At 38.2% G+C, this 101,509-nt stretch overlaps 2 protein-coding genes across 5 annotated transcripts; one reads left to right on the top strand and one right to left on the bottom strand.

Annotated features, from left to right (window-relative positions):
• The first annotated feature begins 298 nt into the window (after positions 1-298).
• Positions 299-90,405, top strand: LOC127428054 (guanine nucleotide exchange factor DBS-like). Of its 3 annotated transcripts, none has more exons than XM_051676088.1 (35): positions 299-471; positions 1,216-1,418; positions 21,854-21,937; positions 28,084-28,198; positions 28,472-28,562; positions 29,151-29,270; positions 30,732-30,848; positions 32,436-32,585; positions 33,617-33,741; positions 33,922-34,036; positions 36,584-36,703; positions 37,153-37,344; positions 38,961-39,152; positions 39,395-39,572; positions 40,283-40,386; positions 40,601-40,689; positions 55,735-55,801; positions 56,504-56,619; positions 58,469-58,538; positions 58,620-58,712; positions 58,897-58,989; positions 60,800-60,925; positions 61,677-61,898; positions 63,056-63,148; positions 63,523-63,601; positions 65,087-65,141; positions 65,269-65,366; positions 67,760-67,855; positions 69,298-69,381; positions 70,363-70,434; positions 74,354-74,443; positions 74,722-74,837; positions 77,135-77,250; positions 82,200-82,294; positions 89,140-90,405. In XM_051676088.1, the coding sequence occupies exons 1-35, from the start codon at positions 446-448 to the stop codon at positions 89,232-89,234; spliced, it is 3,897 nt and encodes a 1,298-aa protein (XP_051532048.1). In that variant the 5' UTR covers positions 299-445; the 3' UTR covers positions 89,235-90,405. The 3 variants fall into 3 exon arrangements, with proteins under 3 accessions (XP_051532048.1, XP_051532049.1, XP_051532047.1); XM_051676087.1 differs by having other exon boundaries at positions 300-471; positions 82,200-82,381; XM_051676089.1 differs by lacking the exon at positions 82,200-82,294.
• LOC127428068 (lactosylceramide 1,3-N-acetyl-beta-D-glucosaminyltransferase A) lies at positions 44,692-54,914 on the bottom strand. Of its 2 annotated transcripts, XM_051676125.1 has the most exons (3): positions 54,807-54,914; positions 46,851-46,903; positions 44,692-46,608 (listed from the first exon to the last, which is right to left on the bottom strand). In XM_051676125.1, the coding sequence occupies exons 1-3, from the start codon at positions 54,843-54,845 to the stop codon at positions 45,486-45,488; spliced, it is 1,215 nt and encodes a 404-aa protein (XP_051532085.1). In that variant the 5' UTR covers positions 54,846-54,914; the 3' UTR covers positions 44,692-45,485. The 2 variants fall into 2 exon arrangements, with proteins under 2 accessions (XP_051532085.1, XP_051532086.1); XM_051676126.1 differs by having other exon boundaries at positions 44,692-46,903; positions 54,807-54,902.
• Positions 90,406-101,509: the final 11,104 nt, after the last annotated feature.

Here is a 101,509-nt window from a genome sequence, read left to right as displayed (position 1 = left end):
TGTGCCGCTTGTGTCCAGCAGGAGGCGCTGTAATTTGCTGTAGCAAAGGATTGCATCGTAATGGAAATGGGCCTGCAGCTCTATCTGCCGGTGAAACTTTAGTAGGTCAATATTTTGTTTTGCCCTAAATTATTTTTAAAATAATTTTTTCTTGAAACTATCTCTTTGTGTACTTCAGCCAACTTTTTAGTTTTTTATTATTATTATTATTATTATTATTTTATTTTTTTTATTCTAATTAGTAAAGTAGCTAACGCTGTAAAAAAAACAAAAAAACATTTAGAAGAGATTTTAAGCGACTGTGTTAGAGAAAATAAATGTATATGTCATGGTAAAAACTAAATCAACACTTAACCATAATTAATCGTAAAAAAATGCATATGTTTTCATTAGATGTTATGGCCGGAGCGCAGATGGCATCCCATCACTGAGCGTTTCCAACGAGATGATCTGGTTCCCAAGGGCCGTCAAGTAAGATAATAGCAGCCCATCAGCTGATATCAAAATGTGGAGAAGAATCTCTGCGGAACGCCAGAGCAGTCCTTTAAAGACACTGTAGGGGTGAAAAATGACAAGAGTCGATTTTTATGTATAATTTTTTAGGCTGTGTTAATATAGAATTTTAATAAACTATATTTAAAATATTTAATATTAGGCATAATTTGATTTTACTTACACAAGCAAAATAAAGTTTGCATTTAAATTGTAAATGAAAGGATTTTTTTTTATTTATATTTTCTGATAAATAACCCATCAAATTTAATAAATTAAATATTGTTAATAAATTAATACAATTTTGTAAATATTTAAATTATTTTTATATTAATATTAATAATTGAAAAGTAATCAATATTATAATTATTTCATAATATTTTACCATTTAAATCATTTTGGTGCTGCTTGATGATTACAATACTGGCTGCATGTATATGGCTCCATTCCATTGAATCCATTGTTCCAGTTTTTGTAAGAAAGGAGCTCCACATCCCTCTGTAGGCAGGTAGCCTCCCTCTGATTTTCTTCCTGGTGCCTGACACAGTCTTTAGGATAGAAGCCATAGAGCTGGGGAAAGTCCACACAGTATATCACTCAGATGCAGATTCATAATGAATGATTAACATCACAAAAGCCTCCCTGCACTTGCACTCTGTAGAATAAAGGAACCAGACTTCATCTGCCAGTGGGATCTATTCTCTCTTGTGTTTTCCATCGGAGGTCTCCATCAGGGACTGGGAGTGGCTGTTGTCTTTGTAAGCACCGACTGGGGAAGCCCTCCGGTGAGCTGAGTTGGAGAGGACAAGGGAGGAGAGGAGAGAGGCACTGTTCACACCTTGAGATGCTCTGCAGGCTTGAGGAAGAAGAGGAGATGTCTCTAATGGAGCTACAGCAAAGGGTAGACTGTGTCATCACCCATGTTGGTGAGTGGCTTATTCACTGCTGGGGCTGAGGATGATAAGGGCTCTGGGCTGGAAGGTAAAGGGGTGTGTGTGATGGGGGGTGTGACTGCTTTGATGGAGCTGAGCCCTGTGATTCAGGGGGAAGCTGTGATTTCTTTGTTTTGGGGTTTGTGGGCTCCCCCCTGAATAATGGATAGTGATAGAAATATAGAAACACTTAATTTTAGGTAACAATGGTTTATTTTACCTTGAAGTGTCATGTTATCAAAGTTATGACAAACACTCTCGCTCATTCAGGATATAAGCACAAAATATGTATGGTAGAAATCACATATTTGAATGAGGGCTATACGTGTTTTAAGTGGTAAACATGCTTTTTAACTCGGTGCTTTCTCATAGGAGTTATTATTATTATTATTGTTTATACTGTAATATATTTGTATAGTAATTGACAAATAATTGGAGACATCTACTGAAAATACGGCACCAATTTGTGTCAGACTTGCATACCTCAGTGACATATAATTCAGATAATGGAAGTAGCTCATGGATAAATTCACTGCATTGTTTCTTAAAAATAGACTTTGTTACATTGCCGTAAAAAGTTATGACTGAAATCGGGTCTCTTGGACTATGACCTGTCCTGTGACAGACAGTTTGGCTCAGCTATGCTCAGGTTCCAAGAAAAATAAGTGTGGGAAGTGCATTTATTACAAAATCCCTACTAAAACCAAGGCCATTTTCAGTGTTTAGTACCAGTTTTAGTGTTGGTGTAGTTACTTCATTTTGCCTTTCTAGTGCTGTGTGGTTGATGTGGATGAATTATGTGCCATTTTAATCCATTTCCTGAGTGTTCCTCTCTGAAATAGTGTTTATTCCAAACCATTATATTTATCATCTTCCTGTCCCCATAAAAAACCCAGAAATATCCAGGTGCTTCCCTGTGCATGAGAGTGAAGTAGGTAATTGTGCCATGCTGCTACCTCTGCCATGCATTAGAGGCACCGCTGCCGCCTCCACTGCAGCCCTCTGGGGACGTGAAAGCCTGTTACCATGGAAACTGAGACTGCCCAGTGCAGCTAGCCACAGTGATTCATGGAGACACTCCATGCTTTAACCATGCAGTCACTGCTTCCAAAGTTCATTATCCACATTATTACACGCTACTTGCTTCAGCCATCTCAGCCAACTAAAATCTCAGTCTTAAGCTTCTTTATGGGTGATGATTAAACCGTTTGCTTCTAGTTCACTGCTTTTAACCGGACTTTGGATTTCATACAAATATTCTAAAAGACTGGATTAAATGTTGAACTTATTGGAAGTCCCCTCAAACCTGCCATGGGTTTGGGATAAACAACAGCAGAATAAAAAAGAGTTGATGCCATTATGTTTTTTCAGGGGAAAGGTAAATCCATTACCAGCATCTCGGCTGACCCATCAGAGCATCACTCTGTCTGAGTCACAGATGTTACCATCCAGCCATTTAATAGTGAAATGACTCAAAACTGAGAGGTTGTGCTCTGTGATTGGTCGACCATGACTTCATTCATTTGTAAATGTAAAAGCTGATATAAGGATCATGAATATTTAACAAGTCAAGTATTCTATATAATAACAGCATCGTAGCAGAGTTTACATTAGCATTTACTGGCTAAGATCAATCATATTTATAGAGGACATGCTAACAACGTCATAACATTGCAGTAACGTTATGAAAGTGTATTTATAATGTTAAAAATAATGACATGAAAAGCATTTTTTAACAAAGTTATGCTATGCGCAGCTCATTTGTTTTGTATTTAAGAAATACACTTCACCCTAAGAGTTGCTTTAATCAGAGAGCCAGTCTGACTCCACTGTTGTTTAAAAAAAAAAAATGCTATTCCGTCATCTTAAACTAATCAGGATAAAGGGATTAACACAAACAGGCCAAGGCACTCGCACAAACACAGTTTCAGACAAGGACACACACACACACACACACACACACACACACACACACACACACACACACACACACACACACACACACACGCACACACACATGTTGGGTTTTCATGTTTTATGTGGACTCTTCATAGACATAATGGTTTTTATACTGTACAAACTGTATATTCTATCCCCTAACCCTAACCCTACCCCTAAACCTAACCCTCACATAAAACTTTCTGAATTTTTATATTTTCAAAAAACATAACTTAGTATGATTTATAAGCTGTGTTCCTCATGGGGGCTGACTGATTGTCCCCACAAAGTCAAAAATGTCAGGTTTTACTATCGTTGTGGGGACATTTGTAGGGAATACCTGGACACACAAACACACACACACACACACACACACACACACACACACACGCACACACACACGCACACACACAGACACACATAGTTAATTGTCTAGGGTATGTTCAGAATAGCACATTTTTTGAAACGTATATCATTGCATAACATGATCTGTTTCACATATTATTTTAATACCGTGTATACTGCGCAGTATTTAGTAAAAAGGAAACAAATATTCCTTTCAGACACAGCCATAGCTTTCAGGTACTCTTAAAGAGATCACGTCTGTGTTAGTGTTTTAAAAGTTATGTTTTAGAAGAAACTTTTGAAGTAACTGAAGAAGGGCAATTATTTATTACATTTTGGCCTGTTTGATTATTTTTGGGATGAGGTGTGGTCTTCATTTTTTTTAAAGTAAAAAACAAAAACAAAAAAATGTTATTGCTTAGTCCTGCGTTGGGTACTGTGACATAAATGCAAAAAAATTCTATAAACAGCTCCAAATCCTGGAAAACGGGCTTCATTGTGACAGTATCTCCAAAGACTTGGACTCACAATAAAACAGAGGCAGTGAGCAGTGACGCTCCACAGCAAATCCAAAAAGGTGAACAATTGGAAGGTCATTGTACTTCCTTCCCTGCCTCCACACAAACCCCTCCCATCTCCTCCACTGCCCTTGCCTCCACTCCAGCTGGTTTTGTGAGCTCATCTGTATAGTATCTCTGTTACAGTGTTATATTTTCCTAAAAGCTTCTATGCTGACATCATGTCAATCAATATTCTGTAACCACACAGTTTTAGTTGTAGGCTAGACTGTTGTCTATAGGCTGTTCTCTGTTCTGCCTGCCATAGTTTTGTTTTTAACACAGAAACAAACTTCTTACTCCAAAGCAGAAGTTCTCTTTCCAAATCCAAAAACGGGACAGATGACTTTATGAATCCTCTTTTTTCTGTTTGGACGGTTCCACTGAATGCCAAAGTCTGAAGTCACATAGTTTCCAGAATTCCCTTTAGTGAGGTCACATGGAGTCACTTCAGATAGGAAATCGTGTAAGCAGTAACTGCAGATAACTTTGAAGTCACTTAACAGTTTTTTCCCTCCTCTTTAGTATATTCATTTCATATTCCATATCACTTTGAAATTAGCTATTTAGACTATATGTAGATTACACTACGTGATGTTTAAAAATAGTTTTGTCTGTTGTTCTTAATTATTCTCTGGTTACTGCCAAAATACTGCGGCTTATGAAATGTGTTTCTATTACATGGGCTCAATATGTGATTTATCTTTTTAGTGATTTGGGTAGCACAGCTGCTATAGGGTAAACTGCAGTTCCCAGCTGTATGCACATTTAAAAATGTTTTTTCAGCTAATGGAATAACTTTAAACTCTCTCATAGCGCTCATGAATATGCAACGGATGTCAAGAGTTTTACTGAAAAATGAATTCAATTTGTGTTGTTTTTTACCAAAACCTATTGTATGTTTTCAGAAGACTTGTAATGACACATGAGTTACTCCTTTTTCAAATGAAAACTTAGGAAGATTAAAATGCTTGTAAATGACATCATATTTCTCACTTTGGTGAAAATGTATGAATGTTAATGACTAAGACAATGAGGGGCCTAGAAGTAAAAAAGGTTAAAGGAATAGTTCACCCAAAAATGAAAATTCTGTCATCATTTACTCACCCTCAGACCACCCCAGATATGTATGACTTTCTTTCTTCTGCTGAACACAAACAAAGATTTTTATAAGAATATCTCAGCTCTATAGGTACATACAGTGCAAGTGAACTGTAAACAAAACTTTGCTAAAAGCACATGAAGGGAGCATAAAAGTAACCCATATGACTCCAGTGGTTTAATCCATGTCTCTTGAAGCAATGCATTCAGTTTTGGGTAAGAACAGACAGATTGCAGTCTCTAGGCACGATCATGATTTCAAGCTTGATTACACTTCCTAGCACTTGACGCATGCACAGAGTACTAGATTGCCATAGGATGTGTGATCAAGCTTGAAATAATGATTTCCAAGGAGACTGCTGATGTCAAGATTTAAAGTAAAAAAAGAGTTATATTTTGGTCTGTTCTCACACCAAACTGATTGGATTGCTTCAGAAGACATGGATTAAACTATGTTAAATTAATTGATTACTTTTATGGTCCCTTTTTGTCCTTTTTGGAGCTTCAAAGTTTGGTTCACCATTCAAATCCACATTTAGGCCAAATGGACTTGGCCTAAATGGATAGTTCACCCAAAAATGAAAATTCTCTCATCATTTACTCACCCACATGCCATCCCAGATGTGTTTGACTTTCTTTCTTCTGCAGAACACAAACAAAGATTTTTAGAAGAATGTCTCAGCTGTGTTGGTCCTCACAATGCAAGTGAATGATGATCAGAACTCAGAAGGTCCAAAATAGGATAAATAAATAAAAATAATCCATATGACTTCAGTGGTTAAATCCATTTCTTCAGAAGTGGTATGATAGTTGAGGATGAGAAACAGATCAATATATAAGTCCCTTTTTTAATATAAATCTCCACCTTTGACCAGCCCCAACCATTAGGTGGCTGAATGTGAAAATGAAAGTCACTTCCACATCAGAATGGAAGTGAAAGTGAAAGTGTAGATTTACAGTTAAAAAAGAACTTAAATATTGAACTGTTTCTCACCCACACCTGTCATATTGCTTCAGAAGATATGGATTTAACCACTGGAGTTTTATGGATTACTTTTATGCGGCCTTTATATCCTTTTTGGATCTTCTGAGTTCTAGTCACCATTCATTTGCATTGTGAGGACCTACAGAACTGAAATATTCTTCTAAAAATCTTAATTTGTGTTCTGCAGAAGAAAGTAAGTAAAACACATCTGGGATGGCATTAGGGTAAATGTAAATGAGAGTAAATTATGAGAGAATCTTTAATAGTTATGCCCTGGAGGAACAACTAAATGTGCAGAAACCACTGCTGTGATGCTAGAGCGTTGCCTAAGTGTTGCTATATGGTTTTTTAGCATGTTGCTATGTGGTTGCTAGGGTGTTCTGTATGGTTGCTAGGACATTGCAAGGTGGTTGCTAGGTGGTTGCTTACTGTTCCAAGTCAAAAGAGCTCACCCCCAAGGCTCTATGATAGACATTGTGGTGTCTAGATATGACTCGGTTCTCTCCTTCATTGTCTGTGGGACTATTTCACCACTTTTATCACTTGTCAGGTCAAAAAAGTTTCACTTTGAAAAGTACGATTTGAGGTATCATTCATAACGTAACTCAAACAAGTTATGTTCCGAAGTTTAATACTTAGGGTTAGGGGTTTGTTCAAATCCCTAACCTGCAGTATAAGCATTAGTCATAGTGATGCTTGTCTTAGTAACAGTAGCAAGCACTACTAATGAGAGTTTTCAGGCAGATAACATACTGAACATGTGCCCGAATGGACATTTGTACCTTTTCATAAAACTTACATTTATATCCTCAATTTAGGGATACTCCTTGAATTTATGTATACCATGAGTAAGTTGCAAATGGGCTGTTCATCGAGCTACTGTAGAGTGTGAGCCTGGCTGTGATTTGACATCCAGAGAGGTTAGAGAGTAAAAACCCTGCCTTGTTTTACAAGCACAATGGTTTCCAGCCACAGGAATGTCTGAGTTTATGGACCTTATTCTGGATCCACCGTGAAACATCCTACCTTCAATCTCCACTTTACATAAGTGCTCAAACATCCATGAAATCACTGTTTAGGTTATGTTACCTCTTGTTTAAAGAGAACACTTTTTACCTTTCAATTCAATATTCAATAAAGTGCCTGAAAAAAGTTCTGCCCAGTTTAAATTCAGCACTCAGTGCCACATGATGCCGTCTCATGTGTGACTTTTGTGGGGAGGGGTTTATGTGTGTGTGTGTGTGTGTGTGTGTGTGTAGAGAGAGAGAGAGAGAGAGAGAGAGAGAGAGATGCAAGGCTCTGCTTTGGGGTGGAGAGGGGAAAAAGCAATCGTTGTGTTTGTGAAGTTCTTCCTGCCGTACGGAATGCTGTGCAGTGGAGATTGTCTCGCTGGGAGAGAAGCAGAGGAAACTACCTGTGCGTCTGGCATTCTTAGAGATATTTGTAGAAAACATGTCAATGTATTACCAGTGTTTCAGAGGCACAGGTTCCTCTGTTAACATCTTATTAGCATCTAGGTAGTGAGAGACAACCTGAAGGAGACACACGGAGTGAGAGAAAGAGGAAGTTTGTGGGTCACTTTGGCTCTTGGGAATATCTGCACAGCGCAGGACCATCGTCACAATGGGTTCAGTTATGTGTAAGTCAGCACTCTGTTTTTCAAAGCAGAATTTTAAAAAGCAGCTATGCCAGATGAAGGACTTTGTTAATAGACTCATGTTTTTGTGTTTCCCTTGCAATCTCTTTCTTATAACAATATATGGACACATTTTTGAGAGCACTGTAGCTCTTGGTTTTGGATGGGTGGTGTGAGAGGGTTTCTCTGAAAAAAAAAAAAGGGGGTTTATGGGCTTAAAATGCTTAAGATGCACAGCAATTTGATTTGAAAAAGTGCCCAAAAATGCAGAACTGTTTTACTCTTAATCCCGCTCAGCACTTTCAGTTGGACAGACACTGATAAAAAAGTTTTCACTTTCTGTCTTCATACTGGGAATAGGTTGACTGAGGTAAAGGGGTTGTGCTGTATGTCAGAAGTCCTTAAGAATTTGTGCCATTTTAAGGGCTCGCTGAGGATAAAAACAAACACAAGTATTCACACAAACACATAGACACACACTCTCAACCAAGAGTGTGCTGCAGATAGTCTCTTCGGGAGTCATTACGATGCAGAGAATACTGGAGGATGCTGTGTTTGTGTGTGTGTGTGTGTGTGTGTGTGTGTGATAGCTATATTTTCACTGCAAAAAATATTTTTTGTAATCACTTTTTGTCTGCATACCCATAGGAAAGAATAATAACAAATGTGATTTCTTTAATATCTCAATTGCATGTCCTAGACAGCAATAAGATTAAATAGTGAGCATTTGGAGATTTTGCTTTTGGACTGACAGATTTCTCTTGTGAGAAAAAAACAGTTATCTCGTTTTTTTTTTTTTTTTTTTCAGGAAAAATATCGAAACATCCTTAAAATAAGATCAATTTAATTACAGTATAATAAGCAAAACTCTGTAAGATAATTTATTTTTCCCTCAGGGAATATGTATCTTGAATTAAGTTTTATTTTTCTTACCCTATTAGCAAATAGCTTTTTTTGTTTTAAGCATGACACATTTTGTTTACATATACAAACATAAAAAAAAAGAAAAAAGAAAGTAAGAAAAAAAGAAAGAAAAATACTGATAACTATAGGCTCTTGCTTTTTTCATTGTTGGGGACAAAATTGTTCTAAAAAAAGTGTAATAGAGTAGATATAATAGAGTTAATAGAGTTGTCTCTAGTAATGCAATGGGAGTAATTATAGTTAGCTATAAGAACAACTGAAGCATACAGTATATCCTCATTTAGATACAGCTCGGTATGTGTGCATGTGTGTGTGTGTGTTAGGGATGCTGTTTAGTGACAGCTCTGAGGGAGAGCTTGCTCTCAGGTGATGTAAGTTTATCCACCACAGGAGAAGAGAACTAGAATAGTTATCTTAATCCAGAGACAGCTTCTGTCCACCTATTCTGATCTGCCCTTGCTATTCTGTGACCTTAAAATTCACACAGTTTACGCAGGAGTCACACACACTGTCTCATCCGGAGAGCTGTAGTGAGACAGGTACAGCATGAGTAGCATTATTCTGGGTTTGCGCTGCGGTATGGAAGGCTCTCCTTGCTATCAGATCATCCCGTCCCGATGCTCTGTATGTGGGCTGCTCTCGCGAAGAACATCCTTTTCCTTGGTCCGCATCTCGGCCGGTGAAATGGAGTCCTACCATCGCTTCCTGGGAGTATGTCTAGAGACCCAATTAGCCACAAGAAGAAGTATGCCTTCCTCATAAACCCCCATCCTCCTTTTACTCTGTTTGTGTGGGACTCATGTGCTTATAATGCAAATATGATTTAAAAATACTTTAGCAATGGTGCATTGTGTTCCAGAGAATTGTGATGTTTTTTGTTGATGTGTGGTTGTTGTTGTAATTAGGTTGAGAGTAACTGGGTAGACAGTTCTGCAGATGACTGTGTGAGTGTCGGTCTGTGTGTGTGTGTGTGTGTGTGTGTGTGTGTGTGTGTGTGTAAACTAAGCAGTAGTGTTACCAGTCAAGCTGTCTTAAAGAGGTTTAAATGGCTTGGTCAGATAGGCAGCTTAATTTATAACTGTGGCTAATTTATCATGAGAACAGCAATGTCTTAGCAAAAGTTTGATGTTTTTCTATTATATTAGAAAAGTTAAGTACAGTATGTTTTTATATTTTTGGCAGATGCAGCCTGGATTTGGTGTGAGCTTAAAAAGGAACTGCATTAATCGTAAAAGATGTGACCATGGAAGTCAGACTGTAGTAGTCTGACATAAAAAAGACAATGTATACACTGACACTGTTAGTCTTTTTAATCTTTTTCTTTTTTTAAATGTATTTTCTAATTATGATATATCTAATTATTAATTCATTCTCTGACAGTTTCTGATCATTTTATCCTTAGGTTTATTTCTACCCAGGACTTTGTACCACTGCTCAAAGGTTTCAGAGCTTTCATATCTCGGGTGACTTAACGGAGTTTGCAATATCAACTTTGCATCAGATCTTTCCCCTTCATTGTTGACATACAGTATAAGCATAGAGCTATAACATTAACATGGATAGTATATCCTAGATATTATGGTCTTGGATGAATTGTAGATGAGATGTTTGACTTCGTAGTAGGATCTCTGACTTTGGATTTTTGTATCAATTTTGGACTTTGTAGCACAGTTTGACATTGTTAAGATGTATTCTGAAACACTAAAGGTGACGTGAGATTACTGGGGTCTTTTTCTTGTAGAACAAGAATCTGATAGTCCAACAGTAAAAGTCTCCTTTTGCACTAAATTTATTCTCATTACTGTCTAAGAGAAACAGCTGAGACTCTAAAGAGATTTCATATGTGATTTTCCTTTCCTATGTGTAGGTTGATGTAATTGCAATTTTAGCATTTACAAAACAAAATAGCCAGTTTAGGTTTATGAGCTACTGTACAGATGCCTTTCGTCCTGTCAGAGGCTGCCATGTTTCTTTCATGTGCTGAGCAAATTTACTCCAAGTCAGTTTTAGGTTGGCAAAAGCATGCTTTGTACTTCAAATATTTACTGTTAGTGAAAATAAGCATTTTTATACAGAAATGTTTTCCCCTTTGTGAAATACACAACAGAATTTCTCTTCTTTTTAGACTAATCCCTTTCCCTTAAAACTGAGGGGTATCCTGTGTGGTACATATGTGGATGGTTCAGAGGCCAGGGTCCTCATAGACAACCATACTCCCACGAGATCGTCTTTAAAACACTCCACAATAATGAAACCCACCTGCAGAAAATGGGTCAGACATAGTTGTACACAGCCCACATTTGGACATCATAGTCAAACAAATATTTTTCAGTGTGGATCTTGTGGATATAGTGGTCATTTTTACACAAACAATTCTGAATTACGCCAGCTGGCTTGTTCAAATCGATTTTTTTCATACGCTCATTGATTCTGACATAATGACGATAAAAAAACTTTACATTTTTCCCATGCTGTCAGATAATGCAGGTGTTTGACTGTTTGTTGCTTGTCCTGCATTATGGAGTGGGTTCTTGATTGTTCTAAGGTACAGGGCTGACTATATTAATTATTACAAGGGAGTTTTTCTTCTATTAAGATACAGGATAGAGACATTTTGATTTAAGTCCATACTACTTCCTTTTCCGCAGGGATGTGGATTAAGAGGGATTTGGAATTTACTCTGCCTTATTGAATAATAAGATATCATACTTATCACCTCTCTGTATGAATTTTCCCATTGGGCATGCTTCAAACAGCTGACATTATGTTTTCATTTTGAGAACCCACTTTATATTAAGTGTCTTAAACTACTTAAGCATTTAATACAATGTACTTATTATGTACAAATGTGTTGTTGCATTGTACTTACAGTACATTTTTAGTACCTGCATTTAATTACATCTGTAGTTGCACTGTTAACCTTATCCCTAACCCTAAACTAACCCTACCCCAATCCTTAAAGGGGTCGCACACCGGACGCGTCAATGATGACATGGTGCGTTCTAAAATTCGAAACTATTGTTTTCTATGAATGTACGCACACCGCCGCCGGCATTCGCCATCTGTTGGTGGCGCCCAGCTACGACTCCAGAGGCTGCTCAAATTTCTGCCACGCCACGGAGCGCAACTCACACATTTTCCATTAAATTCGACCCAAATCATTATTAAAGGACATACAGTAGGTTATTTATTCTAGCTGTAATGTTGTTGGGCAGACAAGGCAAGCAGGAACAGACACAGGAGCAGATGAAGATGATGATGAAGTGTTGTGAACCCAAGTGCAGTTTTATTTTCAGTGCTGGTATCCTAATGTGAAATACAGTATATCCAAAAGGTGAAACCTAACATAAACATGAACAAGAACAAGGACTTGACTAGACTATAAACTTTGACTTAACTAGAACTAGAAACAGACTGGACATGAAAAGTGTTACAACCATCAATATTCGGCCAAGGACTAGAGAACATGAGGGCTATAAATACCTGGACACATGATGGGATAACACATGACAAAGACTACTAAAACATGAACCATTAAAAAGACAAGACTGATAACAAGTTAACAAGACAATAAACCACTGAGAACAAGACACATGAACATGAGGGAAACAGGATATCACATGACTAACAAGGTAAATGAGACACAACGAAGGAAAACACAGAACTTCAAAATAAGAGTCTTATACGTGACTCTAGCCTTGTTCATTCTTGAAGAAGGGAAAAACCTTGGTAACTTTTGTGTGTACTGTCTGCCACCTGAACCGCACTGACATGCCCTGTGCCATGTCCTAGCCATGACATGGTATGGCGCTTCTCGTCCGGTGTGTGACCGCCTTTACCCTAACCCACTCCTAAACTTACCCGTACCTCAACCTCCATAGCAGCAAATGTGAATCTTGTGATAATTTTGCAGAACAATACGTAGTTACACAATAGAAACATTGTATTGTGTATATTTTAATGTTAGTACATAGTAGTTAAAGACACCTAATATAAAGTGGAACCTATTTTAGAGTGAAGGCTATTATCACACATTTAGATATTTTGTGGTAGCATCATGTGGACATACTGTATGCAACTGTTTCCCACAATATGATGCTTTTCTAAGCTGTATTGCTGTGAAATAGATGCCCTGAATAGGATTGTGTATGTGTATACTGTATGTATGCATTGGTAGTTTTTTCTTCCCACTTTCGATGATTTCTTTAGGTATGGTGGAACAGGGGTCTAGCAAACTCATGGCTCAGTGCTTGGATGAAATGCTAAGATCACATTTATGAACAGGAGAGCCTTTGATAAATGCTTTACTGAAACCATTCATCTTCTTTTTATAACATTATTAAGATCATAAGGCTTTAAGTTTATGACTGTATTATTTTGCTGCCTGACACTGCACTCAATTGTGCACCATCGTCATGAAATTCCTCTCCTTCCACATAGCAGCACTAATTTATAAAGATCAGAGGGAAGCTGAACAGGACAATGGACTGGATGTCCTGTGGACAGCCAAAAAAATAAAAATAAAAATAATACTCTGCAATTGGGATTCAGAGAGGCAATGTGGTGAAACTATTGTGTTTATTCCTGTATAGTCACTCACAGTGGCGGCCCATGCATTTTAAGTCTAGGCCTATAGTGCGATTCATACCATTAAGAAAACATTGTTTCACAATGATTAAGACACCTTATGGACATTATACATTATGTCGCAGCCAACTAATAATACCAATTGACATTTTAAAAACTCATCTATGAACGAAAGTCAAAACTTGAAACGATACTAAATGCTCAAGGTAGGCTAATCTTAACTGCAGCATGATTGTTTTGTGAAATAAATTATTAAATAAAGAGTTAGATAGGGTTACACTTGGAAAAAGCTATCTGATAATGTTTGCGATTTAAATGTTGCTTGCAATAAATTTCACTGAATGCTCTTGATGTTGCTATAATGCAAAAAGCACTTACCAATTTAATTGAAGTCAAAATCAGCCCTCCTTTCCTGTTTAATAAATTAAGTGATCACATGGACATGCAGAACATCTCTGATTTTTAAAACCATAAGGATCTCTTTCTCAATGGTGATAATGGCAGTGAGTGATGATAGACATCTCTGTCTTGATCTCGCCTCTTGCGCTCTTCGCTTTAAAATTATGTACATTACTTAATGCGTGATTGATCAGTGTGCCATGGGAAGCATGTAGAACCACTGTTTACTGTGAAAAGTCTTTCATATGGTGCACAGATGGCGATGTTCAAAATGAGCCACACTGAGCCCCCCACGGAAGGTGGCCACATTTCAAACTGCATTTGTTTACCAATATTATGCAACAGTGCCCATCATCTGATCGCAACTCTTGAACATTGGCCCCAAGTGAAACCCATGGTTCTGCTTCAGGAAGAGGAAGATGACACCCCTTTCATTGGTCCCTCTGAAATATATGGCTTCCTAATAGTGTTTGAGGATTGACTCTGTTGAAGTAAGCTTTTCTAGAGTCAACACATAAGGGCGCTTTCTACACCATGGCCCATAAATCTGCACCCCCGGCCTGTGGACCACCTCGAACTTAAAAGGCTTGATACCAATGGGTGATCCACGCACTGGTATCCTTTATGTGATGGAGTCACTGGAGGGGGTGTTGTCCGATCAGAGGGTGAAAGCACGTCCCAACAGATAGCACCGGAGGGTGAGGACTGCCCACTTGATGGCCAAACACTCCTTCTCGATGGTGCTGTACTTAGTCTCTCTCAGTGAGAGCTTGTGACTAATTTACGCTCCTCCCTCTCCACCATCTGGGACAGTACCGCTCCCAGCCCCCTGTCAGATGCGTCCGTCTGCAAGATAAAAGGGAGAGACAAGTCAGGAGAGTGCAATAACTGCCACCACAGAGTGCAGCTTTCACTTGCGTGAACGCCTGCTGACACGGCTCTGTCCACTGGACCGGATCTGGTGCCCCTTTTTAGTAAGATCAGTCAGCTGGCTGGTTTTTCTATAATCCACACAGAACTGTACCGAGACGTCACTCTTCGGAACCAGCACCACTGGGCCAGCCCAGTCACTGTGGGATTCTTCTCTTACCCCCATATCTAGCATGGCCTTAATTTCTTCCCGACCCACTTTTTTTGTGTTTGGGTAATCGGTAGGGATGAACGCGTACCACTACCCCTGGGGTCATTTCGATGTGGTGCTCTATGAGATTCGTATGACCGGGAAGAGGCGAGAACACATCGAAGAATTCTCCTTGCAACCTCTGTGACTTGAGATGGTGAGAGGTGGTCTCTGTGAAGGACTTTATCTCCCGGTGCAAATTCCCGTAGCCAAGTACCCCTATTGTACAGCTGGCTTTGATGATCTTGAGCCTGGAGCAAATTCTCCTGTGTTAATTGCCCCAGTGTGTGGAGTTTTGCTCTCAGGTCAAGAACGTATTGAATGTAGTTTTTTCCATTTGAAGGTCCCTCCTCCCAATTTTACCGTAGGACGTCGAGCATGCTGCGCGGTTGACACCAGTACAGTAATTCAAATGTGGAGAACCCCATGGAGGCTTGCGGGACCTCTCGTACTGCAAATAATAGGGGCTCGAGCCACTTGTCCCAGTTTCGAGCGTCTTTGTGCACAAACTTACGAATCATATTCTTTAGTGTCTGATTAAATAGTTCAACCAAGCCGTCCGTTTGGGGGTGGTAAACGCTGGACTGAATCAATATAATCCCCAATAATTCATACAGTTCGCGTAGTGTACGTGACAAAAACGTCATGCTTTGATCAGTGAGGATGTCTTTCGGAATCCCCACTTGGGAGATTATTCTGAAGAGTGCCTCTGCAACACTACATGCTGCGCAGAGGCACTGCTTCCGGATATCGCTTTGCATAGTCCACCAGAACCAACACAAAGCGATGCCCACATGTTGTCCGCTCTAATGGCCCGATGAGGTCCATGCCAATTCTTTCGAAGGGGACCTCGATCAATGGAAGGGGGTGCAATGGTGCTTTTGGGGTGGCTGTGGGATTCACCAAATTAACAAATAAATATAATCAATTTATAAAAAAATAAAATAAAATTAAAAAAAGTCAAAAAGCAGTGCAAAAGTCATCCAAACAATGATGTGCTGTATTCAAAGTGCTCTCTGACAACATGCAAAAGCTTTGTGTGAGGTAGAGAGTCAATTTAAGTTGTTAATCGCTGAAAATCTTTCCCTGATCCACTTTGAATGTAGTCAAATTCTTATTTATAAAGATAGGCTACATAATACGAAATTTAGCATGTTGCAATAGGTCACGGTGCACCAATACTACTCGGTAGTACTCGTATCAGGCTGATACTGGGGGGTAAATACTCGTACTTGGTATCGTTGTCATCATTTCATATTTCCGAGGACGAGTAGGCTACATTAATATAATGACATGTGTGCACAGTGTTTCTAAGACCAGTTTGAAAACATGAGAAACATTTTAATTTGTTTAAACCATTTAAATCTAGAACATTTTTTTATTTTATCCATCTTTACCTGATATCCACCTTTTTCCTGAACACGGAAGTGTTCCATGAGTCGCCTGTTTTCAATTTCCGGTCTCCAGTGTTTTTGATCTCATCGGCGTATATTTTAAGTGGGTAATGTGATCACCGCCTTCTCTCTTTCCGCACATTTGTGTTTGAAGGAGAGAAAAAAAGAGCGCTATGATCTGAATTGCGCCAGAGTTCTTCGCGCCAGTAACACCGCAACTCCAAAAATAATTTATTACGTGTAAAGATAAAGCTGGAAAAAGTGATAGGAGTTACTGTCTGTTACTTTACTTCAGCCCAATAACATCACAGTATAAACCAATAGAACTGACATCGAACTCAGTTAGGCTCAACGCAACAAAACAAGAACAATCAATCAATACTAAAGCTGCACTGTCCTCTCCGTGAATGTACAGAACAATATATGGATAAAATAACAACAAGCATGACTAAGGTGTATGTGTCAGCTGGGATACTTTTAAAAGTAGGCTAAACCCTATTAAAACAGTCTTGAATTGTCATTTCTAATTACTGAAAACGTTAATATTGGCAATATCAATATATTAAATGCATATAGAATGGCATATGTTTACAAACACAAAACTACTCGTATTGGTGTTCGTATTGGCTGATACCCAAATCTAGGTACTTGGTACTTGTATCGGCCTTCAAAAACCGGTATCGGTGCACCTCTAGTCACAAGAAATGCAAGAGCCAATGAGTATTTGACATTACTGGTGTAAAACCTGTGTCGTAGCGCTCTAAGCCGGAAATTCTTCATGTTTAAATGAGGGCGCCAGTGTGGGATTTGTTATTACTGCTCTGGCGGATGGAGACAAACATCATTGAATAAAAACTTACATTTGGTCTGTTCCTCACATAAAGCTATCATATGGCTTTGCTCAAATAAAATGGGTGACTTTTATGATCATTTTATGGTCCTTTTTGAGTGTATTTAAAAAACAAACAAAGTTTTTTTAGCTGCAGCATATTCAGAAAACACATTTTGTGTCCCATGGCAAAAACAATGATTAAGTAATGATTAAGTGAGAACAGAACTTTTATTCATTTTAACACTTTAAAGTTTAGTTTAAAGTGATGGAAATCTTTTGAACTGGATTAAATACGGCACCAGATATAACACAGAACAGAAACTGTTATAATGTCAAATGCGCTAATGGTAAATGCGCCAACTGCATTAGATAAATGTGATGGCATTGAACATTTAATGAAAATAGTTAATTATAAATACAATAAAATCAACTGATTAATTCCACAAATTCATTAATTTTTGGATTCAATAAGGATTCATACACATTTGTATGTCTGTAAAGTTGTTGACATAAAATACTTTACCTTATAGATGCAGTCAAAACATCAGTACTGTACATTTCAGTGTTTATGCAAATTTAATTAAAAGTACATGAGCTACACTTTATGCAAGATGTACACTTTATGCAAGAATACCTATATATCCTTTATGGGTTTTCTAGAAAAACCCATATCGGTCAACCACTAATGTATACCTTCAGGTTCCTTTAGGCCACTTGTGCTTATCAGCTAATTTTAGTCACCATGTTCTCCACTAGGCATGAATTCCTCACCCCAGGTCACTCTCTCCTCAGCCTCCACAGCAACCTGAATAAAATCAGCATTAAGTCAAGTGTGAATGTTCACGAGTGTCTGCAGCACAAAAGTGAGTTTAGCGATCGCTGATTATTTAAGTGAGTTTAACATATTGATTTTGATGTCCTGTTCTGCCCAGGGCTAACACCAGGACAGAAACTAGCATTGTCTGTTAGGGAAAGCATAAGTGATTGACAGCTGATCATCTGACTGTACCGTAGAACTGCTGAAGAACTGTCCTATTCAAACATGCATTAACAATTAATATAATACACTAGATCTTATCAACCTCATGACTGTCAGTTTATCACAATAGTCATGATGTGTTCAATTTTGAAATAAAGACTTTACATAATTTTGGGTGTGTCCTGCTCATTATGACTATGTCAACATCAAGTCCAAAAAGATGAGGGATCCAATATTCCACTGAAAGCTGCAGTTTTGTAAACTGCTGTACAATGGGAAGGAAAGGAACAGAATGGCTACACAATGGCTGTGCCGAAACCACTGATGTTTGGGGAAATGCTTCTTTCTCTAACATAAATAGAATTGTTCTCTTAGGCAGTTCATGTTCGGTATTTTAGCTGGACACCATGTTTTGGAGTGGCAAAGCATGTGACTTTCATCCTTGGCTTTGCTGCGTGGAACAGATCTTACTCTAAACTTTCCTTTCATCTATACCGAAGAGCATCTCTTCCCCCAAACCAGATGCTCGCTTAAGTCTTTCTAGACCTCCCTTCCTCCTCCCTATCCCCGAGCTGGTAAATTTGTCCCTCCCCTATACTAAACCTCTGATAGCCCTGTTGAAAAGACCAGCATAACTGGTCACCAGCATATGTTTTGGATGCTCGTCCCCACCAAGCTTTGCAACTACCTTAAACAGAAAGACTTCCTTGGTCTTCACCAGAAAGACCATGCTGGTCCACCAAGACCAGCATGAAACTTGCACTAACCAGCATAAATCAGCCTGGACCAGCATGACCAGCAGAGAAGTCACCTGCAGCAGCATGGAGAACATTCTGCTTTAAGACTGAAAGAGAGTCATGAGGCTGGAAAAAATTAGCAAAGACTTACAGAGGCTTCCCACAAATATGCATCTCCTTCCATTGCTCAGGCACAGCTGCCTACCTAATCAACACAACTGAGAAGATAATAGTAAATGGTGGAAATTTCACTCTAATTTCATCAAACACAGCTACAGCGAGGGGATGAAATGGCTTTGAACTGGATCTGAGATAATGTCAACTCAAAACACAATGATTAAACAAACTAAGTCATGGGAATGAGGTTTACTTCACTTTGATTTGTTGATGTCCTGAGTAAAGTCATTCATTCACACAAAGTCCCCATATGTAATCCTAATATTTAGCATTTTGCATTAGTCCTCTCATTCCATGCACACCGTACTTTAGTATACTTCTAGTTTCCTACTATCTTTGTACCTGCAGTGTGCATGTGTAGATTTGCCTTTGCTAGATCATGTGTAGATTTGCCTGCTGGAAAGACCAGGGCCTCGTTTCCCAATAACGATTGATCTTAGTGGTTAAGAGCGTTTTCTACGAGCGATTCTACGAATGTTCGTTAGTTTTTATGTGCGCTTCCCAAAACTGCACTTAATATGAACGAGCGAGGACGCACTTTAAGTGCTACTTAAGAGAGACGCAGTCCTTGTGACAGTGCTGAAATGCGCTTTAGGGACATTCACCAATAAAGCAGAGGTCTGCTCTTCACTCCAAAATTGATAACAGTGAAAGCAATGCTGCATGTGCGGTGCGACACAACTTGTAATGCTATCGAAAGAACCTTTGGGTATCAGATAGGAAGCGGAGACATGGATGACGAGCCAATATACTGATGATTTTCATGCAATTATTGACTTTTTTTCTTCTCACTCTGATTTTAATTTATACAGTTGTCTGCATCAATCATGCCACCACTTTGCTGTTACCAACTAGTCCAACTAGTCCACACAAATAACTTTATTTGTTCACTAATTAATCTATTCATCCATTTATATAGACTATAAATTTATGCATTTTGTTATTATTATTATTATTATTAGACTTGTGTGTTAAAATAAAAATAAATAAAACATAGGTATCCTGATATTAAAGTTTTAGCATAAAGTGTAGATATAGGTATTTAAATTGTATCAGGTGTAATTTCACGTTTGTCCTGCAGGTGTCTGCAATAGTATGTGCTTATGATGCTCTTTGCACTGTACGAGTACTCCAAAGCACTTGTAAATCTACGAGCATTTTCAAGTACTACTTAAGTTATGATGCTTTTGTGAAACGGGCCGCAAAAATAAGATGAATCGTAAGATGGATTCTACGATCTACTTAGGCTTACGATGCTTTTGGGAAATGAGGCCCAGTTTAGTCCAGCATTAATTTCCATTTTTGTTCAGGCTGGTTTATGCTGGTTTGTGCACACCATGAGTGTAGAAAGGACAGAAGAGGAAAGATTTCTGTGTTTGTTTTTTCTGTTGATGGGAGTGGTCCAGTATGATCCGGTTACTGTGACTTTCCTCCAGGGAAGTCCTCGGCTTCTTATTGTAATTTAAGTACATGTCAGTGGTTGTAACTCCACTGCCAGCTGATAACATCTGCCTTTCACATGCTTCTTGACGCACATTGTTCTTCCTTTAGAACACACTACAGGAGGATGTGTGTGTTGTGCTTGTCAAACATTTTGAGTAGTGGTTTCAGGATGTTAACTTCTATCCATCTCCATGTGGGTTGTAAAAAGTACTTCCTAACAAAACCTTGCTATCAGTGTAGCCTAAATGTATTCCAAAATCTTGATTTGATCTCAGTTTTAAAGGTGCTGTAATCGAAGTTAGCAGTTCTTTGCTGTTTACATATTAGTGCTATTACAGAGACAGGTGTGATATTTCAGAATACCTAAATCAGTGACAGCTGTCAGGTTATAGGGGCCATTCCATAAAAAATAGCCTACAGCACCTCTAAATAACTCAGCGACATTGTTTGTAGCCTACAGCAAGTTCCCTCACAAGATTTAACAGGGTCTGATAAAGAGTAGCCCATGTTAATGCAGTCTTTTGTGTGCATGTACAGAGGAGGTTTTGTTCATCTACAGACTTCACTGGGCTTTAGGGTGACCCTCAATGGATCAGCAGAGAACGGTGGTGCTCCAGCAGTCTTTTGTGAAGTCAAGGGCATGAAAGAATGGCTTGTTTGAAGGAGAGCTTCCCTGATGAATTGATACAAGCCAGAAGCAGCTGTTGATGGCTAAAGGTCGTCTCTAAGGAAGCAGCTGTAGACAGTCACTCCAAGAGGTCATGCTTCTGCTGTACTCTGTGGATTGCTTCTTCAATCTCTATTACAAAGCTCCCTGGAATACTTGATTCTGACTGGTCAATCACAGCATTCTACTGTCAAATATTTTTAAACTGTATATTTGACCGTTGTCACTGGCAACAAGTCTCCTACACTGTGCTGACATGCTATAAGTACATCATTTTAACTCAATGGGTCATGCCCATTTAATTACTTACTTTGGAGTTGCCATGAAATATGCAAAATAATATACTACATCATGCGTTCATTAGCTCAAAATAAACCAATTCTGCTTCAAGTTGAAGTCCTGATCACCGCATTTTTTTTAGGTTTATTTTGTGAAAATTACCGACTGACTGTACATAATTCCTTGTTGCTACAGATGATGATCAGATTAGCATTATTCTGCATTGCTGAGGCTTTTTGGATAATCATATTCATATTGCAGTGATTTCTAATGAGCTTTTTTCTTTCTTTCTTTCTCTTTCTTTCTTTCTTTCTTTCTTTCTTTCACAGATGAGATTATGCAGCAGGAGATTAGGCCATTGCTGGCTGTAGACATAATTGAACAACTTCATAGGCAGTTTGCTCTTCTTTCAGGTGAGAAATTAATGTCCATTAGCAATTTACTGTAGATTGTGAAAAAAAAAAAAAAAAAAAAAAAACTTAGGTTTAATTAAATTTTTCAAAGGCTTTCCTTCCCTCTTATTGGTGATGCTTTGAACTCTGACCCTAATCACATCCACTCTCCCGGCTCAGAAAATAATGTCCAATTACCAGGCCTCCATTTCCTCATTATTATTACCAGTGTTGGGTGTAATGCATTACTAAGTAATTAATTACTCTAATTAAATTACTTTTTCATTGAAAAAATGAATGTAAGGGATTACTCTGAATTTTTCTGTAATTTAATTATAGTTACTACTGATGTAATTGTGTTAAATACTGTATAGACTATAGAACAATTCTATATAAAACAATAGTGAATTTAAAATCGAATTTTAACATCTACTGTTAAAATGTATGTTTTCTAATTTAATGCAGCCCCCTTAAATTCTTTGGCCAGTTCATGAATAATTTATATGATTTTATTCATTTAAAAAAATTAAAAGAAAAATGTCATGTCTATCCTTGTATTTTTCATCTGGTCAAGGTTGATTAGAGTTTTAGAAAGTAATTAGTAATAAGTAATGCAATTACTTTTCAGACAGAGTAATTAGTACAGTAATCTAATTACACTGTAGAAGATGTAATTAGTAGTTAGTAATTAATTACTTTTTTAGAGTAACTTACCCAACACTGATTATAACCCTACACGTGCTCATTAGCACTGAGCAAAATTATTATTTCTGACTCTCTTTGCTCAGTCTGCTTTAATCAAACAGAACATCAAACTGAAAACACAGCAACATAAACACACACACAGAGTGGCCATGTGTCCCTCTCTCTCTCTCTCTCTCTCTCTCTCTCTCTCTCTTTCTCTCTCTCTGGCATGCCCGACTCTTCCCTTATCTCCCTCCCGCTGATTAGGCAACTCAGCGCCGGGCGTGTATCCTCATGGCCCGGCCATGGCCTACTCCTTGTCACACTCTTCCACCGACCGATTCAGGCCGGGGCGCCATCCGGACTGGCTAACCCCAGTCTATGGAGGGGAGACACTGTCCTTCCAGCCGTTCCGCTACCCGATGGTCCTCCCCGCCTCCTGAGAATCTGAGAGAGACAAGGGGAGGGAGAGAAAGAGAAAGCGGAAGAGAGAGAGAGAAAAGAAACTCTCTTCTTCAGCTCCCGCGTGCATGCCGCCCACCCAGTCCTCAGCTTCTCCTCCACCCCCTGGCGGATGACAGCCGCTCCTCCGTCCCCTGGCGGACGGCAGCAGTTCCTCTGCCTCCCGGCGGACGGCAGCGTGTCCTCCTTCCCCTCGCAGATGGCAACGGCTCCTCCTCCTGGTGGACGGCAGCGGCTAGTTCTCCCAAACAGCATGCCCTTCCTCCTTTCCCGGGTTTCAACACCAGTGTGGCAGACAAGCCTCTTGTTCATTAGAAAGGAGGAAGCGGGAACCGGGTTACCAACCAAAAAGACTTTTAATAAACAAACACAACATAACCAATTTTCAGCATAACCAAAACACACGTCGACACACACACACACACAGCTCCATGTGTCTCTCTATCTCTCTCTCTCTGGTGCCTCCGGCTTCCCCTTATCTCTCTCTCCCACTGGCTGGGGCAACTCAGCTCCAGGCATGCATCCTCATGGCCCGGCCACACCCTCCTCCTTGTCACACCATGTTAACATGATTTTAGTGTGATAAAATCAATTACTAACCTTTTCTTTGTGAAGTTATAGCCAATTTTACAACTTTGTTGCCATGACGATGTAATGTCAACAAACCCTAAAACCCTAAAATGACTGTAAAAATGACGATTTAAACAACTTTACAGCGAAATAATACATGAGTTTAGCCCATATCAGATACTGGTCTGAACACCTGATGCTCGTTAACTGACCCGCATGCGGATAACACTCTCTGAGCATGCGTATCAAACTCTGGCATGTTCAATATTGGAATAATCTATTAAACTGCATTTAAAAATTTAATTAGCTATTTTTCTTAAAGTGGATAGGACACTTAATGCTAAAAATATGCCAGCGAGTGATAAGACCGTACATTCAGACTTACTAAATATGTTTGAAGAGTTTGTATTCGGAGAATAGATGCATTTTTCTGCCCAGTCATGTTTATTTGAAAAGGAGTTCTCAATCAAACTGTGAGAGAGTCTGAAGGCAGCCACAGTCACACTGTGTCCTAACCTGACAGCATACGACACGCGATAAAAGGTATATTTGTTAATCAGTGTTTTTGTCCTAACCAGCCGTGACGAGTGACAGTACATTCTGTCGATCGCTTGGTTTTTATTTTCGGCATTGCGCTGGGTAACCCCGCCCACTATGAGCTGGCACCGGTCCAAAAGCTTTCTCATAACAGTATATTGAAGCTCATGGGATAATTTATTAGACTTCTGAATTATACTATTGCATTCTTTTGAAGCTTGAAGAGGTGGTCACCATAAACTAACACCATATTCAACATTATGCCACAAATGCCATTGATTGAGCTTAACTTGTATTTAACCCGGAAAATACCTTTAAGAGGGCTTTGGGGTGAGGAAACTACAGGGGATTCATGAGGTTGCCATAAAATTGCCAAGGATAAAGTAAATATATTAAGTATTATAATAATAAAAAAGTGTAACAAGAAAAATAACAGTTTTTTTGGTTAAAAAATAAATAAATAAATATCACAAGTGAAATATTGTTAGATTGTGACAAAATAGTGTAAAATTAATTATATTTTTAACATTAGCCTACTTAAAATAGCATGGTGTACTTCAAGTAAATGATTAAGGTCAGAAGTGTTCAGTTAACATCAAAAAAAGTCATTATTATGGTGAGATCAGGTAGAAATCACTCCTTAAGTTTACAATGTAAACCTTCAACCCAGATCTTTAACCACTAGGCTACGCCGCCATCCTGCTTAATATGTCACGGATGAAAGTTATTGTATGTTTACTGAGAGAATCACTGATATAAACTGTGACAGCTGTTGCAACAGTAGGTCAAAATTTCTGCTGCTGAAATCAGTCTGCACTTAACAAAATTCGAATCACTGACCCTTAGTGGCCAAACTGGAGGTGTTGTTGAACATATGGTGACATGTGAACTCCAGGTGCCTGGTGAAATGTCCACATAGTGGTGCCAAAGGCAAATTGCATTTTTAGTTATAAATGATGTCATACAGTCAACAGGAATGCATATTTTTTAACTTCATAACCCAAACCCCAACCCTAAACCACTCTCAGTGGAGTAAAAATTAAATTTTAGGGTAAACATAACTTCCAAATTGTGTTCACCATTTTTTAAGTGAATGCAATTACTTCCTGGTTCCCATGTGATCAGAACCCGTGTCTCTGAGGTGGCTCATGCTACACGCTATTAGTGGTGCTAGAGGATGGCACTTGTCAGTAATTCGACAGAATGGGGTTAATTTCAGTGTACATAAACTTTCGGAAGCAACATGTCAATTTCCCATGTAATCATGTTTCCTGAGCTTTGTGTCAGCTTGATATATGTAATTAATTCTAACCAGCCATGGTAGTGAAATCACTAGGTGTATAAATGGATTTATTATGGCAACCTAGCCAGACAATGCTAGAGCATTCTGGCATTTTTAAACTCCAAATCACTGAAGTGCACATATGTGCAACCAATGAAAAATATTTAGCTCCTTTTAGCAAACAGGGTGGAAATTCTTGCACTATACTGATGTAAGTACAGCTCCTTAGAGAGCTTTTCCATTCCTTCCCACCCCAGTCATCAGATCTCCTGAGACCTGGCCTGCCTCCCTGTCTCCTCTACCGTCAAGCAGCCTGCACCAGCCATCAAAAACCACAACATTGTGTAATATTACGGTGAAAAACAATCCAAGCATACTTTGTAGAATCTATTTAGCTGTCTTCTCCTGTCTTTAGTGCTGCCTTTAACTGAGCAGCACTGTGCAGTCCATTAGTTCTCAGTAAATCACAGGGAAGGATTCCAGCATTGATTATGGCTAGTTAGACCTTTCTATTTTTGACGGTGTATTAGCATGCAGCCACAAACGATTGAAACAAACTGTAAAATTTAATAAATCGACATCAAATATGTTTCCTCCTCTAGAGAGCAAGAATGTTAGTAGTCAGAAGTCATAAAGGCACAAAACAATGAGCTGTCTGTTCCAGTGAAACAGAGACAACATGATACACAGCTATATTTTACATCAGTGTTGTTGTGATTCAACTCAATAAATTAAGTGCATAGATGAGCATAAGCAAATGCAGTGTATTATCAAGATCAGTGCAACATATTATGAGGATTTTGTGTCAACTTTTCTGAAGAAAATGTGAATGGTGCTTGCCCATTTTCACCTGTTTTATCACCTGCAGCAAGTAATGTTTTCTTTGTGTGTGTGTGTGTGTGTGTTGATTCACAGCTTGGTTTGCATTTTTGGCAACAAGCAAAAGCTGTAGGTTGTGTGGCACTATGGGTAAATCTCTGGACTAGTATTCCAAAAGTTATTTGTTGAAACTCCACCTAGGTTGGACAATTTAATTTGTTGACCTTGGAGTCTCACTGTTGTACTTGCTATCATTTAGGCCATGCTTGGCTTTATTTGTTCTTTAATTTAGGCAAATATGTACTTTAAAGGACACGTTGATGTCATTAGAGGATTTATCACTTCCTACTCACGTAGTAAGTTGAACTATTTAGGCATCTGGGGGCTAGTACATAAAGATCCTAACTTTAGAATCTTATCTGCTTGGTAACAATAGCAATTTCAGTTAGGATCTCATTTAGGACAAACACTATTAAAGAATAACATGTCCTAAGTGCATTATCTTATCTTAACTTGATTTAGGATTTGTATCTTATCTTACAAAATCATATCTCTTATCTCTTTATAGGAAAAGAGTATTACAGAAGCATCCTAACCTGCCAAAAATCTTAAAGAAGTGTCCTAACTTTAGGATAACCCCACTGGTGACCTAACTGAAAACTTATTTGAAAGCCAACAGTTACAGTCACATTAAAATACCATTTAGCATAACTATAGCACTGTCCAAGAATGGCATTTCATTTATTAGTGATGCAAAACAAAGAACAGCGATGTTTGATGGTGGAAAGACTTTTGGAAGACATGAGAGTTGATTATCGATCAGCTGATCAGATCTTAGCTTAAGACTTCGATTGGAAGTTTCTGTAATACGCCCCCTGATGTACAGTATTTTTAGTGAAAATTTTTAACTGAAAATATGTTTGGCATATTCTATACTGAATAAAAGAAGAAACAGACACACTATTACAAGAAGTCTGTAATTAGAGACTATTAAAAAAATCACCTTTACATAACATGACATCTGAAGTCTAAAAACGGATTAACATGTGATGTGACCTCAGAGTGGGGCTTCCTCATTACTGCAAACAAGCTAATTATTTCCCCAGAAATCCCTTCTAGAATGAGAACAATGCAGGAAAAGAATGCAGTCTCCCTGATAAAGGAAATATTCAGGCTGGCAGGGACATTTGGATGAAAATGAATCATTTTTCCAAATGAACTGATTAATGGTTATGTCGGCTTTATATTATACTCAGTTATGTGTGGCCTTCTTATTATCTGCTAATAGGCCTACATAAGTTTCTGTTTTTATTAAGTTTATTTAGTAATGTTATTAAGTCTACACATGAAAAATATTTTAATTAAAAAAAGTAAGGTTCATAACTTCACATGGCAGTTAAATTTGATTATGGTTAAAGACTTAAAAAGATTTTTGTAGTCAGGTTATACAGTAGAGTTTGTCGCCCCCTTGTGGTTAAAATAGTTGCAATTCTTAATAAAGCTTCAGAAACGTCAGTTTTATTCGTAGATTTAAAAAAATTAAAAATAATTATATATATTTGTGTGTGTGTGTGTGTGTGTGTGTGTGTGTGTATGTGTATGTATGTTGACATTAATACTAATAATATTAACCAAACATTAAAAAATCCAAAGTCACATAAAAGGCAATAGAATAAAAAAAAAAAAAATGTGCAATGAATAACCTACTTCAGTAATTGTTTTAACAGGATATTGAGGTTTCGGGAAAAGAAAAACTGTTTGAAAATGATCGTAATGATGTAATGGTGAAATATACTGCATGACATTTCTGCAGGAGGAAGAGGAAGAGATGGAGCGCCCATCATTACATTCCCAGAATTCTCAAGCTTTAATGAGGTGTCAAATGAGGATTTTGTTAATGTTGTTACATACCTGACCAGCATACCAAGGTAAAAACGTATGTATATTACAAGTACTATATTATAGATTTAAAATATACTTAATATATTTTATATATTATATATACTGTAAACACAGAGAATAACTGTCAAAATCTGTCTAGTGAAGCCAACAGAGAGAACTGTCATCATCTTTAATGTAATCTGTGTGGGATTATTGCTTTGATTCACTTTCATGGTCCTACAGTATGTGTATACGGGCTTTGCCAGTGCCTGACCTAGCCTTCCCTAAACAATTGTTTATTTCTGTCATTCCTTTTTTAGTATGGATGCTGCCAGCATTGGCTTTATCATCATCCTGGACCGCAGAAAGGATAAATGGAACTCAGTAATTGCTTCTCTAACGCGAATAACGGTTAGTACAGGCTCTTTGTGAATCTTGAATTTAAAGGGTTCATGACATGAGGAGGGCGGCATGGTGGCTCAGTGTGTAGCACTGTCACCTCACAGCAAGAAGGTCCCAGGTTCTATCTGTGTGGAGTTTGCATGTTCTCCTTGTGTTCACGTGGGTTTCCTCTGGGTGCTCTGGTTTCCCCCACAGTCCAAAAGATATGCAGGTTAAGTTAATTGGAGACCCTAAATTGCCCATAGGTGTGAGTGAATGTGTATGTCTGTGTGTGTTGCCCTGTGCTGGGCTGGCCATCTGTTTCCCTGCCTTCAGCCTGAGACAGCTGGGATAGGCTCCAGCACTACCCACGACCCTACATAAGACAAACGGCTATGTGACAATGTTTTTCATGTAAGCCCACTCATCAAAGAGCGTGGTTTCATCAATCAAACTGAGAGCGGGTATTCTGGAGTCGTAGTGTTCAAGGCTGCTCCGGATGTCTTTCCACTCTGGGATGTCTCTCAGTAGGGCCCACTCAAGTTTTTCTGTGTTCTCTAATGAGCAGTGTTGTCATCTAAATTGTTTGTTTTTTTTAATGTCTCTCATGACCTAAAGGGGTCCTTCCCAGGAAATCTACAGCTTGTGCTGGTTCTTAAACCTTCACGCCTCTTCCAGAGGGCTATTGCTGATGTCAGTATGCGGTTACATCGGGACGACTTTAAATTGAAGGTACCGGTAAGCATGCTCGTGTCTGCTTGGATCATCAACATGTCCATTCAATAGCTGTATGGTCCGGATGCCTCAACTGTGTGTCTGTAACCATGATCATTCATCCACTAAATTATTGACATGTAGCCTGTCACCATGTTGTATTATGCATGTCTAAAAGGGTGTTAACGTACAGATTGTGTGCATATGATCTCTTGCCTGCCCTCTGTGTTTTTGAAGGCACTTTAAAAGACAGAGAGGACAGTGTTACAAAGACATCACTGAGACTGCTGCACTGTGCGGTTTATGAGGTCATGCTTTATTGTCGGTTATAGGTCATGGTGGTGATATGTAACACATGCAAACATACTAGTTTGTTTCCCACAGTCACGTTCACTTTTCTTGCTAGTATCTGCGATTATCATCTGTATGCATCTCTTTATGTGACCATGAAAGTTTCGTTTGTTTCTGTGGTGAAAATTACATTTAAATTTTTTTTGGAAGAAAATGGAAGGCTAATTTCATAGCTATAATTTTTATATCCGAAATACACACAATTCAAAACACTTTTTTTTTTTTTGTGCGCACATATTTTAACAAAATTACAGCTTGATTTGAAATGATGCTCAATACAATTTTCTGTTCACAAGTAATATTTATCTTGATATTTTCTTTGTTTTCTTTGTTATTCACACATTTAAAGCAAGCTCTTCACTGACATTATCTCCATGGTAAACAAAAACAATAACCTTTGAAAAAACGTTATTAGGGACAAAATTGTTGGTGACGTCACTGTAGGACAATCATAATTTTTGTAACATTTTTGATCAATGTAGATAAGTAATTTTCACACAGTTCATATTGAAATGGTTTATGTAGGCCTATATCACTCTTTGTTAAGATTATTATAGTTTTAAAACTGTAATAATTCATTCAGAATGGATTTTCATATTTTAAGATGGAAGCATTAAAATCTGTACATAAAAGTCATTTAAAAACTGATAAAATAAATGATGAAGGCATGGTAAAAAGTTTTAATGTAATCATCATATAACAAAAAATAAGAATGCTAATATCTGTAGGTTTTAATTAAAAGCAACCCCTGGGACATGTGCTTGTAGTTAAAGAAACACCCATAAGTTTCACAAGACCCCATGTTCACCTAAAGTAGTAAACTCAACTGTTTGCATGAATAGTTTAACCAGCTCAAAGTTTCCATAAGGCACATAGGCTTTTACAGTCATAACTGACCTCCACCAAGGTTGTGAAAAAAACAGCTTAGTGTGATTGTGTGGGCAGATTAAAGTTGTACATATACACTCACACAGCTCAACAGACCCACATAACAATAGTGTAAATGACTTTTGTCTGAACATTGACGTAACCGCAAGCAGTATAAATCCGTACCTGAAAGGTTACGGAGAAGCCTGATATAAATACATTCACATACTTTATTGGTAATTTTCATTCTTTTCTATTGCCTTGTAGATTGTTATGCTAAATTCACTGTCAGACTTGCATGGCTACATCGATAAAGGCCAGCTGACCTGCGATCTGGGCGGAACCCTGGACTATTGCCACAGTCAATGGATCCATCATCGTACAGTGAGAAATAGCTTCATACAATTGTTGTTTATACCCTGCAGAGAAGACCAGCTTAGGACAGCATGAATTTCATGGTTCATGCTGGACAACCAGCATAGACATAGCAGTTAGTGAAGCTGGTCGACCATCATGCTTTTTCTGGTTATGACCTAGCTGGATGACCTAGAAAGTCCTGCTGGTTAAGCTGATTCAGAAGCCACTAGCATTCACTCTTGGGACCAGACGACATATGAAAAATGCTGGTGACCATCAATGCTGGTCTTTTCAACAGGGATACATACTGTAAACGTTTAATTAGCTGAATCACTCATATAAAAATGCTATATTTTATTGTTTCATCAGAGGTTAATTTAAAATGAATTCCAGTAGAGTACAGTAAAGTCATTCATATCCCACATTTTATTTATCAGGGTTTTCTTTTTTTGATGCTATTTGGAGGTCTGTCTGCTGTCTTTTAAATAATATTAATCTTGACAACAAAAAAAGATTGTAATATACAGTATCTATTATAGATATACAGTACATAGTATGTACCAGTGTTGTAGTCAAGTCACTAGATCTGGAGTCCGAGTCGAGTCAGAGTCCTCACTGCGCAAGTCAGTGTCCAAGTCACCAATATTGTGTCCGAGTCGAGTCGAAGTTGAGTCGCCAATAAATGCATACAAGTCCGAGTTACGAGTCCTTGTCTGTGTCATAAAATAAGCAAAGAAATCACAATTCTGTTGCCATTTTAAATTTATTGACACACACACACATTCAGCCTTTCGAAGTGTATTGTACACGAAACCATACACACAATCAATCTATCTATCTATCTATCACAATGTTGTATATAGGCCTATACAATAATTAAGGAAATAAAAAATTAGATGTCAGAAAAATAACTTTCCACTGTAAACAACAGTGACTTCTTGCCATTTATTTGAATTTTATTTATTTATTTATTATTTTCTCAGGCATTGTCCTCTAGTGTTATATTATCAGAATTCATTATAATTCAGGCGTTGGAGCAATTCACATGATTTTTCATGGATGGATGGATGGATGGATGGATGTTTGTCCTTTTAACAATGGGATTACTTAACTGTTTTAGAGTACATTTGTGATGAACTCGCATCACATGAGCCAGTCTCCATCTGTATGTAAAACTGCACCTGTCATAAATGCATGAACACACGCCAACATGATCTTATGTTCCTGTTTTAACTATGACTCATTATAATGATTTACGATTTTGTTCCACATATTTTCGAATTTTCTACGTATGTGCCACCACATAGATTCTGTAAAATCCTTCATGCATTCTAGACAAACTTGTGCAGGTAAGAGGTGAAAGTTTTGAGAGGACTTGAGTCGCAACATGTTCTTTGTTAATGGTTTCTGTCATTTGATTTGCTCATGTCTCTTACATTGTGAGTGAGCTTTAGAATATCATTCCAAGTTCAAGTCCGTGTCATTAGTGTTCAAGTCCGAGACGAGTCACGAGTCGTCAATATCGTGACTTGAGTCGGACTTGAGTCCGAGTCATGGACTCGAGTACTACAACACTGTTATGTACTCAGATTGTGTCAAACTTTTGTGTCCTAGACCATTGAAAACTTTGCATTAACAGTGAAGAGCACAGCACAGATGCTGCAACAGTTTGGAACTGACCTGGCAGAAACCGAACTCCCCAATGATGTGCAGTGCACCAAAGATTTGCTCATCGCACACACAGATAAACACAATAAGCTCAAGGTAATGTGTCACATTTATGAAAGAGTAGATACTGTAGAACTGTAGAAATTTTCGTTCACAGGTAGTGATATGGTGGGTGAAATTTGTTCATGCATGACAATTTGCTTAAAGGAATAGTTCACCCAAAAATACAAATTCAAGTCATCATTTACTCACCCATATCACTGTCTTTTCTGCATATCGCGGCCCCCTTTGGCATATCGCAGCACCGTTTTGTGGCCCTCTTCAGCCAGTCGCGGCCCGTTTGTCATAACGCGAAGGCCCGTTTCAGCTTATCGCCACCCGTTCGGCCCTGTTTCGTGTTAGATTTCTTCTGAAGCCTTGGAATATATTGCACAAATCATTTGAACTACGTTTATGATTCTTTTTGGTCATTTTGAGCTTGACAGACTCAGTCACAATTCAGTTTAATTATAAGGAAAAGAGCGGCCAGGATATTCTACAGATATTCACCTTTTGTGTTCCACAGAACATAGCAAGTCATGCGGGTTTGGAACAACAAGAGGCTGAGTAAATGATGGCAGAATTTAAGTTTCGGGGTGAAATATTCTTTTAATGCAATTAATACATCCACAATCCAATCCAAAGCTATGAAACAAAAAAATAAAATAAAAAATAAAAAAAAACTAAATACAATGTTTTTTTTATTAATTTTTTTAACTTGCTACTTTTATTTTTATGTTCTGTTGAGACATATTCAAATTCATCAGTTCAGGAAGTTATTTTTTTCCTACTAAATTATTTATTTTATAATGATTTATTTTTGTGATCTGATTTTATTTATTATAGTTCTGCCCTTTATGTATAGCCTATGTCTGAATATACAGTAAATCATTTAGCTTTTATCAGTTCAGTAAGCAAAGACCACAGGCAATCATTTTTCAAATTGTGTAAAAATTATATGCATTTTTCTTGATTTACTGTGAACACCTCTGTGCCTATACTGTATGTTACATGTATGCAAATGTTGGAAATAATTAACCGTCCAGTATTTCACATATCAAGCAAAGAATATCCTTCCTTCTGCACAGGAAGAGTTAAAGTTAGCTGTGAAACAAGGAAATACTCTGCTGTCTTGTATCAAAGGCCAGGCCAACAAAACCGAGAATCACATTCTGAATTCGGATGAAACAGAGAACCAAACAACTGTTGAGAGGTGTGTAACATACTGTTTACCTCCAGGAGCCAATGACCAACTGCCACAGAGAAAATGCTTTTATACAGAAGATATCTATAAAATGTCTGGTCCATGTCTAAGAAAGCTATAGAAAAGCCAATAATAATTGTACCTACCTTGACACACAGTGTCATAAAAGCTTTTGTTTGTTTGTCTCAGGTTGCTAGCACAGCTCGATGAGACAGAGAATGCATTTGAACAGTTCTGGTCGAGGCATCACCTCAAGTTAGAGCAGTGCTTACAGTTACGTCACTTTGAGCAGGACTTCAGAGAGGTAAAGTACAATTTGTGTTAACTTCACATTTAAAGTCAAGGGAGGGATAGTGTTGTTTATTTGTATGTGCTGACTGTGTTGTTCTAACACTGGTTCACTAAAGGAATTGTGGAAATCAGGTAACAACATAAACAAAAACAAAAAAACTTTGCTGTATGCAATTTGCATGGCATAATACCCCATTTTTCCAGTTGGTTACGAGAACTAGGCTACGCAGGATGCAACAAACTACCACAATCTGACATACTTCACTGGTACTGCACAGCATCGCTCCACCGCTGTGACCCAGGCACCTGAATCAGCTCTTTAAAATACCAACAATACATTTGAATACACCATGTGTCTGGATATATTCCTGGATAAAATGCTCTTCTCCATTATTTGATCATCATTGGATTAATTACTGCTGCCATGATCACTAGAAAATGTTCACAAATGTCTCTTTTAAAGTCATGTTTTCTGTTACAGTTTTTCTCAATCGATTTGGCACATTTACTGAAACAAACGTACAATTGTCAAAACTCTAAGTTCCAATCTCAAATCATGTGGCACATTCAGCACACCACTCTGTGTGACCTGCAAAAGGTTATTACTCGATCAAAAGAATTAACTACATAAAAATGTAAATAAATCCATCAATGAATAAATCATTGTCATCAAAACAAAAGGTTTCTTTATCATTGCTTAGACTAACACAAAAATGCAAAGACATCTTGTCAAATGACAGTTTAATCTGAAAGTGTGATAGTTACCCACTATGTAATATTGTCCAATTGCTAACATTGTATATGTAGGCAGCTGAATAGTATTGATGTCAAAAAGTCATGGCACACACTGTACTTTGAATAGAAAATGTATTCAAACATTTCTCATCATTGTATGTACACACTTTACAGCCAAATGAAAATACGTAAAGAAAGCTTGAACAGAAAAAAATATATACAACAGCAAATTTCAGGAACTGCAATATGTGCAAGAAATAAGAAAATATGCTGCAAGTTCACCAACCTCATGGGTCTTCCAATCTCTCCTCTCTGTCTGGCCACAACATTTCCTCTACATCACACCTGATATCCTCCCTTGCAATGCATCGAGGGAAAAATCTTTTGGCATGACGCAGCCACCCTCTACAACAATCTGCTGTAATATCCTCACAACCAGCATCCATTGCACCCAGTAAGAACAACTGGTCATGAGGACGATGATCATAGACCTTCCATCTCCATGCAGAAAACAACTCCTCAATGGGATTTCGTAATGGGAAGTATGGTGGGAGAAACTCCATCAAAAAACATTGGTGGGCAACAAACCATTCCCTGACTGTATCTGAACGATGGAAACTTACGTTGTCCCAAAGTATAACATACATTGGCTAGTCATTTCTTACCAACCTCCTCTCATTCTCAGGAATGAGATCCCTGTAAAGAGTTTCCAGGAAATTGAGGAGACGTTGCGTGTTATAGGGCACAATGATGGGAATGTGGCTGAGTACACCATTCCCACATATGGCAGCACACAATGTAATGTTCCCTCCACGCTGGCCTGGCACATCAACAGTGGCTCGGTGACCAATAATATTACGGCCATGTCTCCTGACCTTGGTCAAGTTGAATCCTGCCTCATCAACATACACAAAAATGTGTGGGGGTTCATCAGCCTCCAGCTCCATCACTCTCTATAAAAGATAGTAAAGCAATTTAGCAATTTAGGAAATAATTTACAGTAGATATTGTAAATCATAGTTACACATTATACACATTGTGTAACATATTCTGCATATACAGGTTGTACTTGTCAGTATTGAAAGACAAGGAGATTACAGCACTGTGTAGTGTACAACGATGAATACTTACCTGTACACACATAGCTCTAAATTGTGAGGAAATTGAATTGTTCCCCATCTAGCCTACATCTATCCATCTGACAACTATTACAATAATACCACATAACTATTATGTATCTAATATATGTGTGACAGGTTATTGTGATTGTTGGTTGTTCTATTTAGCATGTAGGGATTTACACAATGAACGTGTATAATTGCATTTGAGATTAATATCATTCAATAGCAAATTAATGCAAACTATTTTGATCTGCAAGGCTTACTCAATGCATTTTGTGCCAAAGCAATTATAAATGACTAGTCATGTGAACAAATGACCTAATGTTCATATAGTTAATCATATAGTTTGACGAAGTTTAATAGTCATTCTACGATTGTGCCAAAGCGATTGAGAAAAACTGTAATAGTGCAGTGTTAGTTGCACCAGACTTTTGTGAATAAAGTGCAAATATACAGTAATAAGCCTAATTTATATAGTAAGGAGGTGCGTACTGAAAAAAAATTATGGTGACTTCATTTAAATGCAGATATTGCTTGGTTAAACTAGATTGTGGGTGGTTATTGAATAAGACACAGCATAAGTGGTTGAAAAACCACTTGCAAAAGTGAATATGCCTCTCTGTGCTCTACTAACTTGAGGTCATTTGTTCAATAAATCACAAGTTGTAATTGGTCATTTTAATTTGTTTATTGTATCTCTATAGGTGAAAGTGTCTCTGGATGGCATGATGGAGGCTCTACTGGGGCTGTCTGATACTGGAGACTGTGTGGGTCAGATGGAACACCTGCTGGGGGATCTGAAAACCCTGGAGGACAAAGCTCAGGTCACGATGCAAAAATGTTGAATCTTAAACCAGGAGGGATCTTTATGAAAAGGAGCCCATTGAATTTAACAGCATTCTATTGGTCAGCTCTGAGATTTAACTTCAATACTCGAAGAGAGGCAGTGGAATTATGTTGTTGTTGTAAAACAGCTAAACTTCAGATTATTCTTTTTGGTTTGTGTTCAAACTGACAAAATGTGCAGATATTGTGGTGATAATGTGTAAAAACACATTACCTGCCATACCGTAGTAATTAGAGCTCAAGCTAATGGGTTTGATTCCCATGGAAAACACAAACTGCTAAAATTGTATACCTTGCACTGTAAGTCACTTTGGATAAAAGTCTCTACCAAATGTGTGTATGCACAAGTGAAGTATTAAGATTAGTCAAGAGAACAGAATGAGTAATTTGTACAATAATGGTTCATTGTTTTTGTTGACATGTACAGGAGTCCTTGGAGAAAGCTCAGCTTCATGCCCAGCATGGCGACCAGCTGATCCAGAGTAACCACTACGCTGTGGACTCCATCCGCCCCAAGTGTGTCGAACTGCGTCGGATCTGTGATGACTTCAGCAATGAGGCCAAAAAGAAACAGGATATTTTGACTAAATCACTTGATATCCATAAGCGATTAGACGAGGTCAGTGGAACAATTCAAATCCTGTCAAGCTTCCACACTAGCAGAGGAACAGTTCATCCAAAAAATGTATATTCTGTCATAATTTAATCACCCTCATGTTGTTCCAAACCCGAATGACACAAAAGGAATTTTATATGAATTTTTAATAAATATTTCGGTCAGTCTTTTCAAAGCAATGGCAGTTGAGAGTCACCCAGAAGTATCACAAAAGTTGTCCATGCAACTTGTGTGCCATATTTTAAGTTTTCCGAAGGCATGAGATAGGTTTTGGTAAGAAACAGCCTGAAATTTAAGTCATTTTTCAGTGAAAATCTCGACATCTGTTGCATGTTAATGTATGCATGAATGCATTTAATCCATGCATGTCCACATGAGGAATTGCTTTGGTTTTAGCATCAAAAACAAAAACTATCAAGGTTACTTTGTCAAGGAGATCCCACTCTATGGTCAGTCGATAATGAGACAGAAAGGTTGCACTACTAATACTATGTTGTAGAATTCAACCTTGGTGTTTCCTTAACTGAAAAGTGCTTTTGTGTAGTTTGTGTAATCTGAGTTCAAGTCAGACTTGTGTCAAATTTAGGGATGTGCAAAACTACCAATTTTCATAATCGATTAGTCGGTCGGTTGATAGTCTGTGTTAAGGATAATAATGAATAATAAAGCTCCATTATGTTCAAGTGACCCCGATCAGACATGTTTCAGAGGGATATATGGACGCTATAAGCGCAGAACTTCAACATGGTAACGAACGCATATTCAACAAAAATATAGGCTAAATCAATATAACATCTTACTGCACAAAACTATCAAATTAAGAAACGTTAGAAATAAGAAAGGCTCCAATACTGAGCCGCACAAAACCGCTTATGCGCATCTTGAACGCAGAATGACGAGCTTCAATGTAACCAAAGCACTTGGGAGTCTCAAGGTGATCCTCGCTGTGCATTTAAAAGCGCAGAACTGCGGGATAATGTTGTGGGTACACAACACACATTTCACGACATCCAGCAGTTTTAATCTGTTTTACTGCAGCTGTTTATTTTTATGCAGTGTCAGACAGAATCAGCAAAAGACTTTAATCTCTCCAAAGCACCTCACAAATATGGGAGCATTACTCACAGCAGAGGATTTAATGTCTGACAGTGATCGTCTTGTAATGTATTGCTGATGCAGCGCTTTGATGGCTGAAAGAGCAGCAGTGCATAAATGGACTAAACTGAAAGTATTAAAGAGACAAATCGTCTTGCTGAGAGTTTTACTGTGCTGACGATTATTCACTTAAGCACAGTAATCTATAATCACACAAAAACACTCTCTAAGAAGTTGCGTCTCTCATTAAAACCACCACCACTAAAAATAAGAATGTTAGTAGTCGACCCCACTAATCGACTAGTTAGTTGTTGGACAACTAGTTGATCATTCAACCACGTGGCACATCCCTAGTCAAAACTGCTAATCTACTTTTATTCATAATTCCTCCATCAATTCAGTTTAGCGAGGAACATGCTATCTTTTTAAATAATCTGGAGTTTATCACTGGGATTCAATTTGTGTCTTGGACAAATGGATGTAGAATATTGATACCAAGGTGCATGTATGTTTGTGTGTTGCAGGTAAACCAATGGTGTGAGTCTGGAGTATATCTGCTGGCCTCTCAGGCTGTAGACAGATGCCAGACACAGGAAGGTGCAGAAACAGCACTGCAAGATATCGAAAAGTACATTGAATCAGCCAAAGAGCAGCAATTTATTCACCTTAAAGACCTCAGCAACCAGTATGAGATTGTCCTCTCAGACCTAGTCAAGGTACATTTGATATTGGTTTGATGGCATTCGGTTTGCACGGCTGTAAGATCACACCCAATTGTGCTTGTAATTTTTTTAACAGAGTTTTAACTGAATTTTAAAACTGTTGGCATTAATAATATTTAGAATGAGGTGTGCACATACGTTTAGCCATGTAGTGTATTTTATTAAATGAAATGAAGCTGGTATTACGTTTTTCTGAAATATTTGTATTCCATTATGTTTTATCTCTTTCCATGCAGAGCAAAGTTCAACAGGCTCTGAAAAGACTAAACGACATTCAAGAGATGTTTGAGAAAAGACATACAAGTCTGAAGAAGCTATCCGCTAAGCAAACCAGGCCGGTTCAACCTGTTGCACCTCGACCAGAGTCTTCACCAAAGCGGCCTTCAGCTAAAACCCCACAATCCACCACGCCTGGTAAGTTCGAACTTAGCCACGCATGTGTTCACCGAAATGCATGCATATCCAGAGACCTCCAGTGGTTAGTGGTATTTTTTATTTATTTTTTATTTTTTTGTGTGGATTTTTTCCCCTTTTTCTCCCAATTTGGAATGCCCAATTCCCAATGTGCTCTAAGTCCTCGTGGTCGCGTAGTGATTAGCCTCAATCCGGGTGGTAGAGGACGGATCCCAGTTGCCTCCGTGTCTGAGACCGTCAACCCATGCATCTTATCACGTGGCTTGTTGAGTGCATTGCCACGGAGACATAGCGCGTGTGGAGGCTTCACGCCATCCACCGCGGCATCCACGCTCAACTCACCACGCGCCCCACCGAGAACGAACCACATTATAGCGTCCACGAGGAGGTTACCCCATGTGACTCTACCCTCCTTAGCAACTGGGCCAATTTGGTTGCTTAGGAGACCTGGCTGGAGTCATTCAGCACACCCTGGGGGTTAGTGGTATTTGTGTTTGATTTACCGCTCAACATTTTTTCCAGATGCTTGCCCTCATTTCAGTTTACAGTCTTAGAGAGTTTTTCTAAAGACCCTGGTGTGTTCACATTCATGAAAATTAACTGAAGACTTTGACTGAACGGCATTACATTTAGGCATTGTATGCTGAATTATCTAAGTGGAAAATATTGTAAAGCCTTCCAGCTTGTTTAATTCTTCTTTAACTCTACAGCATCAAATCGCAAAGGCACAGATAACTCCAGCACCAATAAGCCGCCCAGTGAAGCAGAACTGGCAAAGCGGAAAAATATTCGCAAAGCGAAAGGTGGCATCAAGGTAAATCCGATCTCATTAGTAAATTAAAATGTAAAAAACAATATCTAAGAGGCATTTGACCTTCTTGCCTTTCATATTTTAATGAATAAAAAAAGAATGTGTTGATCTTATGTCATTACTCAATATACAATGCAGTACAAACAGACAATAAATTGGGCCACTTTTAAAGTTGGCTTCAAACAGTGTTGTTTTGTCTTCTTATGGTTTTTCACAGATTGAGGTCATGCATGAAGGAAGTCAGGGAGGCTCAAGTCATGTTCTTATGAACAATGAAACGGAAGAGACCCTTTCAAACAGACGGAGGTAAGATCCAAAAACATGGATCCAAGTACAGGTCTTTTGAGAAAGAGGGTCTTCCTGATAAAATAATACAAGAAAAAAAAAAGAAAAATATGTAAAGCAGTGTCAGAAATAATATATATATATATATATAATTTTTTTGTTTACCTTTATGAGTTCATATTTTTTATAACAAACATAAAAACACCAGGGTTCCCACGTGTCCTGGAAAACCTGGAGTTTTGCAGTGCATTTTTCTAGTTATGGAAAAGTCATTTCCTGTAAAATAATTATTTGTCCTGGAAAATATTTTTGTATAATAAAACTGTTTGACTGTGTCGCTAACATGGTCTTTGTTACATGTACAAAACATGGTAACGGTCAGGACACAGGATGTGAAATACACAAATTTGTATTCGTCTGGTGGCTGCACACTGGGAAACAACATCAATGGTTGACTTTCATAAACACATTCTCTTCTCATATGCTGTCATCTCTGCTTTGTGTTGATGAAATTACAAGTATTGATATAGTGCAAAATATTAATTTCTTTTAACATTGCTGTTGTGTTAACCAGGGTTGTGGAAATTTCAGAATTAACTCCCTTTCAATTCATGAGTTGGAATTTGAATTGAATAGGCCATGCCCCACAGGAAGTTGAATTTGAATTTGAATTGGAATGATAGGAAGTGGAATTTACTGAGTTTCAATTAAAAGAAATTCAACACAGTCACACTACACAATTTCATTAGTCCAAGACACATTTTGTGACAATTAATTACCTTATTATTTTTTACCAAGTATGCCTATTTATTCCTTAATAGGTAGAATAAAATGTTTAACTTATAGACATAACATTTCTCTCTCTAAAATAAATAAATTAATAAATTTAACATAATTGTCAAAAGATTTTATTTTTGCTGTACAGAATCAGAAATGGTCCACCACATTGTTTTCAGATAACTTCATAAAAATAGATTCAAAATATTTGTTAAATATATTTTAACCACTTACGCTCTGGGACCCAGTCCGGAAATACAAATTAGAGTGTTCTTCCACCATGGACCATAAAATGAAAATGTATTAAATATAGTGAAATAAATGAAATACAAATTTCTATAGGTAGCAAATTTTTTTATTCCCCCCCTCCTTTCTCCCCAATTTGGAATGCCTGATTCCCAGTGTGCTCTAAGTCCTCGTGGTGTAGTGACTCTCGGTTGCCTCCGCATGAATCTCAGTTGCCTCCGCGTCTGAGACCGTCAGTCCGTGCATCTTATCACGTGACTTGTTAAGTGCATTACCGCAGAGACATAGTGCATGTGGAGGCTTCATGCTGTTCTCCGCGGCATCCACGCACGACTCACCACGCACCCCACCGAGGTTACCCCATGTGACTCTACCCTCCCTAGCATCCGGGCCAATTTGGTTGCTTAGGAGACCTGGCTGGAGTCTATAGGTAGCATTTTAAACATTGTTACATTTTATTATATTTATTATTGATGTAAAAAGTTACAGTAAGTTTGCATTGATTTTTAGTTGAATTAATCTGAAGTAAATTATCTGAATTTAAAATGCCAACCTTCCATGACTTTTACATATTAGCTTTACATATTACATATTCATTTTACACATTTAACAATTACGTTTAAATTAAGTTAACTTTAAGAGTCAAAATATTTTTTTGTGGTAATCAATATTATGCCACAAATGCTGTTAATTGAGCTTAACTTGTATTGAACCCGGAATATTCCTTTAAACTCTGTCAACCTAGTCCTATGATGACAATTGCTTTCCTCATTTACATGGTTTTAAACTGTTCTGAGCATCTCATAAACATTTCTATAAACATAGATTTTATGGAGAGCAATGTGCTTGTTGTCTTAAACCAATAATATCATATTTTTACTCGTAACATCAACACTTATGAGAAAAAAAAAAGATATAAGGTATTTTAAAATGGCACACACAGACCTCGACACTTGATAGCCTACATAAAACACGACAAGGTTAACAATCAACAAATTGATAATTTTATTAGAGAAACAAACTCATCCTGACATCACAAAACAACAAGTTAACTACCATGACAACAAAATCTACAATAACAATGTAAATAAAACCATGCAAATTATCCAAACAATGCAACCATATTAGTCATGACCCAGTGCATGCTTTGAAGAGGGTAAATGGGATTTAACCACATGAACATTTTGGATAGGCCAATTTGAACTTAAATAAATGCATTAGTCCAACTCGCTGCTGTACTTGTTGGTTTGACTAAGTACGTTGTAATAAAAAACTGCAAAGATGCATAACTTGCGTTCCTTAAAGTTGATAAGCCCAAAAAAACTACAATAATCAAGTAAATCTTTCAATGTTTTTTAGCATTGTTAACTTGATCTAAGAAAATGCTTTTACAGTGTAATGTTTATGGAAATATCCCATTCGTTATGCATATCATAATATGAGAACTTGTTTCATGTTATACTGAAAAATCTAATGTATTATTAAAAAAATTAACTTTCAAAAAACAGCCATGTGAATTTCTTTGAATTTCATTCCATTTTAATTCTACTTCCTTAAATTCCAATTCGAATTGCAGTTCTACATCCTTTTTGCTACCTCAATTCAAATTCACTCCAAATTCAGCAACTGAATTGGAATTGAATTGGCATTCTTCATTCAATTCTGAATGGTACACATCCCTGGTGTTAACTACAAAAACATTTGTAAACTTTAGTCAATAAAAATGGTTGGACTACAGATTAAAAAAAAATACAAAATCAATTCACACCCTGAGGTGGTAGTGTGGTGATGCAGCCTTTACACCTCAGGATGTGAATTAATTCTCAATAATTCAACAGTTGGGTCCTCTTATACTGAGGTTACCACATATAGGGACCTATGATTTCCGTGATGCGGAAAACATGGACGGAATCACTGAATCCAGTCAAAAAAATGGCATTAAAATGTGTAATGTCACAGACATATTTGGGACAAAAATGAATGTTTGAATGCACAATTGATCAAATTAAAATCATGATATGTCCTAGTGTGATTATTAAACTGCAAAAGGACGGAATTTAATTGAATAAACATATAATCTGCATGTGCTGCACGCTTTAAAGTGAATGTGTGAAGCCGGTCGCTCATAAAGTTTTAATGAATTAATTTGATTAGACACCATTTGAAAATAAAATTTAATTAAACTGTCAAATAAGGAATTGAGAAAAAATAACCATCCAGTAACCACAGTACACATCATGACCTCTCTTGTGTTTTTGCTTATACAGTATATATTACAACCATTGGGCAGCTAAAATACAGATATCTGACAACTACAGGTCTATAGAGGCACTTAGCTTATCGCTAAATAGACAGAATATTGTGAAATTTAGCAAATATTCTGTAACAGATGAAAAAGGTGAAAGAAATTCACTATAAGGGCATTTTTTACCATAGCCCTGGTTCATTTCTGCCTCTCTCATGTGAAGAATTGTGAAGAATTCTAGCTACTCCCATCATTTTACCTTATAAAAGTTGCCAGTAATACATTACCTATTAGCAGGCTTTTTGTTGTTATCATTCCATAAAAAGCATTCCAAACCAAAGTGGTGAATCATACTCTGATGGTTTCTAAAGAAATGTAATTTAATTTTTTTTTTTTTTTTTCCATGGAATACTTTCCTACACATACAGAATTAACTTGTTTGTCTCTATTTGTTAACCATCAAGTAAGTGCACATTGCATGACTGGTTTGCATTTGCATCGCAAAACACTGTATTCTTAGTTCTCTCAAAACAGATCAACAAAGCTTTTTTTATAGTGTACAAACTGGTTTGAAACGTCGTTCCTCCACACCCAGTCATGACAGGTCTTGCGCTGCTATGACTACAGTTTCTTATTTCATGACACTAAATTTATCACTTGTATGTTGGCCTCTGTCTTTTTTTCCCCTGCTTTCTTTTTCCCACCTAAAGAGTGTTGTTGTCTGATAAATTCTGCCAGATATTTTCTATTGTGTGTTTATTTTTTCTTCTTTTTTTTTTTTTTTTTTTTGGTGATCAGAAAGAGGTTTGCAACATGTAGATGTGCTTATTTTTCCATTTTTAGTGGTGGCCAAATTCTATGTATAATGTGCAATTTAGCACAGCAAAACCAAATTTCTATGTGAGGACTCACTAAATAGGCTCGTATCTTGATCTTTTAGCTGATTTTTAAATGAACTGAAAGAAAATGGTTGTTAATGCTGTTTATATGTGTTTTAATTCAGAATGATAAGGGGGTTATACAAACAGATATGGCAAATATACATTTTTTGGCAACATTTCTGCGAGGAATGAGGCATGGTCATAATTTCAAAATCACAGTAAAAAAAAACAAACAAAAAAAACTGTATATTATACTATACTTGTATGTACAGAATAATGATTACTTGGTAACACTGTGCAATAAGGTTGCATTTGTCAGCCTAACATTGGTAAATGTATTGGGTATCATAAACTAAAAATGAACCAGCTGCTCATGTGGGAGAAGTAGGCTTCGATTCTGGCACATGATATGTTCCTACCCAGTTCTCCCTTCCTCCCAATGATTTTGTGTCTATTCTACATTAACTATAAATACAAATAAATAAATAAATAAAATAAAAAATAAAAACTGGCAAAAGCCCGATAATAATTAAAACATTAAAAAGCAGAAGCGGTAAACAAATTCTTATGTGCATAGTTTTTATATTTATTGGAAAAATAACACAATATTTAACATCGAAAACAAAAGTAAACAAAAATGATGAAATACTGCTTGGACTCACAGTCAGTTATGTAAAAGCTGCCAGGCATGAATAGGTGTTCGAAAAGTATGGCTTACAAAGAAGCATTATTTTCACAGCTGTGCAATACAGCTTCCCTAACAATCCAGAGGATATACCTTCTACCTCTGGTGCAGTTGCAACCTTCCACAGATACCTGACATCATCCTCATGTCCATGAGAGGTGATCATTTTTTCATAGATGCACGGGTGATAGGGTGTTTTCCCCTCACCCGAGAAGTAAACATGTTCTTGGGGCGAGACGCCTGCTGAAATGGCACAGATACCCATGAAGACATCATCAATGTACATCGAGGCATTAAGAGACAGGGTGGCCTGATATATTTTGGCAGCCACGTCTCCCGAGACCACATACCCAGCCCCAGCAGTGTAATCTGGATAGGAGTTCCACTGGTACATCTCAAAGGACATGTAGTACTTACTGTTCATACGGCGAACGGGAGGTGCTCCCCTGTGCATGTGGCCAATCCAGAGGTCACGCACATTCTGTCTTCTGAGGTCCTGAAGGTAGTGCACCAAATTGGGAACATGGATGAATACATCGTCATCAGCAGACATAAGGAACCGGGCATGGGCGCAGTTCTCATGCGTCCAGCGAAACTGAAGTAGAAGTTTCAAAGTGAGGTTATGAAAGGTGTCAAGAAAGTTCTGCTGAACCAGGTCACTGTGGTTCATGTGTTCCTTGTGTAATGCCTTCTGTAGGATATTCTTAGAGGGCATGTCTGGGTGGAGGCCCATTGCAAACACTACCTTCACGATAACACCCAGCTCATTACTTATGTAGGACTCATTACCCCAAGTGGAGCGAATAGCCTGTCTTCTTTTAAAATTTCCTGGAGAAGATTTCACAAACAGAAGCAGCAACACATCCTGGTCTTTACAGATGTTCTTGTTATTGAACAGATATGGGAAACTACCAAACCGGGCAGCTTCCTCTGGGCTGACACTGAGGCTTTTTTTGATGAAGTCATAGCTGTTGATCAGATAGCGGTAGGAGTATGACTTCACATGGCTCACAACATGGTGATCCACATTGTCCCAACAAACCATGACCACTGACAAGATACAGCACATTGAGACAAGCTGTAGAAAAGTCCATTTTCGGACCCTTCTGCAATTCATAAACATTATGATAAATTAATAATTCTCTCCAACCCTCTTTCTTATCAAGTCTAATAATGCAATCCTGATTTACTGCCTTCAATGATTTTCCAAGGATGGGCTTGCCTGAGTTCAACCTTTGTCATCTCAGTGCAAGTGTGTCGGTTTATCAGAAGCATTGACCTGAAACATTTCCCCCCTTTTTTTTGGAGTCCTTTATCTCACACTCTACAAAAAACGGTGAATCCTTACTTGCACTTGAGGTCAAGATAATCCACTTTACTCCATAACACAGCATTTGTAATCTGTAAAAAAATAAGTATGATCATTTCAAAATGTACAAGCATAGCCTTATAATCTTCCAGACAACACACATAAATATATATATATTTTTTCACAATTTTTACGCAGTTGTTTTTTACATTTCAATAGTTAAAAATGTAACTTGGTAGTAGGGCTGGGCGATATGTAAAAAATATTTTAGCGATAATTACCATAAAAAATATTGCAATATTCTATTACATCGGCAACCCTCCTGCCGAGGGTCGGTGAATTTTTTGCTTTATTGATTTTGCTTTAACAATGCAATTCATATATTGAAACACAAAAAACGTAAAAAAAAAAAAAATACAAAAAAAAACTTTGTTTAAACTAAACAAAAAAATCATTAAAATAACAAAGTGATCAAAAAATCTTATTTAACCACCTCCCCAAATCCAAACATTTACTGTCTCCAACGGCTACATTGGCCATCACATAAGCATCCGTCAACGACAAGAGGTGGAAAGTTACTAATAGCCTACAGATTAAGAACTAAAGACAATTATAAATGTAAAGACAATGGTAATCAAAATAAATAAGCCTAATAAATTCCCTTGTGTTCCCAAAATAATGCTGCAAAATTTGTGTTCTTATCAAATTTGTGTTTGTATTGCATTTTGGTAATACAGTTAATGCTGCATAAAGAAAATAAAATAAAACTAAATTTCAAGTTCAAGGTGAACATGTCTTGCATTATTTTATGATTTAATCACTTTCGTCTTTGTTTCTTTAATACAAAGATATATATTACTGAACCTGCAGAGTTGTGTTCACAATGCATGTTAACCGCATGGAAATAAAGGGAACTAAACTCACAGCACCTCCCGAGATGATCAGAGATCATTTGCAACATTCTCACTGACAACAGTATTCTTGCAAACAGTTTTCAGATGAATGAAACAGAGAAAAAAAAAAAAGAGTGAAAACTCTTTACATGCGCTTGTTCCACGAGACACGAGACCTGTTCCAGCTCACGCTGCACACCTCTGAACAAACAGCGAATCAGACACAAGCAGTAGCTATGTTTCCATCCAAGTTGTGAATTTAATTTATGCGAAAAATCAGAATATGGCAAAAACAGTGTGCCGATAAAGCCGCGTTTCCATCCCTTGCGTTCAAAAGAACAAAATCGTCACTTCCGGGGAAATTGTAGCGACTGTGTGACTCTTTTATTAATAAAATACTTGCTGTTTAGGACGTGCAGAAAAAACACTTTAATAACTCTGGAAATGACACCGCATCACACAGTTCTGGGAGCACTGTGTGTGTGCGCGTTCCTCCATCATGACTTTGCGGTGTGGATCTATAAGATATTCTTTAAATATTCAGATATTCAATAAACCTGCTCTTCAGGAAAAAGTGCAAGTTTGTATTTAACTTATTTGCTCTGCAAACTCTATGCAGGCTTTGGATTTTTAGGACACCAGTATTTAAGAATGACCAGGGCAACAATTCAGTTGCGATGACTGGTCTGCTGGTTCGTCCAGTTATGAATTAATTGTTCAGTCACATGATTTTTTTGATGCGCATCTTGTATTCCTTTTAAATTCAATAGGAGTTTATTCGGTAAATGTGTTTCCATCATAGTTTATGTGCATTTCTTCTCAAATAAAAAATGTATCCACCTCAAGCGAGCGTAGCTATAAGTTTTCCATGCGCATTTTGGAAATTTTATTCACATCTTGGTGTTTCCATCCAGCAGATTTTATGCGACATCCTAAAATGCGCATAAACACAGCTGTTGACGGCTTTTATTTTGTCTGTTCTTAAAAATATAATAAAGTGTGTTTCTTCAAGCGCGTGTCTTTGTGATAAACAGCATTTCTTGTCAAGTGTCTCTCCGAGACGTCTTACAGGTCGCCCGCCTGTTGCAGGTAAATGAGCATAATTACCAGTGCATGAAATACATTTGGATGAGGAACTTGTGAACTGTGTTCAGCCTCGTCGCATTTGGTGGGTGCTAGTTTCACACACTGGGCTACTAATTAATATATGTGGCGACTTCCCAGATCAATGGTTTTGCCATTTTGCCATTTCCCGATATTGTCGACCATGTCTGTTCGGAATCGGCATCGAGATCTTTGTAAGACATCGTCAATATCCAATTACATAGTCCTATCACCCAGCCCTACTTGATAGATGACCCATAATGTGTACATGGACTTTTTTTTTAATCAATATCAAGAATTTAGGTAAAAACTTATATGAATGTTTATGGAAAAGTGTCCTTTGGGTGCTGTCTTGTCACTATTTTCCATTTTTAAAATCACCTTTTTGCCTTCACAGTGTAAAAAAATCCAGCTTCCATTTTGTAAAAAAATATATATATATATATTTTAAAAGGTGATTGAACTGCCTTGTGTATAAAAAGCTGAGATTACTTGAAAAAAAAATCAGTGAAGTCAAATAAGTATGATCAACTTTACATTTTAAACGGCGAGAACATACAATGTCAAGATTGGTCTTGAAGATAGAACTTGCAAGCTTTTCAGCACACTCCTTTAATGTTCAGTTCTGGCAGTCATTTGTGGCAAAATAATTCCCCAAGCTTTCAACTGCTAGTAACATGCTCTTACAGCTTTGGCTTGATAATTTAATGAGAAAATAGTATTTAATATGCAATGAATTTATGATATGTAAATACTGATAAGTAATATTTACTTAAGCTTACTGAGAGACTTAGTTGGAATAGTTCACCCAAAAATTCTCATTGTTTACCCTTATCTCCCTTTACCCAGGTCACAGAGGCTGCCCTTGCCCTGTTAAGGGAGGTGGGCATTCGCATTCTCAACTATCTCGACGACTGGCTAATCCTAGCTCACTCTCGAGACATGTTGTGCGCACACAGGGACCTGGTGCTCTCACACCTCAGCCGACTAGGGCTTCGGGTCAACTGGGAAAAGAGCAAGCTTCTCCCGATTCAGAGCATCTCTTTTCTCGGTTTGGAGTTGGACTCAGTCTCCTTGACGGCGTGCCTTACGAACGAGCGTGCCCAGTCAGTGCTGGCCTGTTTGAAGGCATTCAAACAGAAAACAGCGGTTCCACTGAAACTTTTTCAGAGGCTCCTGGGACATATGGCATCCTCAGCAGTGGCCACCCCGCTCGGGTTGATGCATATGAGGCCACTTCAGCACTGGCTCCAGACTCGAGTCCCGAGATGGCATGGCGCCACGGGACACATTGCGTGGTCATCACGCCAGTCTGTCACCGTCTTTTCAGCCCTTGGACCGACCTCTCATTTCTGCGGGCAGGTGTTCCTCTAGAACTAGTCTCCAGGCACGTCGTGGTCACGATAGATGCCTCCAAAATGGGCTGGGGTGCTGTTTGCAATGGGCACGCAGCCACCGGTCTGTGGACGGGCCCACGACTGCATTGGCACATCAACTGCCTCGAGTTGTTGGCAATTCTGCTCGCCCTGCGGAGGTTTCAGCCATTGATCCAGGGCAAGCACGTGTTAGTTCGGAAAGACAACACGGCAACGGTAGCATATGTCAACCGCCAAGGTGGTCTGCGCTCTCATTGTATGTCACAACTCGCCTGCCGTCTCCTCCTCTGGAGTCAGCAGCACTTCAAGTTGCTATGAGCCTCTCACATCCCGGGCAACCTCAACACTACAGCGGACGCGCTGTCATGGCAGGTTACCCTCAGGGGAGAGTGGAGACTCCACCCTCAGGTGGTCCAGCTGATTTGGAGTCGATTCGGATGGGCACAGGTGGACCTGTTCGCCTCCCAAGAATCCTCCCACTGCCCGCTCTGGTACGCCCTCACCGAGGCTCCCCTCGGCATAGACGTGCTGGCACACAGCTGGCCCCCTGGCCTACGCAAATATGCATTTTCCCCAGTGAGCCTACTTGCACAGACCCTGTTCACAAGTTTTGTTCCCTGGTTGACTTCCTTTTTCGGAGAGACTCGCTGCCGGCCCAGTACACGTGCTAACTAAGAGCCCTGTTCTGGGGTAGGTGCTCCGCATGTGGCGGTTCCCTGTAAGGCTAACCCCATGCGATATATATCTTCCGCTAACTCGTTTCCCTGGCGGCCCAGTCAGATAACCCCCCTTTTTTTGAAGGAGTGGAAAAAAGAAGGGGAAAAGAGGCCACGACTGGGCTAGCCTGTCTCTATCTTTTGGGTAGTCGACTTGTCCTCAAAGGGCCGTTCGACGCTCATAACTATGTTGGGGGAGGTTACGTGTCGACCTGGTGTGCTGGCTATGAGGCACACAGTAGTCTGCCCACCACACACCGCCTGTGCAAGGTCAGGGAGGACAAGGAGCAGGTCGTCCTGGTAGCACCCTACTGGCCCACCCAAACGTGGTTCTCGGACCTCACGCTTCTCATGACAACCCCCCCCCCAGCGAATTCCCCTGAGGACGGGGCACCCTCTGGCACCCGCGACCAGACCTCTGGAATCTCCATGTCTGGTCCCTGGACGGGATGCAGAAGACCTAAGCGGAACCTGCAGTGGTAGACATGATCATTCAGGCTAGGGCCCCCTCTATGAGGTGCCTGTATGCCTTTAAGTGGCGTCTGTTCACTAAGTGGTGTTCTTCCCAACGGGAAGACCCCCAGAGATGCGCAGTCGGATCAGTGCTTTCCTTCCTGCAGGAGAGGTTGGAAGGAAGGCTGTCCACTTCCACCTTGAAGGTGTACGTTGCCGCCATAGCAGCACACCACGACGCAGTCGACGGTAAGTCCTTAGGGAAGCACGACCTGATCATCAGGTTCCTAAGAGGCGCCAGGTGGCTGAATCCCTCCAGACCGCGCCTCGTTCCCTCGTGGGACCTCTCTGTAGTTCTTCAGCGTCTACAGAGAGCTCCCTGTGAGCCTTTGCAGTCAGCTGAGCTTAAGGCACTCTCCTTGAAGACTGCCCTCCTGACTGCACTCACTTCCATCAAGAGGGTAGGAGACCTGCAAGCGTTCTCTGTAAGCGAAACGTGCCTGGAGTTTGGTCCGGGTTACTCTAACGTGATCCTGAGACCCTGACCGGGGTATGTGCCCAAGGTTTCCACCATCCCTTTTAGGGACCAGGTGGTGAACCTGCAAGTGCTGCCCCAGGAGGAGGCAGATCCAGCCCTGTTGTTGTGGTGTCCGGTGCGCACTTTACACATCTATTTGGATCGCACGCAGAGCTTTAGAATCTCTGAGCAGCTCTTTGACTGCTTTGGTGCACAGCAGAAAGGAAGCGCTGTCTCCAAGCAGAGGATCGCCCACTGGCTCATTGATGCCATAACTATGGCATATCACACCCAGGATATGCCGCCCCCGGTAGGGCTACGAGCCCATTCTACCAGGGGTGTAGCGGCCTCCTGGGCCCTGGCCAGGGGTGCCTCTCTAAAAGACATTTGCAGAGCAGCAGGCTGGGCAACACCAAACACCTTTACAAGGTTCTACAACCTCCGGGTGGAACCAGTTTCGTCCCAGGTAGTGGCACGCAATACAAGCGGATAAGCCTGGGATAGCCGGCCAGGTGTATCGCTTGCACATAGCGCCTTCCACCTCCTTTTGAGCTGAAGACGTGCGCCATTAATTCCCAGTTGTGTTCACAAGTTTTGTTCCCTGGTTGACTTCCTTTTTCGGAGAGACTCGCTGCCGGCCCAGTACACGTGCTAACTAAGAGCCCTGTTCTGGGGTAGGTGCTCCGCATGTGGCGGTTCCCTGTAAGGCTAACCCCATGCGATATATATCTTCCGCTAACTCGTTTCCTTGGCGGCCCAGTCAGATAACCCCCCTTTTTTTTAAGGAGTGGAAAAAAGAAGGGGAAAAGAGGCCACGACTGGGCTAGCCTGTCTCTATCTTTTGGGTAGTCGACTTGTCCCCAAAGGGCCGTTCGACGCTCATAACTATGTTGGGGGAGGTTACGTGTCGACCTGGTGTGCTGGCTATGAGGCACACAGTAGTCTGCCCACCACACACCGCCAGTTCACGTAACACAGTTAAGCCAATTGTGGCGTTTCGTATAGGGACCCCTAGTGTCACTACATCGACACAAAGTTGAGTGAGTGACAGATAGGGAACGTCATGGTTACTTGTGTAACCTCCGTTCCCTGATGGAGGGAACGAGACTTTGTGTTCCTCCTGCCACAACGTTGAACTACCCGCTGAAATGGCTGGACCTTATATCGGCTCCTCAGCATAAAACCTGAATATACCACTTGCCAATTTTCATCGGCCTTTTATCAAAGACCAGAGGTGTCTCGGGCTCCCAAGAGTGACCCCTAGTGTCACTACATCGACACAATGTCTCGTTCCTTCCATCAGGGAACGGAGGTTACACAAGTAACCATGACGTTTTACAATTCAACTAAAAACATTAAGTTAGTACAACTAATTTACATTACGTTAAGTAAACTCAAAAAAGCTGTACAGCAAGTTGCCTTATAATTTTAAGTTGAGTTAACGATTTATTTTTTATTAAATTAGTTAGTGCAATAATTCCTTTTAAATAGTGCTGCAGTGTAACAAATGAATTTTTAAAAGTATAAATATTCCTTGTTTTCTCTCAGTTAATGAGGTCTTAAAAGCTGCATGCAATATTAATTATAAAAGAATTAGGCAAATTGCTGTTTAAAATAGTTTTAGATACAGCATATATACACAGTAGGATGTCAGTTTTCCAAAAATATTTCATGTGAACTACCCAACTAGGGATTTATGCCATTAAGTTCAATAGATTACTTTCTTATTATGACAACAAAGATTCATATAGTCAGCAAAGTAATTGTGATAATGACCCGCTTCACTTATATTGGATTTATGCAATAACTACATGAAAAATAAAGGTGATCCACATTTACTCCCATTTAAGGGCTTTAATCTTTTTAATACAGTTGTAAATCATTTAAGCCTACTATTTTTAAAATCACACCAGTATTCGCCAGTATCACTCTATCTATTTGCTTTTAAAACATCATTCCTCTTCAACTATTGCTCAACTTGTTGACACCATTTTGTTGAGAGAGCTCATTCAAAACCTCGACCATGTGGGGAGACTCACCTATTCTGTTTTGTGAATGAAAGCAAACACCAACTCAGCGTTATGTTGAATAAAGTCAGGCTTTAAACCACTGAACTTGCAGATCTGCTGAGAGCTGTACAAAACATTTACAACTACCAAAAAGATAATTACTGCAGCAAATCTACACCGCACATGATAATGAAAGTCACTGGATCAAACACACCCTAAACTGCTGCATGACAGGACCAACAGGGTTCACCTGTCAAACTGGACCACCTTCTCAAACAGTTTGTCTGTGTCAATATTTGGTTTGAATAATCTACAGTAGATGACTGTCCTTCCCATGATTTTCTTCATTTTGGACAATGAAAGTGAATGGTGACTGAGGCTATCATTATGCCTAACATGTCCTTTGGGTTCCATGGGAGAAAGTCAGGCGGGTTTAGAACAACAAGAGTGCGAGTAAGCCAAAGCTGCGCCCTTGCTCTAGAACATTACCAGCAAATATTTTTCAAACATAACATCAGCAAAAGTCTCAGTTATATGTCATCTAATTAATAATAATGTAATCTGATACTTATCTACCTCCTATGACTAACACCCCAAGCAATGGTACAGATTGTAACAGAAGATTGTAAGACTCATCATTTGTCATGTGTTAAACAGCATATTTTGAAGAACTGACTGATTTCTGAAGGAAAAAAAAAAGGACTCTGTACTGCTGTTTCTTTTTCAGAAAATCACATTCAATATACAGACTCCACAGTTGCTCTGTAAATTTAGCAGTTCCCCATGGCTTGACACACCAATGAAGATACATTTTGTGCTTGGCTTACAGAAGTTAATTCTATGCCTGCTTCAGCAAGAACTCCTTGACCAGAAACTCTATGTATGTGTAAAACTCTCTTTAGTCAAATATTGAATTATGTGACTCACCAGTAAGTCTGTGAAATGTGAAAAACTTTCTCTTTTCATTTAGTAGCAGCAGTGTCGAGAGCAGAAGAGTGTAGCTGTTAGCCGAGTTTCTATTTGAGAGGGAGTATTTCCTGGATGGGTGGGGGAAAATAACTTCCTTTGCCCATATGAACAACAGCTGTGAAAAAAGGAGTCTCCTAAGACAGTAGAACATGGAGTTTAGGTCAGCTGATTCACATATAGCAGGCAGCACTACAGTACAATAAAAGTAATTCATTAGTCTTGCCCTGCATTTTAGAAGAAATTTAGTTAAGAAAGGATTAATCTCTGAATGGGTCATTCAAGGTGTTACAGTGACTACAAAAAAAAAAAAAAAACTTCAGTCTATTTTTAAGATTTCATTTGTATAACAAATTTCCATCACACTGAATTTGGTGGTTGTTAAGTTATGTACATATTATGAATTAAGGAAAACTTACAGAGGCGTATGAACTTTAAATACATTAAAAACAAAATTCATATGTTTTTAAATATACAGTTTGGTAAATGGCAAAGCAACCACATTTGCTATGGCATTAATTTAACTTATTTTATAACTGGCATAGTTAAGCACATGCATTTCAATAAATCTGTTTATGTTCTAAATTTGAACCATTTGATTAAACCTTTCTAATGCCAGGATTTTTTTTTTGCTTGTTTATTAGTTGTTTGCTAGAGGATGCATCAGTGCACTAAATTTACAAAATACCAAGCAGTTTCAATGGAACAGTCATCATCAGCAGTTTTTTTAGTATCTGTTACAATAATAAAAGCATTATTTTATCTACCTCCTCCACATAACATGATGATTTTATGTTAATTTTGGCACTCAAAAACAGTGTCTCGCCAAGCTAACATTCTGACCATTTGTCTGATCACATACTCACAGTTTTTCTGTCTTTCCCCACAGTCACATAATGAATGAGTTGATTGAGACGGAGAGGCTGTACGTGGAAGAGCTACAGAGCATCATAGAGGTACATGAAGCATTTTCTCAAAGTAGACAAGAAATAGAGAGGAAGGTGTGGAATCAGGCACATGGCCAGTAACACCTTTCTATTTCAGGTTGAATTTTTGTTGCCGAATATTATGCAAGTCAGCTTGCACACTTAGTACATTCACATTTATACATTTATATATATATATATATATATATATATATATATAAAAACAAAGCTCTCAGAATTTAGTTACCAAAAAAAATTGGTCAATTAAATGAAATAAAAGGCACATCTCTTAAAAGGACATCCTCTTAAGATCTCACACAGACCTTACAGTGTTTATATCACTTAAAAATGAAATAGATTTTTCATTTAAGTAAAAAATTTAAATCAGGTACTTACGATCTCACCCGGACCTCATATAAATCACTTAATATAATGTTATTTTAATATATATATATATATGAAAAAAACTCAAGATCATACACACGGTCCTTATAAATCACAAAAATAAAAAATAAAATGGACTCAACACCTGCACAATAAATGCCCTGTCTTTATTGTCTCTTCTTGTCTTTAGGGACTCATTTGTTGCAACTAAGGATATGTCATATATCCTTGCTGTGTATTAGTTTACTACTTTACATTGTTTTGACATCTTTTGTTTTGATCCAGTTTTTTTGTTGACAACGACTGATTGTGGTTGTCATTTCTAATTTTGTGACCGCACTACCGCAGGGTTACGCCACAGCACTGGATGATCCTGAATTGATCTATTTGATCCCACCATCTTTGGAAAACAAGAAGGATGTTCTCTTCGGCAATCTGCCTGAAATCTACCAGTTTCACCAGAAGTAAGGAAATTGCTGAATTAGGTGTCAGATGCTTGTAACACAGTAACCCATGAGAGAGACCCTCCCACCAGCCTGCCATGGCACTTATGGACAACTGGTTGTGCTAGTTTCTTTCTTTCTTTCATTGTAGTAAGCTGAATCACCCTAAAGTACAAAAAATAAGGTTAATTCAAAAGCAAAACAAGTTTATCTTTCTTACCACATTGGGAAATATATACAGTATATATAGGCTATATATAAGCATAATTCTCACTATATTTTGTTATCTGTGAAAACAAGGCTTATTATCTTGTCATTTTGCTTATCAAGTAAATTAATCTTGTTTTAAGGATGTCTAGATATCTTTATGGGAAAACAAGACTTTATTTTTATTTTTTTGCATGGTGGGATATCGCGTTGTGTCTGGAGTAAGTGTTGCTTATAATCCATAGGGCTTGTCCGGCCCGTTGTTTGGCTGGCCTCATAGCGATTATTGCTCTAGAGTTCATTGTCTCCCACGTGGAGTCCAGTTACAGGGAAGTCCAGGGTTTTGACAATAGCGGGATCTATAGCAACCCCCAGAGCTTAGCGTGCCTCCCCATATGCTGTTCCCCAGCACCTGTTTCATATGAACTGTGAATTAGCCGCAGATAAACAACGCCACAGCATTGTCATCCCTCATCACTCCCAGCTTTAGCCTTGGTTAAGCGCTCTTACGATCTCTGAAACATAAGCCTGTCACCACGTCAGTAATGAAAAGCATGAAAAGACTTTTGTGTTTATGTTGATACTGTATATGGTGTATTGATTGTTTGGCAGAGATTCAAGATTTTACAGGCTTAGTTGAGATATTGTCATTCAGTTATGTGAATTTCTTTAAATCAACAGCCATGTTTCCCATTACTGTAAAAATTGACTTTCAGATATTACTTCACCAGCACCTCACTCTCTCATTATGTTCTTTTATTTCTGCCCATCCTGCTCTCTTTCACTATTTTTTTTTTTTGTTTGTTTTTTTTTTGTTTTTTTGCATTCTCCCCGCTGGTTTACCTCTCATACACTGGCCCCAGAAAGTATGTGGAAACATAAACCACACTTTAAAATACTGTATGTGAATGTCTTTGCATTATATAACAGAATCTAAAACCATATGGCATTTATTTTGATAGGTTTTTCAATTATGAAATTATGAAATTATGTCAAACTTTGTAGAATATGTCCATATTTAATGTGATGAACTAGAGCTGTGATTTCTCTGCAAGGGCACCTGTGTGAACCTGGGTGTAACAGATTTCATACATTCATTAAAGTATTTACAGACGGTTAAAGTTGGTTAAAAGTCATTAAAAATGTGGCTTAAAAGTAAGGTTATGTGAAGAAAAGTTGTTTGCAAATGCCACTGGTTTGGTATCAAGTTTTGATCTATTGCAATGCCATTCAGACTTTTTAAGTGTAAGTTAAATTTGGCACGGTTAGTCCTCATTTAAATTACATTTAAAACATTTTTTAGATGCTTTCATCGAAAGCAACTTACAAATGAGGAACATCACAAGCAACGTTATGAAATATTTTAGTCTGATCTTTATTTTAAACTTAAGATCTCTGTAGTTCCTGTTTCCCAACTGAAATCACCATGGTAACTAAACAGATAAGATCTGATTCAAAAAACATTTTTTCAGTAATACGGCCCCTGTAGCTTAACTTGTAGGGCATGGCACTAGCAATGCCAAGATCATGGATTCAACTCAGGGAACTGATAAAAGGCTTGTCTGGATGCATTGTCACTGTCATATCAGTTGCTTGCACTGTTGGCTTGTTTGGTGAATGATGCCTTGTTTCTTTTCTAAATTCTACCCCACTGTTTGTGCAGAATATTTCTGAAAGAGCTGGAAAACTGTACTGAAAAGCCAGAGTTGGTGGGGACATGTTTTTTAAAGCGGGTGAGTGACATGATGGATTGAGATTGATGTCTGTAGTATGTGAATGGATTCCTAGCACTGTTTCTATCTGGTGTCTTACAGAAGGAAGAGTTACAGATCTATGAGAAATACTGTCAAAATAAGCCACGCTCTGAGGCGGTGTGGCGGCAATGTGGAGACAGCTTGTTCTTTCAGGTGAGGCCTGTAGCCCTGTTTATGTTAGTTTTATAACTTCCATATGTAAAGATTGTTCTTCCCTAGTAAAAAAAAAAAATACCAGCTTTTTTTTTTTTTTTTTTTTAACAAATGCACAAAAAAAAGCATACTTTTTGTGCACACATACAAGATGTTTTCAAACCTAAAGTGGATTTTGATGCAGGAGTGTCAGAAAAGGTTGGATCACAAGCTTTCGTTAGACGCGTACCTGCTAAAGCCTGTGCAGAGAATCACCAAATACCAGCTGATGTTAAAGGCAAGTCCTTCAATCTTTTCTTTTGTTATACATGTTTGTAATATCATGGTGGAGACCTCCAGTTAACATCTATTGTTCTAAGCTTATAGACTCCTTTTTAGAAGGTCTTTAGAATGTATTTCCCTTTTCACTTATGAAGTGAGATTATTTAGTTTATGAAGCCATTTTCCTTGTAGGGACCACAACGTTGGTCCCCATAAATTTGGTCACCACAAAGATGGCACAACCTAAAACAACCATTTTTTGAGTTTTAAGTAATAAAGTAGAAACAAGAAAGTCTCATTTTTCTAATAATATAATAATTATGTTGGCTTTTCCAAAATCCCTGAACAAAGAACAAAATTATCAACCGTAACTCTTTCTAGGCCTTTCAAGCCATATCCACAAAACTCAGCACATACATTCAGACTGTTCGGACATAGCACATACACATATTTTGGGTAAAAAGAGTCGGTTTTATATTATTTTTAAGTATTTCGTATCGATACTTTTCAGTCTTGAAGAGAATAAATTGGTAACACTTTACAATAAGGTTCCATTTGTTAACATTAATTAACAAGATTAGTTAACATGAACTAACAATGAACAATAATATAACCTTATTGTAAAGTGTTACCAATATATTTATAATCAAAATGTCTCTTGCTTCTTTCTCCATCTTGGATTTTCTTTTTCACTGAGCTCATCACAGTGCATTGTGGGATTGCCTTCCCATGGAAGGATACATAAGATGTTACCTTAGAATTTGGCCATATGAGGTCTCTTTTGTGGCAGCATTATTAAGGCAGCTCACTAAGTTTTGAAAAAGACTCTAAGTGTGCTGTATCTTTTCTAACTGATTTGAATTATGTTTTTTGCCCAGCGGATGATTAAAAATCCATCCATCCATCTGACAGTGTGTCTGACCCTTAATCTGAAAGTCTGTCTGACTATCTAGCTAACTGGTTGTTTGTCTTAATGTAATTTCTGTTTAACCATAAAATGTTAAACTTTTCCAAACAAGTTAGTTTAAACTTTCAGACAAGACTTTGTTAAGCCAACAACAAAGTTTTTCTTGACAAACTTTAGTTTCTACTCCAAACCATTGCCATTATTTTAGTCTTTTAAATCTTGGCTGATACTTTCCTTTTTACTTAAGTGGATTAAACTCAGAATGTGTTTCAAGATCAAAGGGGACTCAAAATGGATGGATGATGGAGGTCACATTTATTTTACTATCTTGTTGTGGACTTTCTATTGACTTCTGTTGTTTTTATACTGAGCCAATGATATTTTTTATTCCCTAACTTTACCCGTACACTTAACCCACAGCAGCCTTTTGCTTTTAGATTTTCATTATGTAACACATTGTTTTGCATGATTATTAGGCTTTTTCCTCATGGCGACCATTGGATGGATGAATGTACAATTTTACTAACCAAATATCCCCATAATGTAGTCAAAACCTGACCCCCCCCCCCACACACACACACACGTTTACTTACAGTAGTTATCCAAATAAAGCTAATCATAATTTCATAATTAGACTAATGCAAACTTTAACCCTACTCCTAAAGTAAAAATATTCACTTATTATTTTTATTACTTATGAGTTAATATTATATATTATTTATGACTAATGTTTTCTTATGAGGATGTCCTTATATTTCTCCAAAGAGAGGTTTTGTCATGCTTAGCTAACTTTTGGGGACAGTTTTGGTTCCCAATTTTTAGCTAAGTGTACACAACCTTTAGTTAAGTACACACACACACACATACACACACACACACAAACACACACAAACACTAATCTTTCAATCTAATTTGACAGGAGATGCTGAAATGCAGTAAGAACTCAGAAGGCACAGCTGAGTTGGAGGAAGCTTTGGCCACCATGCTGGACATCATCAAATCAGTCAATGACTCCATGCATCAGATTGCCATCACTGGCTTTGAGGTTTCTGCACATTACATTATTTTTATATATGTAAATGGTTTCCATGTTGAGCAGAAATGTGATAAGATAAAAGGGGAGGCTGAATCTAGCCTAACAGGAACAAGGTAAGGACTTAAATGTTTTGATCAAAAGTACAAAAGTTAGGGGGCCTGGGTAGCTTAGCGAGTATTGATGCTGACTACCACCCCTGGAGTCTTGGGTTCGAATCCAGGGCGTGCTGAGTGACTCCAGCCAGTTCTCCTAAGCAACCAAATTGGCCTGGTTGATAGGGAGGGTAGAGTCACATGGGGTAACCGCCTCGTGGTCTCTATAATGTGTGGTTCTCGCTCATGGTGAGTTGTGCATGGATACCATGGAGAATAGTATGGGCCTCTGTGGCTCAACAAACCACGTGAAAAGATGCACAGATTGACAGTCTCAGATGCAGAGGCAACTGAGATTAATGCTTCACCAGTCACTATGCCACCACAAGGACTTGGAGCACATTGGGAATTGGGCATTCCAAATTGGGGAGGAAAAAAAAAAGTTATTTATCTCTGAATTCATGGGCCACTTTTGCCACGAATTGATCTGAAGCATTCACTTATGTCCTTATTTACAATAAACTAATCAGTGCAATGCATCAAAAGATTTTTAAGATCATGAGAAACATTTCAGTCAAGTGTTTCAAAACTTTTGACCGGTAGTGTATACAGTATATATTTGTGTGTGTGAATTTGTTTGTGCACATATAAATATGTGTGTCTTTCAGGGCAATCTGAATGATCTGGGCAAGCTGCTCATGCAAGGATCCTTCAATGTTTGGACAGACCATAAGAAGGGTCACAGTAAAGTGAAGGACTTGGCCCGCTTTAAACCCATGCAGAGGCACCTGTTTCTCTACAACAAAATGCTTTTGTTCTGCAAGAAACGTGAGGAGACATCTGATGGTCATGAGAAATCCCCCTCCTACAGCTTCAAGCACTCATTAAAGGTGCAACAGAACTCATCACAGCATACATTTGTGGCCAAAAAGGTTGAAGGTAGCTCAATAGTTGACCTGGTTGAACAGTATAAGTTTCATATTTACTCAGTTCTGACGATGTTATCAGCTGTTCAAGTAACAATTTGGAAACTTCCTATTTACCTTGAGTTATTTGTGTAAAGAGCAAATATTTGACACCTTTTTCTGCCATTTTGTTGACTGAAAGTGATGCATGTGTGCCTGGAACAGCAAAAAGAAATCTCTCGTGAGATGGCCTAATAATTCCATTTAAAGTAGCTATTAATTTAAAAAACTGAGTACTGAAAATGGGGGACCAGAAAAAATAAAAAAATAAAAATAATTTAACAATGTATTTTAATAAGTATATAATGGGTCCTTTTTATGAGTGCAATGCCTCAAGTGCAGCGCTATGCACAAGTAAAACACGCAAAGTCAGTGAGCATGGCAATGAAGTTTTGATATTTTTGTGCAAACATGCGCTAAGTCTAGGTGCAAATGGATTGGCGAAATCACGCGCACAGAGCGCTAATGGACAGGGTCAAGTGCAGTTTAATTTTGAGATTCTTCAGTTATTTTACCGTCTGTTTCCTATTATATACTGTATTCCATTCCCTGTCAATCAGCGTCAATATAAATGAAGACAGCCTATTTATACGAATTTGGTAGTGTAAATGGTCTGTATGTAATGCAATAGAATAATAGAAGTATGTTATATATTTTTTATATATTTCTCTGGTTAATGTTTTTATGTTAAATTTCTGTACAGCATCCTTGAGTTTTGTAAAGGTGCTATAAAAATAAACTTCATTTTTTTGACATCATCTGCTGGTGAAAGCCCCAAACTGCAAATGCAGGAACTAATTTTAGACTTTGCCCCAAGAATAGACTTGCTTTTCAGACATCTTAGTGCAATGACTTGTTCCTCAGGAAAATAGCATATTGCGCAAACACTCCCACCCACGGCCAGTTGCAATTTACTATGGCACAAAAACTGCACTTAGAATTAACGCTCCTATGAAAATTGGATAATGCGTAGCGCGTAGTCGTTGCGTATTGCGGTGCGCCTAGCGCACTCACAAAATTAGAGCCCAATGTGTTTAATCAGGTAACAACAGGCAACTGTTCATTTGTGTGTTTCTTTATAGATGAGTTCGGTGGGAATCACAGAAAATGTAAAGGGAGACATCAAGAAGTTTGAAATCTGGTACAATGGCAGAGAGGAAGTCTACATCATCCAGGTAAGGCTCAATGTCACAAGATGACTTATAACGTGTTGGATGTCACAAAGGATAATATAGTACTGGTATATACTGTATATCCACATAAACCATATTTTAACATTTAAACTGCATGGCACACAAGCAGCATTGTTGTTCTATTAGTAAATGGTTAGGTTCATTTATTTGTTTGTTTGTTTTTTACTTGTAATTTAGTTTGTTACTTCAATGAACACTGCAAGTAAGGGCAGTTGTTGTATCCTGCCAACGTTTATGTTTTGTATCATTTACTGAAGTCATCTTGTTGTTCCATCTCTCATCCATGGGAGGGAACTATTGTCCCATAGCAGAAAAACATAGTTTTAGGATGTGTCTGATTCAGTGTGCTCTTTCAGGCCTCCTCTATGGATGTGAAGAACACATGGGTGTCAGAGATCCGTAAAGTCTTAACGAGCCAACTGGAGGCTTGCCGAGGTATTTCTGAGGGTATTTTGCTTCCAAAGACACCTAAAAACCTCCTGGTCCAGCCTCCACATACTGTAACCCCACCCTGGAAATTACAATCTAACTTTCACAACCTAGCATTGAAAACCGCAATCCAACGTCACAATGCAAAAATAAAAAAAACAAATGTAACATAACTTCCTGTAATCAAAAATTACACAAAACGCAAGCAACCCAATTTAATATATTACATAAACATCCTTGCTCTGTAAAGGCAAAAACAACCACAACATTATACCCTGTATAATTATCCCAAACTTGTAGAACATCACCCGTTAACTCACATTCCCAAACTTGCGCATCACCTTGTAAATGTAATGTATGGAGACTGGAGAGGTAGGATCTACATGAAGTTTTAATAACAAATGTAATGAGAACACAAGAATACTGGAAAGCAAACACTATATCCTACAAAGGTAAAGAACTGACAAAGACACAGAGATCAAAAGACGGCAATATACAGTATATACAGGAAACAAGCAAGGTTAACAGGACACAGCTGTGGAACAATCAGAGAGAAACCAAGAATCAAAACAAGACAACAACCAAGAAACAATATTTGAAAATAAAAGTCCTCTCCTGGCCGCTAGGGGAAAGTCCTATGCATGACAGAGCCCCCCTGTAAAGGTGGTCTGCAGCTCACCTGCCTCATCCTCCATTGCCTCCAGCTGATTCGCCCCTTCCGGGTCACTCGCCGCGCCTCCTGGTTACCCATGGTTTCTGCCCACTCATGACCCCTCATTGTTTCCTGCTCCTCCATCCACTCCCTCGTGGTCTCCTGCTTTTTGCCTCTCTGGACTCTCTTTATTTCCTGTGTTTTATGCATCAGGAGTAATTCAACTGTAATATATTGGTGACATTTTATGTGGATTTTTATTTTGAAATTTAGTTTCGGGTTCTTGTCTTGACTCTGTTCCTGGTTACCTCCCTTGATTGTTTCCAGCTGTGTAGTTTTAATTAGTCTTGTTAACCTCGTTTGTTCTTGTGTATATGTTGCCCTGTGTTCTCTGTGTCTTTGTTGTTTTTTGTTCTGTTTAGACAGTTTTGTTGGTTTGTTCCTAGTTTTCTTGTGGTTTTCTTTATTATTATTATTATTATTAAAAGCCTGCACTTAGATCCTGTCTCTCTTGTCTGCTACCCCAACATTACATTAAATTTAACATCTCAAACTTGTAAAACATCAAACTCTTAACAAAAATTCCAAACTTACACAACCTCACCCTGTAAACTTAAGACTTGGTCACATTTAACTTTGCAGGCAAAGAAAGAGTGAGCGGATGTGGAGTGTAAAACCCACAACTACTTATCAAGATTCTGTTTTTTATTGTTTTATGCTGCACTTCATGACCACTCATGTAGGTCCTTCTATACTCAGTTTTCATCAGTGGATAAAAACGCTGAACACTGAACAACCTCTGAATGATCCCTCTTGCTCTCTCTTTCTTCTCCGCACAGAAGCCAGTCAGCTTCATCAAAAGATTACAGAGAGCATTTACCATGCTCCCATGAGGTACTTAGTGTGTTTATGTGTGAGAGTGTTTGAATACACATGCGTTTATCCTTGTGCCTTTTTACATTTTTTTCACCACTGTGTTCTGCTGACTGGCTGTTGTTCTCTTTGTGTTCTTCTCTGACAGAAATGTGCGCAAAATAGCTCTTCGGCAGTCTGACTCTTCCAGTCCCGAAATGGGATACAAGCGGGCCGACACAGGCCCAAATCTGCGGCACAAACGAGGTGAAAGCCCTTTAAAATCCCATACAAAGAATTCACGCTTAAACATCGTTCTGAAAAGTATAATCTACACTTTCACTAACGAACCATTCAGGGTTATTCATCCCTTAGAATCACGGCAGTTAAAAAGCACTCTTGATTTCTTGTGAAAAAAGATTTGAATGCCTCTTCTGCTTGCTTTTAACCATTTAGAGGCATTATCATTAATTAGGACATTATCTCTAATCACCGTTGTAATGGCTATACAATCAATGATAGGTAATTGGTTACTGGAAGGCACTTAAATGCTTCCTCCACTTTTGTAAGGTATTTCCAAAGCTCGGTTATAACGCTATTAACATCTGCCCAAGCATAACAAATCATAAGTATTCCAGAACAGAGTTCGTCTGACCTGAACTGCTCCCATGTACCTCTGGATATCTAGTGGATGTCAGGTTGACTTGATTTTAAGCTTCAAACTAAACTCTGAATATCTTTCAAAGATTTGATGGCACTGACCTGGCAAACTTTGGCTACTCCAATCATTAGTTCTTCCTACAAAATGCTTATTGTATCAACCTGGTTCTTTGTAAAAACAATTTTGTTTGTAAGTTGTGTAAAGCCAGCCAATCAGATTAGAGCTTGCCAGATCAAGAAAGTGCTTGCCATTTCTGTGTGCTATATGAATCAGATGGTCCGTGAATGGGCTGTGGGTGGTCCGTGCCATCTGAAGCTGAGAATACTGTGTGTGTTGCTGTCTGATTGAATCATTCAAGGAATTCAAGGAATTTCATTCCTCTGAGGATAAACGGCCACACTGTGCTAACCCAGCGCTCCTGACAAACCCACCCTGGAGGTAGTGCTGTGCTAAACTACAGTAGAGAATTACGAGTTTCTGACCTGAGGTGGAGATGTTTTACATGTTATACATGTCTCACCCCCTTCTTACCTCAGTTTGTGATGCCTCCAAGACATGTGACATGTCAAAATTAGTTGTTGTTCTTCATTGACCGATGCTGATGCTGGTATCTGGAGAGCAGAGTTGCCGATGACCATTAATACAGATGCACAGTATACATAATACTATTGAATGACCACTTTAGAGATGTACAGTGCAAAAAAAAAATTGCATGTTTAATTCAGAGAGTAGCATCTAGATTTCATCTTGGTAATAAAAACGATTATTTTGCAATTTTAGTCCAATTTTGTGCAAAAATGTCTTAAGACTTGCCAGTCCAATCACGTCATGAGTCAGGAAGAGATTCATTCATCACTCTGGAAATGGAGGGTAAAGTTAAGCGCATCCCTTTGTGAGATACAGAATTCCACAATCTGATTGTGCCCGTGCATTCCGTGGGAATCAAACCTGTGATTTTGGCAATGCTAGTGCCATGCTTTACCAGTTAGGATACAGGAACAAATTGTGATCTTGATATAAAAAAAAAATTCAATTGGAAATAAATAAATTGAATTTATTGTTGATTAATACAACAACACAGAATATTTAAACTAGCGCAATCTATTTTTAACATTTGTAAATCAATTAATTACATGAGATAATTACGGATATCAGTACTTACCGAGAAAGGCCTATAAATAAAATGAATTCATTATATAAAGATTAAATAATTATAATTATATGTAAATATATATATATATAAAGTATATGTACAATATGTTCAGATAATTAAAATACATTGCATTATTGTGGCAGACGAGCAAAGCATTGATTAGGCAATACAAAAAGGGCAATATTGTTTATTTTCATATCATTGAACAAGTCTATTATTGGCCTACAGTCCACAGCAATCCATTTTGCAACTGAATACATCAAGTCTGTCTGAGGTAGACTTAATATAAAGGCTTTTCAAAGGATGCATCTATTTACACGTGTCAGATGTGTGCTTTTGGAGCATCTCACTTTGGTTGCACTGTGTCATAAACGCAGCAGTTTTAAGTGTCAAGTGAAACTTAGTTTGAAACTTAGAAAAACATGTCTCGACACCCCTACATTTCTCATCTTGTGCTGTCTGCTGTCAGAAAGTGTGGTTTTTTGTCTGTACAGCTGCACATTTTCTGTACAGCTGGATAATTTAAGCTTGAATTGCTCCGATGATAGGACGATTAATTTCATTCATTATTTTTTACAAGTTTTTTGTTTTAATTAAAAAAATAAAAATAAAACATTAATCAGACTGAATTGATGTCTTAAATTGACAGCCCTAATTTATACATATCCAACCCTAACAGATGCTGGATATGTCTACTCTCTTGTCCATCACAAAAAAAAAAAAAAAAAGCCATCCTTTAGGACAGAGTACGCTTATCTTCTCTCTCATTATCTTTTCCCCTCTGGTCACTCACCCTCTCTGCACTTTTCCACCTGCTGGTTTAACCACAGTCCTCTCCTCTTTTAGCTGAAGCTTCAGCCAGCCTTGGCTCAGAGCACTCTGCTCTTGCTAGAAAACGCTTCACCTTGCAGGGCCTGTCAAACCGCAGGTCTCTCCCCGCAGGTAAATTCACAAAATCACAGCTCGTCTCTGTTTGGACTCATCCATCTTCTCATCCTGATGTGCGGCTGTTGTCCCCATGTTCATCACTCTCTGTCAGTCTCACAGATCACTTATATTTTTTGTTCTGACGTGTGCGACTTCTGAAAGGAATGTGGAAACCTTGAACACTCTGTCATTGTAGAATTTTTAAATTCTCTTAGGAATCTGAATTCTATGCTAAGCAGGTCAGCTTCAGCATCTACACAGAAGACAGGGAAAGAACGGAGATACTTCAAGCTTAAGCAAATGCCATAGTGTAGTGTTTCAGGAGCTTACACCATGCTCCTGACATTTTCAAAATGGTATTAACATTTGTAAGGATGATGTTATTTTCAAAATTGTATTAACATTTGTAAGGATGATGTTTTTTTTGTTTGTTTTTTTTAAATCATGGTTGCCATTGATTTGTATTGCCTAGAGAGGGCCTGCAGGTGTCGTTTGTTAGAGTTCCAAAGTTACAGTTAAAGAAAAAGTTCCTTTTGACCTTAGCATACAATGCCCCTTGGTAAAAGTTATCTATGTAGATCATGATCATTGTGCGCCCTTGGGACAAAGTTTACAAATCTTTCGGGTGAAGTTTCTGCAGTTTAGTGTAGACTGTTCCGTACATTATCTGAAAAGAGTTCAGTTGCGGGGGTTCAGTAAGTTCAGGTGATGTTCCAATGCAATCTGTCTAACTTTTTACTACCCTCATCAGCCTGTTGAGAACACGTGTGATTTTAAAGTTGAGATATTAATAAATGTAATCTCATAAGTATAGCTATTTTGATTTAGGGTCACAAGGGCAGCTGTTCTTCTCAAGCTGAATGAAACAAACTGATTTTTTTGTTGTTGTATTTTTGCAGAACGTAACCCGAACCCCCCTTTCTATTGATCTTTTATTTCATTCTAACCATTTACCATTTGGTAAGGAGGCCACTGGATGAGTAGATGCAGTTTTCTGCTCAAAACGAACTGAAATGAAAAACATTTTGTTTGTGATCCCTACTGTATCGCCCTTCTTACTTCCTGTGTTCATAAGATGTCATTCCAACTGATTGCCTTACCTCACTTTTAGTTAAAATGATAGTAGAGCGAAACACAGAAGGAGAAGGGAAAGAGAGAAATTCTAGAACTTCCATCACCCACATGAGTAATTTTTGGAACATGTGCACTAACCACAAAGCCTCAGCTCTGACTGTCAAACCTAACTTCAATTCCTCTGCTATTCTTTGTTCCTCTGACAGAGAATAAGTACCTGAAATGAGAAGTAAAATTTCAGGTAGAGACAGCCTTTTCATAATGTAACCCATCGTAAATGTGTTCACTTCCCGAGTGTCCTCAGTCTCTCATACCAACCCCTCATCCTGGTTTTTTTTTTTACATTAGACTAACTACTAACCCCTTCCTGCCTCTCACTTCAGAATCTGCACCAAAGGAAACAGCTGTCACACGGCGCTTTTCTTTAGCTTCATCAATCAGCTCTGCCTCTGCTCCACGCACTAAAGGTACCAAAACTGCTTGTTGTTTTGCCTGTCTGCACGCTCACTTTTCCACATTATTGAGCTATGCTTAGCAGGCAAGAATTTCTAATATATCTGGAGAGAGCTATCCATTTGCATCCCCATTCATCTCGGAAGTGGTGCTTTTTTTTGTTTCATCACTGTTATTTCTGAATGGCTTTCAATGGGGAAACAGGCTTTTTGTCACCATATGGTGTAGTTCCGGCATCTACTGGCAGGGGCAAACAGTGACATGCTAACCAGCTCATTCCTGACCCCCTTTTAGCAAGTACAGAGCAACACAACAAATTACAATGCTTGCAACCCCTATTAAAACCAACAAAGCTAACTACATTGCAAGTGTATAGTGTTGCATGCTAATTTGCATTCTAGTTAGCAATCTAGTAAGCATAGCTAGTTAGCATTCAGCTAGACAATCTTAAGCAAGCTAAGACCATCTTAGGCTAGTTTAAGAGTCGGATGCTAAAACAGTGTTCATTAAATTACTCAGCTTCCTTTCCTCCCAACATAAGCGAGCTATGGTTTTGAAGAGAAAGGAGAGGAGATTGAAATAATCTTGTTAAGACTCCATTATTACAGCTCTTATGAAATGTATGAAATGCTTAAAATCAAACCTTGCACTTCACAGCAAATGAATCACCCCAAAAAACTTGGAGGGACAGATGCACTGAATAATAAACACTGACTCTTGATAAGCTGACATTTGGGATGTGGCATGACATTTAGCAGCGTAGCCCCGCTGTGCAGCTTTGGGAATGTGAATGAGGCTCTAGATTCAAATGAGCCTTTTGTTTCTCGTGGCCCCATTATTCTCTTTTATCGTGACAAAGCATCACAATGGCAGGGGAATAATGAAAGATTATTGTGATTGTTTAATCTTGGATACATTTTTTGGAGATTGTAACAGATGTTAGTACTGATGTTAACAGAATTAGTACTTTTTAAAAAAAAGTGTTTTGTGTTCAGTTCCTCTCTCCTCTAGCCTTAAGAGCAAGAGGCATCAAATCAAGAGTGATCCCACACCATTTGGTTGTGAAGGTACTACATGGGTAACATGGCATGCTGCATGCTGAACATATTTTACTGTAGTCTCATTTATTGGTTTAATTTTGTAATGATTTACTGTTTATACCAGATGGTTTTTGTTGGGGTGGGTAAATATAATGTTTTTCCGATGCATCGCGATCTTTTTTTGAACGATCTCTATATTGATTCTTAAATCCCAAGATCAACCTTTCACTCAATGCGCAACCCTCCACTACAATGAGAGGAAATAAAATTTCGCGCTATGCGACTAAAGTGAATATATTTGGCAACTGGCTCGTAAATGTTTACATTTCACTCACCAGTAATTGTGTAGTTTAGTCTACAGATTAAAAGTGTTCAGCGGCGAGATCCTTTCACAGCGTTTTGAGAGTAAAAGTTGTTCCGTGTAATGTGTGTTCAAGAACGAGATCCATGCAACCTTTTTATCATTGAATACTGTCTCTTTTAATACCCTTTCTGTTCTTTACAGTCAGTTGTTGATTAAAAACAACTACAAAAAGACATGCAATTCTAATCATGCATCCCACAGACGAGGTAAAACCATTTGGGCCCTCTCTAGTGAACCTGCGCTCATTTAAAGGCATTTAAATTCCGTTTTTTGTTAAAGAGACAGTACCAGTTTTAGCATGTGTTCAACAAATCAGTGTAATTACTTGTAAATAGTACAAATTATGCAATTTAACAATAAATATGTAACAAAAATAATATATGAAATATAAAATCTTATTTATTGATTGAATATATTTATTTGTTCATTTTTAAAAAGCCAAAATGTGACCAAATTGATGAAAAAGTAATGAAATATAATTAGTAAAATTGATATTTTCTTAATGAACCTAGTTATCAAATCACTTTGGCACTCAACCATATACACAAGTGCAACAGTGGGTGAAAGAAAATTCACCCACTGTTGGGTGAATTAAAAGGTCCCCTGTATAATTAACAGCATTAGCGGGGAGATAATTTCTTTTATATGTAAGCAAAAGGGACATTATAACTGAAATAAACCCATATGAATCGATACCGGATCAGAATAAAATCGAGAGCTTGTGAATCAGAATTGAATTGAATCGGGAAATCTGTATCAATTCCCAGCCCTAGTTTGTTGCCAAAAGTGACAGTACACTATTTGCAAGGACAGTTGTCCTGGAGCATTAGAATTAGAACTACTAATCGAGACCACGAGGAGTTTACACCATGTGACTCTACCCTCCCTAGCAACCACGCCTCTCTTGCTGCTGTCAGCAGTGCGTTTGAGCACTTGTTAAATTTAGTGTGAGCACGTGCTTTGTCCTGTAGTTGCCGAACTTAAGATGTTACAGATGTATAAACCTTTCTAAACCTGTTAATTCCACATGTAAATGGCGCTATACCACGTCTCTGTAAGCGAACGATGCAATAAAACTATATTGTTCCTGTTTATAATCAACAATGCTGTTAACACTGCAAGCACGTGACGGCGAACACCTTTCATATCTTGACACTCCCTCATTAGTCATAATGCAGCACATTTGCAAGAAAGGCAGAAATAGCAAAAATGCTTTGTGTAATGTACCAACTGCATGGTAAAGAGAGACACTAAAACCCCTGTTACATCTCTCATCTCCATCTCTATTTCCATCCAGGGTCAGAAATATACGGGGGCTCTGGGCAAAAAAATTCCCCTGCAATCTGATATAGTTCCAAATACATACATCGCGATCTTCATTTGAATTTTCGCTGAACATTATTTGTTTCGTGCTGTTCGTTGTGCAGATTTTGCCTTGTCATTGGCGGAAGCTCGCACCATTAACGCGCACAGACATGCACTCCACTTCTCACACTGCACATCAGTTCGGTGCCCTTCAAGTGGACTTGGAAAAATCGTTATCACGAGTTCAGAGCACATGAATGACCCAGCGAAGTCGGAAGTTCAAGTGGGAAACTCGGAATTCCAGATGATATCCGAGTCCTAAACTTTCAACATGGTGGAGGAGAGTACAGTTTCTGTAGTGAATGACAGGTTTTGTTCATTTTGCCATTTGGTCATATTCATTTATGTATATCAGCAACCATTCTATGCATGTTGTAAATGTTTACACTGTGAAAATAGCTTGTATTTGACCAAACTTCGATTAACGTCAGCAAGCTAACAGTTATACGTATGTATTATGGTAAAAAAAAAGTTTCTCAAGAAATATGTATGAATTAACCTGGCGTCGTCCATGTTTCCTGTTCTTTCCAACAACAAAGCATGTGAATGCGATGTACTCATAATTACCACTTCAGAAGTGGGAAGCAGGAAAATTCCGATAGCACATGAAGGCAGGTGTCGTGCTCACAAGCTAAAATTATCAAATGCTACAATGTAGTTAATAATAATATTAACACTACCACCTCTGGAGATCGGTAGCTTGCTAGTTCAAATCCCAGGGCGTGCTGAGTGACTCCAGCCAGGTCTCCTAAGCAACCAAATTGGCCCGGTTGCTAGGGAGGGTAGAGTCACATGGGATAAACTCCTCGTGGTCGCTATAATGTGGTTCGTTCTCGGTGGGGCACGTGGTGAGTTGAGCATGTTGCCGCGGTGGATGGCGTAAAGCCTCTACACGCGCTATGTCTCTGTGGTAACGTGCTCAACAAGCCATGTGATAAGATACGCGGGTTGATGGTCTCATATAAGCTATGCTGTCATCTCCTCCTCTGTGTCAGTGCATTAGTTTTGTAGGCTGTTAATTTAATAGCCAAAATATTTGGAAATATGTGAATGAGAAAAAGTTTTGTTTCATTAACAATGCAGTTATTTAATGTAGAGATCATGCATCTTTGTAATTATTGAAACATGCCATTTTAAAATGTAATTAATTGTTTAAATTAAATATTTGACATAAAACGATGACAGAATCATAAGGTTAGAAAAAATTACCTTTGTAAAGGTAAAAAATTATCCCATATGAACTGTGTAATGAGAGAATTCCTCCCCAACCCCCCATTTTTAATTAATATCAGGCCCTTAGTTTGTTATAATGTAACATTTACTTTCGGCCCATGGCCCTCAATGAAGTTAGATTTTTGGCCCTTCGCAGGAAAAGGTTTGGGCACCTCTGCTCTAGAAGTTTCTGGGTTACCCTTACTTGGACTTGAATGCACAACCTTTTGTTTGCATTAATAAATATATACCACTCTGCTGGAAAAACAAAACATCTTAAACTACCCTAAAGATGGCTGGGAAACCAGCTAAACCAAATTAAAAGGTTAGTTCACCCTAAAATGAAAGGTCTGTCATCATTTACTCACCTTCACATTGTTTCTAATCATATGACTTACTTTCTTGTGTGGAGCACAAAAGGAGATGCTTGGAAGAATTTTAGTCCCAGTCACAATTCACTTTCATAGCATCTTTTTTACATACAATAAAAATTGATGGTGACTGAAGCTGTTATTCTGTCTAACATCTCTTTTTGTATTCCACGGATGAAAAGCGCCCATTTTTTTTTTTTTAGTAAGCTATCCCTTTAAACCAGCTGTGACCAGCAAACCACCTTTGGCTGGTTTAAGATGTTTTTTTCAGCAGGCAACTGCATTTTATTTGGTGTTTGTTTTGGTTTTGTTTACCTTTTTAGATTTGATTCGAAGTGTTTCTGCTTGTTTTGTGGCGCTTTGATGGTGGTTGTCATATTATAAGTTTGTATCATCCTTTGTATTTACTATTTCCTTCCCCCCCCGCTATCTGAATTTGAGTTGTGCCTTGTTTTATTGTGATTTCTGTAGTTAGGATACTTATATTGTTAGTGTGCATGGCTGAGAGGCATCGCCTGGGGATACTTAATCATTTTGACAGTTGATGGTGTCTGATTGCATGCTATTGTGTGGTTTCCATACAACGCTACCATTAAAGAGATCCTTTTTGATAAGACAGTGAATTTCCTCACAGACACCATGCGTGGTACACTGCCTGCTGAGAGCAAAAGTAAAGGTACTGCTGGTACCAAGCCCGCTGTGCCGAGATCTGCTTCTCAACCAGGTAATCATGTGAAAAGATGTGATATGCCACACATATTTTGCCACTCTGGGCTCTCTTGTGGTGTTTCATCAAATTTCTGTTCTTCATTCAATGTCGGACGTTGACAGAATCAGTCAGAATGACTTTTTTTTTTTTATTGAGTGTTTCTACATCTTTACTCCCTTTTACAGAAGAACTCTGGCAAACTCAAGTGCTAGACCACCCTGACCATCTCTGCTGATCTTGCATACGGATTTAACAGAACAATGTTAACTGTTATGTTGTTTATTATTTTCTAGGATGGAGTCAACGGTGTTTGCCCTCAATGGATGCTGAAGACTTTGAGACTATTCCATCCAGTGCTGAAGAGCTCTCCATTTCCTCAGATGGAGAGGATGATGGCCATAACAAAAACGTATGTCCAATGGGCTACACTGTCTTCCTCTTCAGTCTCTCCACATATCTGACCTATTCCGTTTAAACCCTCAAATTTAAACTACCAGCCAAAAGTCTGGACATACTTGACTGAATTTATGTTTCCCATGATCTTAAAAAGCTTTTGATAAAAAGGTTTTTGCTTAAATTCTAAAATTTGAAGACAAATATAAATTGTGCACAGGGACTGAAAACTACATGTTTTTCATTTTGGTTTATTCTGATCCGAAACTGTATTTTTTCATTCCAATGGGTGTTCCACAGCCTCCTTTCCAATTGGTAACCGATTAGAACGTAATAAAAGAACGGTTAATAATCTTCTTTTTAACTATCAGTGCTAAGGGTGGGTGAAATGCCAGTTGCAGTATTGCCAGATCTTGCAAGAGAAACAAGTGACCTGGCCTGGAAAAACAAGCCAAAATTAAGCCACTTGCCTCACCAAAATAAGCGAAATTCAGCTAATAAAATGTTCCTGTGTGGTGGATTCATCAGCATAGAAATCCTAACAAGCATACAGTTAATTCAAGTATAATTTTAATTATAGATCTGCTTCTCTGTCAGAACCCGGTAGCATCACACCTGTAGTAGTGTATCATCTAACAATAATTCAGTGAAGACTTGGAAACAACTGAGAAATGTACTTTTTGCCTCTAATAATGTTTTCTTTGTACCTGGATTGGCTGTGCATCTATATGTAGTGATTATACATAGTTGTTAAAGGAATGTTCTGGGTTCAGTACAAGTTAAGCTCAATTGAAAACATTTGTGGCATTATGCTGATTACCACAAAAATGTATTTAGACAATTAATGCACAAGTTTTAACAGAAGAGTTAATGCAAGTGCTTTTATAAAATGATAAGCTTCACATTTCTCTGTTTAAACCCTCCAAACATTGGTCACATTCACTTTCATCGTCCCCATTCACTTCCATTGTTAGTGCTTCACTGTAACCTCGATATTTGCTTTTTTTAAAGAAAAGGAGGAACAAGTCGAATTAAATTTTGTGATAATCAACAATATGCCACAAACGCTGTTGATTGAGCTTAACTTTTATATTATATTGTATTGAACCTGGAATATTCCTTTAAAAAGGTCTTCATTCACAGAATGCTTCACAACAGGCAGTTAGGCAAAACAAATGTGTGATGCAGTGGTTTCCTTCAGGATGAAGCACATGTTTAATTGTTTCCAAACAAATTCCAAAAATTTACTATTATAAACGCATTGGCCAGTGTTTTCTTGAAAAAATTCTCGGAACAAAATTAACCAGTTATAATCTGTTACCAGCATTTAAATATAATGCTTTCACTACGGATCAATCGAAATTGACTTGTTTTCGGTTACGCTCTGCAAAATTTTTTTGTTTGTTTTCAGTTTTCTTTTTTTCATTCCTTGAGCCTTTTTTAGTCCCTGATTGTGCATACATAAAAACACACAAACATTTTTTAATGGATGAGTTGTCTGGATTGTGAAAGAAAAGCTGCCAACAAGTGCCTAGCATACATGGGATCACCTTACAGTTTTAAAAGCTTCCCAGATGGATACCTCTTGAAGGTGGTTGAGAGAATGCCCAGAATGTGCAGAGCTGTAATCAAGCAAAGGCTCCTTCGAAGAAGCTAAAATGTAAGATAGTTTTTAATTGTTTACATTTTTGTGGTCACGCATTCCTACTCGAATGTTTTATCCAACTTTATCAAGTAGTGCATCACTGTCTGCACTCCCATTGGTAGTCATTACATTGTCATTGCTCATTTGTATAAGTTCTGCTCAACTTTATTGAATTAGCAATAGTTGCTGTCACTTGTGTCGAAATAAATCGTCAACTCCAATTGAAATTCACCGCAAATCATTGCCATTGTAAAAACCTCTTTATAATTAATGCCCAAAGAAGGGCAGATTATCTTTCTGTGAGTTCTCCCACACTCTTTATCATATGGAGGGGTTTTCTATCTGTTTAATTCCCCTGCGTGATGCATAAGTAGGGGAAGGTCTGCTTTAGTGTGGAGGCTTAATCACACATATGCAGCACAAAGTCCATCAGAACCTCTTTAAAAAAATTGGCAGATGGAATTAAACCTCACATACTCAGACCTTACCACCAGAGAGCACCCTTGAATAATCAAGAGATAAAATTTCTCGACTAAACACACACACACACACACACACACCTGCAATGAATCTAACCTCCTGCTCTCTTCTTCCCTGTTTCCATAAACCCAACTACCAGTGCTAAGATCCTCAACTAAATCATGCTCTTCCTCTATGTCTTTCTTAAGGGGGAGCATGATCGCTATCAGGTGCAACTTACGTATGAGTCAGGTACCGCTCAGGATCTCTCTGTGGATGCGGGCAATTTAGTGCAATTTCTGGAGGATTCAGAGAATGCCCATTGGTAAGTAAAAAAGTCCCTCCATATGAATTGCTGCAAGTGCACTCATTCATTATAGAACGCTTCACTAAAGACCTGATAATCACTAATGAAACAATTATGTTGCTCTCTTTGTGTTAGATGGTTGGTTCTTCCACTAGATATTCATTAATCAAAGTTACTGCATTGCTCTCCGGAATTCTTGATTCCGATTGGTCAATCGCAGCATTCAAAAATATAAAAATATTTCTGTAAAATGACTGCTAAACTATAATTTACAGTTTTCCCAGGCAACCAATTTCCAACATGGCTGTGCTAGTTTCAAGTCTCTCATAGTGCTCTGAGGTCTCTTTCTTCTCACATAATAAAATAATTTCAACTCAAATCAATATTTAATTTCCATTTTTTTTTTTTTACTTATCGGTAAGTATCTGTGTAATAAATAAGATAACTGACAGTCAGCTGGTCATCATCACAGAAAAATAGGCCTAACTTTGCTTTGCATCAGTGTCCTGATCATCTGTAAGGTTTTTTTTTGTTTGTTTCTTGCAATAATGACAAGCTGACCATTATCCCAGTAGCACATGATTATTCGACTGTTCGGCGATTATTGCAACGATTAATCATTACCTCTTAACCGATTATTCAACTTGTGCCCCTACTTAAAAGGTTGTATTAAACGTGCTTACTAATCATAAAGAGGACAAAATCATCTTTTAAAAATACCTCTAAATGACATTCACTGAATTAAAGGGAAAAAAAACTTTTTATTAAGTTTAATTCAGTAAAGAAATTCACTGCAAAAAAATCCTATTGTTATCAAGTGTTTTTGTCTTGTTTTCCATTTAAAATGGTCTAAAAATCCTTAAAACAAGATACATTTACTTGAGAAGCAACATATAAGATATTTAGACTTGCTTTAAGAGAATATATCTTAAAGGTGTTATATGTAAGATTGACAACAAGCCTTTGAAATACAGTGCATCCGGAAAGTATTCACAGCGCTTCACTTTTTCCACATTTTGTTATGTTACAGCCTTATTCCAAAATGGATTAAATTCATTATTTTCCTCAAAATTCTACAAACAATACCCCATAATGACAATGTGAAAGAAGTTTGTTTGAAATCTTTGCAAATTTATTAAAAATAAAAAACTGAAAAAAAAAATCACATGTACATACAGTAAGTATTCACAGCCTTTGCTCAATACTTTGTTGAAGCACCTTTGTCACCAATTACAGCCTCAAGTCATTTTGAGTATGATGCTACAAGCTTGGCACACCTATTTTTGGGCAGTTTCTCCCATTCTTCTTTGCAGGACCTCTCAAGCTCCATCAGGTTGGATGGGGAGCATCGGTGCACAACCATTTTCAGATCTCTTCAGAGATGTTCAATCGGGTTCAAGTCTGGGCTCTGGCTGGGCCACTCAAGGACATTCACAGAGTTGTCCCGTAGCCACTCCTTTGTTATCTTGGCTGTGTGCTTAGGGTCGTTGTCCTGTTGTAAGATGAACCTTTGCCCCAGTCTGAGGTCCAGAGTGCTCTGGAGCAGGTTTTCATCAAGGATGTCTCTGTACATTGCTGCATTCATCTTTCCCTCGATCCTGACTAGTCTCCCAGTTCCTGCCGCTGAAAAACATCCCCACAGCATGATGCTGCCACCACCATGCTTCACTGTAGGGATGGTATTGGCCAGGTGATGAGTGGTGCCTGGTTTCCTCCAGGCATGACACTTGCTATTCAGGCCAAACAGTTCAATCTTTGTTTCTCATGGTCTGAGAGTCCTTCAGGTGCCTTTAGGCAAACTCCAGGCGGGCTGCCTTTTACTGAGGAGTGGCTTCCGTCTGGCCACTCTACCTTACAGGCCTGGTAAGTGGAGTGCTGCAGAGATGGTTGTTCTTCTGGAAGGTTCTCCTCTCTCCACAGAGAAACACTGGAGCTCTGTCAGAGTGACCATCGGGTTCTTGGTCACCTCCCTGACTAAGGCCCTTCTCCCCCGATTGCTCAGTTTGGCCAGGCGGCCAGCTCTAGGAAGAGTCCTGGTGGTTCCAAACTTCTTCCATTTATGGATGATGGAGGCCACTGTGCTCACTGGGACCTTCAATGCTGCAGACATTTTTCTGTACCCTTCCCCAGATCTGTGCCTCGATATAATCCTGTCTCGGAGGTCTACAGACAATTTCTTGGACTTCATGGCTTGGTTTGTGCTCTGACATGCACTGTTAACTGTGGGACCTTATATAGACAGGTGTGTGCCTTTCCAAATCATGTCCAATCAACTGAATTTACCACAGGTGGACTCCAAGTTGTAGAAACATCTCAAGGATGATCAGTGGAAACAGGATGCACCTGAGCTCAATTTTGAGTATCACGGCAAAGGCTGTGAATACTTATGTACATGTGATTTGCAAAGATTTCAAACAAACTTCTTTCACGTTGTCATTATGGGGTATTGTTTGTAGAATTTTGAGGAAAATAATGAATTTAATCCATTTTGGAATAAGGCTGTAACATAACAAAATGTGGAAAAAGTGAAGCGCTGTGAATACTTTCTGGATGCACTGTAGGTACTGCAGTCCAAATTCAAAATATTGGAAAGTTGTCTGCCCCGCTTCAGACTCGAAGCTCATGTGGGTTGCCAGAATGTTGACACGCAAATTAGCCAACTCAGCATCCGTTTTAAAGGATTTCTGGGCTTTAAGCTGTCTCCATCTTCCAAAGGCATCTCCAATATTTATCCTTGTTTTACTACGCCTCTGGTCATGGTGGTTTTAGATGGAGGCTTTAGATGGATTAAAATTTTTACATCTTTAATCATTTCCAAATCTCTAATCTTTTCCAATTATTGACTATCTGCTTTGTCAAGTGTTTCAAAGTTCTTTGTACTCACCAATCACCTCTCCAAACTCTTCATTCAAAGATTTCAGGGTTTCTGGGACTGATCCGAGTCAAGTGAAGTCAAGACATTATTATTTTTAAAGCACTTTTCACAATACACATAGTTTCAAAGCAGTTTTACAGAAAATCATACTGTAATGTTATTTAAATATCTGAAAGCCCCCAGTGAACAACTTTATCGAAGTCTTTGCATTAATTATTTATCAAAATTATGTATTAATGTCTTTGTTTTTATTTCAAGCCAAAGGCAACTGTGGTATGGAAATAAAACTCCATAAGGTGCAATGTTTTGGCATTGTGTAGAGACAGGACTTTTAGAGCAGTGTTTCCCAACCTTTTTTCTGCCACGGCACACTTTTTACAATTAAACAAATCCCATGGCACACCTCTATCCCACTGTCCCACATAACCATCGTTGATAGTTTTCCTTTTCAAGAACTTCCATGTTTTCTATCCATTTTAGTTGCGTGTTTACTCGTAATGTTTGAAATTTGGCTGTGCAAAAAACACAAGTCACATAGGTACGGTGTATAATGAGATCACAGGTGGCAAGAGTGCTAATTGGGTAATGAATAAAACAACAAATTTGCACCTTTTCTTATTTTTAGATTTGTTCTCGCAAATTAATTCTTGCAGTGTCACAGCAAATAATTTTTTATTTATCTATTTATTTATATGGCTCCAGACTAACATTTAAGAGTGGTAGCACCGATGTTAAATTCTACAAATGGTCGCACCAGCACTTGAGTTGGTCGCACCGGTCCAACTGAAAGAAAATTTGTTTTCTTTCACGGTTTCTTTTTATCGGGATCTTGATGATTAAACAAAGACAAACAAAGCCTTTTTCTACAATCAGAGGGCATTAGAAAAAAATTTACACAGAAGGAAAGTTCCATTGTATCCATAGTTTTAACTGTGGCATTTGCAATAATATCATATTAACCAAAAGTATAAGTAAAACCATGATTAGCAGTAACCATAAAACAAATTATGTCTTTTTTCGTAAGAAAAACACATCCAGAAATTAAATTGTATTGTCTCACTATTATATTAATATAAGTTCATGGTAAATATATATATTTTTTAAATATCTGTGATATTGAAGCCTTACAATTTCTGTCTGTTCATTGTGCAGATTTCTCCTTTATTCCTTTTCAGTTCTGTTTAGAATGTTGGGGCCGTTTAATACAATTTTAAACTGGTTTAATCATCGACACATTATGGGCTTTCATAGAGGTTTTAAACAAATAATCAATGTCAAATTCGCGACCCAGCCCGTGTTTCTCACAGCTCTGTTTATGATGATCTGCGTGGCTGAGCGCTCGAGACTGGTCCATGTGCATGTCTCTGCACTGATCTCTCCATTGAGCAGCACTGACTGATTCAGGTAAAGCTGTTTCCTTTCGCGTTTGGAACATTTGCAGTTTGATATTTCTCATACGGAACAAAAAACGACAGAGCACAATCAGAGAGTCAGCCAACTTTGTAGTCGCACCAATGCGACCTCTTGCAAAGTTTAATCGCACTGTTAAGAAAAATGGTTGAAAAATTTGTCTCAGTCCGGAGCCCTGATTTATTTTGTGGAATCTGATAATTTTTCACGGCACACTTGACAATCTTAACACTGGTTTAGAGTTTGCTTGTGGTTGTGCTCACCCCAGCCTAGTTTCATAATTGTTACAGTAAGATACAGACCAGATGCATTATTTTTGGCATTGATTCGGACCACACCAACACCACAGTATAACCCCAACCCCCTCCATATCTCCGCTTAGAGAAGAATGAGGTAACGGTACATGTCCAAGTTTCAGTAAAGTCTTTATTGAAACCACAGCTAAACCTGTATGTAAAACCAAATGTTCAAATATGTCTGTGTGTGATGCTTTCTTGTTTTTCATCTGTCAAAATGAAGGACAGCATTTGGAATTATCAGTAAATGTTTTAAACATTCAGTAAATTCGTAAAATTACTGGTTAACGCAACCTCTGGTAAACCTCCTTGAGCTCCAGGTTCTCAGCCACGTTCCTATATTTTAGTACTGCCGTTGAAAATGAACGTTCTCTCTCATATTCTAGGCTAGTCAAGAACCTTAGAACTTGGAAGACAGGTCTGGTTCCACCCACTGTCCTGCAGTCCACAGCAGATGGAGTAGACCTTTACAGTAACTCTGGTACCACACACCAACCTCAGGAAGAGCAGCAGAAGGGCATGACTGACATCATCATTCTGACCACATGGAGCCCAGTCCAAACTGATGGTCTCCATAAAATTCATTTGTTGTTACCTGACACATGCAGTACCTGTACTAGCTACTGTATGTGTATTACGTATAGATCACTTTCATGGGGATGCATTAGATCAGTGGTTCTCAACTGGTGGGTTGCGAACCCCAAAAAATGTGCCATGGGTCTGATCTGATAGGGTCAGATAGCAGAGAAAAAGTTATGGATTATTTGCAACATGCTTATAAAAAATAAAATGTTACTGACTGTAGCTTGTATAGCCTAATTATTTATAGTTAGGAGAGCTAAAACAAATAAAATACAAAACAAAAAAAAAAACAGGTTTGATGAAGAGCCGTATAGCTCAACTTTACCACGGTGGGTAAAGGTTTAATTATATTAAACTGTATTTTTCTTGGAGGTGTGGTGTTCCAACTTGTTTTTTTGATTAAGCACCTACATTAAACTTTTTTTTTTTTTTTTTTTTTTTTTTTTTTTTGTGATTGGATGTGCATGCTTTTTTCTACTTTTTTTATAGTTAGTAGAGCAAAATAAATAGGGTTATCAACTTAAAAGGAGAAATGGGAGAAGTTTCCCATATCTTTTGTTGTTGAAATCAAAGGCTGTGTATTCAAGTAAGCTGTACGGTATTTTGGCACGAATCCATCTGTCACTTGGTAGAAGCTTGTGCCAGTATGAACAGATTTTGTGACATCCTTTCATCCTTAAAAACAAAACTATGCAAGGCAAAAGAAAAACAACCCAGGCCACATTAAATGCGGGTTCCCTTGCAATGAGGATAATCATGGTTTGTCACAATGTGTTTTGTGCAGTGAATTATTGGCTGTCGAGAGCATGAAAATTCAAGAGACATTTAGGATACAAACTCTCTATAACTATACAGACAATGTACTAATAAAACTAAAAAGTCAGTTTTCCTATTCAGCCTTTGTGATGCTAATAATTTTGCACATAGTTGGGCATATATATGCAGTTCATTTTATAATATACTGAATATATACAGTTGTGACGAGGAGGAGGGCAGGGCCGGGCCCTCCTCCTCGTCACAACAGTATATAGGTATACAGTGTATATATTTGATGTCCAATGTGAAATCGAGGTACTCGAGCAAAACCAGTTGAGAACCACTGCATTAGATGGTGCACATTGACCTTTGATGTCACTCAGTCCCTTCTCACTAAAACACAACAGCATGAAACACATGCAAGATATCCACCTGAGACAATCTGGCTGTAAAATGAGATCTGTGTCAGTGGAAAGTGAGACTGACAGAGCCACCTGTTTGCCAGCTTTGCTTATGGTTAAGTGAACGTATGTGCATGACATAACCTCCACAGGCATGCACTCAATTCCAAGAAACTGTGGCGTCACGATGCCACATTCAAACTTGTTTGTCTGGTTTTCTTGAAACCTTCTTTCTGTAATAGCAAGATGCTGCATATTCCCTTAAAGCTTTGACTAAGGGCCGAGCTGTTTTGAGCTGAATACATATGCTTTTCATTTGCGCTTGAAGCTTCTCCACCTGTGCTCACTGGCAGGAACAAAGTTACACCCCCAATTTCATTAAAACAGATGTAAAGAATGATAATATGTCTTAAGGTTTGCATCTACCTCACGTCTTTTCTTGTTTGGATTGTATTGTTTTTCTTGCTGATAAGAGGAATTAGTTCACCCAGGAATGACTGTTCTGTCATTTTTTACTCATCCTCATGTTGTTCCAGACCAGTATACTGTTATTTTTTCAGTGGAATGCTGAACTCATGGTTCACGATTCTTTAAACTATAAGCCTGAATCATGGAACGTTAGGATTGAAAGTAAAAAAACAAAAACAAATATATATATATATATATATATATATATATATATATATATATATATATATATATATATATATATATATATATATATATATATATATATATATATATATATATATATTTAAAGACATATGCAAATCAGTTCCTTTAAAATTGAGCTAAAAGTACTGTTCTTAAAAATGCTAAATGATCCATTAGTAATGTACTGGAACTAAAAATCAGCCCAGAACAGGACAATGGTGACACCAAATGGAAATATTAGCAAATAATTCTGATTACTGAAAATATGGAATTATGTTAGATAAATATGCTGCTTACACACTGTCATTGATTACATAATTTATAATATTTTTACTGACATTTTACTGACAAAATTATATTGTCTTTGATTACATCTAAATATTCTTTTCAAAAATACATATTTAATGAAAGTCCATGCGGTTAAATAATAATTTACTGATGAAAACAAATCAGACATGATATTTGGCATTATGATTATATTCCCCCCTAGCATTATTATACATTATATTTAGCATTATATATAGTAGATTAATATGGCACTATCAAAATATATATACAGGTGCATCTCAATAAATTAGAATGTTGTGGAAAAGTTCATTTATTTCAGTAATTCAACTCAAATTGTGAAACTCGTGTATTAAATAAATTCAATGCACACAGACTGAAGTAGTTTAAGTCTTTGGTTCTTTTAATTGTGATGATTTTGGCTCACATTTAACAAAAACCCACCAATTCACTGTCTCAAAAAATTAGAATATGGTGACATGCCAATCAGCTAATCAACTCAAAACATCTGCAAAGGTTTCCTGAGCCTTCAAAATGGTCTCTCAGTTTGGTTCACTAGGCTACACAATCATGGGGAAGACTGCTGATCTGACAGTTGTCCAGAAGACAATCATTGACACTCTTCACAAGGAGGGTAAGCCACAAACATTCATTGCCAAAGAAGCTGGCTGTTCACAGAGTGCTGTATCCAAGCATGTTAACAGAAAGTTGAGTGGAAGGAAAAAGTGTGGAAGAAAAAGATGCACAACCAACCAAGAGAACCGCAGCCTTATGATTGTCAAGCAAAATCGATTCAAGAATTTGGGTGAACTTCACAAGGAATGGACTGAGGCTGGGGTCAAGGCATCAAGAGCCACCACACACAGACATGTCAAGGAATTTGGCTACAGTTGTCATATTCCTCTTGTTAAGCCACTTCTGAACCACAGACAACGTCAGAGGCGTCTTACCTGGGCTAAGGAGAAGAAGAACTGGACTGTTGCCCAGTGTTCCAAAGTCCTCTTTTCAGATGAGAGCAAGTTTTGTATTTCATTTGGAAACCAAGGTCCTAGAGTCTGGAGGAAGGGTGGAGAAGCTCATAGCCCAAGTTGCTTGAAGTCCAGTGTTAAGTGTCCACAGTCTATGATGATTTGGGGTGCAATGTCATCTGCTGGTGTTGGTTCATTGTGTTTTTTGAAAACCAAAGTCACTGCACCCGTTTACCAAGAAATTTTGGAGCACTTCATGCTTCCTTCTGCTGACCAGCTTTTTAAAGATGCTGATTTCATTTTCCAGGAGGATTTGGCACCTGCCCACACTGCCAAAAGCACCAAAAGTTGGTTAAATGACCATGGTGTTGGTGTGCTTGACTGGCCAGCAAACTCACCAGACCTGAACCCCATAGAGAATCTATGGGGTATTGTCAAGAGGAAAATGAGAAACAAGAGACCAAAAAATGCAGATGAGCTGAAGGCCACTGTCAGAGAAACCTGGGCTTCCATACCACCTCAGCAGTGCCACAAACTGATCACCTCCATGCCACGCCGAATTGAGGCAGTAATTAAAGCAAAAGGAGCCCCTACCAAGTATTGAGTACATATACAGTAAATGAACATACTTTCCAGGAGGCCAACAATTCACTCAAAATGTTTTTTTTATTGGTCTTATGATGTATTCTAATTTTTTGATATAGTGAATTGGTGGGTTTTTGTTAAATGTGAGCCAAAATCATCACAATTAAAAGAACCAAAGACTTAAACTACTTCAGTCTGTGTGCATTGAATTTATTTAATACACGAGTTTCACAATTTGAGTTGAATTACTGAAATAAATGAACTTTTCCACGACATTCTAATTTATTGAGATGCACCTGTATATATATATATATATATATATATATATATATATATATCAGTGCTGTAAACTTTAATTTGCTCTTGAGCAGTCAGAGCACATCACTCTCGCGCGTCAAATGGACATTCGATCACTTGCGGCGCTTCTCTCTCCCGCTGCTGGTTTCAGTTTCAGCCGAACTCATCGTACAACACCTGTGGCTTCTAGTGTGTCATCATATTTTAGAGCTCCATGTGTGCAATGAATCAATCTATTTCCATTTGTATGCCCGTGTAACGTAGGCTTAGGACGTTGCGTGTCTTGGATAGAACAGACAGCAAATTTAAATAAATAAAAGTCCCATCTCCACGATGCACATCATTGCATTTTTGAACTGCAATGTATCATGCCATAAATCATTACACCCCTAATATATACAGTACAGTATGTATATACACAGTATATATATATATATATATATATATATATATATATATATATATATACATACACTACCGGTCAAAAATTTTGAAACACTTACTCGTTCTTTATTATAATTTTTTTTTTCACATTTAGAATAATAGTAAAGTCATCAAAACTATGGAATAACAAATGGAACTATGGAAATTATGTTGTGACTAAACAAAATCCAAAATAAATCAAAACTGTGTTATATTTTAGCATCTTCAAAGTAGTCACCCTTTGTCTAGAATTTGCAGAAATGTACTCTTGACATTTTCTCAAATTCTTGAGGTATCATCCTGGGATGCTTTTTAAACAGTATTGAAGGAGTTCCCATTTATGTTGGGCACTTATTGGCTGCTTTTCTTTATTATTTGGTCCAAGTCATCAATTTAAAAAAAAAAAAATGTTTTATTACATTTTAGTTTTATAATGAAATAAATTAATATGGTGGCACAATTATATTTTTGTCTATAAAACTAATTTCAAACATTTAAGCATACGCCTTCAGATCAAAAGATTTTTAAGATCATGAGAAACATTTCAGTCAAGTGTTTCATATGTATATATATATATATGTATATATATATATATATATATATATATATATATATATATATATATATATATATATATATATATTATAAACTTGCACAGTATATACACAGTATACTGTATATATATACATACACTGGTGGCCAAAAGTTTGGAACAATGTACAGATTTTGCTCTTATGGAAAGAAATTGGTACTTTTATTCACCAAAGTGGCATTCAACTGATCACAATGTATAGTAATGAAAAATTAGATTTCAGAACTTCTTAAACTACTTCAAAGTGTTCTCATCAAAAAATCCTCCACGTGCAGCAATGACAGCTTTGCAGATCCTTGGCATTCTAGCTGTCAGTTTGTCCAGATACTCAGGTTACATTTCATCCCACACTTCCTGTAGCACTTGCCATAGATGTGGCTATCTTGTCGGGCACTTCTCACGCACCTTACAGTCTAGCTGATCCCACGAAAGCTCAATTGGGTTAAGAACCATAACACTCTTTTCCAATTATCTGTTGTCCAATGTCTGTGTTTCTTTGCCCACTCTAACCTTTTCATTTTGTTTTTCTGTTTCAAAAGTGGCTTTTTCTTTGCAATTATTCCCATAAGGCCTGCACCCCTGAGTCTTCTCTTTACTGTTGTACATGAAACTGGTGTTGAGCAGGTAGAATTCAATGAAGCTGTCAGCTGAGGACATGTGAGGCATCTGTTTCTCAAACTAGAGACACTGATGTACTTATCCTCTTGTTTAGTTGTACATCTGGCCTTCCACATCTCTTTCTGTCCTTGTTAGAGCCAGTTGTCCTTTGTCTTTCAAGACTGTAGTGTACACCTTTGAATGAAATCTTCAGTTTTTTGCAATTTCATGCATTGTACAGCCTTCATTCCTCAAAACAATGATTGACTGATGAGTTTCTAGAGAAAGCTATTTCTTTTTTGCCATTTTTGACCTAATATTGAACTTAAGACATGCCAGTCTATTGCATACTGTGGCAACTCAAAAACAAACACAAAGACAATGTTAAGATTCATTTAAAGAACCAAATAGCTTTCATATAATGATATAAAGTGATTTTCTAGTACCAAATTTGCAAATTTGCATGATTACTCAAGGATAAGGTGTTGGATTGATGGCTGCTGGAAATGGGGCCTGTCTAGATTTGATCAAAAATGACTTTTTTCAAATAGTGATGGTGCTGTTTTTTACATCAGTAATGTCCTGAATATACTTTGTGATCTGTTGAATGCCACTTTGGTGGATTAAAGTACCAATTTCCTTCCGAAACAGCAAAATCTGTACATTATTCCAAACTTTTGGCAGCCAGTGTATATATAAGCACACAAGTCTTATGGACTACTTTTGTGACTTTTTTATGGTGCTTTATATATATATATATATATATATATATATATATATATATATATATATATATATATATATATATACACATTTGTGTGACTGAAAACAGCAGACTGACATTTTTCAAGTTTAAGACTATTATTCTCTGATAATCTTCCTGTCAATGCTTGCCGTTTTAGAGCTTGACAGACATGGTCATTATGAGCTGTCATTGTATGGTAAGAGCTGCGTAAAGATTCTTAAAAAAGTGTCTAATAAAAATAACGGCTTACAGGTTTGAAACGTCATGAGGTTATGTAAAGAATGCATTTTCCTTTTTGGATGAACTATTTCTTTAAGTGCTGTTGCAACCGCAAGGTCTGGTTTTGTTTGCCACCTGTTTCCTGTCATTCTGGATTCACGCACAGTAGGGAGATTGTATGTTACATCACTAATACACGTCTTCTCATTCTGTTCTTTATAGACATTTTCAGTGACCTCTGCACGGCTGCCCTCACCGATACAGAGGAGGTAGAAGACAGCTCAGATCCCACTCAGGACAGCAGAATTGCATGCTGAACGTGTTGTGATGTGTCTTAGCTTCCCTTCATGCCATACTTGTATACATCAATACCCCCGATACTGTTGTAATACTACACAGAAATCTACTCCAGTGGAGGAGTGGATGAACTCTGCTGCTATATGACCACTCTGAAGACCCATGAGGACAGATTCCAGTCATTTCTGGCATTCTGCACAAAGTCCTTCTCAGGTGCTGACGGGACATTGACAACATTCTGCTGTCATGAGTCATAAATTCAGCATGCAGCCTTTGTGCTTTCTGTCTGCAGTGCCTTAGCAGCCAGTGCAGGGGTATTTTAAAAGAAATGTTTAATTGCAAAGGACCTCTGTGAAAACTGGAATATATGCAGTATGATATCTGCCAACTGTCTATAAGGTCTATAGTACCTGGAGAAAGCTGGCAGTTATTTGAAATTTGTCATCTTTGCACATGGGCACTCAGTTCCGTATTTAGGTGTTTTTGAGGCAATCACCTGAGTGGTAAATGCTATGTGACTATTGACTAATCAAGCTAGAGTTGCAGAGAAATTATGTCATGACATTGCTGATTGGCCAATGGCACCATAAGAACATGCACAGTCCCAAGTCCTTCACCAGTGTCTAACCTGAGCTGTTCGGGAATTGGCAAAACATCTACTCTAATATAATGAAACATATGCGATTTATATGTTGCTTGCAAAAAATGTATTTTGCAGAATATACAGTGTCTCTTGAATGACTTTCAAAGGAGAAGGATTATTTTTGGGCCTACTGGACAATACTAACCAGCCAAACTTCGATCCCTTGGCATGAACACAGAGGTGGATATATTAAAACACTGAGACAAAGAGTCTCTGGACTTTTCCATCCTGCTGAAACTTCCACTGGAATGCTTAAACACTCATAATTGTTTTGTTGTTTACTGCTTGTTGCTTATGAGACTGTTGGTCAGAGAAACAGCACTTTTAAAGAACAAATATTATCTTATGTAATGTACAATATTTATACTCTCTTTTATATTTTGACATGAAAGTTGTTTAAGCCAACTGTAAAGCTTCAACCCTCTTTGCTATTTGTAAAGCTGAATATCTTTAATCCTCATCCAATATTTTCCCACAGTAGGTCTGTACTTGATATATCTCTTTCATGGTCTGGATGTACAGTATATTAATAATCGCAAACAATTCAATTATTATTATTTGTGTGTGTGTGTGTTAAAGAAAAAGCTAAATAACACCGTGTAACTTTTTTTTTTTTTCTTTTTTTTTTCTGGGTAGTAAGTGTTATTTCCTAATTGCTTATGCCTCAAAAGTATAGAAAATGGCTATTATTCCCCACAAACTTTGCTTTTGTGACCAGGACAGTGGTATTTTGAAATTTACCTATTTTCCAGAACATTCCAGATAAACTTGGAGTAACTTCTAGAACTTTCCAGTAATATAAATCATAGTATAAATGCAGGGGCCTTAAGCCTACCAGTTCAATTTAGTTCCAGCTGCCTAAGTGGATACATATCTGCATTTTTCTGAGATGGCATCAAGTGGCTGCAAGCATCTGACAGACGCATTTTGCTATGTCTGCAGCCAATTTATCAAGACAAGAGTGAAAAAGTACTCCGTGGAAGCATCTGCTAAGATGTGTGAGGCCTACAAGGCATATTTTGGCATGCCTGTCAGGGAACAAGACAAACCCTGTGCACCTCATTTCACCTGCGAGCACTGCAAAAAACCTCTGGAAGGTAAGATGGACAATTGTTGCTCGGAATTTTATGTTATAAAATTTGTTAATTTTTACAATTGTAAAAGTTTTGAATTTAAAAAAAACATTTTGGGACGCCTTTGGGACAGCAGGGACACCAAGGTGCACTACCACAGGTGGGACTGGCCACAGCGGAACGAGTTCTCTGTGGGGAGGAACAACGTCAAGTGGGAGCCACTGGTGGACCCCCGGAAGGTGCTGATGCTACCACTGCACATCAGATTGGGCCTTATGAAACAATTTGTCAGAGCTCTAGATAAGGAGTCGGCAGCCTTCAAGTGCCTTCAAGACTTCTTCCCTAAGCTCTCTGAGGCAAATGTCAAAGCTGGTGTCTTCGTCGGACCAAAGATAAAGAAGATCCTGGAGTGCAATGAATTCCCCAAGAAGCTCACTAGTAAGGAGAAAGTGTCTTGGAACAGCTTTATCGCAGTGGTTTGGGGCTTCCTGGGCAATCACAAGGCCGAAAACTGTGTGGAGCTGGTTGAGACTCTGGTGAAGAACTATGGCACAATGGGCTGTAGGATGTCCCTCAAAGTTCATATCATTGATGCTCATCTTGATAAATTCAAGGAGAACATGGGAGCGTACTCGGAGGAGCAAGGCGAGCACTTCCATCAGGATATACTGGACTTTGAACTCCGCTACCAAGGACAGTATAACGAGAACATGATGGGAGACTACATTTGGGGGCTGATTCGTGAAAATGATTTACAGTATAATCGTAAATCTCGAAAAACTACTCACTTCTAAATCTTTTGTAATCATTTTTGTATTACTTTAATATGAATCCAAATTAACATGTATTTATATGTTGTTTTTTTCTGACTTTATGTGAACAAAAAGACACAAATTCGCCCGTCTTCTCATTGGAAATAGGTACATTTCTAAATATCACTCTCCTGGTCACAAAAGCAAAGTTTGTGGGGAATAATAGCCATTTTCTATACTTTTGAGGCATAAGCAATTAGGAAATAACACGTACTACCCAGGAACAAAAATTGTGTTACATAGTGTAATTACTCTGGAGATGATTTTTTACCAAATTATCATTGTAGCAGAACTATTCCTTGTACTGTTAAAGCATTCAGTACTGCTCTTTTACAGTGTTGCTCCTGAATGTTGTCATTTGCTGTTTGTGTTATAAGAATCCCATACAGAAATCAAATGTACTGTATCCTTCCAGCTATATGACATGAAAATCTGGACAACAGTTTATCAGTGAATGTACAGTATTAATGTTGCCAGATATTGTGTTTCATAATAGTACTATATATCCACTTATACAACAGCAACTTGATTGGTCAGACTGTAGTTTAATTACTTTAATTACATATATCAACCTTATGTCATTGTTCGATTAGTTTCTATATTTTTTAATGTCAATTTCTAAGCACAAAGATTTAATGTTGAATGCCAGTGTGATTATTGCTAATACTGTATGTGTAAAATGGCTTTGTTCATACATATGTGCATATATTGCTTTTTACTGCTTCCATATGAACAATATTACAACAAAAGTGAATATGTATTACAACTCATTTTCAAACACATAATGAAATACATTAATAGCAAAAACTTGGGTCTATGACTTGTTTTATGCTTGTTTGAGACTAAAAGTATGCAGCCTCAACCAAAAACCTCATTGTTATGCTTCTCTCAAGGGAAAATAGCCAAATATGTTATCTGTAACATGCATTACTTTATAAGAAGTAAAAACCATTTTAGTTTATTGTGCTTTATTGGCAATGCCAATAAATGTCAGTAGCAATTTGGCATGACACGTAAATGACATAAATAAAGGGAAAAACAAAATAGAGCATACATAGTGATTTACAAAGAAAGATGGTAAAATCCGATAAAGCAATTATTAAGAATAAAAATGAAACTAGAAATAAAAGTAGAGCAGAAAAAAAAAATAAGAAAAAGCAAATGTAAAATTGGACACAAGTTAGTGACAGAGACACAGATCACTGTTCTTCATAATGTGGCAGACTGTAACATGGAAGCAGGAGGTGATGACAAAGATTATATTTATTTATTTTATTTTAAAATATACTAAAAGCTGCGAGGTAAGACTCAGGCAGCTGTTTTGGCTCAGTTAGACAGTTATAGGGGCCCCCTTGTGGCCCAAGAGGGAAGGGAGAATATAACTGCAAGGAGAGAGTTGTAGTTAGATGTGACTGGCACGTGCACGCTCAAAGGGTTTTCCGTCATCATGGGTTTTTCAGAGGTATGTGTTTTCAGACATTTCTGCTAGCTGTATACTGTAACTAAGGTGTAGACAATACTATTGTCACAATAGACAGTTGTAACAAAGTTCACAAGATGACATAAGACACTTTAATGTGGCACTTTTCAGTGTACATTAAACAATACAACACAGCTGCTTTTCAGCAGCTCCAACACATATTGCTTTTCAGCATAACACTGACACGCAGACAGACAACTTCGTGCATCTCTCTCTCCTCTGCTGCTGTCTCCTCTCCTTACATACTCCCGCCGACCCTAACTGGAACGCGAGACCAGTGTGGCACACAGGTGAACCTCATTCACCACTTATCTTCCCGGCCTCGCTCTGCCCATACGCCGATCGGCCCCGCCCTACTCACCACAACAGTCAAGCCAAGATAAGCTCAAAAACTTGATGCTATCATCTTTCTGTTATTTAGCCAGCTAGCTAGTAGTTGCAGCACTCAACCAAATTTGTCTTGTCTGCATTATTTTCAGGTGCCATATCGAAATATTTAGGGGCATCAAAGGCAGATGGGGATTCATGTACACAAATTCCTAATAACTAATTGTAACTAATCATTACATATAAAATGGCTAATGCAAGAGCCTGTCACATAACTAGAGTTTTATCATGGGTCTTTGTAGTTAATGTTAAACAGCTAATGTTCATTTCATACTGTGGTATTTTAATACTTCATGAGCAATGGGGTTAGTTACTTGTAATTAGGTTAACTCATTTTTATTTGATCTGTAGTTTTACAAACAAATATGCTGTAATATGAAAATGAAGCTATAACAGCTGTAATAATTTAAAGTCTTCATTGTGTGGTTTGATGAACAACGTGATTGTAGATTACAATCTAAAAGGGGAACCAGAGGGCGCTGTGGACCACATAGGGGACCAGAGGGTGCTGCGGACTAGTGATCAACCAATATGGGTTTTTTAATGGCCGATGCCGATATCCAGAGTGCAGGGTAGCCGATAGGCCGATACAATGCCGATAAATCACACAATTTAATATAGTAATAATAACATAAACATAAAATTGCAAAAAATGAATAAACTTTTATTTAGCACTATATTTTCTTAATTTCACACAAAACTTTAACTTTGTAAAAATAAAAAATAAAATAAAAAATATTGTATTTTAAATAGTAAATAGCAGTTTCTTCTGATTTCTGTTTAGTCATCAAATTTTAGTAATTTATTTGCCCATGAAGTTGTTAATATATCAGGAAGAAGGAAATAACAGTGTAGTGAGAATCACCCTGGCACCAGTTGAAATGAACTGGGCCTCGCACAAGACACCAAAGCATGTGGTGATTTTTGATCACACTTCGCTTAAGGTGTATGTGTGTGTGATTATTAATATCAGGCCCCTCCCTCCATCCTTGGGGCACCAGCTAAGGAGTTTCTACTTCACAGTAAAATAATTATCCAAATGGACCATTCAATAAATTAGAAACATGCAAATTGGAGGGAGCTGGTCATCTGATTAATCTGAAGGATTCATGAGTTTCAGCCAACTCTTTAGAGCCCTTCTGTATCATCAACACAAGGAACATACAGTTGTAACAAAATTAGTTTTATTTACAAAAACATAAACAAGAATAACTAACAAAACCTACAAAATTGTACTAATATTCTAAAAGATAAAAGAAATGAATAGGTAAATAAAAGAGCATAGGATGGAAATATGCAAGTTATCACACACAGTAGTCCAGCAACCATGGATGGCATGTCCACATTAGCAATTGCATTTTCTCAAAAAATAGCAAATCAAACAAACTGTACGTACAATACATAGTGAATAAGACATTTACTCATAGCACACGTGAAGCGCTTTTACTTTGAAGTTACACTCATGCTCTCGTGCGGATCCAGCACAAGCAGCAATCTCCTGACAGTTTAAACGGCCTGGATCGCCTGCTTGGATTGTCACGATTTGTGAATTAGAGGAACTTTTGATCCTGATACTGAAGTTTGATTCTGGTTGATAGAATATGCGCTTCAGAGGAAGATATTAGATGAGCGCTCAACGGGAAGAAAACGCTGGATTTCCGTATATTCCGTAATATTTATATTTCCGTATAAAATACATTTATGAGCACTCCACAGGATGCTGGATCTGCTGAAGTTGTGTGAGGTTGGTTTACTACATCTGTTTAAACGAGATATGTGCATATTTGCAGAGGGTATATAAAAGAAGTTTTATTGATATTTAACTTTTAACTTTTAGAAAAGTTACAGGGAACTGTTGAGGAGAGACTGTTAGAATACATTTATGAGCACTCCACATGATGCTGGATCTGCTGAAGTTGTGTGAGGTTGGTTTATTACATCTGTTTAAACGAGATATGCGCATATTTATTGATATTTGCTTTTTTATCATTAGACAAGACAGTTAAAAGTTACAGGGAACTGTTGAGAAGAAAGGGAGAATGAAACAGGTGAGCACTTTAACATTATGAGATCAAACGCTTGTGCTGCGGCTCTGATATGCAGACTGTTTACATGAGACTGTGTTGCACACCGGTCTATTGTTGTAGTAACACGATGGCACATAACAATAAAACTAACCGTGACTGGTCATTTACTTGTCTCACTTCACATGCAAGCAGGCGATTCTCAGAGTCCTCAAGAAACAAATCAGCTAAACAGGAAAACTGATCGGCCAATGCTGATTATTAAAAAAATTCAGAATATCGGCTGATATATACACTATATTGCCAAAAGTATTCGCTCACCTGCCTTTAGACGCATATGAACTTAAGTGACATCCCATTCTTAATCCATAGGGTTTAATATGACGTCGGCCCACCCTTTGCAGCTATAACAGCTTCAACTATTCTGGGAAGGCTTTCCACAAGGTTTAGGAGTGTGTTTATGGGAATTTTTGACCATTCTTCCAGAAACGCATTTGTGAGGTCAGACACTGATGTTGGACGAGAAGGCCTGGCTCGCAGTCTTCGCTCTAATTCATCCCAAAGGTGCTCTATCGGGTTGAGGTCAGGACTCTGTGCAGGCCAGTCAAGTTCTTCCACACCATACTCGCTCATCCATGTCTTTATGGACCTTGCTTTGTGCACTGGTGCGCAGTCATGTTGGAACAGAAAGGGGCCATCCCCAAATTGTTCCCACAAAGTTGGGAGCATGGAATTGTCCAAAATCTCTTGGTATGCTGAAGCATTCAGAGTTCCTTTCACTGGAACTAAGGGGCCAAGCCCAGCTCCTGAAAAACAACCCCACACCATAATCCCCCCTCCACCAAACTTCACAGTCAGCACAATGCAGTCAGACAAGTACCGTTCTCCTGGCAACCGCCAAACCCAGACTCGTCCATCAGATAGCCAGATGGAGAAGCATGATTCGTCACTCCAGAGAACGCGTCTCCACTGCTCTAGAGTCCAGTGGCGGCGTGCTTTACACCACTGCATCCGACGCTTTGCATTGCACTTGGTGATGTATGGCTTGGATGCAGCTGCTCGGCCATGGAAACCCATTCCATGAAGCTCTCTACGCACTGTTCTTGAGCTAATCTGAAGGCCACATGAACTTTGGAGGTCTATAGCGATTGACTCTGCAGAAGGTTGGCGACCTCTGCGCACTATGCGCCTCAGCATCCGCTGACCCCGCTCTGTCATTTTACGTGGCCTACCACTTCGTGGCTGAGTTGCTGTCATTCCCAATCGCTTCCACTTTGTTATAATACCACTGACAGTTGACTGTGGAATATTTAGTAGCGAGGAAATTTCACGACTGTACTTGTTGCACAGGTGGCATCCTATCACAGTACCACGCTGGAATTCACTGAGCTCCTGAGAGCGGCCCATTCTTTCACAAATGTTTGTAGAAGCAGTCTGCATGCCTAGGTGCTTCATTTTATACACCTGTGGCCATGGAAGTGATTGGAACACCTGAATGCAATATAGTGTATATAGGTCGACCACTACTGCGGACCACAGGGGACAAAATGAGGTGACAGGAGACCACGTGGGGTCCGGTGAGGGGGGGGGGTGTCCGGAGAGGTGACAGGAGACCACTGACGATCTGGCAGACAGCTGGTAGACCAGGACAGACTAGGCGAGGTCAGGGCAGGGCAGCTGAGGGCTCATGGGCCATGGCGGGCTTGGGCGCTGGCTCGTGGTCCTTGTCTGCCATGGGCACTGGCTCGTGGTCCGTGGCGCTGGCTTGTGGTCTGTGGGCGCTGGCTCGTGGTCCATGGCAGGAGTGAACTCGGATGGCGAACAAGGCAGCTGTGGACTTTTACATGGCGGCTGTGGCGGTGAACTCTTAGGAGGTTGCTATGGCAGAGGTATCTGCCGTGGTGACCACTGTAGGAGTGTTGTGGTCATTATCAGCCACTCCTACTGTAAATGGTGAACCCCTCAACCAAAAGGCAAAGTCGATATATTGAGCCAGTGTCCAACTGATCCATCCGCCAGGCATCAGGGAGGAAATAGGTTCATTTAAGCCCACATGAAAAAAAGTATTTTAGAGCCACATCATTAAAATTTACCTCACTGGCCAAGGCAAAGAAGTCCTCCACATAATCCTCTATGGGACAATTTCCCTAGCATAACCGCATGAGGCAAACTGCTGGGTTCATTTTGAGGTTGTGTATTCTAGTGATGTGATGGCCAAAATGGAAGCTTCGAAGCTTTTGTCGAAAAACCCCCCCCCGATATATTTCACATTAAATCACTGTATCAGAGCTTGATTTGTTTTGGTAAAAACCACGTGATCTGTGATGTCCGAAGCTTCATTCAGGTGAAAAGCGTGACTGATTCAGTATGTGGTTCAAAAGAAGCGCAAATCCCAGTACAAGTTTGAACCCAAAACAGTCACATAAGCACATTTCAGTCCCCTGTTAATAAAATGTTACTGTCCAACCTACAATCATATTAATTTTCCAATATACACATTAATAATCAGTTACTCATTTACTCTCATACATTGTTTTTATTTTAACATAACGCAGTAACTACTTAAAGGAAAAGTTCACCCAAAAATGAAAATTCTCTCATCATTTACTCACACTTATACCATCCCAGATATGACTTTCCTTCATCTGCAGAACTCAAATTATGATTTTTAGAAGAATTTCTCATCTCTTTTGGGCCATACAATGCAAGTGAATGGGTGCCAAAATTGTGAAGCTCCAAAAATCACATAAGTCAGCATTAAAGTAATCCATAAGACTCTAGTGGTTATATCAATATCTTCAAAGCAATATGATAGGTGTAGGCGAGAAACAGATCACTTTCACATTATTCTTGTGTTTTTGTTGATTCACTTTCTTCATGTATACTGCCCCCTACTGGGCGAGGAGAAGAATTTCTAGTAAAAAAAGGACTTAAAAATGTATGTTTCTCACACACACCTATAATATCACTTCTGAAAATATGGATTAAAACATCGTATGTATTACTTTTATGATGCCTTTATTTGCTTTTTGGAGCATCAAAATTTTGGCACCCATTCACATGCATTGTATGGACCTACAGAGCTGAAATATTCTTCTAAAAATCATAATTTGTGTTCTACAAAAGTCAAACACATTTGGGATGGCATGGGGGTAAGTAAATGATGAGAGAATTATACATTTTTGTGTGAACTATCCCTTTAACTCATATGAGTTGAGCCTTCATTTGGTTATTACTTATTTATAAACACTTTAGTGAAAAAACAAGAAAACATAATAATAGCATTGATTATGTATTTTATTGCTTCTAATCTTTGTCAGCCACAGTGGGTTAGGTGCAATTCATATTTTTGATCACAAGATGGCAGTAACTTGAACCATGTACAGAAGCTTTGTGTAATAAACTCATTTCCAATACATTTGTATCAAAAGCCTTGTTGTTTTTTTATGCTTCACTTTCCCATCACCAGTGTTCTGTAATGTGGAAGCAGGAGGCAATGAGGAAGGTGATATAGGTCAACCCAAGGGCAGTATTTAATGAATCCAAAGTGATAAAAAAATAACAGCAAGAACTAAACAACCTGGCAAGACTAGAAAAACACTGACCTGACTTGAGGAAGACTATAACTTGACTATGAATAAACTAAGACAATAAACAGCCCAGGAAGCAATGTTACAATCACACAATAAATGACAAGGAACAAAGGCAAACATGAGGGCTTAAATACACAGACATGGCATAATAAGACAACCAATGAATAAACAGAACTAATAAACAAGATAACGAGACTCATAAACATAAACCAATGAAAAGACAGGACTAATAAACATGATGACACAAGAGAGTCACGTGTCAAGGAAATCACATGACAAACAAGGAACTGGAACAAGGAAGTGAAAACTATATGAAACTTCAAAATAAAAGACCAGATCTATACTAAAACATGAACAAAAACACCCAAACATGTGACACAAAGACATACAGTAACAGTAACAGTAAAAAAAACACTTATGTTTTATATGATTTTGTCTAGTGAGATACAGTCATGTTTCAACAACAAGCATTTTATAAAATAAAGAGCATCTCAGCTCTGTCAATTCAATGCTGACTTTATGTGATTTTTGTTTTTTGTTTTTTTGGAGATTCACTTGCATTGTATGGACCTACAGAGCTAAGTATTCTTCTTAAAATCTTAATCTGTGTTCTGCAGAAAAACGAAAGTCATACACATCTGGGATGAGTAAAGTGATGCATAAAATGAGTAGTGATGCATATCTTATCCAAAAATGATTGTGTTCATCAAAGTCATTTTACTGTAATGTAAACTTAAATCATTCCTTTTTTTTGCGCATTCCATATGATCTTGTGAACATTTAAAGGAATAGTTCACCCATTCATCATTTACACACCCTCATGTCTTTTGAACATACATGACTTTCTTCCATGAGTTGTACACAAATGAGTTGTATATGGCGGAATGTCAAAGCTGCTCTGTGGCTGTCAAGGTTCACAAGGCAAGATTTTCTATAAACAATGCCTTAAATTTTAGTCTTTTCTTCACACAAGCTATATTTTGGAATCTGAAAAATGAGAAAATAGTGCATGGGTCTCATGGACTTCTCTTAAAGTACTTTATACTATTACTTTATGGTGAGTTTTGTTCTTTTTGGAGCTTGACAGCCCCTTGTCCCCATCCACTTTAATTGTATGGAGGAGAGCAGCATGACCATTGTTCAAAATTTCTCCCTTTGTGTTCCACAAAAAAAAAAAAAAAAAAAAAAAAAGAAATGTGGGTTTGGAATGATACGGTGAGGGTGAATAAATAATGAATTTTAATTGTTGGGTACACTACCCCTTTAACCCATACCACTAGATCAGCTTAGGGGACAAAAAGGTGTGCGTCTGAGCAAATGACAGAGAGGAGAGAGGGCCAGGCAAGTTGCCCTGGGCTTTGTTCTACAGAGGATGTCTTTCAAACTCCAGAACTACCGAGGGACTGCAGATGAGTAAAGGTGGATAAAGCAGAAGAGATGGAGAGGGCTGGGCACAAAGGCTCAGAGAGATGTGACAGGCATTGAGAAATGGAATTTTGAAAAAGTGCACACAAGCAGCCATCACTTTATCCTTCAGTCTGGCTTCAGCTAGCCAAAGACTCGGAAGACACCTGGCAATCTATTTATTGTGAGTCTTTGCCCTCTGAAACCAGCCTGGGCACAAGAAAGAGGGACTTCTGACTTCTGTCTGCAGCTCTCATTTGGAAAAGGGCTGCTCTGAGAAGATGGAAGTTTGGGTCTCATTGCTGTTTAGTTTAAAAGGCAGTTAATGGGCTGTCAACACATCAAGCCAGAGCAGGGCAACCGTCAGGTATTGTTAAAATAATGCTTTAGGACAAGAGTGTTTTGTTTTTAGTTAGATTTGTGTCTATGCAGGATAATTTGTTAAAGAAAAAAAGAAAGAAAGAAAAAAAAATGCAGTGACTGTAGTAACTATGATAGGCTATTTGGGATGATTGAAACTACACTGAAACACACATATATATATATATATATATATATATATATATATATATATATATATATATATATATATATATATATATATATAGCATATTTTTAAGATTTAGTGTATGGTTACCATGGTAACGTTTTTGTAAGGTTAAACAAAACAGACCTTATTCAGCTAGCGCCATCTTTGATTTTTTTATGGGAATGACAACGAGGCTGTGAAGGATACACAAGGATGCACTTTTCCACTGCACGTTACGGTTCAACTCGACTCGACTCTGCTCGCTTTACTTTTCTGAGCTTGCTTTTCCAATGCAGTTTAGTGCCACCTCAACATGGGTGGGATTATAGGCTGATCATCATAGTTGCGCC

The sequence above is a fragment of the Myxocyprinus asiaticus genome, chromosome 37 (genome assembly GCF_019703515.2).
Source record: "Myxocyprinus asiaticus isolate MX2 ecotype Aquarium Trade chromosome 37, UBuf_Myxa_2, whole genome shotgun sequence".
Classification (NCBI taxonomy): Eukaryota; Metazoa; Chordata; class Actinopteri; order Cypriniformes; family Catostomidae; genus Myxocyprinus; species Myxocyprinus asiaticus.
This window is presented reverse-complemented; position numbering and strand designations above follow the sequence as displayed.

Bases quoted from the DNA above. Each gene is read 5' to 3' on its own strand.
- LOC127428068 (XM_051676125.1), bottom strand. From the start codon at position 54,845: ATGAAAAGAGAAAGTTTTTCACATTTCACAGACTTACTG. The intron at 46,904-54,806 runs GTGAGTCACATA...ATTTTTTTACAG, and splicing joins CACATTTCACAGACTTACTG to ATTACAAATGCTGTGTTATG. The intron at 46,609-46,850 runs GTAAGGATTCAC...TATGAATTGCAG, and splicing joins TATCTTGACCTCAAGTGCAA to AAGGGTCCGAAAATGGACTT.
- LOC127428054 (XM_051676087.1), top strand. From the start codon at position 446: ATGATCTGGTTCCCAAGGGCCGTCAA. The intron at 40,690-55,734 runs GTAAGATCCAAA...CTTTCCCCACAG, and splicing joins ACCCTTTCAAACAGACGGAG to TCACATAATGAATGAGTTGA. The intron at 70,435-74,353 runs GTACTACATGGG...ATTTCCTCACAG, and splicing joins CACACCATTTGGTTGTGAAG to ACACCATGCGTGGTACACTG.